General features: G+C 52.1%; 6 protein-coding genes across 16 annotated transcripts; 2 read left to right on the top strand and 4 right to left on the bottom strand.

Moving 5' to 3' along the window:
- Positions 1 to 919: 919 nt before the first annotated feature.
- On the bottom strand, positions 920 to 35,671 carry CATSPERG (cation channel sperm associated auxiliary subunit gamma). Of its 3 annotated transcripts, none has more exons than XM_030912616.1 (29): positions 35,600 to 35,671; positions 33,979 to 34,262; positions 33,837 to 33,890; positions 27,040 to 27,184; positions 26,643 to 26,769; positions 26,397 to 26,469; positions 24,077 to 24,232; positions 19,536 to 19,707; positions 17,025 to 17,162; positions 15,339 to 15,398; positions 15,020 to 15,139; positions 13,265 to 13,315; positions 13,031 to 13,160; positions 11,699 to 11,810; positions 10,636 to 10,794; positions 10,440 to 10,552; positions 9,439 to 9,652; positions 9,023 to 9,085; positions 8,722 to 8,920; positions 8,468 to 8,586; positions 7,245 to 7,325; positions 7,099 to 7,155; positions 4,587 to 4,743; positions 4,327 to 4,390; positions 4,123 to 4,218; positions 3,761 to 3,850; positions 1,793 to 1,885; positions 1,599 to 1,698; positions 920 to 1,332 (listed from the first exon to the last, which is right to left on the bottom strand). In XM_030912616.1, exons 2-29 carry the CDS (start codon positions 34,246 to 34,248, stop codon positions 1,066 to 1,068), a joined length of 3,480 nt encoding a protein of 1,159 aa, XP_030768476.1. In that variant the 5' UTR covers positions 34,249 to 34,262; positions 35,600 to 35,671; the 3' UTR covers positions 920 to 1,065. The 3 variants fall into 3 exon arrangements, with proteins under 3 accessions (XP_030768476.1, XP_030768475.1, XP_030768477.1); XM_030912615.1 differs by lacking the exon at positions 35,600 to 35,671 and adding an exon at positions 34,836 to 34,967; XM_030912617.1 differs by lacking the exon at positions 15,020 to 15,139 and having other exon boundaries at positions 35,600 to 35,656.
- Positions 35,672 to 42,864: 7,193 nt separating this feature from the next.
- Positions 42,865 to 54,038, bottom strand: KCNK6 (potassium two pore domain channel subfamily K member 6). Its single transcript, XM_010385711.2, has 3 exons — positions 53,344 to 54,038; positions 44,448 to 44,843; positions 42,865 to 44,256 (listed from the first exon to the last, which is right to left on the bottom strand). The coding sequence occupies exons 1-3, from the start codon at positions 53,663 to 53,665 to the stop codon at positions 44,033 to 44,035; spliced, it is 942 nt and encodes a 313-aa protein (XP_010384013.1). The 5' UTR covers positions 53,666 to 54,038; the 3' UTR covers positions 42,865 to 44,032.
- A 3,898-nt stretch (positions 54,039 to 57,936) lies between these two features.
- Positions 57,937 to 71,163, top strand: YIF1B (Yip1 interacting factor homolog B, membrane trafficking protein). 6 transcript variants are annotated; one of them, XM_010385705.2, is made up of 8 exons: positions 57,937 to 58,066; positions 66,369 to 66,607; positions 66,684 to 66,788; positions 66,954 to 67,032; positions 67,162 to 67,219; positions 68,263 to 68,418; positions 68,494 to 68,587; positions 70,772 to 71,163. In XM_010385705.2, exons 1-8 carry the CDS (start codon positions 58,015 to 58,017, stop codon positions 70,925 to 70,927), a joined length of 939 nt encoding a protein of 312 aa, XP_010384007.1. In that variant the 5' UTR covers positions 57,937 to 58,014; the 3' UTR covers positions 70,928 to 71,163. The 6 variants fall into 6 exon arrangements, with proteins under 6 accessions (XP_010384007.1, XP_030797816.1, XP_010384006.1 ...); XM_030941956.1 differs by having other exon boundaries at positions 57,945 to 58,075; positions 68,263 to 68,409; positions 70,772 to 71,162; XM_010385704.2 differs by having other exon boundaries at positions 57,946 to 58,075.
- Positions 71,164 to 71,269: 106 nt separating this feature from the next.
- C12H19orf33 (chromosome 12 C19orf33 homolog) lies at positions 71,270 to 74,254 on the bottom strand. 4 transcript variants are annotated; one of them, XM_010385703.2, is made up of 4 exons: positions 71,976 to 72,080; positions 71,769 to 71,884; positions 71,575 to 71,637; positions 71,270 to 71,416 (listed from the first exon to the last, which is right to left on the bottom strand). In XM_010385703.2, exons 1-4 carry the CDS (start codon positions 71,995 to 71,997, stop codon positions 71,312 to 71,314), a joined length of 306 nt encoding a protein of 101 aa, XP_010384005.2. In that variant the 5' UTR covers positions 71,998 to 72,080; the 3' UTR covers positions 71,270 to 71,311. The 4 variants fall into 4 exon arrangements, with proteins under 4 accessions (XP_010384005.2, XP_030797819.1, XP_030797822.1 ...); XM_030941959.1 differs by adding an exon at positions 74,196 to 74,254 and having other exon boundaries at positions 71,275 to 71,416; positions 71,575 to 71,884; positions 71,976 to 72,034; XM_030941962.1 differs by adding an exon at positions 72,319 to 72,758 and having other exon boundaries at positions 71,275 to 71,416; positions 71,575 to 71,884; positions 71,976 to 72,034.
- An 11,266-nt stretch (positions 74,255 to 85,520) lies between these two features.
- On the bottom strand, positions 85,521 to 120,571 carry SPINT2 (serine peptidase inhibitor, Kunitz type 2). The gene is made up of 7 exons (XM_010385700.2): positions 119,994 to 120,571; positions 95,217 to 95,387; positions 91,435 to 91,494; positions 90,174 to 90,227; positions 89,085 to 89,246; positions 88,790 to 88,828; positions 85,521 to 86,147 (listed from the first exon to the last, which is right to left on the bottom strand). The coding sequence occupies exons 1-7, from the start codon at positions 120,121 to 120,123 to the stop codon at positions 85,981 to 85,983; spliced, it is 783 nt and encodes a 260-aa protein (XP_010384002.1). The 5' UTR covers positions 120,124 to 120,571; the 3' UTR covers positions 85,521 to 85,980.
- Positions 120,572 to 127,930: 7,359 nt separating this feature from the next.
- PPP1R14A (protein phosphatase 1 regulatory inhibitor subunit 14A) lies at positions 127,931 to 133,044 on the top strand. The gene is made up of 4 exons (XM_010385699.2): positions 127,931 to 128,413; positions 131,281 to 131,361; positions 131,945 to 131,977; positions 132,839 to 133,044. The coding sequence occupies exons 1-4, from the start codon at positions 128,213 to 128,215 to the stop codon at positions 132,965 to 132,967; spliced, it is 444 nt and encodes a 147-aa protein (XP_010384001.1). The 5' UTR covers positions 127,931 to 128,212; the 3' UTR covers positions 132,968 to 133,044.
- The last annotated feature ends 5,538 nt before the right edge of the window (positions 133,045 to 138,582 follow it).

Below are 138,582 nucleotides of genomic sequence, written 5' to 3' on the forward strand. Positions count from 1 at the left end.
ACACCTGTGGGTGCTTCTCGTTAGGTGGAACGATCTTTTCCCCACACACTATGCATCCATCCAGATTATGGACTGTATAACTAGCCTCAGATGGTGAGAGGAGTTGTCCTGAGGTCAGAGACTGCACTCAGAGGAGGACAGAGAAGAAAAAACTACAGAGAAATGAAGGCTGAATCCTGTGGACCTTGGGGACTTCTGGATCAAACTGTACCTGAAGCCTGTAAATTACCATTTTCATGTAGACCATTTGAGGGAAATACTTGCTACTTGCAACTAAAATAAGAATCCTGACATCTCCAGGGTCCCCTCCTTAAGACATTAGATAGGTGTTGACATTCAAAATACTTAACACTAAATAATCAGAGCAGATAGTCGGCTATAGCAATGGGCCTGGATTGTGGAGGATCCTGCTGGACCACAGGGAGGTCTGGGGCACCCTGGGGAGGGGCTCAGCCAACAGGCACACAGAGAAGCCACTATTTAACAGGTGGCCTAGAAGGTTTTTGATTTTTTTTTTTATTGTTTTGTTTTGTTTTGTTTTGTTTTGTTGAGTCGGGAGTCTCAGTCTGTTGCCTAGGCTGGAATGCAGTGGCGCAGTCTTGGGTCACTACAACTTCTGCCTCCCAGGTTCAAGGGATTATCCCGTCTCAGCCTCCCAAGTAGCTGGAATTACAGTCATGCGCCACCACGCCCAGCTAATTTTTTGTATTTTTAGTAGAGACAGGGTTGCAGGTTTTCACCACGTTGGCCAGGCTGGTCTCAAACTCCTGACCTCAAGTGATCTGCCTGCTTCCGCCTCCCAAAGTGCTGGGATTACAGGCATAAGCCACAGTGCCCAGCCAGGTTTATGATATTTTAATGTGCAGCTATGCTGGTACAAACCTTCTGAACTCGAGCTCTGAAGAGGGCCCACAGCTGGTCCTGAAAAAAAGGCTTTATTTGAGTCTGAACGAGAAGTAAACATCAAGCAAAACAGAGGTCTGAGCTGGGTGACAGGCTGCATCTTCAAGATGGGCCTCGTAGGGGAGGTGTGACAGTGACTGGGGGCTGGGGCACACGGCAGACTCAGGTCATCAACTGTCTCTCCATGGCTTCCTTGGGTTCAGCCCTGTCCTCTGTCATCCTGGAGCTGAACACGGAGCCCATCCTGGAACGTCTCAGAGACTGCATGCTGGAGATTCCGGAAATGGAGGCATAGGTGTAGTAGGATTCTGAGGCAATGATATCATTTATCTTCCACCGGATCATCGTGCAGCCCTTCGCCACGAGGGGCCACAGGAGGCAGAAGGCAATGTAGAAGGTCACCAGGCCCACAAACACGCTGACTGACACCTGCAGGGAGCAAAGAATAAATAAGGAGTTGGCACATGATAAGGTACATAGTCCACAATCTGGATCCACAGTTACAGGGAGATTGACAGATGGAGGCGTGATGGCAGGAGGAGATGAATGGGTAGACAGCCTGCGGCATGGCAGGCGTTCAGTCGGCATGACCAGATGAGTGAATGAAGGAATGAATTAGCGAAGCACAACAAGCATAGGTGTGGAGGCGTGGGCCCTTGCCCACCCAGCAGGGCAGCTCCTGGACAGCCACTCACCATGAGGATGAAAAGGGCCCGCTTGGGACTGAGTGGCAGCCCGTGGATGTGCAGCAGGAAGGTGAGCTGGTAGTTGCAGTAGGTGCTCGTGTCCACTCCTCTGCGGGGGTTGGGAGGGGACCCAGGATTAGAGGAGAAGCCAGGCATTCCATGAGCAGCCCCTGACCCGCACCTGGGCCACTTGCCTGGCTCACCTATTGCTCACCAACACCTTGAAGAAGAATTCAGGGGCGAAGATGCCTTGGGGAACATTGTCATAGCATGGGGCGTTCTCCAGACAGAGCCACCTGCGAGCCAAAGATCAGGCAGTGGTGCTACCAACCATGCCTAGTCTGTGCCAACTCCCAATTTCTTCCTCCACCCCAACACTCTCGGTGAGGACCAAATGGGTGCAATCTCATGCCTTCCCTCATTCATTCCTTCATTCACTCATTCAATCATGCTGACTGAACACCTACTGTGCCACAGGCCGTCTACTCATTCATTTCCTCCCGCCTTCACGCCTCCACCTGTCAATTCCTCTGTCACTGCGCATCCATCCAGATTACAGGCTGTGTACCTATCATGTGCCAACTCCTTATTCATTATTTGCTCCCTTCATTCCTTTATCCCATAAATACAGCTTGAGCACTTACTAGGTACAAAGTCACATCTTTCATTTATTTCCTTCTTTATTCATTATCCAATAAATGCAGGTTAGGCCGGGCGCGGTGGTTCACACCTATGATCCCAGCACTTTGGGAGGCCGAGGCAGGTGGATCACTTGAGGTCAGGAGTTCAAGACCAGCCTGACCAACATGGTGAAATCCCATCTCTACTAAAAAATACAAAAACTAGCCAGGTGTGGTGGCGTGCGCCTGTAATCCCAGCTACACGGGAGGCTGAGGTGGGAGAATCACTTGAACCCAAGAGGCGGAGCTTGCAATGAGCTGAGATCCGGCCACTGTACTCCAGCCTGGGCGACAGAGCGAGACTCCGCCTCAAAAAAAAAAATAAATAAAATAAAATAAAAAAATAAAAAATAAAAAAATAGAGCAGGTTAAATTCTGACTAGGCGCAAGTTGTTCATTCATTCACTGCCTTCATTTGCTCATGGCTTCATTTTTTTCTTTTCATTGAATGAAACTTATTGAGCCCCTATATATGAATTTGTTTCTCCATTGTTTTATTCATTCATTAATACCCCCATTCAAATATCAATAAATGCCTGCCACGAATTGATTTATTCATTTGTTCATTATTTCATTATTTCATTCAATAAATGCTATGTTAACCAGCCTGGCCAATATGGTGAAACCCCATCTCTACTAGAAAAAAAAAATTCAAAAATTAACCGGGCATGGTGGCGTGCGCCTGTAATCCCAGTGCTTTGGGAGGGTGAAGCGTGAGGATCACCTGAGGTCAACAGTTCAAGACCAACCTAACCAACATGGTGAAACTCCATCCCTACTAAAAATACAAAAATTAGCCAGGCGTGGTGGCGGGTGCCTGTAATCCCAGCTACTTGGGAGGCTAAGGCAGGAGAACTGCTTGAACTTGGGAGGCAGAGGTTGCAGTGAGGTGAGATTGTGCCACTGCACTCCAGCCTGGTGGACTACAGAGGGAGCCTGTCTGAAAACATAAACAAACAGGAGGCTGAGACAGGAGAATCGCTTGAACCTGGAAGGTGGAGATTGCAGTGAACTGAGATCGTGCCACTGCATTCCAGACTGGGCAACAAAGAGCGAAACTCCATCTCAAAAATAAAAATAAAAACAAATTTATGAGTCTATTCAGGACCCAGTTCTGGAGGAGAGACAGACCCCACACCAGACAGTGACTGCCCAGGGCTGTCCACTCTAGGATGGGGACGCACAGGTAGGGGACTCAGGGGCGGGATGGGAGAGCCCCGGGAGGCCATGGGAGCCACGAAGGGACAATTGTCCCATCCTGAAACAGAAAAGTCCTCCTGGCTGAAGGGGCATCTGCCTAAGGCCTGAAGAGAGGAGGGAGCAGCATTGTAGGCAGAGACTTTGGCTTGTGCAAAGTTCAGCCCCATTAGAGTAACACAAAGGCAGTCAGTGTGACTTGGGGATCAAGAGGCCTCCTAGGGGCAGAAAGGATGGGTGGGCCTGATGGACTACCCACAGATGGGGGCCAAGAGGGCCAGGCTGCACACTCACTCGATGCCCGGGCTCTCATGGGACATGACGTGGAAGGCTGAGTCTTTGGTGGTCCTTTTGGTCCTCGTGGTCCAGATAAGGCTGTTGGTCCTGTGCAGGACGAGGTCATCTCAGCCAGGGGTTGGGGGGGTGTGGGGGCAGGTATGGCCTCAGTGGTCAGTGCGGAGGGAGGCCAGAGGTGGGTGCAGGGGGCGTGGTGTTAGGGGGCCCTGCAGGAGTTTGCCTGTGGGATCCTAAGAGCCCCACTGTGGGCGGGGCCTGAGATGCGGAGGCGGGGGCTTGGGAGGTGGGCTTGGCTTGGAAGTGAGAAAGGCCTCCAGGGGAAGCAAGGCCTATTACGTGTGGGGCCCCACGGGGATTACTTGTCCAGGGGGCTGTTGAAGCGGTAGATTTCGTCCTTGTTGTAGTCCTTGAGTGTGTCCAGTGTGGGCCCGCCACCCACCACCAGCAGCACGTAGCTACCAGGGACAGAAGTGCACACGGACTGGTCTCTGGGTCTCGAGTCCTAAACCCATCCCCTTCCATTCCCTCCAACTGCCCTAGCTACAAGTTGGCCACGCCTTTACCTGCCCTGGAAACTGCCGGAGTCTCCTGTCACCAAATCTTGAATCAAGAAGAAGGGGTAGAAAACTATGGGGTTGGAGGAGGTTGAGACAGGAAGAAGAAATTAGCTTGGCCTGAGAAGCTGAGGACCGAGAAGGGGGAAAGTGAGATGCCAGGGGAAAGAGGGTGGGTAGCCTGTGGGCAGAGGAGTGGGGAGGGAGAGCGCAAAGTGGTGGGGGCAAGAGGACAGTGAACGATGCAGGAGAAGGGACTGGACACACACTGTCCCGGAAGAGAAAGCAGGGCATCTCGGGGTCCACTTGAACGCAGTCAAAGTAGTGTTTGTTCTTCAGGCGGCTGTATTCCAGAGTGTAGGTGATGTCGAACGCCAGGCGCTTGCCTGGAGGGCAGCCAATGAACACTGGCACCATCAGGTTGCCCTCGGTGGGAGGAAAAAAGGCTCATGGGAGTGGCCAGGGTCTCCTCAGGCCCCTGGAGAGGTGAGGGGCAGGAAGGACAGTCCCCCTCCCACAGACACCACCACCAACTGCCTGGCTCTCCCTCACCGCCAAGGGCAATATGGTCATTAATATCATTAAAACGGCTTGGCGCAGTGGCTCATGCCTGTAATCCCAGCACCTTGGGAGGCCAAGGCAGGCCGATCACTTGAGTCCGGAGTTCGAGACTAGCCTGGCCAGCACAGCAAAACCCTTTCTCTACTAAAAATACAAAAAATTAGCTGGGTGTGGTGGTACATGCCTGTAATCCCAGCTACTCGGGAAGCAGAGGCAGGAGAACAGCTTGAACCAGGGAGACAGAGGCCAAGATTGCGCCACTGCACTCCAGCTGACAGAGCAGGGCTCTGTCTCAAAAAAAAAAAAAAAAGACGCACAGTCTGCTCATTCTCTCCCCTAAACCTCCAACTCCTTTGCCCCGACCCTGTTTTGTCCAACCTTGTCTCCTCCAGAGTCTCCCTGCTTCCAGTTCCCTCACTGATGTCCCCCTACCCCATGCAGCCAGATGGGCCCTGAGGACCCTCGAGTTCCTCCTCTGCTTGGAGCCCTCCCGAAGAGCTAGCTCACGTACCACGGCCCATGAGGCCCCACTTACTCTGCCCCCTCACTGCTCTGAGTTCATCCTGCCACATTCCCCCTTGCCCACCCTGTGATGCGGTCACACTTCCTCCTTGTTTATTCAGTCTAGCACATGAAATCTCATGTACTCTAAGGAGGTGGGGGCTGTTACAACCCCTTTTGACTGCCCAAGGTCATTCTAAGCCAGGAGAGAGGAACACCAGGATCTGTGTGCCCCGGAGTGGGTAGGGAAGTGGGTGAGAACAAGAACTCTGGGGCAGGGCCCTCCTCTACCACTTATTAGCTCCCTGGGTTACTCTGCACCTCTCTGAGCCTCAGTGTCTGCCCCGGACAAAGGCGATATCACATATATAAGCAAGTGAAGAACCAAGAACCCAAAGAACTGAATGAGGAATGTGTGAGTGGGCAGAAGAAGAGAGAGATGTGAAGGCAGGGCCAGGCCAGCCCTTGTGCCACCTTTGTGCCAATTGCAAAAAGTGGCCCTATGGCCGGGCGCGGTGGCTCAAGCCTGTAATCCCAGCACTTTGGGAGGCCGAGACGGGTGGATCACGAGGTCAGGAGATCCAGACCATCCTGGCTAATACTGTGAAACCCCGTCTCTACTAAAAATACAAAAACCAGCCGGGCGAGGTGGCGGGCGCCTGTAGTCCCAGCTACTCGGGAGGCTGAGGCAGGAGAATGGCATAAACCCGGGAGGCAGAGCTTGCAGTGAGGTGAGATCCGGCCACTGCACTCCAGTCCGGGGGACAGAGCGAGACTCCGCCTCAAAAAAAAAAAAAAAAAAAGTGCCCCTAGGCCAGGCGCGGTGGCTCACACTTGTAATCCCAACACTTTGGGAGGCTGAGGTGGGCAGATCACCTGAGGTCAGGAGTTTGAGACCAGCCTGGCCAACATGGTGAAACTCCATCTCTTCTTAAAATACAAAAAAATTAGCCAGGCATGGTGGTATGCACCTGTAATCCCAGCTACTTGGGAGGCTGAGGCAGAAGAATCGTTTGAACCCGGGAGGCAGAGGTTGCAGTGAGCCGAGATTGCGCCATTGTACTGCAGCCTGGGGGATAAGAGTGAGATTTCGTCTCAAAAAAAAAAAAAAAAAAAAAAAAAAAAAATGTCCCTGTTGCTCACTCTATTCTCCCTCTGCAGAAAAGTTATCAGAGGGAACACATCAGCTTGTGTGCAACCTGTACAACTGGGAAGATGGCCCTTTCTGAACACATGAATGAATGGAAGGAGTTAGGCTGGGTGCAGAGGCTCACGCCTGGAATCCCAGCACTTTGGGAGGCTGAAGCAGGTGGATCACTTGAGTTCAGGAGTTTGCGACCAGCCTGGCCAACATGGAGAAACCCTGTCCCCACTAAAAATACAAAAAATTAGCTGGGCATGGTGGTGGGCACCTGTAATCCCAGCTACTCAGGAGGCTGAAGCAGGAGAATCACTTGAGCCAAGGAGGTGGAGGTTGCAGTGAGCCAAGACTGCACCATCGCACTCCAGCCTGGGCAACAAGAGCGAAACTCCGTCTCAAAGAAAAAAAGAATGAAAGGAGTTAATGGGTAGTAGTGGGTGGGTGGGTGGATGAATGATGAGAAAGAATGAGAAGAAAGGAAAGTATGAATGCATTAGTGGGATTCTCAGGGGATTAGCCCTGTTGAGACCTGACCCCAACCTTCCCCTCCCAGGGCCCAGTATCCCAAGCTCCAATACTTGCATACGGGGCCCCAAGTGCGTTTCCTGGAAGCAGAGCCCGGATGAACCCACCACCTGCAGGTAGGAGCAGGTGAAGATGGTGATCCCTGTGGGCCCAGGCTTTCCCACCATCCTGCACCCTCCCCTCCAGGCTTGGACCTCACATTGACCATCATGGAAGTCTTCATAAGGTGATGTCCACTAATGCCTTGGTCATAGCAAACCTTTTTATCCTTGAGCGTAATCTGGGGTTGAAGGAGGGGAGAGGCAGAAATGAAGGGGCAAACAGGTCTCCCCAAAGACCAACAAACAGTTCAAATAATCCATAGCTGGGGCGAGGTAGGGGCTGGTAGGAGAACGGAAGTCTTCCATTTTCTACTCAGGAATAGGCTAACAGGGCCAAGCGCGGGGTGGCTCGTGGCTCATGCCTCACACCTCACACCTCACACCTCACGCTGAGGCGTGAGGATCTCTTGAGCCCAGGAATTCGAGACCAGCCTGGGCAACATAGGTAGACCCCCCTCTCTACAAAACATAAAAAGTTAAGGCTGGGCACCGGGCGCGGTGGCTCAAGCCTGTAATCCCAGCACTTTGGGAGGCCGAGACGGGCGGATCATGAGGTCAGGAGATCGAGACCATCCTGGCTAACATGGTGAAACCCCGTCTCTACTAAAAAATACAAAAAACTAGCCGGGCGAGGTGGCGGGCACTTGTAGTTCCAGCTACTTGGGAGGCTGAGGCAGGAGAATGGCGTGAACCCGGGAGGCGGAGCTTGCAGTGAGCTGAGATCCGGCCACTGCACTCCAGCCCAGGCGACAGAGCGAGACTCCGTCTCAAAAAAAAAAAAAAGAAAAAGTTAAGGCTGGGCACAGTGGCTCATACCTGTAATCCCAGCACTTTGGGAGGCTGAGGTGGGCGGATCATTTGAGGTCAGGAGTTCAAGACCAGCCAGGCCAACATGGTAAAAATCCATCTCTACTAAAAATACAAAAAATTAGCTGGGTGTGGTGGTGTGCACCTGCAATCTCAGCTACTAAGGAGGCTGAGGCAGAAGACTCAGTTGAACCTGGGAGGCAGAGGTTGCAGTGAGTCAAGATTGTGCCATTGCACTCCAGCCTGGGCGACAGAGTGAGACTCCGTCTCAAAAGAAAAAAAGAAAAAAAAGTTCGCTGGGCACTGTGGTGCATGCCTGCAGTCCCAGCTACTCAGGAGGTTGAGGGAGGAGGATCACTTGATCTCAGGAGGCCAAGAATGCAGTGATCGCGCCACTGCACTCCAGCCTGACAGAGCAAGACCCTGTCTCAAAAACAAACAAACAAAAAACAAAAACAAAAACAAAAACAAAAGAAAAAACCTCCCTTGATCCCAGCTGCCCGACGGGCCTCACCGAAAATAGCACCGAGTTGCGATTAACCAGGACCTCCTGCTTCACCGAGGCCTCGATGCAGCCGGGGTCGGCCAGCACCACGCCCACGTCTACCTGGCTATGCAGCTGGAAGACGGTGCCTGCTCCGGACAGTAAACGGGGTTAAGGCCTCCCTCACAGTCCCCGCCCTTCGGATGGTGTCCCCTCCCCCCAGGCTCCCAGATTCCAGCAGCCCTCGCCCTGCCCTTCGGGAGTGACTCCGGCCCCGCGCAGACCGAGGTCTGCCATCGTCCGGAAGGAGTGGCTCTGCGCCGACAGGAAGATGGCGAAGCTGTACTCAGTGCCCTTGTCCAGGAAAATGCGCTCCGGCAGCTCGTACGCGGACTTGAGGTTGTAGATCTTTTCGTAGCTATCCATTTCTATGAACACGCCGCCCGCGCTTCGCCAATTGCTCGCCAGGAAGAAGTAGTAATCCTGGAGTACCGCATGCGCGGCGCAGTCAGCGCGGGGTTGGGGGTACGGTGAGGGGTGTCCAGGCACCGCCCCTTTCCCCGGCTCCCAATCCGCTCCGCCTACCTGGTCTTGTTTTTTTTTCTCCCACCAGCGCCAGGTGGGGTCGTGCACCGGGTCCGCGTACGGCTGCAGGGATAGCCCAGCACCGTAAAGGGATTGGGCGGCGGGGCGAGGGCCCTCAGGCAAGCGGCATCCCCAGACCCCCTTCCAGCCTCAATGCCAGCCCCTAACCCAGAGCAGAAGATACACACCCCAGCGCATCCCCAGACCCTGCTTTCAACCCGGCCACACCTCCAACACCCTCCCCTGGAAGTCCTGCTTAAGCCAGGCCCCGCCCCCACGTCCCCCACCCACCCCACCCCCCAGTCCTCCAGTTCTACAATCCTGCTGCGCTCCGCTCCACAGGCCTCGCCCTCTAAGCCGGCTCCCCGCTCCCCGAGTCCGGTCTCAGGCCTGCCCGTCCGCCGCCGGACGCCCACCTTGTCGTACACGGAGTGCAGCCACAGCAGGTAGTAGATCAGGCCCTGGTAGATGGCTAGCGAGTTCTCGTTGTGGAAGCCCGAGCGCTCCAAGACGCGCGGTGGCCGTGCCCGGTAGCGCTCCTGGCGCGTGTATCTCTGTGGACCGGGCAGGCTCCTCAGGCGCATCACCGAGAAGGGGCAGAAGTTGGTGAAGGAGAGCATCAAGTAGCCCCTGGGCAGCGGCAGGGGAAAAGGCTGCTGGCTCTAAGGCACCCGGAGCACTGGAAGCTTCTGCAGGCCTCTTTCCCACCTCACCCACTTCCCATATCGAATCCAGCCCCCATCTTCCTCCTCAGCGTCAGCCCCTGCTGCCCAGAGGCCTCTTCACACATCCCCTTGGACGTCCCTCGATCCCTGAGACCAGAGTCCTCCCTGCTCAACGGGCAGTCCCCATCTGCCTGTCCACTTGACCTCTTTGTTCCACCTCCTGCTTCCTCCTTCCACCCCAGTGCCCCCTCCCTGCCCCGAATCCAGCTGCCTCCCTGATCCACCCTCTGCAGGACGGCGACCAGAGGCATCATTATGGCACGCGGTAAAATCCGATCCTGCAGTCCTTTCCTTTAGTCCCATCCATGGCTCCCCCAAGACCCTCAAGATGAAGTCCAAGTTTCTCCCCATGACCACCAGGCTCACTTCGTCCCCTTTCCCATCAGGGCTTCTGCACAGGTGGTTCTCCCGTTCTGGGACACCCTTCCCCACCTTATCACTTGGCTAATCCTTCCTCACCCTTCTTGTCACAGTGCATACACCTCCTCCTCCTTGAAGCCCTCCCTGATGCACCTTCCCCCCTGGCCAGGTTCGCCGCCTCCTCTGAGCTTCCATAAGTGCTGAACTCCTGCCATCGTAGCCCTGAGGCTGTCACTGGGGTTAGCTCGGTCTCTCCTCTCTCAAGAATGGTAGCTTCAGGAGAGCAGTGCCGGGAGCCCTCAGACCCCTGTCATGGTCCGGTGTCTTCTCACCCTTTCCGATCCAAGTCATAGTGACTGGTGTGCTGTTGATACATCAGAAGCTGTTCCACGGGCATAAGCCTCTTGACCAGCTGGCCCTTCTGGTTGTTCATAAGGTACACCAGCTACAGGGGGAAGGCAGAGTCAGGTGAGCTGGGGTCAGCCCTCCTGGGGTGCCCCAATGTCCCCACATAGCCCCGCCAGGCACCTGGTACAGTTTGCTGTCTTCGTAGAAGAGGGTCAGCATGGTCTCATTGGATGCGTAGAGAGAGGACTGTTGCATCAGCTGTAAGCTGATGTGCACCTTCCAGCCCTTGGATGGGAACAGCCGGTACACCCGGTAGCTACCCTCCAGGAGGTACCAGATCTGTGGGTACGATAGCTGGATGTGTGTGTGTCAGGACCATGGGGTCCTCTGATCCCACCTCACCCTCTGCCCACTGTGGTGGCCCCATTGTTTGAGGGATGAAGTTTGCAAACTCACCTCCACTGGGACCAAGGGCGCTCCCCTTCCTTTTCTCTGTGGTGCCATCTTTCTACTTCCCTGAGCCCAATCACCTCTGGTTCCAGCCCTCACACACTATGATGTTTTTCAATGTTTTTGGTCTGTTAGGGTTTCTGGCACTTGTAACCGAAACATCCCTAACATACACACTCCCTAACAGCCACGGTTCCTAGGGCCGAGACCTCTTTTTTCTTCTCACTCTTTGCAGCTTCCAGGATTTCACCATTTCCTTGGCCTCAGTTTCTCATCTCTGCACTAATGCCCACCCCCATACACATCTGAAGGGAACCTTCACTCCCCTTCCTGAACCACAACCTGGGTGATCCCCTCCAGCCTCCAAGATGTCCCCCTCCATGTGGTCTCCCCCATGAAGCCCTCCCTGACATGCACAATGCCCCAGAATGGGCCAGGTCCCCGTACTTCCATAGGTAATATTTTCCCCATTGCAGCCCTGACCGCTCTGTGTTCTCCAGCACAGGGGGCAGGTACACAGTAAATGCTCAATATTTATGAAGTGAACGAGTGCACTGTGGGATGAAAGAGGGCCGCCTCTGAACATTAGATTATAGCTCTGGTCTGCGTGACTTTGGAGCTGACACTCTGAGTTCCAGGGATTGCAGCTATAAATGGAGCTTCACTGCCCTTTCTCGGGGTCCCCAAGGGTGCCCCCTTCCCTTAGCTCCTTTACTCTGACAGGGGAAAAGAGAGGCCCCTGGGGTTTGGGGGTGGGCAGAGAGGGAATGGGGAGAGGGGCAGGGCAGCCCACCTCCTCCGTCTCCGTGACAATAGCCACAGCCCCACGGAACGATCTGGCCATGTATTTGATGGACAGTTCCTTGGGGAAGTCTGCCAGGTAGATGAAGTTTTCCTTGTTAGAGCTGCAGGGACAGAGATGGAGAGCTAGGCGCATCCTGGACAGCCGCTTCCCCCAATCCCAGGCCTAATAACACGGGAGCCACTTACTCAGTTTCTCCACTTGGAAGAATGTGCAAAGGAAGCTTGAAATCCTAGCTCCCGCCCCCCACCCCAAACCCTTTGAGAGTGTCCAGCTCCCCATCTGTAAAACAGAAGCAACGGGCCAACCTGGCAGTTTGCCAGCCACCCAAGAAAGTGGCTCAGGGGCCCCTAGGTTCCTGAGGGTCGAGAGGGTGGCTGGGGTGGGGAGGATCCTAAACTGTCCCTAGAAAATGCTCATCAATTAGCCGGACACGGTGGTTCACACCTGTAATCCCAGCACTTTCGGAGGCTGAGGCGGGAGGATCACCTGAGGTCAGGAGTTCGAGACCAGTCTGCCCAACATGGTGAAACCTCGTCTCTACTAAAAATACAAAAATTAGCCAGGCATGGTGACGTGCAACTGTAATCCCAGCTACTAGGGAGGCTGACGCAGGAGAATCGCTTGAATCAGGGAGGCGGGGGCTGCAGTGAGCTGAGATTGTGCCACTGCCCTGTAGCCTGGGTGACAGAGCGAGACTCCCAAAACAAAAACAAAAACAAACCCTAGAAACTGCTCATCTATTGCTCACACAGGCTGGGTCTTTACATAAGGTTTCATTTTAAGAAAAGGGCTTGGCCGGGCGCGGTGGCTCAAGCCTGTAATCCCAGCACTTTGGGAGGCCGAGACGGGCGGATCACGAGGTCAGGAGATCGAGACCATCCTGGCTAACATGGTGAAACCCCGTCTCTACTAAAAACTACAAAAAACTAGCCGGGCGAGGTGGCGGGCGCCTGTAGTCCCAGCTACTTGGGAGGCTGAGGCAGGAGAATGGCGTAAACCCAGGAGGCGGAGCTTGCAGTGAGCTGAGATCCGGCCACTGCACTCCAGCCTGGGCGACAGAGTGAGACTCCGTCTCAAAAAAAAAAAAAAAAAAAAAAGAAAAGAAAAGGGCTCCCACAGCTTTAAAACATTGGCTGCCCTCGTCCCAGCACTGACTACCCTAACGGTGTGTTCCCCATCACAGTCCTGGTAACTTCTGGATTTGGGCATCCTCTGAAGGCTTGGTGAGACTCGCCTAGTCTGGTCTTGAAAGCATCCACACCCTAAAGGTGCTAGGGAGACAGAGTATGCCTGGCCCACCCGGGAGTGGTGGAGGCCCACCTCTGCAGGAGAAAGTTGCCCCAGATGAAGATCAGGTGGTTGTACGGGTTACAGGAGATGCCCTTGGGGGCCATTACAGTGTCGGTGTAGGACTCCGTCCCTAGGATCATCAGGAACTCCAATCCTCGAGCTGACCGGGGCAGAGGAAAAGAGGACACGGCAGTGAGGTGGAGTCACCTGGGCCCCTCCTGGCCCACAGCCGCCCTTGAGGCCACCTCTGCCTTCCCCTCCTACCTTCAGGGATGAATTCCGGGATGCGGTAGAGGAGTTCCAGGTCATCACTAGCTACGGGGGGGAGAACACAGCAAAATCTCCTGAGGCTCTGTGCTTTCAAAACCAGGAGCTGGAGCAAGTTGTTTGCTTCTCAGCCTCCTGTAAAACCCTCCAAAGAGCTTCCCACTCGGGCTTGCTAGTCCTTAGAGTTTCTTCCGCCGCCCCCCGCCAAGACAGGATCTCTCTGTCGCCCAGGCTGGAGTGCAATGGTGTGATCTCGGCTCACTGCAACCTCTGCCTCCTGGGTTCAAGTGATCCTCCCACCTCAGCCTATAGAGTAGCTGGGATTATAGACACGCACCACCACCACGCCCAGCTAATCTTTTGTATTTTTTTTTTCTGAGATGGAGTCTCCCTCTGTTGCCCAGGCTACAGTGCAATGGCATGATCTCGGCTCACTGCAACCTCTGCTTCCCAGGTTCAAGCAATTCTTCTGCCTCAGCCTCCCGAGTAGCTAGGCACCCACCATCATGCCTAATTTTTGTATTTTTAGTAGAGACAGGGTTTCACCATGTTAGCCAGGCTGGTCTTGAACTCCTGATCTTAGGTGATCCCCCCCCCCCCCACCCCGTCTCGGCCTCCCAGAGTGCAAGCCACTGCGCCTGGCCAATTTTTTTATTTTTTATTTTTGAGATGGAGTCTCGCTCTGTCGCCCAGGCTGGAGTGCAGTGGTGCGATCTCGGCTCACTGCAAGCTCCGCCTCCCAGGTTCACATCATTCTCCTGCCTCAGCCTCCTGAGTAGGTGGGACTACAGGCACCCGCTACTGCACCCGGCTAAATTTTTTGTATTTTTAGTAGAGACCGGGTTTCACTGTGGTCTCGATCTCCTGACCTCGTGATCCACCCGCGTCAACCTCCCAAAGTGCTGGGACTACAGGCGTGAGTCACCGCACCCGGCCCAATTTTTGTATTTTTAGTAGAGAGGAGGTTTTGCTATGTTGCCTAGGCTGGTCTTGAACTCCTGAGCTCAAACATTCCACCCACCTTGGCGTCCCAAAGTGCTGGATTACAATCATGAGCCACCACCATGCCCAGTTTTTTTTTTTTTTTTTTTTTTTTTTTTTGAGACAGGGTCTTGCTCTGTCACCCAGGCAGTGGCATGATCATAGCTCACTGTTGCCTCAACCTCCTGGGCTTATGCCATCCTTCCGCCTCGGGTATATTCCAAGTAGCTGGGACTACAGGCACACCTCCATACTCAGCTACCTTTTTTTGTTTGTTTTTTTAATTTGTAGAGACAGGGTCTTGCCACGTTGCCCCAGGCTGGTCTTGAACTCCTGGCCTCAAGCGATCCTCTGGCCTCGGCCTCCCAAAGTGCTGGGATTACAGGTGTGAGCCCTGTGCCTAGCCCTTTAGAATTTCTTCATGTGAATTATAAAAAGGCACTGCCTCTGAGAGGAAACAGTCCTGTTAAGGCACAGGACCTGTCTCCTCTGACCCCTTGGTTGGGGGTTTTGTGCAGTGCACAGCCTGTACAACTCTACATGGTGGCCCTATTCTCACTGCAGGTAAAATAAAGTCTCTTTATTGTGAGTCACAGAGCCCTTTCAGATCTCCAAGTCTATACCCAGTTCTCCACTGCTACCCCTCATCCAGGAGTGACACAGGTAATGTCGCCCTCCGTCTGCCGGGCACAGATCCCTCAGGATGGGCATGTGGTCCACAGTCTGGGCTCCTGCCCCTTTGCGCCCAGCCCCTTGCATCGCCCTGATTACCTGTGTTGTAGCTGACCACCTGGAAACGTTTACTGGCATTTTCATATTCACTCTCCACCAGCAGCAGGAGGGTATACTCACCCGCGATGTAGTCAGACCAAATTATGGAGCAGGTGGTAACTGAGAGGGAAAGGGGCAGTCCAGAGCCGCCCCAGGGCTCAATGGCCTTGGTCCTGTGCCAGCTGTGCCCCTCCCCATAACTCTCACCCCTCCCTAAGACACTGCCCATTCTTTCTTATGATCCCTGCCACCCTCCCCTGGTCTTCTGCATCTTCAGTCCCCCCAGCCTCCCGCTGCAGACCCATCGGGGGATTAGTACCTCCTATCTGCTCGCACACAGACCACTGCCTGGGCAGCATCTCAAAGGACACCTGGCCATCTGCAGAGCAAGGTGGGGTTCATGTTCAGTCCCTCTCCCTCCTGTCTGGCAGCCCATCAAGCCAACTCTGATTGCCCTCCTCATGCCCACCAGCCCCTCAGTCCTTGGGATCTCATTCTCTGGCCTTCCGTCACTCACACCTGGCCTATCAGAGCATGTCTGTCTCTGGCCACAGTCATGACACTGTGGGTGTCATGGCTCAGGTCTGGCCATGAGAACCACAGTGGGCCAATCAGAATTTACTCTGGGACTTGTGTTAGAATTAATGGGAAAGATGCTGTCTTCATTCTCTTGGCATGACTCAGACTAGTAGGTAACTTGAGTCTTAAGCTTTAAGGGGCTACCTTTAACTTCTGTGGAGGAATAGCTACCTGAAAATGGACCCAAATTATAGGACCAATAATAATAAACCATTTGTAACACTCACCACATCGCTAGTACTAAGACCTTTACAAAAACCAACTTATTTAATCTTTATATCAACCCAGTGACCTAGATACTAGTACTACCATTAGTCACATTTTGTAGGTGAAGAAAACGAGACCAGAGAGGTCAAGTTACATATCGAAAGGCACACAGCAAAGGTGTGATGGAGCAGTCTCTCTCCATAATCTGTGCTATAATTAATTACTATGCTGCACTACCTTACCAAGAGATGGAGTCCTGATGACATACCCTGTGAGCCCCTGGATCCAGCCATACCTGAAGTTGAACCTGAGTCTTTTCATTTATGTAAGTCCACAAATTCTTTATGCTTATTATTATTACTATTATTATTATTAAGACAGTCTCATTCTGTTGCCCAGGCTGGAGTGCAGTGCCATGATCTCGGCTTACTGCAACCTTTGCTTCCCAGGTTCAAGCAATTCTCATGCCTCAGCCTCCCAAGTAGCTGGGACTACAGATGTGTGCCACCATGCTCAGCTGGTTTTTGTATTTTTAGTAGAGATGGGGTTTCTCCATGTTGGGCAGGCTGGTCTCAAACTCCTGACCTCAGGTGATCCACCCACCTCAGCCTCCCAAAGTGCTGGGATTACAGGCATGAGCCACTGTGCCCAGCTGTACTTAAATTATTTTTGAATTGGGCTTCTGCTATTTTTGGTTTTTTGGGGGGTGGATTTGTTTGTTTTGAGATGGAGTCTCACTGTTGCCCAGGCTGGAGTGCAGTGGCACAATCTCGCCTCACTGCAACCTTCATCTCCTGGGTTCAAGTGACTCTCCTGCCTCAGCCTCCTGAATAGCTGGGATTATAGGTGCCTGCTACCATGCCCAGCTAATTTTTGTATTTTTAGTAGATATGGGGTTTCACCATGTTGGCCAGGATGTTCTTGAACTCCTGACCTCAAATGATCTGCCTGCCTCAGCCTCCCAAAGTGCTGGGATTACAGGCATGAGCCACCATGCCTAGATCTTCTGTGCTTTAAAACCAAGTACATCATGAAAGATACATAACATACCCCCAAGCCCTACCCCTACAAACGCATCCCTCCACCACCACCATCACCACCCTCAGCCTGGGGGCCCTCCTCAGGGCACATGGTGATGAGTGAGGTCCCAAGGTTAGAATCCTTGGAGGTGAGAGGGTATGGAGGGGTCCCTGGGGCTGCCAGAGGCCCACACCCTTACCTCTGATGGTCCCGAAGTGTACAAAACCCTCATGCTTGCCGGTGGTGAGGGCCATTATGTACTCAGAGCCATTGCTATGGAAATACACAGGGCACAGCTTCTTGATGCACTCGCTGGCCAGGACACGAACCCAGTTGCCTAGGGAGGCCAGCATGGGGCCTCAGACCCAGGTGGTTGGATCTGGGGCCTCCGCCCCCGCTCAGCCCACATTTCCCTGGCGTTAGTGAGCCTGTTATCTGTCCTGTCTTGCTGCAGCACCTGTTCAGTGTGGGGTCAGGGAGCACCTGGCAGAGGGCACCCGCTGCCTTTGAGAAAATCCTCCTTTGCTCACACTCTGTCCATGAGGGTCAGATTGGGCTGACACCTCCCTTGGCCACAATGATTACCATGTGACCAAGCTGGCCAAATCAGAGGTAATATCAGCTTGCAATCAGCAACAAGATACTCTTTTCTGGGGCTACTGAGGGGCATACAAGTCTACAGTTGCTGGGCAGGGGCCGGAGTCACCGTGGCATGCACAAGGAGGTGACTGTCTAACCGTGACAGTGACCCCCGGTGCAGCCATTCCTGCAACCAACACGCTCCTGGGCTTTTCAGCCATGGAAGCCAATAAACCCCTCTTTTCTTTGGCTTAAGTCAATTTGAATTTGGTTCCTCCCACTGTCAAAGTGCCCTAAGAAAGAAAGCAAAGCTGCTGGGAACACGCATTTACTTATGAAATATAAGTTACAGTCCAATTTCTGGTGACTCTGGAAACTGACAGTTCTGAGACGGCGGAAAAAACTGGAAGAAACAGGAGAGCTTTGGCATCTTTTTTTTTTTTTTTTTTTTTTTGAGACAGAGTCTCACTCTGTTCCCCAGGCTGGAGTGCAGTGGTGCTATCTTGGCTCACGGCAGCCCCACCTCCTGAGTACAAGCGATTCTCCTGCCTCAGCCTCCCGAGTAGCTGGGAGTACAGGCGCCCGCCACCACACCCAGCTAATTTTTGTATTTTTTAGTAGAGACGGGGTTTCAACACATTGGCCAGGCTGGTCTCAAACTCCTGACCTCATGATCTGCCCACCTCAGCCTACCAAAGTGCTGGGATTACAGGTGTGAGCCACCGTGCCCAGTTTTTTTTTTTTTTTTTTTTTTTTTTGAGATGGCATCTCGCTCTGTCACCCAGGCTGGAGTGCAGGGGCGCGATCTTGGCTCACTGCAACCTCTGCCTCCAAGGTTCAAGCGATTCTCCTGCCTCAGCCTCCCAAGTAGCTGGGATTACAGGCACGTGCCACCATGCCCAGCTAATTTTGCTAATTTTTTGTATTTTTAGTAGAGACGGGGTTTCACCGTGTTAGCCATGCTGGTCTCAAACTCCTGACCTCGTGATCCACCTGCCTCGGCCTCCCAAAGTGCTGGGGTTACAGGTGTGAGCCACTGCACCCAGCCATGGTATCATTTAAAAGATTAAATTGAATCAATAGTCTCACTTTTTCATCTCTCGATTTTTTTTTTTTTTTTTTTTTGAGATGGAGTCTGGCTCTGTCACCCAGGCTGGAGTACAGTGGCGCGATCTCGGCTCACTGCAACCTCCGCCTCCCGGGTTCACGCCATTCTCCGGCCTCAGCCTCCCAAGTAGCTGGGACCACAGGCGCCCGCCACCACACCTGGCTAATTGTTGGTATTTTTAGCAGAGACGGGGTTTCACCATGTTAGCCAGGATGGTCTCCATCTCCTGACCTCGTGATCTGCCCGCCTTGGCCTCCCAAAGTGCTGGGATTACAAGCGTGAGCCACCGCACCCGGCTGACTACGCCCAGCTAATTTTTGTATTTTTAGTAGACATGGGGTTTCACCAGGTTGGCCAGGCTCGTCTTGAACTCCTGACTTCAAGTGATCCACCCGCCTCGGCCTCCCAGAGTGCTGGGATTAGAGGCATGAGCCACCGCGCCCAGCCTTTTTTTTTTTTTTTGAAACAGGGTCTTGCTCTGTCACCCAGGCTGGAGTGCAGTGGTGTGATCATAGCTCACTGTAGTCTCAAACCCCTGGGCTCATGCGATACCCGCTCCCATCAGCCTCCTGAGCCACTGTGCCTAGCCTCTCTTTTTTGTCTCCGATGAGTTTCCCTTGAGGCTTTGCCCGTCTGTTTCTCTCTCTCCTTCTGCTCTCTGACTTGCCATGCCCCTCTCCCTCTTTCTCCCCGTCTGGTCTCTCTCGGCATGTCCTTCTGCCACCCTGTGTGGGCACACGCATGTGTCTGCCTCTACCTCCCTTTACTCTCACACCCCCTCTTCTCACAGTTGCTCACAATTCCCAGGAGGGTCTGGGTGGAAGCCTCATCCCAGCAAAAAAAAAAAAAAAAAAAAAGAGGGGGGCAAGGGAAGGTCCATTCGGGGTGGGCAGGGGTGGTTGGGACCTTAGCAAGTTCCTTCTCTGCGGCCTCACCCACAGCAATGCCAGCCCCAGGTACCTTCTGTGGAGGGGTTCACCGGGGTGCCCTCCCCAGGCGTGGGTCCTGCCACAGCCCACTCACCACTGCCACGGTTTCTCTCATAGAGTGTGGTATAGGTGCCTGTAAAATAGTAGACCAGCTGGTTCTGCCGAATGAAGAGGGTGCTCTCGGTGGCAATAGTGTCATAGATGGTGGCCGTGAAGCCAGATTGGGGGCAGTAGAAGGAGCCCACCCAGCAACTGTCAATGCTCAGCTGCAGGGGAGCAGAGGCCAGTGGTGAGCAGGTGGCCTTGGCCTCAGCCCCCATGTCCTGACTTGGGGGGAAGCTCCTGCTCTGACAGCTGCCCCAGAGTGCTCTCCCTGCTCACCCCGCAGCAACACCTTGGTAGCCAAACCTCCCCCATATGGACCAAAGAAGCAGGTGACCCAGGCCTGAGCCAGTTCAGGCTTCGTGTGCCCCCTGGAGTTGGGCAGTGCACAGCATGCACTGGTCCTTGTGCCCCTGGCTACAGTCAGGGTTACACCTACATGGATACAACATCCTATGCTCTCCCCAAGGGCCTTTTTTTTTTTTAAAGACTGGATCTGGGCCGGGCGCGGTGGCTCAAGCCTGTAATCCCAGCACTTTGGGAGGCCGAGACGGGCGGATCACGAGGTCAGGAGATCGAGACCATCCTGGCTAACACGGTGAAACCCCGTCTCTACTAAAAATACAAAAAACTAGCCGGGCAAGGTGGCGGATGCCTGTAGTCCCAGCTACTTAGGAGGCTGAGGCAGGAGAATGGTGTAAACCCGGGAGGCGGGGAGGCAGAGCTTGCAGTGAGCTGAGATCCGGCCACTGCACTCCAGCCTGGGAGACAGAGCCAGACTCCGTCTCAAAAAAAAAAAAAAGACTGGATCTGGCTCTGTCACCCAGGCTGGAGTGCAGTGGTATGATCACAGCTCACTGCAACTTCAAACTCCTGGGCTCAAACGATCCTCCCACCTCAGTCTCCCGAGTAGTTGGGATGACAGGTGCTCACCACCATGCCTAGCTAATTTTTTAATTTTTATTTTTGTAGAGGTGAGGTCTTGCTATGTTACCCAGGCTGGTCTTGAACTCCTGGGCTCAAGCAATCCTCCCGCCTCAGCCTCCCAAGTAGCTGGGACTACAGGTGCTTGCCACTACCCCCAGCTAATTAAAATAAATAACTGTGTAGATGACAGTCTCGCTACGTTGCCCTGGTCTTGAACTCCTGGCTTCAAGCAGTCCTCCCGCCTCAGCCTCATTGGAAAGTTCCGACTCATTTAATTCACTAGGCATCATGTTGGGCACAGTGACTGTGTTGCTTTTGTTGGGGTGGTAGGGACCTGAGCTGTACCAAGTGGAAGGAATCTTGTGACTTTGGGGATGTGGGGATTCTTGGGAAAGATCTTTCCCACGGACTGTGGGCTGCAGAAGATGCAACCTCTGTAGTCTTCAGTTCCAGAAAACAGGACTGTTTTTTGTTTTTGAGACAGGGTCTCACTCTGTCACCCAGGTTGGAGTGCAGTGGTGCAATCTTGGTTCACTGCAACCTCTGCCTCTCGGGCTCAAGCGATTCTTCTGCCTCAGCCTCCCAAGTAGCTGGGATTACAGGCGCCCACCACCATGCCTGGCTAATTTTTTTTTTTTTTTTTTTTTTTTTGAGGCAGAGTCTCGCTCTGTCGCCCGGACTGGAGTGCAGTGGCGCGATCTCGGCTCACTGCAAGCTCCGCCTCCTGGGTTCACGCCATTCTCCTGCCTCAGCCTCCTGAGTAGCTGGGACTACAGGCACCCGCCACCTCGCCCGGCTAGTTTTTTGTATTTTTAGTAGAGACGGGGTTTCACCATGTTAGCCAGGATGGTCTCGATCTCCTGACCTCGTGATCCGCCCGTCTCGGCCTCCCAAAGTGCTGGGATTACAGGCTTGAGCCACCGCGCCCGGCCTGGCTAATTTTTATATTTTTGGTAGAGATGGGGTTTCACCATGTTGGCCAGTCTGGTCTCAAACTCCTAGGCTCAAGTGATCTGCTCACCTTGGCTTCCCAAAATGTTGGGATTACAGGCCTGAGCCACCGCACCCAGCCAATAGGACTGTTTTGAGCACCAAGTCAATACAGAGGAATGTGGCCGAGCACCAGTAATCCTAGCACTTTGGGAGGCTGAGACAGGTGGATTGCTTGAGGCCAGTTCAAAATCAGCCTGGCTAACATGGTGAAACCCCGTCTCTACTAAAAATACAAAAAATTAGCTGGACGTGGTGACACACACCTGTAACCCCAGCTACTTGGGAAGCTGAGGCAAGAGAATCGCTTGAACCCGGGAGGCAGAGGTTGCAGTGAGCCAAGATTGCACCACTGCACTCCAGCCTGCGTGACAAGAGTGAAACTCCATCTCAAAAAACAAACAAAAAACAGAGGAATGTGATCCAAGAGATGAGGCAAGAAACCCCGTCTCAGTGATCCTGTTTGAAATCCTGGGCCAAGCAGAGCCTAAAGTCTCGAATTTTTTGGTCTCGTGAACCAGTACATTTTCTTCTCCACTTTGAGGAGATGGCTAGCGAAGCTCTCAAACCCATTTCCCCATATTTTTTGGTGATTGAGTTTAGCTGGGCATGTACCACCCAGTGTCCCCTGCAGTTGGATGTAGCCAGGTGACCCCTTCTCACTAGTGGAATGTCAGTGGAAGTGAAGCTTGCTTAAAAGAAAATGGCTTGGGCCGGGCGCAGTGGCTCAAGCCTGTAATCCCAGCACTTTGGGAGGCCGAGGCGGGTGGATCATGAGGTCAGGAGATCGAGACCATCCTGGCTAACATGGTGAAACCCCGTCTCTACTAAAAAATACAAAAAAAACTAGCCGGGCGAGGTGGCGGGCGCCTGTAGTCCCAGCTACTCGGGAGGCTGAGGCAGGAGAATGGCGTAAAACCCGGGAGGCGGAGCTTGCAGTGAGCTGAGATCCGGCCACTGCACTCTAGCCTGGGCGACAGAGCGAGACTCCGTCTCAAAAAAAAAAAAAAAAAAAAGAAAATGGCTGCCCTCTACTTCTACTCCTCCCCTTTCCCAGTGGCTGCCGTCATACAGAGGTCAACACCTCGAGCCCAGGGGATGGTGAAGTGAGAAAATGGAAGGAACAAGGTTCTTCACCTCTGGACTGTTACGAGAATGAGCAACAGCCAGGTGCGGTGGCTCACATCTGTAATCTCAACACTTTGGGAGGCCAAGGCGGGTAGATCATTTGTCAGGAGTTTGAGACCAGCCTGGCCAACATGGCAAAACCCCATCTCTACTAAAAATACAAAAATTATCCAGGTGCGGTGGTGGGTGCCTCTAATCCCAGCTACTCGAGAGGCTGTGGCAGAATCACCTGAACCTGGGAGGCGGAGGTTGCAGTAAGCCGAGATTGCACCACCACACTCCAGCCTGGGCAACAGAGCAAGACTCTGTCTCAAAAACAAAAAAAAAAAAGAAAAAGATAAAATGAGCAACAGTCTCTATTTCAGTAATTCTCTTCCAGGGTCTCTTTGTTATAGCATCTATACCTGGACCCCAACCAACAAAGGTGAAGCGAGCTGTACAGGGGGAGGATCTGTTTCCTGGGGGCAGTGTGGAAGGGAGTGGTGGGGAGAGACAGGAGCGGGGAAGACAGGAGACAACAAGATGAGACCATCAGGGAGAAATCCCCATGGTTAGAGAACAAGAACAAGGCTGCGCACAGTTCTCTGTTCTCTGGGTAAACCGGTTCTCTGGGTAAACCAACCTGGCTTGGCATTCTGCCTGTAGCTGCACTAATTCCAACATATTTCTGCCGCTGAAGCCAAAAGATCCTTACTTCAGACACTCCCTCCCTATTCTGGGATAATATAGGCTCTCAATGCCTAATAGGAAACCCTTGGGCAGAGATGTATATTGCAATGCAGAATTTTCCAGAGTGGAGAAGGTAATGGCACACATATACCATTGGTTATGGAAGCTATTATATTGACTTTTTTTTTTTTTTTTTTTTTTTTTTTTTTTTGGAGACAGGGTCTCGATCTGTCTCCCAGGCTGGAGTGCAATGATATGATCATAGCTCACTGCAGCCTCAAAGTCCCAGGCTCAAGCAATCCTCCTGCCTCAGCCTTCTGAGCAGCTGAGACTACAGACTCATGCCACCACCCCAGCTAAGTTTTGTATTTTTGGTAGTGATGGGGTCTCACTATGTTGTCCAGGCTGGTCTCAAACTCCTGCTCTCAAGTGGTTCTCCTACCTCAGCCTCCCAAAGTGCTGGGATTATAGGCATGAGCCTCTGCACTCGGCTGGAAACTATTAACTTACATCATCCTCACAATAATCCTATGAAGTAAATATAAGTATTACTACCATGTTACAAATGGGAATCTGAGGACCGGGTCATTGAACTGCCAAGTCCAGGGTCAGGCAGCCAGGTGGCGGCAGAACCAGGATTTGAACCTAGGCCCTCTGGCTGTAGAATCGTGTGTCTTTTCTTCATGCTATCTGCCTCTCATGGCGACTGATGTGTCTTTGGGGACCTCTTCTAGAGCCCCAGGCCCCCACCCTATTCCAGGGGCTGAGGCCCAGCTCCCTCCAAGAGGCCCCGCCCACCATCTGCCCCACACCATTCACCTCCACTAGAGAGAAGTCCTTGAAGCTGGTGTCGGTCATCAGGACGTACTTCTCATTGGGAATGCCTCCCAGGATGAGCACAGGTGACTGGTCCACAGTGTGCCACAAGGGCCTCGATGAGATACCCACAAAGTACCAGGGCATCAGGTCGAAGAGCTGCCAGGGAGGGAGAGGAGGGATGCCAACACTCCCGCCGCTCTCCTGAGGCTCCATCTCATTTAGGTCCAAGGCCCGACCTGGACCCACAAGGCCCCACGCAATTTTTCCTTCTCACTTCTTTGACCTCATTCCTTACCATTCTCCCCTTCACCCCCTCTCTCCCAGCCACATGGCCTCTTCTCTGCTTCTCAGACCTCCCAGGCACACGCCCACCTCAGGGCCTCTGCTTCTCCTGATGAAATGCTCTTCCCCTAGTATCCATGCGATTCTCTCCTTGGAAGCTTAAACTTCTCAATAAGGCCTTTCTTGACCATCGTATTAAACATTGCACTCTCCTTCTGCACAGACCCAACTCCTGTTGTCCCATTCCGTTTCTCTCCAGAGCACTTACCGCCTTTTTTTTTTTTTTTTTTTTTTTTTTTTTTTTTGAGACGGAGTCTAGCTCTGTCGCCCAGGCTGGAGTGCGGTGGCCGGATCTCAGCTCACTGCAAGCTCCGCCTCCCGGGTTTACGCCATTCTCCTGCCTCAGCCTCCCGAGTAGCTGGGACTACAGGCGCCCGCCACCTCGCCCGGCTAGTTTTTTGTATTTTTTTTTTTTAGTAGAGACGGGGTTTCACCGTGTTAGCCAGGATGGTCTCGATTTCCTGACCTCGTGATCCGCCCGTCTCGGCCTCCCGAAATGCTGGGATTACAGGCTTGAGCCACCGCGCCCAGCCCAGCCCTCTACCCTACTATGGAATTCACTTGATTTTCACATTTACCAGTTTGCCGGGTTGCCATCTGTCTCCCCTACTACAGTGACAGCTCCAGGAGGGCAGAGATTTGGGTCTGTGGGTTCACTGCTGTGTCCCCATGATTCAACAACGTGTGCTCAGTAAGTGCCTGCTGAGTGACAGCATGAATGAATGGGTGAATGCATCAGGATTAAGAATATGGGTATGAGGCCAGGCGTGGTGGCTCATGCCTGTAATCCCAGCACTTTGGGAGGCTGAGGCGGGTGGATCACCTGAGGTCAGGAGTTCCAGACCAGCCTGCCAGTATGAAGAAACCCCATCTCTAATAAAAATAAAAATAAAAAAAATTAGCTGGGTATGGTGGCATGTGCCTATAATCCCAGTTACTCAGGAGGCTGAGGTAGGAGAATCGCTTGAACCCGGGAGGCAGAGGTTGCGGTGAGCCAGGATTACACCACTGCACTCCAGCCTGGGCAACAAAAGCGAAACTCTGTCTCAAAAAAAAAAAAAAAAAAAAAAAAAAATTGAATATGGGCATGGGCTGGGCGCAGTGGCTCACGCCTGTAGTCCTAGCACTTTGGGAGACCGAGGTGGGCGGATCACTTCAGCCAACCCTGGCAACATGGTAAAACCCTGCCTCTACTGAAAATACAAAAACTGAGGGGAGAGTATCACCTGAGCCTGACGAGGTCACTCCCCTGCACTCCAGCCTGGATGACAGAGTGAGGCCTCGTCTCTACAAAAAATAAAACAATTATTAGCCTGGCGTGGTGATGGGCACCTGTAATCCCAGCTACTTGGGAGGCTGAGGCAGGAGAATTGCTTGAACCCAGGAGGTGGAGGTTGCAATGAGGCGAGATCATACCACTGCGCTCTAGCCTGGGGGACAGAGCAAGACTCTGGCTCAAAAACAATAATTAACTAATAATTAAAAACTTAGCTGGATATGGTGGTACATGCCTGTGGTCCCAGCTACTCAGGAGGCTGAAGTGGGAGTATTGCTTGAGCCCAGGAGGTCAAGTCTACAGTGAGCCATGATTGCAGCACTGCACTCCAGCCTGGATGACAGAGCGAGGCCGTTTCAAAAAAAAAAAAAAAATGTGTGTGTGTGTGTATGTGTGTGTGTGTGTACAGGTATGTACAGGAGTCAGGCAGATAGGCAGATAACTTCAAGTCTCCTTCCATGCTGAGGGACTATGGGAAAATGGTTCCATCCCTTTGGGACCTCAGTTTTCTCCTCTTTATAATGGAATATGTGAGAGTATGTCCCCTCAAAGAGTCACTGGGGAGATTAATGGAATCTTCACGTGGGGCCTGGCATGAAGTTGGTGCTCCCTAAATGGGATCTGCTGCTTATCTGGGAAGTAACCAGGGCGTCAGCCTAAGGCCCAGACCATTGTCTTTTTCCCCTGCCCAGATTCCCTCACCTCATCTCCCACAGTGAATTGGATGTTATTGTCCTGCTTTCTCTTCAGGAAGCCATTGATATTCACCTGGAACCTAGCAGCAGGTGCAGGACAGGCGCAGGTGAGGTCCCAGTGTCAGGGGTTCCACAGCTCGCAGCTGCCTCTCTCCCCATTCTCTCCCTTGGATCTCCCACTGGCTCCTCTGGGGACCCGGGGGTGAGGAATTCCCCTGGAGTCCACCCTGGCCCCCAGCTTGGGAAAGGATACCTTTTATTTGGAATGAAGGTCCCCAGGCCATTGCTGCTGACGTCCACACGCATGACCACACTGCCATTCTTGATAGGCATGGGCGTGTACCAGCTCATGCCACATACTTCCTCTGCCATGCATGGCTCTGCAGGGAGGCCCTGGGCACTGAAACTGCTGGGGCCTCCCAATGGCCGGTTCCAGGCCCCAGACCACACTGGGATCTCCCCACAACTCCCCATACCCGCCTCCATGCCATGGGTCCCACTGGGGCCTCTGTGTGGCCCCATCTAGGCCATGGAATGTGCTGAGCTCCTGCCCCCCCACATACCCTCCTCAGATCATGGCCCCACAGGGGCCCCCAGCAAACCCCAAACCCCTGCCAGACTGTGACCCCTCCAGCCTCCCCCAGGCCCACCTTTGCTGCGGAAGGGGGCAGCCTCCATCTGGATCTGTAGCTGCTCTATCTTCCAGCGGTAGAAGTTGACTGGCGACTGGAAGGTGACCAGCACCATGGGCTTTAGCCCCGTCAGGTGGCCCATGCGCACCAGGTCCTCAGAGTGCTGAGGGTGAGATGGCCCCACAAGTGTGTCCTTATGGTAGCCTCTGGGTGCCCCCTGCCTTGAGCCCACCTCGAACAGCCTGTCTCCTGGGCTGGCCGGGGGCAGCACACTGTCCACCATGTGATGGTCAGAGGACACGGTCTAGGTTTGGGGCTTGGATGGGGGATGGGCCAGCCTAGGAGGGGGCAGAGGGGTAAGGGGCTGTGGAGGGAGTCGGAGGCCTTCCTGGAGGAGATGACTCCAGAGCCAGTGTCTGCAGACAGAATGTGCATGTAGGGAATACATAGGGAAGGACAGCATGGGATGAGCAAAACTGTGCAGGTGGGAGGGATGCTGGGAAGGTGGGAGGGATGTGGCACCTAGGGTGCTGCTTTCCACTCCAGGAATTCCCAGTTCCAGCTTAAAAAAAAAAAAAAAAAGAGAGATGAGATCTCACTACATTGCCTAGGCTGGTCTTGAACTCCTGGTCTCAAGTGAGCCTCCCACCTTGGCCTCCCAAAGTACTGGCATTAAAGGCGTGAGCCATCTCATCTGACCCCCAGTCTCACTCTTGAGGTGGGCTTCCACCCTCTCTGCAGCAGACTTTCTGCCACCTATGCAAGTCAGAGGACAGCCAGGTTCTGGGCCTGGAGCTTGGGGTGAGGGTGGGATGGGGTAGTTATACAGGAAGGAACTGAGGATGAGGGTGACAGGGCATGCCTGGACAGCCTCCCAGGGATGTGCGATCCTGGCTGGATAGAAAAGGGTGGGGAGCGCTTAGAGTGGAGATGAGAGAAGAGGAGAAGGATGTTTCAGGCACGCGGACCAGCACCAGTGAAGACTAAGAGGCGTCCCTGAGAGAAGGCGGCACTCAGGCCACCAAGGGGAGGCCTTGGTCGCTGTGGGACCAGGGCGAGGGATTTACCAGATCCAGTCGCCTGTGCACAGCCCTTCATCCAGAGGGCTGACTTTCTTTGCCAGGCTCCTTTTCCTTTTTTTTTTTTTAAGAAGGAGTCTCACTCTGCCGCCCAGGCTAGAGTGCAGTGGCATGATCTTGGCTCACTGCAGCCTCTGTCTCCTGGGTTCAAGTGATTCTCCTGCCTCCGCCTCCTGAGTAGCTGGGACTACACGTGTGCACCACCACGCCCGGCTACTTTTTGTATTTTTAGTAAAGACGAGGTTTTACCATGTTGGCCAGGCTGGTCTTAAACTCCTGATCTCAACTGATCTGCCTGCTTCGGCCTCCCAAAGTGCTAGAATTACAGGCATGAGCCACCATGCCTAGCCTCTTTTTCTTTCTTTGAAAATGGTTTAATTTTTGTAGGGACAGAGTCTACTATGTTGCCCAGGCTGGCTATTTCTGTAATTTATTTATTTCTTTAATTATTTTTTTTTTACATGGGACAGGGTCTTGCTATGTTGGCCAGGTTGGTCTTGAACTCTTGGCTTCAAGCAATACTCCAGCCTTAGCCTCCTAAAGTGCTAGGATTACAGGTGTAAGCCACTGCACCTGGCCTTTTTTTTTTTTTTTTTTAAGATAAGGTCTTGCAAAAAAACAAACAAACAAACAAACAAAAAAGAAAGAAAAAAAGATAAGGTCTTGCTCTGTTGCCCAGCCTGCAGTGCAGTGGTGCCATCACAGCTCACTGTGACCTCCCAGACTTCAGCAATCCTCTTGCCTCAGCCTCCCAAATAGCTGGGACTACAGGTACCACTACCACACCCGGTTAATTTTTAGATTTTTTTTTTTCTTCAAGATGGAGTTTCGCACTTGTTGCCCAGGCTGGAGTACAATGGCACCATCTCAGTTCACTGCACCCTCCACCTCCCAGGTTCGGGCGATTCTCCTGCCTCAGCCTCCCGAGTAGCTGGGATTACAGGCATGTGCCACCATGCCCAGCTAATTTTTGCATTTTTAGTAGAGATGGGGTTTCACCATGTTGGTCAGGCTGGTCTCGAACTCCTGACCTCAGGTGATCCACCCGCCCTGGCCTCCCAAAGTGCTGGGATTACAGGCATGAGCCACCATGCCCAGCCCAATTTTTTGATTTTTTTGCAGAGACAGGGTCTCCTATGCTGTCCAGGTTGGTCTTGAATTCTTGGGCTCAAGCAATCTTCTCTCCCCGGCCTCCCAAAGTGCTGGGATTACAGGTATGAGTCACCACACCCAGCACCAGGCTCATTTCAATCCTGTCAACTACACCGGTCCCTGGCCCTGCCTGAGTTCCTATTCCAGGAGGTGGTGCTAGTCGGGGCAGGGACCTCCTTCCTGTGAAGATGACAGTAGCCGCTAACACCCTGGTCCTGTCCCTGTCATCTCCTGCCTGGGCAATGCAGCAGCCTCTTCCTTGTCTCCCTGCTCCTGCCCTGCCTCCAAACAACAGGAGGGAGCCAGTGAAGCCTGGAATCAGATCCCATCCCTCCTCTACATTTACTCAGGCTCTGTCTCAGAGTAAAACCCAAGTCCTCACCATGGCCAATCAAGCCTAAAAACCTTCCCCCATCACCTCCCTGACCTCTCCTCCCACACTCCCTCTCACTCACTCTGCTCCAGCCACAAAGTCCTCTTCATAGTTTCTAACACATGCTGACCTCTTTCCTACCTCTGGGCAATCGTGCTGGCTCTTCCCTCAGACTAGAATGCTTTGCCTGGCTCTCGTAATAGTCCCCACTTTTCATTGTTTGATCATTCATCATTTGATCATTCATTCATCATTTGATCATCTCTGCTCAAGCCTTTCCAAAGTGACCTTCTCCAACCATGCCCACTAAAACAGTGCCCCCCCTTCTAACATATCACCTCATTTTATTCTTTGCATTTATTAATATTACTCTCAGAAATTTTCATGCCAGCCTTAGGCAACATAGTGAGACCCTGTCTAATTGAAAGTCCACTGGTGTGATGGCTCACGCCTGTAGACCCTGCTACTTGGGAGGCTGAGGCAGGAGGATAACTTGGGCCCAGGAGGCTGCAATGAGCTATGATCGACCCACTGCACTTCAGCCTGGATGACAGCGGAGGACCCTGTCTCTAAAAAAATAAAATTATTGGCCAGGCGTGGTGGCTCATGCCTGTAATCCCAGCACTTTGGGAGGCCAAGGTGGGCGGATCACTTGAGGTTGGGAGTTCAAGACCAGCCTGACCAACATGGAGAAACCCCGTCTCTACTAAAAATACAAAATTAGCCGGGGTGGTGGCGTATGCCTGTAATCTCAACTAGCTGGGAGGCTGAGGCAGGAGAATCGCTTGAACTCAGGAGGTGGAAGTTGTAGTGAGCCGCGATAGTGCCACTGCACTCCAGCCTGGGCAACAAGAGCGAAATTCCATCTCAAAAAATATATGTATATATATAATACATAAAATTTCTTTTATTTTCTTTTTTTTTTTTTTGATAGAGTCTTGCTCTGTCACCCAAGCTGGAGTGCAGTGGTGTGATCTTGACTCACTGCAAGCTCCGCCTCCCGGGTTCACACCATTCTCCTGCCTCAGCCTCCCGAGTAAGTGGGACTACAGGCGCCTGCCACCACGCCTGGCTAATTTTTTGTAATTTTAGTAGAGATGGGGTTTCACCGGGTTAGCCAGGCTGGTCTTGATCTCCCGACTTTGTGATCTGCCCGCCTCAGCCTCCCAAAGTGCTGGGATTACAGGCGTGAGCCACCGTGCCTGACCTATTATTTCATTTTTAATGCATTTACTTGCTGATTATCTGCCTCCCCAGACAACTGAATCCACAAGAAAAACCTGACCATTTTATTCACCATTGTATCATCTGAAATAAAAGGGGGGCCTAATTCATAGTGGGTGTTGAGTGAATAGAAAAAGGTATTATTTCCACACAGAGCCTTTTCTATGAGCCAGGTACTATGCATGCTCTACACATATTTAATCACTATATCATTATTACCATACCCTTGTTCATTATTACCATACCCTTGTTAATGATGAGAAAACTTTGGCACAGACAGGTTAAGTAACTAGCCTGAGAACACACAGTTATTATGTGCCTGGCTTCAGAACCCAAACAATTAACTATAGCCAAGACAATCTAGAAAAAGAGGAACAAAGTTGGAGGACTCAAACTTCCCCATTTGAAAACTTACTACAAAGCTACAGTAATTAAAACTGTGTAGGCCGGGCATGGTGGCTCATGCCTGTAATCCCAGTACTTTGGGAGGCTGAGGCCAGTGGATCACTTAAGGTCAAGAGTTCGAGACCAGCCTGGCCAACATGGTGAAACCCTGTCTCTACTAAAAATACAAAAATTAGCCGGGCGTGGTGGCACACATCTGTAGTCCCAGCTACTTGGGCAGCTGAGGCAGGAGAATCACTTGAACCCAGAATGCATAGGCTGCAGTGAGCCGAGATCATGCCACTGCACTCCAGCCTGGGTGGCAGAACAAGACTCAGTCTCAAAAAAAAAAAAAAAAAAAAAAAATCATCTCACCAAATGGTACTGGGACAACTGGATATGCACATGTAAAAGCTTGGACCTCACACCATATACAAAAATTAACTCAAAATGGATGAAAGACCTAAATATAAGAGCTAAAACTAAAAATCTCTTAGAAGAAATTATGAGTAAGTCTTCATTGCCTTAGTTAGGCAAGGCCTTTGTAAATGACACAAAAAACACAAGCAAAAAAAAAAAAAAGGAAAAAAATTGATAAACTGGGCTTCACCAAAATTAAAAACTTTAATTCCTGCTACTCAGGAGGCTGAGGCAGGAGAATCTCTTGAACCCAGGAGGCAGAGACTGCAGTGTGCCGAGATCGCGCCACTGCACTCCAGCCTGGGCGACAGAGTGTTAGGAGAAGCTGAGGCAGGGCTTGCATGTCTGACATAATGTAAAAGAGTCTTGGAACATGTCCAGGATCCAGGGTCTAAAACCGCTTGTGGCCTTTGGAATGCCAAGCCACGTGCTAAAGGGTGGAAGGCTACCCCGATGCACCATAATCTAAGCCCAGGGCATAAAATCCCTCGTGGCTTGGATAGAATCCAGGGCTCGTGGCTCTGGAATGTGTCTACACTTGCTGGCTTCTTGCTCCTTGTGCTCCCAGGATTGATTGTATCTTGAGTTAAAATAACCTGCTCTCCATTATCTCCAGTAGCAGAGCAAATGCTAAGCCATCACAGCTGTCAATCATGTGCTTAATGCAATGTGCCCTTTTGACCCCCACATTCTCACCACCTGTTTCTTTGTTGGATTACCAATAAATAGCGTGGGCTCCCAGAGCTTGGGCCTTCGCAGCCTCCATACACTAGCAATGGCTCTTTGGTCCCACTTCTCTCTCTCAAACTGTCCTTTTCTCAATCCTTTGACTCCGCCGGACTTTGTTGCCCCCATGACCTGGTGTTGGGTCTCATCACCCCAACAGCAGAGTGAGACTCCATCTCAAAAATAAATAAATTAATTAATAAAAATAAAGACAGAGGCTAGCTCTGTCACCCAGGCTGGAATGTAGTGGCATGATCACAGCCCCCTGCAGCCTCAACCTCCTAGGCTCATTATGATGCTCCTGCCTTAGCATTTCTACACGTGTTAGCCACCATGCCCAGCCAAATTGACCTAGGCTAGTCTTGAACTTCTGGATACAAGCGATCCTCCCATGGTGGTGTGGTGGCACACAATTAGTCCCAGCTATTCAAGAGGCTGATGAAGAAGGTTCACTTGAGCCCAGGAGGTCAAGGCTGCAGTGAGCTGTGATTTCGCCATTGCACTCCAGATGGGATAACAGAGTGAGACCCTGACTCAAAAGAATAATAATAATAATAATAATAATAATAATAATGAATTTTATGGTGTGTGAATTATATATATGGTAAACTCCTACTCAAAGCTTTAAAAACATGAAACAAGGCCGGGCAAGGTGGCTCACGCCTGTCATCCCAGCACTTTGGGAGGCCGAGACGGGCGGATCACGAGGTAAGGAGATTGAGACCATCCTGGCTAACACGGTGAAACCCCGTCTCTACTAAAAATACAAAAAAGTAGCCGGGCATGGTGGCAGGTGCCTGTAGTCCCAGCTACTCGGGAGGCTGAGGCAGGAGAATGGTGTGAACCTGGGAGGTGGAGCTTGCAGTGAGCCGAGATGGCGCCACTGAAGTCCAGCCTGGGCTACACAGCTAGACTCCACCTCAAAAAACAAAACAAAACAAAACAAAAAATGGAACAAAAAAGCAGCTTACTTGAGCACCTACTAGGTGCTTGGTGGGTTACTGGGAACTGCACACAGCCTTCTTGAATCCTTAAAGCCACCAGGGTTGGATGGGGCTACCACTATTAAAATATTGAGATGTGGGCCAGGCACAGTGGCTCATGCCTGTAATCCCAGCACTTTAGGAGGCTGAGGCAGGTGGGTCACATGAGGTCAGGAGTTTGAGACCAGCCTGGGCAACGCGGTGAAACCCTGTCTCTACTAAATACAAAAATTAGCCGCGCGTGGTGGCACATGCCTGTAGTCCCAACTACTTGGGAGGCCGAGGCAGGAGAATCGCTTGAACCCGGGAGGCGGAGGTTGCAGTGAGCCGAGATCACGCCACTGCACTCCAGCCTGGGCAACAGAGCAAGGCTCCATCTCAAAAAAAATAAAATAATTAATAAATTAATAAAAATGTTAGAGATGGGAAAACCAAGGCTGATAGAATAAGCCTATCCGTGCTGCACCCACTCACCTTTTCCTCGCAGGAGTAGTTGATCTTCAGGTAGTAAGGGAAGCCCAGGTATTTCTGCAAAGAGAGGTTCGGCCGCATGTTCAGAAATGAGTGGAGTGCGGGTTCAAAATCCCTCTGGTTCGCTTGACCCTGGTCCCCTTACCTCCCTCGGGTCGATGGGTGAGTCCACCAGCATGTGAAACAAGTTGCCTACTGTGTCCACGAGCTCTTGCTCAAAGAAGCGGTCGCTCGCACCATTCTCGCCTACCCTCTTAAACTCGTTCAGGACAACCTGCCAGGTGCATTCGCCGAAATCTTTGATCGCCCACAGCCTCTGCGACGCCAGGAGCACTGCCAGCAGGGCCCACAGCATCTGCAAGACTCGGACTCCGGGCCACCGAGGACCGGCAGGGAACATGGCTGGGCCGCACATAATGTGGCTAGAACCTGGAGAACGCAGGCGTCAACACCCACGCAGGACAGCTCTCTGGAGCCCACTTCTAAGACTTCACCTGGCTTCTGCGCCTCGCACAGCCCTTGCTCCTGGTCACGCCCCGGCTCTTGCTCCTGGCCCCGCCCCTGCTCTTGCTCCTGGCCCTGTTCCCGCACGGACTTTTAGCCCCGCCCCTGCTCTTGCTCCTGGCTCCGCCTCTGCACTTGCTCCTGGCTCCGCCTCTGCACTTGCTCCTGGTCCCGCCCCTGCTCTTGCGCCTGGGAACCCTCGTGGGGATCGCACCTCTGCTATTGCTCCGGACCCCAGCCCTACTAATGTTTCTGGCCACACTCCTGCTCCTGCGCCTCGTTCCGCCCCGCCTCCACGTCTCTTCCTTTAACTTTATCTCCACCTTGCTCCTTGTTCCGCCCCTTCTCTGTATTCCACTCTTGCTCTTCACCTGATCTTGGTTTCTATTTCTCGCTTTGACAGCCCCCCTCTTGTGTTCCCCCGTCCTGCTCCTGCCTGCGATCGCACCCGTGTACTTCCACCCGGCTCTGCCCCAACTTCTTGCCCTACCCTCGCACTTCTCTTGGTATCGCCCCTTTCTCCTTGCTCGGGGTCTGCCCAGGGGCTGGGTACTGTGCCTGGTCTTGCCCCTCTCCGGGCCCCGCCCCTGCTCTTGCTCTCGGCCCCACCCCTGCTCTTGCTCCTGGCCCCGCCCCTGCTCCCGGCCCCGCCCCTGCTCTTGCTTTCGGCCAGGCTCCTGTTTCTTGCCCAGGGCTTTCTCCTCGCTCTGCTTCCGCTCCCGGCCCCGCCCCTGTTTCTTCACCGGGTCTGTATGGACCCGTCCCTTCCCCGGGTTCTCGACGATTGGTTCTTCTCGCACCGGCCCCTCGCCCCGTCCCGCCCTCTGGTCACGCCCCTCCTCCTCGCCCTGCCCCGTCTCGATGAAGACTGTCTCTTCGCCTCGGGATCTTTCCTTGCCCTTCGTTGTTTCCTCGCCCCACACCTTCTCCTTCCACGCCGGCCCTAGCTTCTTAGCCGGCACCTTCTTGAGTCTCACCTTCCCCTCGTACCGCGACACCTTCTTGACCCACTTCTTACTCTTCCTTCCCATGCCATTAACACCTGCCTGCTTTGTACCCCGACTCTCCTACCCCGCCCCGCCCTTCGCCCTTCACGTTCGGCTCCCCCTTTCCCTCCTCTGCCAGCTCCTACGACTCTCCCCTCTTTCCCCTGCCTCTCCCCTTCTCGCCTCCCCCCACCCCTCCCCTTCCTAATTCCTCCGCGTCCCCGGCATCCCCCCGCCCCAGGATGGCACCGCTCTTTCTCCCCGGCCCCGTGGTACCAGTCACTTGGTTAAAACCGGTCAACTGTCACTCGGCCGCACCAGTCCCGCCCCTCTTGCCCGGTCTCAAAATGGCCGCCCACACTTCCACAGCCGACTTCCGCCTTTGCAGAGGCACGCCCTCCACTCACGCTGTCTCCAAGGTAATGCGCAAGCACTAAGACACCGAGGTCCGGCGGTAGTCTCAGCACTCAGAGCGCGGGGCCTGGTCGGCAGAGGGTGCTGGAGACAATGTTTGTGCCAGGAAGGCCTTGAAGGAGTTTCTATTGGTTATTCTGGCAGCAAGCACCGTCCCTACTTGTCCTTCTACCCAAATATTCTTTTTTTTTTTTTGAGACGGAGTTTCGCTCTTTCACCCAGTCTGGAGTGAAGTGTGAGTGTGAAGTGGCGCGATCTCGGCTCACTGCAACCTCCGCGCCCCCGCTCCGGATTCAAGCGATTCTCCTGCCTCAGCCTCCCGAGTAGCTGGGATTATAGGCTCCCGCCACCACGCCTGGCTAATTTATTTTTTGTATTTTTAGTAGAGACGGGGTTTCGCCATGTTGCCCAGGCTGGTCCCAACTCCTGACCTCAGGTGATCCACCCACCTCGGCCTGCCAAAGTGCTGGGATTATAGCTTTAAAAAGTGTGAGATTACTCCTTTAAAAAGTGTGGTTTCCGGCCGGGCGCGGTGGCTCAAGCCTGTAATCCCAGCACTTTGGGAGGCCGAGACGGGCGGATCACGAGGTCAGGAGATCGAGACCATCCTGGCTAACACGGTGAAACCCCGTCTCTACTAAAAATACAAAAGACTAGCCGGGCGAGGTGGCGGGCGCCTGTAGTCCCAGCTACTCGGGAGGCTGAGGCAGGAGAATGGCGTAAACCCGGGAGGCGGAGCTTGCAGTGAGCTGAGAACCGGCCACCGCACTCCAGCCTGGGCGACAGAGCGAGACTCCGTCTCAACAAAAAAAAAAAAAAAAAAAGTGTGGTTTCCTAGAGACCTTGTGAGAATGAATCGGCTGCTTAGCTACCATCCTCTAAAAAACAGGACAAGGACAGCCATCTCACACGGTTGTGGGAAGTGTGCCTGGCTCAAGTAAAATATTCATTAATTTTCATTTGCATTCTGATGCCTTATAGGTAAGGATTCAGGCCATGACTTTTTGATGAGTTCAGACTAGACATTTAACCCAGTGTTTTTCAAATTTGAGCATGCATTAGACTCACCTAAAGGGCTGGGTAAGCCAGGTTGGTGGGCATCACACCCTGAATTTTTGTTTTTGTTTTATAGATGGGGTCTCTGGCTGGGCATAGTGGCTGATGCCTATAATCCCAGCACTTTGGAAAGCTGAGGCAGGCGGATCACTTGAGGTCTGAAGTTCGATGCCAGCCTGGCCAACATAAAACCTTGTCTGTACCAAAAAATACAAAAATTAGCCGGGCATGGTGGCGGGCACCTGTAATCCCAGCTACTCGGGAGGCTGAGGCAGGAGTTGCTTAAACCCAGGAGGCAGAGGTTGCAGTGAGCCGAGATCCCTCCACTGCACTCCAGCCTGGGCAACAGAATGAGACCCTGTCTCAAAAAAAAAAAAAGAAAAAAAAAAATTAAACCAGCTGTGGTGGTGCACACCTGTAATCCCAGTACTTTGGGAGGCTGAGGTAGGAGGATCACTTGAGACCAGCCTGGGCAATATGGTGAGACCCTGTTGCTAACTTTTTTTTTTTTTAATTAGCCCAGTGTGGTGGCCCATCCCTGCGATCCTAGCTACCTGGGAGGTTGAGGCAGGAAGATCACTTGAGCCCAGGAGTTTGAGGCTGCAGTGAGCTCTGAAATACACGGAAATTCAGTGAGTTGTGATCACACCACTGCATTTCAGCCTGGGCAAAAGAGCAATACCCTATCTCAAGTTAGCCTTGAATTTCTGGCCTCATGTGATCCTGCCACCTCAGCCTCCTGAGTGAGTACCTGGCTACTTCCAGAATTTTTGATTCAGTAGATCTGGAGTGGGGCCTGATAATTTGTATTTCTGGCAAGTTCCTAGGTGATGCTGATACTAGTGGTCTGGAGACCACACCTTGAGAACCAGTGCTCTAGAACCTTCCATGACCCTCTAGGCCCTCAGGAAAACTTCCAAACCCCTCGGTTTCCAGAGCCCCTCGTACTCTCCTCCCTGTCATTCTATCTGGCTCATCTGCCCTCTCCCCCTTAGACCTCTGTGGTCCAGTCTGGTCACATGGAGCGACTTGAATATCCTTGATCAGGCGTGACCCATGCATGCTCCAGACCTCTGCAGGCTCAGTAATGCCCTCTGGAATACCATTCCATGCTTTTTAACAGGGCCCACCACTTTCCTTCCCTTAGATCTTCTCTGTGATACATGACCAGCCCTCATCCCACCTCTCGGCCCCTCTAGGCCACTCATGGCTGGAAATGGGTATTTCTTTTCCACTGGATCACAAGCTCCATGAGGGCAGGGTGTATGGCTTTCTCTGCCTCTGCTGTCCCCCAGCCCTGCCAGGCACCGCACATAATAGTTGTTTTATGTAAATGAACCGATGATGGCGGTCTATCCTTCCCACACCGGCCCACCCCCACAGGCCAGGGAACGGTGACATCTTCTAAGGGAGGAACCTTGGTAGCCATGTACAGGAGCCCTTTAATTTTTTATTTTATTTTATTTTTTTAGAAACAGGGTCTTACTCTCTCACCCAGGCTGGAGTGGAGTGGTGCAGTCATTGCTTACTGCAGCCTCGAACTCCCCAGCTCAAGTGATCCTCCCATCTCAGCCTCCCAAGTAACTGGAACTACAGATGCGAATCACCACGTCCAGTTAATTAGTTTAATTTTTAATTTTTTTTTTTTTTTTAGGAGATGGGGGTTTCTTTTTCATCATCATCATCTTTTTTTTTTTGAGACAGAGTCTCACTCTGTCACCCAGGCTGGAGTGCAGTGGTGCCATCACGGCTCACTGCAACCTCTACCTCCCCATTTCAAGCAATTCTCCTGCCTCAGCCTCCTGAGTAGCTGGGATTACAGGCATCTGCCACCACACCCGACTAATTTTTGTATTTTTAGTAGAGGTGAGGTTTCACCATGTTGGCCAGGCTGGTCTCGAACTCCTGACCTCAAGCGATCCACCCGCTTCAGCCTCCCAAAGTGCTGGGATTACAGATGTGCGTCATTGCACCCGACCTTTTATCATCTTTAAAAAAAAAAAAAAAAAATAGAGATGGGGTCTCACCATTTTGACCAGTCTGGTCTAAAACTCCTGGCCTCAAATAATCCTCCCATCTCGGCCTCCCAAAGTGCTGGAATTACAGACATGAGCCACCATGCCCAGCAGAGATGGGGTCTCACATACTGTCCAAGCTAGTCCCAAACATCTGGGTTGGAGTGATCCTCCTGCCGCAGCCTCCTGAATAGCTGGTGTTCCACCACACCCGGCTAATTTTTAAATTTTTTGTACAGGGAGGGTCTTGCTATGTTGCCCAGTGCAGTCTTGAACTCCTGCCTCACTCGATCCCTTCATTAGATCTTAAACCGCAAGATGTTTGCTGCAGCATTGTTGTACCAGCAAAATACTGGAAAACACCCACATATCATCAACAGGGGATGTTGAAATTATTTATGGGACATGTGTCCCAGAGGAGGCACCATAAGATATAAGACCTATTGTGGCTAGGTGTGGTGGCTCACGCCTGTAATCCCAGCACTTTGGGAGGCCGAGGCGGGTGGATCATTTGAGGTCTGAAGTTCGGGACCAGCCTGGCCAACACGGGGAAACCCCGTCTCTACTAAAAATACAAAAATGAGCCGGGCACAGTGGCAGGTGCCTGTAATCCCAGGTACTCGGGAGGCTGAGGCAGGAGAATCGCTTGAACCTAGGAGGTGGAGGTTGCAGTGAGCTGAGATCCTGCCACTGCACTCCAGCCTGGGTGACAGAGCGAGGCTTGGTCTCAAAAACGAAAAAAGAAAAGAAAAGAAAAAAGACCTACTGTGTGTCTCTGTAATTATCTCTGAATTACACTGTGTTGGTGACAAAAGCAAGGTACAGGAGAATAATAGAAAAGTGACATTAAAATATTAATATTTATAATTGGTACAAAAAAAGCATATTACAGAAGTAAGAATCATCATTAGTCAACATTTTATTGAGTGCCACATACTGCTAGCTCTAAGGGCTTTACAGATACGAAGTTGCTGACTTCTCAAGTCCATGAGGTAGGTGCTATTACCATCCCATTGTACAGACTAGCAAACTGAGGCACAGGGAGGTGAAATCACTTGCCCAAAGCCACTTAGCTTGGGAGTGACGGAGTTCAGATTTATACCCAGGAACTTTGCCTCTGAAGTCTGTAATCGTAACAACCTCACCGTATTAGGTACTACTTGTGTAGAGTGAAAAATAAATGGCACACACATGCATATGGCTGGTGCATACATCAAATGTGCCTGAGAAGACCTGAGACATCCATTCATGGTCTGAGTGTAGGAGAAAGACTTACTTTCCACCATACACTCTTAAGTACCTGTTGAATTTTTTTAGCACACACTTTTTTTCTTTTCTTTCCTTTTCTTTTTTTTTTTTTTTGAGACGGAGTCTCGCTCTATCTCCCAGACTGGAGTGCAATGGCATGATCTCGGCTCACTGCAACCTCCGCCTCCCGGGTTCAAGTGATTCTCCTACCTCAGCCTCCCGAGTAGCTGGGATCACAGGCGCGTGCCACTACACCCAGCTAATTTTCTGTATTTTTAGTAGAGACGGGGTTTCACCATGTTAGCCAGGATGGTCTTGATCTCCTGACCTCGTGATCTGCCTGCTTTGGCCTCCCAAAGTACTGGAATTACAGGCATGAGCCACTGTGCCTGGCCCTTTTTTTTCTCCTGGGACAGGGTCTTGATCTGTAGCCCAGGCTGGAGTCCAGTGGTGTGATCATGACTCACTGCAGCCTCAACCTCCTAGGCTCAAGCGATCCTCCTGCCTCAGCCTCCCGAGTAACTGGGACTACAAGTATGCGCCACCACACCCAGCTCATTTTTAACATTTTCTGTAGAGGGGTCTTGCTATGTTAACATGTCCAGGCTGGTCTCCAACTCCCAGGCTCAAGCAATCCTCCTGCCTCAGCCTCCCAAAGTGTTGGGATTACAGGCATGAGCCACTGTGCCTGGCTTTTTTAATGTCTTGGACCGAAAAGGACTTGCTTTTTTTTCCTGGAGGTATTTGGAAGGAGAAACAGTGAGAAATGATGCCAGCTCACATAGGCACCTAGCTGCCCTGAGATGACTTTAGCTCAAAGTCAACTGTGACATAGGTAAGGAACCGAGAAGGATGGGAGGCTGAGAAAGGGCTAGACAACAGATATTTCTGAGCTCCCGCAGGAAAAGATGCCCAACCAAAACCTTGTTCAAATCCCAGTGTTGCACTTTCTGTGTGACCTTGGGCAAGTATTTAACATCTCTGGATCTCCTTTCCTCATCTGTAAAATCTAGAGAATGTATCAGGGGCTTGTAATCATGTCTGGCACATAGTATATCCAATATAAGTATTTTCTTCTTTTTTTTTTTTTTCTTTTATGAGATAGGGTCTTGCTCTGTCACCCAAGCTGGAATGCAGTGGTGCAATCTCAGCTCACTGCAGCCTTGACCTCCCAGGCTCAAGTGATCCTCCCACCTCAGCCTCCTGAGTAGCTGGGACCACAGGTGCACACCACCACACCCAGCTAATTTTTGTATTTTTTTGTATTTTATGTTGCTCAGGCTGGTCTTGAACCCCTTGGCTCAGGCAATCTTCCTGCCTTGGCCTCCCAAAGTGCTAGGATTTGCTAGGATTATAGGTGACAGCCACTATGCCCAGCCCCTATGACCTCTTTTTTTTTTTTTGAGACAGAGTCTCTGTCTCGCCCAGGCTGGAGTGCAGTGGTGCAATCTCGGCCCACTGCAGCCTCCATCTCCCGGGTTCAAGCAATTCTGTCTCAGCCTCCCAAGTAGCTGGGACTATAGGCATGTGCACCACCACGCCCAGCTAATTTTTGTAGTTTTAGTAGAGATGGGATTTCACCATGTTGGCCAGGCTGGTCTCGAACTCCTGACCTCAGGTGATCCACCCGCCTCGGCCTCAAAAAGTGCTGGGATTACAGGTGTGAGCCGCCTGGCCTGCCCCCCATGACCTCTTGATACACCCCTGGGTGTCCTTTTTGCCCCTCGCACCCACCATATACTAAAGCAGCCTCAGCATCTCTGCTAAAACCTGCTCTTTCTCCCAGGTCCCCATCTCAGGGATAATTGGCCACTCTGTGGGCCCTTCCCTAGCCGCATTCCTCCAGTCTGTGAGGCCTATGGCCTGTCCACCTGGCTTCTGAGTGTCCCCACACCCACCCCTCCTCCCTTACACGGCTCAGCCCAGACCCATCGTCTCCCTCTTCCTTCCTGCCCCAGCCTCCCACAGGCACCCAGCCTCACTCCCCCGTCTGCTCCACCTCTCCAGAGCAACTCGGGGAATCATCCTAAAACCCAAACCTAACCATGACCCTCTCCTACTCTAAACCCTTCCATGGCTCTCTAGGGCCCTCAGGAAAGAGACCAGGTTCCCTCGCTTGTCATTTAAGGACACTAAGGGGTGCTTGTGCCCACCCCTCTGTCCTCCTTCCCTCTTTCCCTCCATACCGTTCACAGTAAACTGCTTGTCAGAAGCTGGTGGCCAGCATGCTTTTCCATCTCCAGGCCTTTGCACACAGCTGCTCCCACCTGGCATGCCCTCTCCATGCCTTTTCTACTTGTCTACTGTTGGGACCCAGCTCAAATGCCCCAGCCCTTTTTAAAATGTTTATTTTTGTAGAGATGGGGTCTTGCTATGGATGGCCAGGCTGGTCTCAAACTCCTGGCCTCCAGCGATCTTCCCACCTTGGCCCTACCAATTGCTGCGATTATAGGACTGAGTCACTGCACCCGGCCTCTTTCTCTTTTCTTTTCTTTCTTTTCTTTTTCTTAGAGACAGGGTCTTACTCTGTCCCCCAGGCTGCAGTGCAGCAGTGGCGTCATAACTCACTGCCACCTCAAACTCCTGGCCTCAAGTGGTCCTTCCACCTCAGCCTCTGGAGTAGCCGGGATCACAGGCGTGCACCACCACACCCAGCTAAGTTTTAGATTTTGTGGTTGTTCTTGAGATAAGGTCTCACAGTGTTGCCCAGGCTAGTCTCAAACTCCTGGTCTCAAGCGATCCTCCTTCCTCAGCCTTCCAAAGTGCTGGGCGTATAGGTGTGAGCCACCACACTCAGCCTGAAATCATCTTTTGAAGTTGTATTATGATGATCACCATTTTACAGATAAGGAAACAAAATCAGAGAGGTAGGGTGACTGCCCAAGGACACAGGCCAGATAAGGCTAAGTTGGGATTTGAGCTCAACAAGGATGATTCAGGACCCAGGGCACAACATACAATTAGCACAACATACAAATGGGGACAGCTCTTACAATGGTGTCAGGGTTACGGGCAGCACCTCTGTGCCATTCAGATCTGGGCTCGGGTCCTATGTCCGTTTCCTGCCTGCCAGGCTGCTGAGGAAGAGTCTACTGCCTAGGCCTACACCAGGGCTCCCTCCATGGGTCCTGCTCCCTGGAGACACCTGAGAAAAATGAGTCAGGTACAACTTCTTCCCACCTATTTCTCATAGTTCAGGTCTTAGTTCGATGTCCCTTCCTCCAGGAAGTCCTCTCTGACCTTCTAGGCTGGATTGGGCCTAGTCCCTGTGCTTCTCCGACTTCAGTCCTGACCACTCTGCCTGTGCTTTTATCACCTCACCTCCTCCATTAAAGTCCTGCCCATTTTGGGCCATCACTGTCTGGGGACAGGTCTGTCCACCTCACTGGACTGCAAGCTCCATAAGGGCAGTTCTCCACCCCCAACTATATCTCCAGCACTGTCTAGCACAGGGCCAGCACACAAGAGGGGTTTAGGGGTGAATTCGTCTATTCTCCCCATTTGGCAGCTGAGGAAATCAAGGCTCAGAGAGGGTCAGTCACTTGTCCAAGGTGTAGTGACCAATCTGGTGCCTGAAATGAGGTCCGAGGCCAGAGCCCAGTAGAATCAGCAATTGGCGAGTGGTTAATTGAGAGACACAGACAGAACATGAAAGAGAATGAGAAACAGAGACAGCAAGAGGAAAAGACAGAGACAGCGAGAACGCCAGAGAGCCAGAGAGGCACAGTGTAAAGAGGATGAGAGAAAGGACGGAGAACAAGGTCATGTTGGTGCCCAGTGGAGCCCGGGACATGGGGACAGGGAGTGCCGCCCCTCACATCCCAGCCAGATGCTGGGAAACAAAGGAGAGACGGTGGGCGGCAAGGCCTCAGGATCGCCTGCTGTGCTCGCAGACATTCCTGTACAGCCAGCTCTGGTCGCCTGGGCCCCTCAGTCCCAGGCCAGGCACACCCAAGGCTGGCAGAGCCTGCCCCAGCTACCTGGGGATGGAAGCATAGTCGGTGTGGGAGCTGGCAGAGAGTTGCTGGTGCGACCCCGGCTGGGGGCCCAGGATGTCCACCCGATCGTCCTCATCCTCGTTGAAGCTGGCAGGGCACGGTGGGGGCAGCAGGATGAGCTCTGTGAGGCCGTGGAGGTCGGACACGTGGCGGAAGGTCTGTAGCACCAGCACCATGGCCACCAGGCCCACGAAGAGGTAGACTGTGGAGGCGGAGGAAGGGCATAGGTCATCCTGGGGCTCAGATCTTCCTGGCGGGGCCGTGGTTCTACTGGACCCTGCGGGGTGGGATTAGATCCCTTTTGGAAGTCCCAGAGTGGGACTGTGTGCCTTTAACTCCCCCAGGGACAGGGCTAGGTCCTCCTCAAAGCCCTGCCCTAGCTGCCCAGCTCACCTGTGACCAGCACCTTGTAGAGGGCCCGGTAGGGCTGGCCAGGGGCCTCCCCGGGCACGTAGTCACCCAGGCCAATGGTGGACAGAGAGATAAAGCAGAAGTAGAAGGCATCCAGGAAGCTCCAGGCCTCCTCGAGGTGGGCGAAGATCGCAGCTGGCACCAGAAAGCAGATGGTCACTATGACCCCCAGCAGGGCCACCAAGTGCCAGCAGGCCGCCCGCCGGGGGTCCCAGCCCCAACGCGTGCTCAGCCAAGACAGGGGCGCGTGAGTCAGCAGCAGCGACAGGCGCTGGGCCGATGTGGTCAGCAGCAGCATAGTGGTCGGCACACCCAGGAGTGCGAAGGCAATGGAGAAGGCCTTGCCCGCGTCAGTCAGTGGTGTTGTATACCCATAGCCTAGGGGAGTAAAAAGAGTAAAGGGGAAATCTTTTTCTTTTTAGAGATGGGGGGATCACTCTGTCACCTAGGCTGGAGTGCAGTGGTGCCATCATAGCTCACTGCAGTCTTGAACTCCTGGACCCAAGTGATCCTCCCACCTCAGCCTCCCAAGTAGCTGGGACTACAGGCACTGTCCAGCACACCCAGTTGATTTTAAATTTTTTTGTAGAGATGGGGTCCTACTCTGTTGCCCAGGCTAGTCTTGAGCTCCTGGGCTTTAGTGATCCTCCTGCCTTTGCCTTCCAAGGTGTTGGAATTACAGATCTAACCCCCAGGACCCAGTCAGGGAAAATCCTTCTGCCCACTCAACACCTCCACCCAGATATCTGTGGACACACACATCTAGACCTGATTTCATCCCAAACCTGCCTCTCCCCACATTCCCTCCTGTCCCAGGTGATGGCACCTCTGTCCTTCGATGTTCAGGCCAAGAGCCTTGCCTTCATCCCTGACGCCCTCGTCACTCGTGCCACACTCCATCTGTCAGTGAAGCCTATTACTTCATCTGTCACTCCATCTGTCAGTGAAGCCCAGAACCCACTTACTTCTCCCCCACCCAGTCCCATGGCCCCCACCCTGGTCCTGTCCACCACAGCAGCCTCCTCCTGGGTCTCCCTTCCCCAACCCCAGCCCCTGCAATCTGCTCAGCCAGCAGAGCCTGCCAACACCTGAGTTCAGTCATGCCCCTGCCCTGCCCAGAGCCCCTCTCTGGCCCCATCTCACTCAAGTAAAAGGATAGAGTCCTCATCATGACCCGTGAAGCCCCACAGGGTCCACCAGGGCAGCACGCTCCCACCCCACGGCCATTGCACCGGCTGTTCCTTCCCCAAAGAATGCTCCCCACTGTCCTCTCCAGGTCTTCTTCATCCAAATGTCACCTTCTCAGTGAGGCCTTCCCTTGACCACCGTAAATGGTAACATCCTCTTACCCAACGCTTTTTTTCCCCATAGCACTTAATACCTTCTTTTTTTTTTTTTTTTTTTTTTTTTGAGACGGAGTCTCGCTCTGCCACCCAGGCTGGAGTGCAGTGGCCGGATCTCAGCTCACTGCAAGCTCCGCCTCCCGGGTTTACGCCATTCTCCTGCCTCAGCCTCCCGAGTAGCTGGGACTACAGGCGCCCGCCACCTCGCCCGGCTAGTTTTTTGTATTTTTAAGTAGAGACAGGGTTTCACCGTATTAGCCAGGATGGTCTCGATCTCCTGACCTCGTGATCCGCCCGTCTCGGCCTCCCAAAGTGCTGGGATTACAGGCGTGAGCCACTGCGCCCGGCCCCAGCACTTAATACCTTCTAGCGTGCTCTATGGTTTACTGTCTTCTCATAGGCTGCCAGTTCAGCAAAGCAGGAGGTTCTGTGTGTTTCACCACTGCTGTGGGCACTCGATTAGTACTTGTCAAAACAAAGAATGAAGGGTGCAGGCTCTTGCCTGGCTCTGAGCTTCGGTTTGCCCTATTCTAAAATGGGTGAGACAATGGGCCAGGCGCGGTGGCTCACACCTGTAATCCCAGCACTGTGGGAAGCCAAGAGAGCAGGTCACCTGAGGTCAGGAGTTCAAGACCAGCCTGGCCAACATGGTGAAACTCTGTCTCTACCAAAAAGTACAAAAATTAGCCGGGTATCGTGGCATATGCCTGTAATCCCAGTTACTTGGGGGCTGAGGTGGGGGAATCGCTTAATGCCAGGACTCAGAGGTTGCAGTGAGCCAAGATTGCACCATTGTGCTCCAGAGTGAGACCCTGTCTCAAAAAAATAAAAATAAAAAAGGAAAATAGGTGTGACAAGTCCCCCTGGGCTCCCAGAGGACTGTGGGAATACAGTAAGCTCGGTGTGGGTATGAATTCTGTAAGCAGAAATATCATCAAGGGGAATTCAGGTGTCGGTGGGACTGACTCACTTTGGCAAAGTGTAATTTGTTTATTTTTGAGACGGAGTTTTGCTCTTGTTGCCCAGGCTGGAGTGCAATGGGGCGATCTTGGCTCACTGCAACCTCCGCCTCCCAGGTTCAAGCGATTCTTCTGCCTCAGCGTCCCGAGTAGCTGGGACTACAGGCATGCGCCACCACGCCCGGCTAATTTTGTATTTTTAGTATTTTGGCCAGGCTGGTCTCAAACTCCTGACCTCAGGTGATCTGCTTGCCTCGGCCTCCCAAAGTGCTAGGATTACAGGTGTGAGCCACCACGCCCAGCCCCGTTTTTTTATACTCAAAAGAACCTAAAGCAGGGTCTCAAAGGGATATCTATATCTGTATACCCATGTTCATAACAGCATTATTCACAATAACGAAACCTCGGAAGCAACACATTTCCATCTACGGATTCATGAATAAGTAAAATGTGGTTTATACATACAGTGGGATGTTATGTAGCCTTAAAAAGGAAGGAAATTCTGACACACGGTACAACATAGATGAACCTTAACGACATTATGCTCAGTGAAACAAACCAGTCATGAAAGGACAGACACTGTATTATTCTATACAAAGTAGTCAACTTCAGAGACAGAGAGTAGAATGGTGGTTGCCAGGGGCTAGGGAAAGGGGCGAATGGGCAATTAGGGTTTAATGGGTTTTTTCAGTTCTGCAAGATGAAAAGAGTTCCAGAGGCTGGGCGCCAGGGCTCATGCCTGTAATCCCAGCACTTTGGGAGGCCTAGGCGGGCAGATTATGAGGTCAGGAGTTCAAGACCAGCCTGACCAATATGGTGAAACCCCATCTCTACTAAAACTGCAAAAATTAGCTGGGCATGGTGGCTTGCGCCTGTAGTCCCAGCTACTAGGGAGGCTGAGTCAGAAGAATCACTTTAACCCGGGAGGCGGCGGAGGTTACAGTGAGCCGAGATTGTGCCACTGCATTCCAGTCTGTGACAGAGCAAGACTCCATCTCAAAAAAAAAAAAAAAAAGTTTTAGAGATGGATGGTGGTGGAGAGTGATTTGAGTTGAGCAATAACTCCATCTCCCATCTCCCATCTCCCGTGTGGCATGGCCAGCCTCGTATCTATTAAAAAAAAAAAAAAAAAGAAAGATGAAGGTGATGATGGTAACAATATGAATGTACTTAATGTCACCGAACTGTACCCTTAAAAATGACTAAGATGGTACATTTTATGTTATGTATATTTTACTACAATAAAAAAATTGGGAAAAGAAATGATTCCAGCTGGGCAATAGTAGTTCACACCTGTAATCCCAGCCCTCTGGGAGGCTGAGGTGGGAGGATCACTTGAGCCCAGGAATTTGAGACCAGCCGGGGCAACGTAGGAAGACCCTATCTCTACTTTAAAAAAAAAAAATAATAATAATAATAATAACAATAGGCCGGGCGCGGTGGCTCACACCTGTAATCCCAGCACTTTGGGAGGCCGAGACGGGCGGATCACGAGGTCAGGGGATCGAGACCATCCTGGCTAACACGGTGAAACCCCGTCTCTACTAAAAATACAAAAAACTAGCCGGGCGAGGTGGCGGGCGCCTGTAGTCCCAGCTACTCAGGCTGAGGCAGGAGAATGGCATGAACCCGGGAGGTGGAGCTTGCAGTGAGCTGAGATCCGGCCACTGCACTCCAGCCCGGGCGACAGAGCGAGACTCCGTCTCAAAAAAAATAAATAAATAAAATAATAGTAATAATAATAATAAAAAGGCTCCCTCTGGGTTTTAGCTGGATACATGGCCTTTTGGAATAAGGACATTCCCTCCCCCTTGTAGAGCCAGGTGTGGTTCTGCAACTAATTTCTGGTCACGGAGGTATTCATGAAAGAGTCAGGCAACTTCCAGGAAGGGTCCTTAAGGAGCGAGGGATGCCAGTCTCCCTTCTTTCCTCCCTCCTCTTGCTGGCTGGAGCACAGACATGGAGGCTGGAGCTACACAGCCATCTTGGACCAACCTTGGGAATGGAAGTTGCGCAGAGGAGTTAGGCAGGAACACCAGGGTTTTGCTGAGAAGGAGCCCTAGGTCTCTGACCATGCAGTACCACTTGGACTGACTACCTGGAATGTGAACAAGAAATACACTTCTTATTTAAGCAACTGTAATTTGAGGTGTATCACGTATGACTCCAACCCTTATTAATACAAGGGTTTTTGATGGGGGAAACTCCAGCAGCCTGGCAGGTTTGCAAATGACATGAAATCCTTATAAATAGGCTGGGTGAGGTGGCTCATTCCTATAATCCCAGCACTTTGGGAGGCCGAGGTGGGAGGATTACCTGAGCCCAGGAGTTCAACACCAGCCTGGGTAACATAGGAAGACACTATCTCTATAAAAAATAATAATAATTTTAAAAAGGGAAATCTTTATAAATAGACAAATCAAAGAGTTTGAAAAGCATGGGGCCTGTGAGCCTCAAGTAACTATTTAAAAGAGCTGAGTCCAAAACAGTGTTTTGCCATTTACTCCCTGCATGACTTTGGCCAAATGACTCCTCCCCTCTGAGCCTCAGTTCCCTATTCTGCAAAAATGGGCTCGTTAAGCAGTACCTTCCTGACTGGGCAAGGTGGCTCACACCTGTAATTCCAGCACTTTGGGAGGCCAAGGCAGGAGAACCGCTTGAGCCTAGGAGGATTTCGAGACCAGCCTGGGCAACCTAGGGAGACAACCTTCTACAAAAAAAAAAAAAAATTAGCTGGGCGCAGTGACATGCACCTGTGGTTCCAACTACTCAGGAGGCTGAGGTGGGAGGCTCACTTAAGCCCAGGAGGTCAAGGCTACAGTGAGCTATGACTGCGCCACTGCACTCTAGCCTGGGTGACAGAGCGAGACCCTGTCTCAAAAACAACAAACAATCCCTTCCTCAAATGTGGTAGTAATCCTACCAGGTTGGGATAGGGCATAGCACCTAGCAAGAGCGTGGAAAGAGTTACAAGGATTGTAATGCTCACTTCCTCTCTCCGATTCCCAGTTCCGGGTAGGACTACCCGCTTCCTCCTGCCTCAAGTGCAGCAAGGCTGCCCAGATCAATTCCAGGGCCAAGACTTGGGTCTATGACCAAACGAAGGGCATTGTGGGAAGAGGTCTCTCTGAATCACGTTTAATTGGTTTTCCATTTCTCCAGATGTATTCAAGGCTTCGCCCACAATGAAAACAGTCAACATTAACTCAGTAAACATCAGTTATTACCAGCGCTTCACATGGACAAAGACTCCCTCCTTGACCACACTTCAGTCTGACTCCTAAGTCCTTAAGTAGGCCCAGTTTTAGCAAGAATCCTACAAGCCACCCGCCCCGATAGCTGATCAAATTCCTCATCCACCACTCTTTTTTTGTGTGTGTTGTTTTTTGTTTTTTGTTTGTTTTTGTTTTTGTTTGTTTGTTTTTTGAGACGAAGTCTCGCTCTGTCGCACAGGCTGGAGTGCAGTGGCCGGATCTCGGCTCACTGCAAGCTCCGCCTCCTGGGTTCACGCCATTCTCCTGCCTCAGCCTCCCAAGTAACTGGGCCTACAGGCGCCCGCCACCTCACCCAGCTAGCTTTTTTGTATTTTTTTTTTTTAGTAGAGACGGGGTTTCACTGTGTTAGTCAGGATGGTCTCGATCTCCTGACCTCGTGATCCACCTGTCTCACCCTCCCAAAGTGCTAGGATTACAGGCTTGAGCCACCGTGCCCGGCCTGTTTGTTTCTTTTGAGACAGAGTCTTGCTCTAAGGCCCAGGCTGGAGTGCAGGGGCGAGATCTCGGCTCACTGCAACCTCTGCCTCCCAGGTTCAAGTGATCCTCCTGCCTCAGCCTCCCAAGTAGCTGGGATTACAGCCACACACTACCATGCCTGGATAATTTTTGTATTTTTAGTAGAGATGGGGTTTCGCCATGTTGGCCAGGCTGGTCTTGAACTTCTAACCTCAGGTGATCCGCCAGCCTCGGCCTCCCAAAGTGCTGGGATTACAGACATGAGCCACCTCACCCGACCTGTTTTTTGTTTTTTTGAGACAGAGTCTCGCTCTGTTGCCCTGGTTGGAGTGCAGTGGCATGAGCTCAGCTTATTGCAACCTCTGCCTCCCAGGTTCAAGTGATTCTCCTGCCTCAGCCTCCCGAGTAGCAGGAATTACAGGCACCTGCCACAACGCTCGGTTGATTTTTGTATTTTTAGTAGACGGGGTTTCACCATGTTGGTCAGGCTGGTCTCAAACTCCTAACCTCAGGTGATCTGCCCACCTCGGCCTTCCAAAGTGCTGGGATTACAGGCATGAGCCACTACACCTGGCCCTCATCTAGCCCCTCTTGATATCTAAGTCCTTGGCCTGTCTTTAGCAAGAATCTTGTTAAGCTGAGTTTAGCAAGAATCCCCCTACCCCAGTGTCTCTCCTCTTAGTATTCTTCTAGCCACTGACTCCCTTATTCTACTTGTTAGCCATAAATCTCCAGCTGTGTTTGCTGTATTCTGTCTCTCTGCCTTTGCAATGGTCTCTCCTCTACCACAATAACTTTCCTTTTTTAACAAGTGTTAGCATATTTTTTTTTCTTTTACAACACACACAGCACCCTTCTTCTAAGTAGTGTGGTCTGTTGGCTAGCAGCATGGGAGTCTACAGCCTGATGGCCTTGACTAAATCTCCACTCTATGCCATCTTTGCTGTGTGATCTTGGGAAAGTTACCCAACTTCTCTAGGCCTCGGTTTCCATGGCTAAAAATATAGAGCCTATAAAGGTGCCTGCCTCACAAGGCTGTTGTGATGATTAAGTGAGTTAAAGCATGCACTGGCAAGTCCTCTGTCAGGCTATTGCTATTACAGGGAAATGGGGAGTGTTATTATCTCCATTTAGCAATGGGGGCAGACACTGAAGCCTGGCAATGAGCCGTGGCTGAGGAGGGATGTGGCCAGGCTGTGCCTGACTGTGTCTGGTTTCCCTCACCTGCCCTGCCAGGGATGACTTCTCAGAAGCCAGGATCGGGGAAGAGGCAGGAAGTGCGCACATGACCCAGGGAAGCTCAGAAGCAGGTCGGGCCGCCCTGGCAGTGTGGTCAGGCCCCAGGGGAGGTCAGCTAATGAGAAGTCCCCCAGCTCTGCTGCCAGGGGACCAAAAGCAAAAGCTGCCCCCTATTGCTGGTCGGGAGGGGGAGTTAGGAGTCTGGGCTAGCCCTGCGCCAGCCTCCTCTCCTCAACAAATCCCCAACAAAGAAATAAAGAGGAAGTCTGGGGGCTGAGAAGGGGCTGGGGGAGCAGCAGAGCCTGGCAACAAAGAGATTTCCCAAGTCTGGCTTCTCAGGGTTTCCCAAAACTCGGGCTTCCTCCACTGTGGGTCCTTTTGACACATCCCTAGCTGGGGCTGCTGAATTGGGAGTCCCAGGTCCAGAGGGAATAGGTGGTATCCCTATTGGGAGGAAAACCCTGCACTGAGGGTGACCCCATACGGGGGAGATGTCAAGATGGGGTGGGGTACGTAGGGATGGGTTTTGTGTCTGGGGTCAGAGTTGCCTGCTGGAGAGTGTGGGGCCAGGAGAGGGACAAGGGTCTGGAGCAGAGGCCTAGGTCCAGAGGGGCAGGAGTCCCAGATGGGGGTGCCAGGTCCTTGCTGAGGAATCTCTGCTGGGAGGGAGGTCTTTAGTGAGGACACCCTGAGATGTCTGGAGATTTAGGGTCCTCGCTGGGGTGCCAGGGTCAGGAGAAGGTTGAGATGGGGTTTCTCCAGGGGGGTTTCCTAGAAAGACATATCTGGAGGGTCAGGAGACATGGCAAGGGTGGCAGACCCAGACTAGAGATAAAGTCAGGGGTCCTGGCATGGTTGAGGTCTGGGTCCAGAGGGGGCAAAGATCTCCCTTGGAGGGCAGAGGATCCTAGGACCTTGCTGGAGATCTCTGAGGACAGTCCTAGGCTTAGAGGGGACTGGACAGACCCAGGTCACCAGGAGGATTAAGACCGGGGAATGGAGTCCCAGTGCAGTGGCTCACGCCTGTAATGCCAGCGCTTTGGGAGGGCGAGGCGGGCTGATCACCTGAGGTCAGGAGTTCGAGACTAGCCTGGCCAACATGATGAAGCTCTGTCTCCACTAAAAATACAAAAATTAGCCAGGCATGGTGGTATGTGCCTGTAATCCCGGCTACTCAGAAGGCTGAAGCAGGAGAATAACTTGAAACCGGTAAGCAGAGGCTGCAGTGATCCGAGATCGTGCCACTGCACTCTAGCCTGGGCGACAGAGCGAGACTCTGTCTCAAAAAAAAAAAAAAAAGAAAAAGAAAAAGAAAGAAAGAAAGAAAAAGAAAAAGAAAAAAGACCGAGGAACGGGGTCCCAGCTGCTCTCTGCAAAGGGGAGCTGGGTGTTTCCTACTTGGAAGGAAGGGCTCGGACTTGGGCTCCCGGAGCAGAGCGGATATCATGAGCGTGGGTCCCGGGTCCTCACGGGGGTCTTTTCGGGGGATCCGAAGCCCAGAGGGGATTGGAATAAGGGTATTCGTGAGGGCTCTGGGGTCCTCAGGGGGTAAGGATGCAGTGGGGATCCCGGGTCCTCGCCGCCTTGCGGGGCGGCGCTTACGTACCCACGGTGGTGACCAGCGTGCTGGCGAAGAAGAGAGCAGAGGCGAAGTCCCAGGCAGGGTCCGAGGCGTTGGCGGACCCCGAAGCGTTGGCAAGCACGACACGCCCCAGCCGTCCGGCCGCCAACACTCGTTCCACGAAGGCGTCCAGGGCAGGGGCCGCCACACACGGGCTGCGCTGCAGCAGCTGCGCCCGTAGTGTCTCCAGCTCGGCTCGGAGCTGAGCTTCGTGCGGCCCCTCCAGCCGCGCTACCAGCAGCGCGCCCAGCACCAGGTACGCGACGTACACGGCCAGCGCGCCCGCTAGGAGCGCGCCCCTCCGCATGGCGCTCGCTGGGACCCCGCGAGCCCGGGGTGGCCCCGCTGACGTGGCCCCCGCCTCCGGACAGTCTGGCACCTAGTTTCAGTTCCGGGAGTGCTAGAGGCGCGGCTGCAGAAGCCCCAAGAGGAAGAGGAAAAAGGGGAGGTGGGGGGCGGCGACGGAGGAATGCCCCGCCTCCGGGAAACTGAGGCACGCCCAACTGCCAGGTGTTAGTTCAGAGAGGGTGGAGCCCAGCGCTCCCAGACCCAGGAGACTAACGGGATAGAAAAGGTGGAGGTAGTCCTCTCTTCCCCTCATTCCTTCCTTCTCGTCCTCCTGCAAGGCTGGTTCACTATGTTAGAGGAATCTGAACTTTCCTTTCTGCTCTCAGGCCGAGGAGTCGCCCCCTACCGCGCACAGCGGCTAAGGTTGTGGACTGCATCAGGGCGCGTGGCTGACGGAGCAAGGGGCAAACTGAAATCCAATTCTCGCTCCATTCGTCAAGTCGTGTGCCTTGGAGTGGGAACAGCGGACACCACAGGGTCAGGTGTCCCCTGTGCCCGCGTGGACAGAGTGGGGATCCTTAGCTACTCACCAAATCTTTGTTCAATGCCCATTTTGTGCCGACCCCTCGCTGGATGATCCTGGAGACTCGGTAATGATGAGACGGTCCTGTGCCATGCATTCATGGGGCTCCCAGTCTAACTGGGAGACAGACACGAGAGTGACCCACACCTGATGTCCCAGCTACTCGGGAGGCTGAGGTCGGAGGATTGCTTGAGCCCAGGAGTTCGAGGCTGCAGTGAGCTATGCCTGGGAGAGAGAGTGAGACCCCATCTCTAAAAAAAGAAAGAAAGAAAAAAGACAGCCCAGAGTGGTCAGGGCTGCGATGAGGGAAGCAAGGGTACAGATCAAGGCTGGAATCCGGGAATCCTAGAGGGCCCTGGGAGTCCAGAGGAAGCAACCAACCCTGCCTAGGGAGGTCAAGAGAGCTTCCTAAGGAAGGGGCTAGCTGAGCTGAAGCATGAAGGATGAATGGAAACGAGCCAGGCAGAATCACAAATACACACCTCTATTTAAGAGGAAAGCTTTCCTTCTGTGCCCCTCCTGTAAGTCTCTCCACTTCTGACTCCAGCCAGAACTCAGCGTCTTCCTGAGAGCCTTTTGGAGGGCATCCCAGAGTCCTGACCCCATCTGACTGGCAGAGGAGTGGGGCTTGGGGCTCAGCTCAGACATGCCCCAGGTGGTTCTATTAAAGAGGTGGCAGATCACGGGGCAGAGCCCAACTTGGGGTTGACAATACAGAAGTAGAGGCACCTGATAATAGAAACAGTAACATAGTAGGTGCCAGTGATCGAAGGCTTACATTCTGCCAGGCCCTGTGGACACCTGAACTTGCACTGAATTCTCAACTGCCCCTCCCCCGCTAACCCCCCCACCCCCGTATGATTCCCACCAAACAGATGAGAAAGTTTAGGCTTAAAAATGAAGTAGTCATTTGAGACCAGCTTGGGCAACATGGCAAAACCCCATCTCGACAAAAAATACAAAAATTAGCCAAGCAGGGTGGCATGCACCTGTAGTCCCAGCTACTTGGGAGGCTGAGGCAGGAGGATCGATTGAGCCCAGGAATTAGAGGCTGCAATGAGTTACGATCACACCACTGCACTCCAGTATGGGTGATGGAGTGAGACCCTGCCTCAAAAAAATAAAAAGTAGTAGTCACATAATTGGCAAGGGGTGAACATGAGGCCAGCGGGAAGCCAACGAACCTGCATTTTTTTTTTTTTTTTTTTTTTTTTTTCTGAGACAAGAGTCTTGCTCTGTCTCCCAGGCTAGAGTGCAATGGCATAATCCATAATCTCGGCTTGCTGCAACCTCTGCCTCCTGGGTTCAAGCGATTCTCCTGCCTCAGCCTCCCAAGTAGCTGGAATTATAGGCACCTGCCACAACACCTAGCTAATTTTTGCATTTTGAGTAGAGACAGGGTTTCGCCGTGTTGGCCAGGATGGTCTCGAACTGACCTCAGGCGATCTGCCCGCCTCGGCCTCCCAAAGTGCTCGGATTACAGGCGTGATCTGCTGTACCTGGCAGCTTGCTTTATTAATTAAAAACATATATATAAGGCTGGGCACGGTGGCTCATGCCTGTAATCTCAGCGCTTTGGGAGGCCGAGGCAGGTGGATCACCTGAGGTCAGGAGTTCGAGACCAGCCTGGCCAACACGGTGAAACCCCATCTCTACTAAAAATACAAAACATTAGCCAGGTGTGGTGGCACATAACTGTAATCCCAGCTACTTGGGAGGCTGAAGCAGGAGAATCGCTTGAACCCAGGAGGCAAAGGTTGCAGTGAGCCGAGATCGCACCACTGCACTCCAGCCTGGGCAACAGAGCAAGACTCCATCTCAAAAAAAAATTTTCTTTTTTACAGAAGAGATGTATCTGGAGCAACCAGAGCAAGAGAGAGGGCTGAGGATGAGGAGAAAATGGTGTTGGAGCCCAGGGGACAGAGGCTAAATCAGAGGTGAAGAAGAAGGTGGGAATTTCACTCACAAAAAGGAACCACAGTGGAGCCAGGACTCATCACTGAGAAACCAGGAGCAGCCCTTAAGGTCCCCAAAAAGACAATGTCTCAGAGGAGGAAGGGGAAGCCACAGCGATAGGGTCACTTGCTGACATCCTTCCGGATGCGCTATCACTGCCCAGAAGTAACTTCCACCACTATGTTTTCCTGAGATAAGTCGGGGAGTCTGACAGGGAGAGAAAGGGGGAGCCTGAGGGGCAGAGAGAGGAGAGACTAAGGACGCTTGGTCGGCAGGGCTCTTCACTTGCAGGTGCACCTGTGTGCTGTGAGTTGCTGGGGGTTGTAGAATGCTTTTGGTGGACAGAGGGAACCAGGTTGCAATGTGAGAACATTTTTATGAATTTCTGGGAAACTGCCTTAAGATCTCTTCCAAGAGAGACACCTGGTTCTTCTCACCTAACTTGTTGGGTTTCCTTTTCTCACTCTAAATATTCACTTTAAGGCTGGGCACTGTGGCTCATGTCTGTCATCCTAATGCTTTAGGAGGCTGAAGCAGGAGGATGGCTTGAGCCCAGGAATTCGAGACCAGCCTGGGCAACATAGCAAGATCCTGTTTTGACTAAAAATTAGCTGGGCATGGTGGTGCATGCCTGTGGTCCCAGTTACTGGGGAGCCTGAGGCAGGAGGATCACTTGAGTCCAGGAGGTCCGAGGCAGCCTGGGAAACAGAGCAAGACCCTGTCTCAAAATAAATAAATAATTACTTTAATACCTAAGGGCTGTCAAAAATTGTATAAGCCCCTACAACTCCAATTAGCCCCTCAGGAACAAAAATGTTTCTCTTTTCCCTGCTCCACAGCCTTCTCTGGCTCTCCAGTGCTCTCAACGACCCAAATTGAACGCCTGTCTGTAGAGAACTGCATTTCCCATCGACCCTTTCGCTCAATATTTACTTTTTTTTTTTGAGACGGAGTCTTGCTCTGTCGCCCAAGCTGGAGTGCGGTGGCCAGATCTCAGCTCACTGCAAGCTCCGCCTCCCGGGTTCACGCCATTCTCCTGCCTCAGCCTCCCGAGTAGCTGGGACTACAGGCGCCCGCCACCTCGCCCAGCTAGTTTTTTTTTGTATTTTTTAGTAGAGACGGGGTTTCACCGTTTTAGCCAGGATGGTCTCGATCTCCTGACCTCGTGATCCGCCCGTCTCGGCCTCCCAAAGTGCTGGGATTACAGGCTTGAGCCACCGCGCCCGGCCAATATTTACATTTTTAAAAATGTTTTGTAGCGATGGAGATCTTGCTGTTGCCCAGGCTGGTCTCGAACTCCTGGGCTCAAGCGATCCTCGGCCTTCCAGAGTGCTGAGATTACAGGCATAAGTCACTGCGCTTGGCTAAATTAAAACAAAAAACAAAAAAACAAACAAACAAACAAAAAAAAACTTTGTAGGGATGGGGTGGGGCGAGGTCACTATGTTGCTCAGGCTAGTCTCGAACCCCTGGGCTCAAGCAATCCTCCCGCCTCGGCCTACCAAAGTGCTGGAGTTACCGGCGTGAGGCCCCGCAAAGGGCAGACACACTCACTTTCTATCATGGCAGACACCGCCTCCTCCTGGGGTTGTTCCCGGCCCCGCCCTCCTGCCCCTCAGGCCCTGACTCGCTTTACAGCAGGAGCCGAGTAACCCAGTCTCCGCCTCTTACGTAAGGCACCGCCCACTCGCCAAGGCCTCCGTGGGAGGGCGTGGCCTTCCCTCAATCCTGACGTCCATTGGCTGTCTCTTCGCCGGCGGGGCGTGGGTACGGGAGCCGGGCGGGCACGTTCCGAACTGCGGCTGAGGCGGCGACGGCGGCGGCGAAGGATGCACCCGGCAGGCTTGGCGGCGGCAGCGGCGGCGGGGACGCCCCGGCTGCGTAAGTGGCGTACGTGGCCGGCGGAGGAGATCGGGCGGGCAGGGGCGTGGCGGGGCGGCCGCGGCGGTTGGCGAGGTCACTGCAGGTCAGAGGTCACGAGATCAAGGATCTGGAACCCCGAGGTGTGCACAGCGCTGGGATGCCAGGTCTGGGTAGGGGGCGCCTTGGGGGGCGATTCTTTAGGAAATTCCTTTAGAAGAAAACAACTTGGGACAGGATAGCGTGCGATATGCAGAGAAATGCAACTTTCATTCATTTGCAGTTAGCGATTCGCCCTCCCCTGCTCTCCACCCTTCCGTGGCTCCCCAGTGCCCGCCTGCTGTCGCCCACACCCTTAGGACAGTTTCGTGCCCCTCCGTGAGCGCAGAGGGCCATACCTACCGCTCATTTAAGAAGCGAGCCTGTATTGTGCTGTTGGCCCCCTTTTCCTGTCTCTTCATCTCCGTGAGTGTGCTGTGTGTTTAATTTATTCATTCAGTCTAACTTGCCTCAACTCCCAGGTGTCAGGCCCTGTGCTGGGATGGAGATGTGGGAGCCCAGAGGAGGCACGTGACCCAGCCAAGGGGTGTCAGTGAAGCTTCCTGGAAGAGCATACTTCTTTTTCCTTTTTTTGAGACCTAATTTTGTTATTTTTGCCCAGACTGGAGTGCAACGGCACAATCTCAGGTCACCACAACCTCCGCCTCCTAGGTTCAAGTGATTCTCCTGCCTCAGCCTCCCAAGTAGCTGGGATTACAGGCGCAGGCCATCACACCCGGCTAATTTTGTATTTTTAATAGAGATGGGGTTTCTCCATGTTGGTCAAACTGGTCTTGAACTCCCGACCTCAGGTGATCTGCCCGCCTAGGCCTCCCAAAGTGCTGAGATTACAGGCGTGAGCCACACGCCCGGCATGGAAGAAGATACTTCTGATGATGAAAAGTTACCCAGGAGGAGATTTGTGGTGAGAGGGCAGGCTGGGTGTGGTGGCTTACACCTATAATCCCAGCACTTTGGGAGGTCGAGGTGGGCTAATCACTTGGGACTAGGAGTTGGAGACCAGCTTGGGTAACATAGCAAAATCCTATCTCTAATAAAAGTGCAAAAAAGTAGCCGGGCGTGGTGGCGAGATTGCACCAGCCTGGGCCACAGAGCAAGACTTCACCTCAAAAAAAAAAAAAAGAGGGTGATCCACCTGCCTCAGCCTCCTGAAGTGCTGGGATTACAGGCATGAGTCACGGTGCCCAGTCAACCAGTCTGGCCAACATGGTGAAACCCTGTCTCTACTAAAAATACAAAAAAATAGCTTGGGCGCGATGCCTTACACCTATAATCCCAGGACTTTGGGAGACCGAGGCGAGAGGATCATGAGGTCAGGAGTTCGAGACCAGCCTGGCCAGTATGGTGAGACCCAGTCTCTACTAAAAATACAAAATTTAGCCAGGCGTGGTGGCGTGCACCTGTAGTCCCAGCTATTTGGGAGGCTGAGGTAGAAGAATTGGTTGAACCTGGGAGGCGTAGGTTGCAGTGAACCGAGATTGCGCCACTGCACTCCAGCCTGGGCAACAGAGTGAGACTTCATCTCAAAAAAAAAAAAAAAAAATCTGGGTGTTGTGGTGCGCACCTGTAATCCCAGCTACTCAGGCAGCTGAGGCAGGAGAATCTCTTGAACCTGGGAGGCGGAGGTTGCAGTGAGCCAAGATTGTGCCATTGCACTCCAGCCTAGGCAACAAGAGTGAAACAATGCCTCAAGAAAAAAAAAAAAAAAAGAGGGAAAGGCATTGGAGGCCTGTGCCAAGTAAACAAGTAGACAAATGAATATATATTACAGAAATTATTATGAGTGCTCAGAAGAGAAAAAGAAAGCACCGCATGTTATGAGAAGGAGCCAGGCGGGGATAGTGTGTTCCAGTGAGGAGTGAGGAAGGTCTCTGCAAAAGCAGGGGCCTCTGTGCGATATTGGGAGGCGCTGATGGAGGGAGGTTGTTCCAGGATGAAAGCTCTGCATATTCAAAAGCCAGTGAGGGCAAGGGGCCTGAAAGGCCATGTGGCGGGCTGGTGCATGGGATCTGCAGGAGAGGTTCCAAACCATGGTGGTTGGCAGGACTGGGTCATGCAGGGCCTACTAGGCTTTGGATTTTTTTCTGAGCGCAGTAGATAGTGACTTTAGGCAGAGGATGACATGGTCTCATTTGCATTTTAAAAGATCACTCTGGATCAGGCACTGGTGGCTCATGCCTGTAATCCCAGCACTTTGGGAGGCCGAGGCAGGCAGATCACTTGAGCTCAGGAGTTCGAGACCAGCCTGCCCAAAGTGGTGAAACCCCTGTCTCTACTAAAAATACAAAAATTACCTGGGCGTGGTGGTGTGCGCCTATAATCCCAGCTATGCAGGAGGCTGAGGCAGGAGAATTGCTTGAACCTGGGAGGTGGAGGTTGCAGTGAGCCGAGATCGCGCCATTGCACTCCAGCCTGGGCGACAAGAGCGAGACTCTGTCTAAAAAAAAAAGAAGAAGTAGGGGAGAGAAAAGGGAAGTGGGGCTTGCAGAGAGGCTGGGGCCGGTGCTGCTTGCCTTGGAATTGAGGAGACCTGGGTCTGTCTTCAGGCTATGAATAATTGAGAGGAAGAGTTCGCGGCTAGTAGCTGATCAGGAGTGACATGGATGGACTGCTTTCTTTTTTTTTTTTTTTTTTTGAGACGGAGTCTCGCTCTGTGGCCCAGGCTGGAGCGCAGTGGCCAGATCTCAGCTCACGGCAAGCTCCGCCTCCCGGGTTCACGCCATTCTCCTGCCTCAGCCTCCCGAGTAGCTGGGACTAGAGGCGCCCGCCACCTCGCCCAGCTAGTTTTTTTGTATTTTTAGTAGAGACGGGGTTTCACCGTGTTAGCCAGGATGGTCTCGATCTCCTGACCTCGTGATCCGCCCGTCTCGGCCTCCCAAAGTGCTGGGATTACAGGCTTGAGCCACCGCGCCCGGCCTGATGGACTGCTTTCAATGAGGCCAAGGAGTTTATGAGTGTCACAACAGCTTTGCAAGGTGGGACAGTTAACTCCGTTGTGTAGAGGAGAACATCCAGATGCAGAGAAAATCATGACGTGGTAATTCTCTTCCTCTCCCCATTCCCACTGTCATCTGATCACCCATTCCCTGTGCCTGCAATAGTGCCAGGCACATAGTAGGATCTCAGCAGATATTTGCAGGGTAGCATTGGTTATTGATTAGGAGCAGAGGCCCTGGAGGCAGAGTACTGGGTTCAAATCCTGCCCTCCCCATTTTCTCCATCTCAGTACAGAGCACTCCCACTTGCCCCATTACTCAAACCAGGATCTATAGAGACAGTATTGGCTCTTCCCACTTCTTTTTTTGAGACAGACTCTCACTCTGTTGCCCATGCTGGAGTGCAGTGGCGCCATCTTGGCTCACTGCAAGCTCCGCCTCCCAGGTTCATGCCGTTCTCCTGCCTCAGCCTCCCAAGTAGCTGGGACTGCAGGCGCCCACCACCACGCCCGGCTAATTGTTTTTTTTTTTTTTTTTGTATTTTTGGTAGAGATGGGGTTTCACTGTGTTAGCCAGGATGGTCTCCATCTCCTGATCTCGTGATCCGCCCGCCTCAGCCTCCCAAAGTGCTGGGATTACGGGGATGAGCCACTGCACCCGGCCCTTTTTTTTTTTTAAGAGGGCTTTGCTGCGTCGCCCAGGCTGGAGTGCAGTGGTGTGATCTTGGCTCACTGCAGCCTTGACAACCCAGGTCCTCTCACCTCAGCCTCCCAAATAGCTGGGACTACAGGTGCGTGCCACCATGCCCTGCTATATTGTATTTTGTAGAGATAGGGTTTCACTATGTTGGCCAGGCTGGTCTCGAACTGAGTTCAAGTGATCTGCCTGTCTCAGCCTCCCAAAGTGCTGGGATTATAGGCGTGAGCCACCATGCCCAGCCTCTTCCCACTTTTTTTTTTTTTGAGATGGAGTCTCACTCTGTAGCCCAGGCCAGAGTGCAGTGGCGTGATCTTGGCTAACTGCAACCTCTGCGCCCACCACCCACTCCCGGTCCCAGTTCAAGCAGTTCTCCTGCCTCAGCCTCCAGAGTAGCTGGGATTACAGGAATGCACCACCATGCCCAGCTCATTTTTATATTTTTAGTAGGGACGGGGTTTCGCCATGTTGGCCAGGCTGGTCTCGAACTCCTGACCTCTTGATCCGCCTGCCTCGGCCTCCCAAAGTGCTGGGATTACAGGCATGAGCCACTGCGCCCGGCCTCTTCCCACTTCTTTTTTTTTTTTTTTTTGAGACGGAGTCTCGCTGTGTCGCCCAGGCTGGAGTGCAGTGGCTGGATCTCAGCTCACTGCAAGCTCCACCTCCCGGGTTTATGCCATTCTCCTGCCTCAGCCTCCCTAGTAGCCGGGACTACAGGCACCCGCCACCTTGCCCAGGTAGTTTTTTGTATTTTTTAGTAGAGACAGGGTTTCACCATGTTAGCCAGGATGGTCTCGATCTCCTGACCTCGTGATCCGCCCGTCTCGGCCTCCCAAAGTGCTGGGATTACAGGCTTGAGCCACCGCGCCCGGCCCCACTTCTTAACACACCTCCTCTGAGCACACCTCAGCAAGTCCTGTCCCTTCTAGCTCTGAAACTGATCCAGAAATAACCCATTCCCCTTTTACACCCCCAGTCCTGTCTGCCATGGTCTCCCACCTGGACTGCCCCAGCAGCCTCCTCTCTCCCTTCCCTGCCCACCCCTCATCTGTTCCCCATATGAGGTCACAAGGACCTTTTAAAATCTTTTGAAACCTGCCCCTCATACTATGACTTTGGGCAAGGGCCTGAGCCTCTTTAGGGCTTGCTTTTCTCATGTAAAATGGAGGTGATGATAGCATTGGCAATTGGCAGAAACGGTGGTTGTGAAGATGAAATGAGTTCATCCACAGGATTATTGTAATATTTATCAGGCACAGCAGGGCTGGACTCCTGCTCTGCCACTCACTCAGTTTGGCCCTTTGCACAAGTCATTTTAGCTGTCTGGGCCTTGGTTTCCACACCTGTAAATTGGGGGTGGTGATTTATTCTCTTTTTTTTTTTTTTTTGTGGGGGGACAGGGTCTCACTGTGTTGCCCAGGCTGGAGTATAGTGGTGCATTCTTAGCTCACTGCAACCTTTGCCTCCCAGGCTTAAGCGATCCTCCCATCTTGGCCTCTCGAGTAGCTGGGACCACAGGTGTGAACCACCGTGCCTAGTTAATCTTTCTATATATATATATATATATATATATTTTTTTTTTTTTTTTTTTTTTTTTTTTTGAGGCAGAGTCTCGCTCTGTCGCCCGGACTGGAGTGCAGTGGCCGGATCTCAGCTCACTGCAAGCTCCGCCTCCCGGGTTTACGCCATTCTCCTGCCTCAGCCTCCTGAGTAGCTGGGACTACAGGCGCCCACCACCTTGCCCGGCTAGTTTTTGTATTTTTAGTAGAGACGGGGTTTCACCGTGTTAGCCAGGATGGTCTCGATCTCCTGACCTCGTGATCCACCCGTCTCGGCCTCCCAAAGTGCTGGGATTACAGGCTTGAGCCACCGCGCCCGGCCAATCTTTCTATATTTTGCAGGGATGGGGTTTCACCATGTTGCCCAGGCTACCTTTATTCATTGATCAGGTTTTTATCTAGCGCCTACTCTAACCCTGTGCAAGGGGCTGGGGACTCAGCTGTGAACGAGATCAAGATCCCTACCTTGGGGGACTCACAGTCGAGTGGGGGAGACAGTGAACAAAAGACAGCCAGCATGTCAGCTGGTGCTGAGTTCCAAGGCTATCAGTGAAGCAGTGCAGGGGGTGGGGATTGCCACCAAGGGAGGTACGGTTGTAGACAGAATGGCTGGGGAAGGCCTCACTGAGCAAAGCCCTCGAAGAGGAGAGGAGGGATCCCTGAGGACGTTGGAGGAAGAGCGTTCCAAGCAGAGGCACAGCTGGTGAGGCAGGCACCTTCCTGGTGTGTTCAGTGAGCATTGGGAGGCGCAGGTGGCTGGAGTCAAGTGATTGAGGGGGAGCATGGGAGATATGGACAGAGGCCTTGTGTAAAAGGCTTGATACAGGATTTTGTGCCCAGTAGCCCCTCCTCCCCCCCGTACATAGTAGCTTTTGAGATAATCATCATCATTGATATTTGGATGGACAGATGATAAGCGGATGGGTGGGTGGGTGAATGGATGGTTAGATGGATGGATGATGGATGGGTGGATAGATGAATGTGTTGGTGGATGGATAAATAGCTTGGTGAGTGCATGGATGGATGGATGGATGGATGGAAAGATGAAAGCATCAGTGGATGGATAGTTGGCTAGATGGGTGGGTGGATGGGTGGGTGGGTGGGTGGATGGATTGAAGGGGTGGCCTGCCCCTCCACACCTGTGGGTGCTTCTCGTTAGGTAGAATGAGAGACTTGAGAAAAGAAATAAGACACAGAGACAAAGTATAGAGAAAGAAAAGCGGGGCCCAGGGGACCGGTGCTGTGCTTACAGAGGACCCACACCGGCACCGGTCTCTGAGTTCCCTCAGTATTTATTGCTCAAAAGATAAGGGAGTAAATCAGCAGTAAGACATACAGATACATGGAGATGTTCCATTTCCCAGGGACGGGCAGGAGACAGATGTTTTTCTTTTACTGAGATTTAAGAGAATGGTGATGGCCTTTAACCACCAGCAGCCTTTAGGCATTTGTTTAACAAAGCACATTCCTTACAGCCCAAAATCCTTTAAACTTTAAATCACCACAGCGATGTCTCTTGCAAGGACAAGGTTGGGGGTAGGGTCACAGATTAACAGCATCTCAAATACAGAGCCAAACGGAGTCTCTTAAATTTACTTCTTTCTATATAAACACAGTAACAGGCTGACCTCTCTTTTCCCCACAATGGATGGATGGATGGATGGATGGATGGATGGATGGATGGATGGATGGATGGATGGATGGATGGATGGATTGATGAATGGGTTGGTGGATGGATAGATAGCTTGGTGAGTGGATGGATGGATGGGTGGATGAATGGACAGATAGATGAATGCATCAATGGATGGATAGTTGGCTGGCTGGCTGGCTGGATAGATGGATGGCTGGCTGGGTGGATGGATGGATGATGGACGGATGGGTGGATAGATGAGTGGGTTGGTGAATGGATAGATAGCTTGATGAGTGGATGGATGGATGCATGCATGGATGGATGGATGGATGGATGGATGGATGGATGGATAGATAGATGAATGGATGGAAAGATGAATGCATCAGTGGATGGATAGTTGACTAGATGGATGGGCAGATGAATAGGTGGATGGATGGGTGGGTGGATGGATGGATGGATAGATGGATGGATGGATAGATGGGTGGATGGATGGGTGAGTGGATGGATGGATGGGGGTGGGGGGTGGATAGGTGGATGGATAGACAGATGGATGGGTAGGTGGGTGGATGGATGGATACATCAGCAGATGGATAGTTGACTAGATGGGTGGTGGATGGATGGATAGTTGGATAGGTGGATGGATGGATGGATGAGTGGATGGACAGATGGGTGGATAGATGGATGGATGGGTAAGTGGATGGATGAATGGATGGATGGATGGGTAGGTAGATGGATGAATGGATGGACTGATGGGTAGGTGGGTGGGTGGATGGATGGATGGGTGGATGGATAGATGGCTGGATGAATGGATGGATTGGTGAGTGGGCAGATGGATGGATGGATGGATTGATGGGTGGGAGGGTGGATGGATTGATGGGTGTGAGGGTGGATGGATGGATGGATGGGTGGGCGGATGGATGAATGGATGGATTAATGGGTGGGAGGGTGGATGGATAGATGGGTGGATGGATTGATGGGTGGGAGGGTGGATGAGTGGATGGATAGATGGATGGGTGGATGAATGGATGGACAGATGAATGCATCAGTGGATGGATAGTTGGCTAGATGGGTGGGTGGATGGATGGATGGATAGGTGGATAGATGGATGGATGAATGGATGGGTGGATGGATGAATGGGTGGTTGGAAGGATGGATGGATGGGTGGGCGAGTGGGTGGGTGGGTGGATGGATGGGTGGGTAGATGAATGGATGCATAGATTAGTGTATCAGTGGATGGATAGTTGGCTAGATGGGTGGGTCGATGGATGAATGGCAGAGGCTGCACCTGCCAATCCATCTGATGTCAAAGCTAGTGTCTCTAATGGTGACACCACCCTCCTCTCAGTAGGAGCAGGAGGCAGAACTGCAGGATGAATGAGGCTCACCAGGCCTCCCTTACCTATCCTGGATCCCCAGCGTCTCCCCACCCTTTTCCCTTGCAGCCTCAAAGCGGAGGATCCCTGTGTCCCAGCCGGGCATGGCCGACCCCCACCAGCTTTTCGATGACACAAGTTCAGCCCAAAGCCGGGGCTATGGGGCCCAGCGGGCACCTGGCGGCCTAGGCTATCCTGCAGCCTCTGCCACACCCCAGGCAGCCTTCCTGGCTGACCCGGTGTCCAACATGGCCATGGCTTATGGGAGCAGCCTGGCTGCGCAGGGCAAGGAGCTGGTGGATAAGAACGTAAGTGGCCGGGGTTGGCGGGAGTTGGGGGATGCACGGGGCCACGGGCACTCAGGCTTGAGCTCTGCCTCCCCAGATTGACCGCTTCATCCCCGTCACCAAGCTCAAGTATTACTTTGCTGTGGACACCATGTATGTGGGCAGAAAGCTGGGCCTGTTGTTCTTCCCCTACCTGCACCAGGTCAGCACCCCCAGGGGAATGTGGGTCTGCAGTGGGCCTATGGGGGCTCAGGGGTGGGGGCAGGTGTGTGGTGGGGCCAGGAGATTCGCCTCGAGGGAGGAGGGCCTGTAGCAGGGTAGGAGGGACCTGGTTCTGAGGGTCCTGCCCGTCTCCCCATCCCCGCAGGACTGGGAGGTGCAGTACCAACAGGACACCCCGGTGGCCCCTCGCTTTGACGTCAATGCCCCGGACCTCTACATTCCAGGTTTCACCCTCCCTCTACCCTCCACCCTCCTCTCTCTTCCGGGCCTGTCTAGGGCGGGTGTGTGGGTGTCTGGAGGCCCAGGGCAGTTCTTCTTCCAGTGACCAGTGTCTGTGTGTCTGCCTCCCACAGCGATGGCTTTCATCACCTACGTTTTGGTGGCTGGTCTTGCGCTGGGGACCCAGGATAGGTAAGGGCGGCCTGGGGCAGGCCGAGTAGGGTGGGGTTTGGGAGGCCCATGGTTGGTCAGGAAGGTCTCAGTTCCAACATCTCAGTTCCCCTCTCAGGACAGCCCCACCTTGCTCCCAGTTGGCCCAAGATACAGCCCTCAGGGTCACCATCAGCATCACTCTCACCTCTTCCCTCTCCTTCCTACCCATGTGCATTGCGTCACCACGCCCTGTGCTGGGTGACCCTCTCCATCCACCCTTCCTCTTGGCCTCTGCTACCAGACCCATCCTCATCCTCGCTCTGTCGTCACCAGCTCCCCATTGCACCCCTACTCCAGCAGCAGCCAGGACGGTCCTGTCTGAGGTGTGAGCCTGGCCAGAGCCCACCCTGCTCCACGCTACTATCCATGGCTCCCAATCAAGCCCCAGCTCCTCAGCCCGCACTGCCCCTCCCGCTGCACGCTCCTGTCCGTTCCTTTCCTCAGGAGGGCTGGCGCTGTCTCCTGGGGCCTTGTCACATCGACTTCCCTCTGCCCGGGAGCGTGTTCCCTCCACCACTGCCGAGTACCTGTGCATTCCCGCTGGCTCCATTCCAGTGTCACCTCCTCCAGGAAGCCTTCCTGCCCCCCAGGCTAGGTCAGGCCCCTCCTCTTGCTCACACTGCCCTGTTCTTTTCCTTTGTGACACTGAACACGTCTGTCATTAACTAACTGGTGAGGCCCTGGGGATGTGGCAGAGGCCGAAGGCTTTGTCCCTGACCAGCTTCTTCCTGCAGGCCTCAGCTTGGTGTCCCCTCTCCTGGGAAGCCCTCTCTGACACCTGCCTCCTGACTGTCAGGCACAGCCCCCTGTGACTCCAGCCCTGCCCGCTCTGGGTGTCACTGTCTAGGGATGGGTCTGCCGTCCTCCCTGGATGGGATTTCCATGGGAATAGGATAGCGTGCAGGTCCATCTTGGTCACTGCCGGGTGTCCAGCCCTACCCAACACAGGGCTGTCCCCAGGTGGGTGCTGGGGGTGGGAGGTCTGAACCAGCCAACCAAGTGGCGGGACTTGGTGCCTGCAGGTTCTCCCCAGACCTCCTAGGGCTGCAGGCGAGCTCAGCCCTGGCCTGGCTGACCCTGGAGGTGGTGGCCATCCTGCTCAGCCTCTATCTGGTCACTGTCAACACCGACCTCACCACCATCGACCTGGTGGCCTTCTTGGGCTACAAGTATGTCGGGTGAGTACCCCCGCCCTTCAGGCCAGCCGCAGCCCTTGGGCCTTGTCCTCACACAGCCTCCTCTCCCTCCCCCAGGATGATTGGCGGGGTCCTCATGGGCCTGCTCTTCGGGAAGATCGGCTACTACTTGGTGCTGGGCTGGTGCTGTGTGGCCATCTTTGTGTTCATGGTGAGCAGGGGCTCGGGGCTGGTGAGGCGGTGAGGCTGAGGGCACAGGTGCCCCGGAGGCATCCAAGAAGAGGATGTCAGGTGTGGGGTTCAGACCAGAGACACATTGCTGAACTGAAGAGCCCTGGAGTGGCTGCCCAGCCTGGGGGGTCAGGAGGGCTTCCTGGAAGAGGGGGTATCCTGAGCCCTGGAAGAGGAGATCCCACCCAGGCTGCTAGAGGCTGGGGATCCCCAGCACACAGGCTCCAGGCTGGGCTCTCACGCTCATTCCACTCTCCTTGCATGGGGGCTTTCCTGCCGGAATTTCCCTGGAAGGAGATTCTCTAGAGCCCTTCCTGCTGGAGTCAGGGGTGCTGGTGAAGAGCACTGGGGTCTGCAGGCTGGGTGGACCCCAAGTTTAGTTGGATCCTGGGCAAATCACTTCCTTTCTTTAAACTCAGTTTCCCCTTTTGCCGGGCGCGGTGGCTCACGCCCATAATCCCAGCACTTTGGGAGGCCGAAGCAGGAGGATCACAAGGTCAGGAGATCGAGACCATCCTGGCTAACACGGTGAAACCCCGTCTCTACTAAAAATACAAAAAATTAGCTGGGCTTGGTGGTGTGTGCCTGTAGCCCCAGCTACTCGGGAAGCTGAGGCAGGAGAATCGCTTGAACCCGGGAGGTGGAGGTTGCGGTGAGCTGAGATCGCACCCCTGCACTCCAGCCTGGGTGACAGAGTGAGACTCTGTCTCAAAAAAAAAAAAAAAAGAACAACTCAGTTTCCCCATTTTAAAATAGGAGGATGATACTTGCACTTTAAGGTGCTGGGAGGATTCACTGTGAGCATGTGAGAGGCAGAGGGCAGACCGTGGTGGCTGGTGGGCCAGGGCAGAGCCTCAGGCAAACTTTGACTTAGGTCTCATCATTTAAAAGTTTAGGCCAAGCGCATGACTCTTTGGGACTTTGGGAAGCACTTTGGGAAGCTGAGGCAGGAAGATCACTGGAGGCCAGGAGCTTGATACCAGCCTGGATAACATAGCAAGACCCCATCTCTTTTTTTTTTTTTTTTTGAGACGGGGTCTGGCTGTGTCGCCCAGGCTGGAGTGCAGTGGCGCAATCTTGGCTCACTGCAAGCTCCGCCTCCCGGGCTCATGCCATTCTCCCGCCTCAGCCTCCAAGTAGCTGGGACTACAGGCGCCCGCCACCACGCCCAGCTAATTTTTTGTATTTTTAGTAGAGACGGGGTTTCACCGTGTTAGCCAAGATGGTCTCGATCTCCTGACTTCGTGATCCGCCCGCCTCGGCCTCCCAAAGTGCTGGGATTACAGGCTTGAGCCACCGCGCCCGGCCTGCAAGACCCCATCTCTAAAAAAATTAAATAATTAGCCAGGCATGGCAGTGTGTACCTATAGTCCCAGCTACTCGGGAGGCTGAGGTGGGAGGATCACTTGAGTCTGGGTGAGGCTGCAGTGAGCTGAGATCATGCCACTGCAGTCAAGCCGGGTGGACAGGCTTTTTTTTTTTTTTTGAGACGGAGTCTCGCTCTGTCACCAGGCCTGAGTGCAGTGGTGCAATCTTGGCTCACTGCAACCTCTGCCTCCTGGGTTCAGGAACGATTCTCCTGCCTCAGCCTCCTGAGGAGCAGGGAGCACCACCATACCCAGCTAATTTTTGTATTTTTAGTAGAGATGGGGTTTCACCATGTTGGCCAGGATGGTCTCGATCTCCTGACCTCGTGATCCGCCCGCCTCGGCCTCCCAAAGTGCTGGGATTACAGGCGTGAGCCAATGCACCAGGCCAGAGACCCTGTCCTTTAATAAAAATAAAGATAGCATTTCTGGCATGTCTTCAGAAACTGCCATGTGACCAGCATAAGGCAGCAGCCAGGGCCACGTCTCCCACCCCCTCAGGCCGGGTGTCCACTGCAGAGTCCCCCTTCACCCGCTCCCGGACCTTGCCTGGCATATGAGTGTTTAATCTTCTCATATTTTGCCCACAGGGCCTGGGGAGGAGCAAATCTTCACCATGTTAGGAGGTTTGGGGAAACTGAGGCCCCAGGAGCAGAAACCTGAGGCTGCACAGGGCCAGGGACTTGTCCCTGGCTGCCTGGGGCTTCTAGACAGAGGCTGGAAGTATGTTGGGGCTCTCACTCTGGCCCGGAGAGCTCACGGGTAAACCCCTTGGTTCCTCTCCCTTTCCCACCCAGATCCGGACCCTGCGGCTGAAGATCTTGGCAGAGGCAGCGGCTGAGGGGGTCCCGGTGCGTGGGGCCCGGAACCAGCTGCGCATGTACCTGACCATGGCAGTGGCAGCGGCACAACCTCTGCTCATGTACTGGCTCACCTTCCACCTGGTGCGGTGAGCGGAGCTTCCCGCTGCTGCTGCTGCTGCTGCTGCTGCTGCTGGGGGCCACTGGACTCATCTCCTGCCTGGAGGCCCCAGGGGTCCACCCTGTCTGGCCACAGGCAACGCCTCCATCCCATGTTCCGCCCAGCCCCGCCCCCAACCCAAGGTGCTGAGAGATCTCCAGCTGCACAGGCCATCGCCCCAGGGCGTGGCTGCTGTTACAGAAACAATAAACCCTGATGGGCATGGCGTGGGCAGCCTCTCCTTGGCCGCGTGCAGGGATGGGCGGGCCCAGCCTTGGGCAGGGGGTAGGGAACTGGGGACGGGCCCGGAGCAGGCACCGCGCTGATCAGTCGCAGAAGGCAGAGATGAAGGTTTAATGAGCCCTGTCCAGGGCCCTTCAGTGAGGAGCCTCCTTCTTGCCCTTTTCCTTTTTCTTCTTCACTTTGGGCTTCTTGGCCTTGCCAGGGGTGCTCTCGTGCTGCTTGGAGCCAGTGGTGTGGGGCTGTGGGACCGAGGGCAGGGATGGGAGAGAAGAGATGGTTCTGGGCTGTAAACGAGACAGGGGAACCGCCCCCCGTACCCTCCCCACCAGCCCCAGCGCTGGGACGCTTCTCTGGGGTGCAGGGCATGGGCTTGGGGATGCTGGCGAGAACCCCTTACCTTCACATCCGTGTCCGAGTCGCTGGAGCTGCTGCTGGAGTCGGAAGAGCTGTGGTGTCCCTGCTGGATGGAGGTGCGGCAGTGAGGCAGTGCCCCCTTACCCAGCCCCCAAAGTTGGAAGCCCAAGGCAGGACCCTGGGGTCAGGGATCAGGGGCAACCCCACCCGTCCGCAGCCGGTGATGAGGCGACTGACCTTTGGACCCGGACCTGCCCCTGCCTCCGACTGGCCCTGAACTTTGTGGGGATTGAGCTTGGGGTCTCCCCCATGGCCCGCCCCAACACCTGGCTTCCGGGAGGTTGGCTCCAGAGCTGTGGAGAGAAGTTGGGTGGTTGGTGCAGGCAGTTTCTGGGCTTGATTCCCTCCCGCTCCACCTCCAATCCACACTCCCCAGGAGCTCACCTGCTCCGAGGTCGAACTCCATGGCGAGAGATGTGTCCCAAGGCCAAGGGCGCCTGCGCCTGCAGAGGAGTGGAGCAGTGGGAGGAGCGCTGAGGCCTACCCCTTGGAGGAATGCTGAAACGCCCCACCCAACCTCTGTCCTGGTCCCCAGCCCTGACTGCCTGGCACCGCCCAGCATTTCCTCTGTGAGGAGTGAGGGAGCTGGACAGGCGATGGCCTCCGCCAGCCTTGGGGCCTGAGGGGAGGCCGACTGAGGGGGGCTCTGTGGATGGCATTCAGGGAGCTACATGTTTCCCCCAAAAGCTCAGATGCTGGTTCTTGAGGAGGGAGGCGCGGTCCCCACCTTCCTGCATACCGCCACAATATGGCCTCCTCCGCCGCAGTTTCTCACAGGGTGCTGCTGCTAGGGGCGTCCTGTGTTCTAACTCGCTCCCACAGCCACTCCGGCTTAGTGAGCAGCATCTGAGGGGTGAGGAGCGTAGACTTGGAGCCAGCCTGCTGCACTAGATGCCAGCTGTGTCACTTAGCAGGGTGACCTCAGGAAAATTGCTTCACCTCTGTGCCTCAGTTTCCTCATCTGTAAATGACAGCTACCCATGGGATTGATGTGAGAGTCAGATGAGTTACTTTCCTAGAATGGTGTCTGGCATGACACCTACTGATAATGTGTTGGGTTTTTTAGAAATAAAAGGTAGGTGTTTTAGGCCGGTCATGGTGGCTCATGCCTATAATCCCAGCACTTTGGGAGGCAGAGGCATGTAGATCACCTGAGGTCAGGAGTTCGAGACCAGTCTGACCAACATAGTGAAACGCTGTCTGTACTAAAAATAAAATTAGCTGGGCACGGTGGTGCACGCCTGTAATCCCAGCTGCTCCGGAGGCTGAGGCACGAGAATCACTTGAACCCGGGAGGCAGAGATTTCAGTGAGCCAAGATCGCACCACCGCACTCCAGCCTGGGTGACACAGTGAGACTCCGTCTCAAAAAAGAAAAAAGTATATAGATATAAAAGATAGGCCGGGCACGATGGCTCAAGCCTGTAATCCCAGCACTTTGGGAGGCCGAGACGGGCGGATCACGAGGTCAGGAGATCGAGACCATCCTGGCTAATACGGTGAAACCCCGTCTCTACTAAAAAATACAAAAAACTAGCCGGGCGACGAGGCGGGCGCCTGTAGTCCCAGCTACTCGGGAGGCTGAGACAGGAGAATGGCGTGAACCTGGGAGGCGGAGCTTGCAGTGAGCTGAGAGCCGGCCACTGCACTCCAGCCTGGGCGGCAGAGCAAGACTCTGTCTCAAAAAAAAAAAAAAAAAAAAAAAAAAAAGATATAAAAGATAAGTGTCAAGCCAGGCACAGTGGCTCATGCCCAGCACTTTGGGAGGCCGAGGCAGGTGAATCACCTGAGGGGAGTTTGAGACCAGCCTGGCTGACATGGTGAAACCCCGTCTCTACTAAAAATACAAAATTTAGCCAGGCATAGTTGCGGGTGCCTGTAATCCCAGCTACTTGGAGGCTGAGGCAGGAGAATCACTTCAGCCCGGAGGCGGAGGTTACAGTGAGCCGCGATTGTGCCATTGCACTCCAGCCTGGGTGGTAGAGCCAGGCTGCATCTCAAAAAAAAAAAAAAAAAAGATAAATGTCTTTATGAGTGTGGGCTGCTTTAACAAATATAGAGAGGGTGGCTTTAACAGGAAACACAGTTCTCGCAGTCCTGGAGGCTGGAAGTCTGAGATGGGGGTGTTGGTAGATCCGGTGTCAGGAGCGCTGCTTCCTGGCTCGTTGACAGCCACCTTCTCCCTGCCTCCCCGCCATGGCCGAGAGCAAGATCATCTCACGTTGTGTCCCTTTCTATAAGGGCACAAATCTTGCTCATGAAGGCTCCTCCCGCATCACCTAGTGACCTCCCAGAGGTCCTACCTCCAAATATCATTACTCGGCTTCAGCACAGGAGTTTGGGGAAGACACATTCAGTCTATGACAGTAGGTATTGTTCCAACCCCTACTTCACAGATGAGAAAACTGAGGGAGTAGGTAAGAAGACGAAGGGCAAACATATAGCATGGGCTGGGTGCAGTGGTTCATGCCTGTAATCCCAGCCCTTTGGGAGGGAAGCAAGGCAAGAGGATCACTTGAGCCCAAGAGTTTGAGATCAGCCTGGGTAACATACTGAGACCATCTCTACATGAAATTAAAACTTAGACAGGCATGGTGGCACTCACCTGTAGTCCCAGCTACTTGAGAGGCTGAGGCAGGAGGATCACTTGAGCCCAGGAAGTCCACGCTGCAGTAAGCTGTGATCGAGCCACTGCACTCCAGCCTGGTTGACGGAGCAAGACCCTGTCTCAAAACACACACACAGGCCAGGCACAGTGGCTCACACCTGTAATCCCAGCACTTTGGGAGGCCGAGGCGGGAGGGTCACTTGTGGTCAGGAGTTCAAGACCAGCCTGGCCAACGTGGTGAAAAATATAAAAATTCACTGAGTATCGTGGCGCATGCCTGTAATCCCAGCTACTCAGGATGCTGAGGCTTGAGAATTGCTTGAACCCAGGAGGCGGTGGTTGCAGTGAGCTGAGATTGCATCACTGCACTCCAGCCTGGGCGACAGAGCAAGACTCCAACACACACACACACACACACACGTAGTCTAGTTCTAGTCTGTTCAGGCTATATATATAGTTCAAACCCAGGCAGTGTAGCTTGATTCCAATGCTTGGCCTGGCCCCTCTGTCTCACCCTCTTGGGAGCTCTTAGAGGAATGAGCAGCCAGCTGGGCCCAGTTTTCCCTCCCCTGGGCTGGGCTCAGGTCAGGTTAGGGTAGAAACTGAAGCCTGAGCCATCTGCTCCTACCTCTGTGAGGTGAGATGTCCTTGGTGTCCCTCTCCAGCCCAGCCCTGCCCCCAGCAACTGGGCTGCCTGCATCTACAGGGAGTGGGCATCTAGGAGCAGGTGGCTGAGGCCTGGGCATGGTAATGAGCATGCAGCTCATGCCCTTGTACACTCAGGTGTCTGCTTACATGTCCATTCCTCAGAGGAGCCTGGCTCGGCTGCCAGCAACTCAGAGTGGCAATGCTCCATCCCCTTTCCCCGGCTTGAAGTCCAGCATAGCCCATGCCTGCCACCATCTGCAGTTACCTTTCTTCACATTCACTTCTTCAGCATGTATTTACTGAGCACCTACTATGTCTCCAGCACACTTCAAGACCTGGGGGTGGCCAGGCACAGTGGCGCATGCCTGTAATCCCAGCACTTTGGGAGGCTGAGGAGGTTGGATGGCTTGAGCTCAGGAGTTTGAGACCAGCCTGGGCAACATAGCGAAACCACGTCTCTATTTAAAAAGAAAAAGAAAAAGAAAAATTGTTAAAGGAGGACCTGAAAATAAATAAATACAAATTAATTAATTTGTTTTAAAAAGCAGTCAGGTGCAGTGGCTCACGCCTGTAATCCCAGCACTTTGGGAGGCTGAGGCAGGCGGATCACCTGAGGTTAGGAGTTCGAGACCAGCCCGGCCAACATGGTCAAACCCCATCTCTACTAAAAAAATACAAAAATTAGCTGGGCATGGTGGTGGGCGCCTGTAATCCCAGATACTTGGAAGGCTGAGGCGGGAGAATCGTTTGAATCCAGGAAGCGGAGGTTGCAGTGAGCCAAGATCGTGCCATTGCACTCCAGCCTGGGGGACAGGGCAAAACTCAAAAAAAAAAAAAAAAAGGCTGGGCGCTGTGGCTCACGCCTGTAATCCCAGCACTTTGGGAGGCCGAGACGGGTGGATCACGAGGTCAGGAGATCAAGACCATCCTGGCTAACACGGTGAAACCCCGTCTCTATTAAAAATACAAAAAACTAGCTGGGCGAGGTGGTGGGCGCCTGTAGTCCCAGCTACTCGGGAGGCTGAGGCAGGAGAATGGCTTGAACGTGGGAGGCTGAGCTTGCAGTGAGCTGAGATCGCACCACTGTACTCCAGCCTGGGGGACAAGAAAGAGACTCCATCTCAAAAAAAAAAAAAAGAAAGAAAAAAGGCTGGGCGCGGTGGCTCATGCCTGTAATCCCAGCACTTTGGGAGGCCGAGACAGGCAGATCATGAGGTCAGGAGATCGAGACCATCCCGGCTAACATGGTGAAACCCCGTCTCTACTAAAAAATAGAAAAAACTAGCCGGGCAAGGTGGCGGGCGCCTGTAGTCCCAGCTACTCGGGAGGCTGAGGCAGGAGAATGGCGTGAACCTGGGAGGCGGAGCTTGCAGTGAGCTGAGATCCGGCCACTGCACTCCAGCCTGGGCAACAAAGCGAGACTCCGTCTCAAAAAAAAAAAAAAAAAAAAAAGACCCGAAGACAAGCAGACAAGCCATGCAAGCATACAGAGGAAGAGGGAAGAGCAAATGCAAAGGCCCCTGAGGCAAGAATGTGCCTATGTCTGAGGAGCTGTGCTGAGGTCAGAGTGGCAGAGAGTGGAAGGAGAGAGGCAGATGAAGGAGAGGGGAGGAGAGGCGGGTGGCGGGCGTGGACTTGTAAATCAAAGACCCTTGCTCTTTACCCTGAGTGTGACTGGGAGGTGAGCAATGATTGTGGCTTTGCCTGCAACTGGACAGAGAATATGAGAGAAAGCGTCTGTCTCTCGAGGCAGAGTGCGCATTCCATGAGGGTGAGAACTCCTGCTTTGTGCACCACCCAGAACGGTGTGACTCAGAGAGGCTGCTTGCCATGCCTTAGTGAATGGTGGCATCGCCTGCTGCCAGGTACTGTGCTAAGGGCGAGTCACCACCGGCACAGAAGGGCTGCAGGTTTGGGTCCTGGAGGTCAGTCACTCTATACTTACTGTTCTGTGGACAGTTAGCCACTGTCGATTTCTGTTTCCGCCTCTGTAAAAAAGAAAACTTATCTAGGAAATGGTTTTGCACAGAGCCTGCCTGGCACAAGTTCAAGTGATGCTCAATCAATGTTCTTTTTTGTTTTCTTCTTTTTTTTGAGACAGAGTCTTGCTCTGTCACCAGGCTGGAGTGCAGTGGCGCGATCTCGGCTCACTGCAATGCAACCTCCAACTCCCTGGTTCAAGTGATTCTCCTACCTCAGCCTCCTGAGTAGCTGTGATTACGGGCACATGCCACCACGCCCAGCTAATTTTTTGTATTTTTAGTAGAGACGGGGTTTCCCCATGTTAGCCAGGATGGTCTCGATCTCCTGACCTCGTGATTTGCCCACCTTGGCCTCCCAAAATGCTGGGATTACAGGCGTGAGCCACTGCGCCCAGATTTTTTTTTTTTTTTTTTTTTTTTTTTTTTTTTTTTTTTTTTTTGAGGCAGGGTCTTGCTCTGTCACCCAGGCTGGAGTGCAGTGGTATGATCATAGTTCACTGCAGCCTTGACCTCCTGGGGTCAAGGGATCCTCCCACCTCAGCCTCCTGAATAGCTGGGACGACAGCCATGCACCACTATGCTTGGCTCATACAAAAAATTATTTTTGGGCTGGGCGTGGTGGTTCACACCTGTTATCCCAGCACTTTGGGAGGCTGAGGCAGGTGGATCACCTGAGGTCAGGCGTTCAAAACCAGCCTGACCAACATGGTGAAACCCCGTCTCTACTAAAAATACAAAAATTAGCCAGGCTGTAGTGGCGGGTGTCTGTTATCCCAGCTACTAGGGAGGCTGAGGCAGGAGAATTGCTTGAGCCTGGGAGGTGAAGGTTGTGATGTGCCAAGATTGTGCCGCTGCACTCCAGTCTGGATGACAGGGTGAGACCCCATCTCAAAAAGAAAAAAATAAATAAATACGTATATATATTTTACAGATGGGGTCTCACTATGTTGCTCAGGCTGGTCTCAAATTCTTGGGCTCGACTGATCCTCCTTGGCCTCCCACAATGCTGGGATTACAGGCATGAGCCACTGCACCCAGCCTTGCCATTCAGTTCTCATCCACCGTGACGAACAGGGGCAGGGACCGTAGCTAATGTTTGTCCTTCCCAGGCCCTGGTCACACCTCACGTAGCAACAGGCACAGGTGGCATGTGGGACTTCCCTGTTGTTCTTGCCTTGGCATTTATGGCTCTGACCTTCCCCGTTTTTTAATTTTCTTTGACAGTCTCGCTCTGTCGCCCAGGCTGGAATGCAGTGGCATGATCTTGGCTCACTGCAACCTCCGCCTCCCAGGTTTAAGCGATTCTCCCGCATCAGCCTACCGAGTAGCTGGGATTACAGGCACGCTCCACCCCGCCTGGCTAATTTTTGTATTTTAAGTAGAGACAAGGTTTCCTCATGTTGCTCATGCTGGTGTTGAACTCCAAGTGCTGGGATTACAGGCATGAGCCACCGCACCCAGCCTGCCCTTCCCTGTTTATTCCCTGATGATCTCTGCCTAAAATGCCTTGAGGGTGCAAACAGTGCCTTCTCCCCCGTAGGAAAAAGGGACCTGTGTTTCCGACTGGCAGCGATATTGACATCATCCACTGCTAGGTCAGCTTACCCCTTCTCTAACATTTCACCAACAGCCATCCTTCTGGGGGTCACTCTAACCCTGAAAGCTTTTACTTAATCTCTGCCATTTAGGAAGATTTCTGAATGTCAATTTAACTATGTTGAGAAGCCAAGACGGTGTGGGACCAAGGAGTGCACTGTCTCGTCCTCCCAGCGGGTCTCACACTCCTGCATGCCCGAGGGCTGATGGGTGGACTGGAAAAGCAGCTGCAGCAAGGTTGGTTGGGTTTCTTTCTTGAAGTTTACAGGAAGAGAGTGCCTTGGTTCTGTAAACACCATAATCCCTGTTCCTGAATGTTTTCTTTGAAATCAACCACATCTCAGCAGACAGATGACCTTAAGCACACAGTATACAGGGACCCAGTTTCCTTTCCCAGAAGACGAAAGCTCTGGACTGGCCCTCTGACCACAGCCAGTCTTGCTCTGACCCTTGATGTTCTGGGATCCTGATTGTCAGGAAATCTCCACGGACCGTCCCTGGGAAGTGCCAAGGGGCTAACAACCCAACTGGAAAGGCCCAAGCTTGGCCTCCACTCAGCGGACTGCTGGGTCTCGGATCTGATTTGATTCCACTTAACAGGCTACTATGTGAGCCTCTTACTATTTCGAAAATGCTGGGAGAAGCCTTGAAACTCCAGGGTTGGCCGGGCGCGGTGGCTCAAGCCTGTAATCCCAGCACTTTGGGAGGCCGAGACGGGCGGATCACGAGGTCAGGAGATCGAGACCATCCTGGCTAACACAGTGAAACCCCATCTCTACCAAAAATACAAAAACTAGCCGGGCGAGGTGGCGGGCGCCTGTAGTCCCAGCTACTCGGGAGGCTGAGGCAGGAGAATGGCGTAAACCCAGGAAGCGGAGCTTGCAGTGAGCTGAGATCTGGCCACTGCACTCCAGTCCAGGTGACAGAGCAAGACTCCGCCTCAAAAAAAAAAAAAAAAAAAAAAAAAGAAACTCCAGGGTCAGAGACAAAGGCTTTCCTGCTCACACGAAGCAGCATAGGCGCCAGCATGTGTGGGTTTCCCCCAGGCTGTGGAGGCAGAGCTGGGGACCCAGATGGACAGCTGCACAGGGAGTGGGTTGTTATGAAAGAGGCATGCTAAGCTTGGGGACCTACCTGGCTATCCCCAGCCTGCCCTCACCCCCTCAAGGTGCTTGCTGCAAACACAACCCCAAGAAATGACCAAGGGAGGCCAGGCGTGGTGGCTCACCCCTGTAATCCCAGCACCTTGGGAGGCTGAAGCAGGTAGATCACTTGAGGTCAGGAGTTCAAGACCAGCCTGGCCGACATGGTGAAACCCCATCTCTACTAAAAATGCAAAAATTAGCCGGTCCTGGTGGTGTGTCCCTTATAATCCCAGCTACTCAGGAGGCTGAGGCAAGAGAATCACTTGAACCCGGGAGGCATAGGTTGCAGTGAGCTTAGATTGCACCACTGTAGTCCAGCCTAGGCGACACAGTGAAACTGTCTCAAAAAAAAAAAAAAAAACAACAGGGGAGAGAGTTATCAGGGTCATGCATTCCTGGCACACTCAGCAAGACCTGTAGGAGCCGAGAGACCCCCCTCTACCGCCTTAGCTGCTGATAAAGTGAATGAATGTGTCATTCTGCTTCCACTCTGAAGAATCTGACCAACAGAGGCTGTGGCCAAGTGTGTTGTTTCATACAGCATCTCATTAAGCATCTATGATCAACCGGACTCCAATCTGCAGCATTAACCTCAACCATGCCACCGGGTTCCAGGGGCGAGGGGACCAGCAAGTCTTATTTCAGACATCCCGGACATAGTCTCCTATTCACTAGGACAGGGGTCCCCAACCCCAGGCCACAGACCAGTACTGCTCCACAGCTCATAGGAACCTGGATGCACAGCAGGTGAGCAGCAGGCGAGTGAGCATCACCGCCTGAGCTCCACCTCCTGTCAAATCAGCAGCGGCATCAGATTCTCATAGGAGCACAAGCCCTATAGTGAACTGTGCATGCAAGGAATCTAGGCTGTATGCTCCTTAATTATTTTTTTATTTTTTATTACACAGTCTCACTCTGTTGCCCAGGCTGGAGTGCAGTGGTGCGATCTCGGCTCACTGCAACCTCTGCCTCCCGGGTTCAAGTGATTCTCATGCCTCAGCCTCCCGAGGTGCTGGGATTACAGGAGTGTGTCACCACACCCAGTTCATTTTTGTATTTTTGGTAGAGATGGGGTTTTGTCATGTTGGCCAGGCTGGTCTCAAACTCCTGACCTCAAGTGATCCACCCACCTCGGCCTCCCAGTGTGCTGGGATTACAGGTGTGAGCCACCGCGCCCGGCCTCCTTCTGAGAATCTAATGCCTGATGATCTGAGGCGGAAGTTTCATCAAGAAACCACCCTCTACTCTGCACTGCCCTGGTCTGTTGAAAAACTGTCTTCCACAAAACCAGTTCCTGGTGCCAGAAAGGTTGGGGAGCACTTCATTAGGACTCACACAAGGGAGTCAAGTCTGACCTGCTGATCTTTGCTGTCATTGCCTGTCATTACAAACCCAAAAAGCTACTTCCTTCCCAGAGGAGAGACATTCTGTGGGCCTTCCCACATGCAAACACACAGCCTGAGGGGTCCAGGGTGCCCAGCTCAGGAATTGTTGTTTTTAGAGATGGGGTCTGGTCTTGCTCTGTTGCCCCAGGCTGGAGTGCAGTGGTAGCACTGTGAGCATGGTTCGCTGCAGCCTTGACCGCCCAGGCTCAAACAATTTTTCCATCTCAGCCTCCCAAAGTGCTGGGATTACAGGTGTGAGCACTGTGCCCAGGCAGGAACTGGGAAACATCACTTGGAACACCACAGCATTGGTTCGGTTAAGCCCCACGGGCAGTGCTACTGAGCTGCAGGCTCCATTACTACATGGTGTAGAGCTCAGGGCTCCTTGGGCATCAGAAGCCTATGATTTTGTACCAGCCAGACTGGAACAAGGCTGGGCCTGTCCCTAGGTTTAGAAACATCTTGTGTGTCGGGAGAGAGGGCCCCACATTCAGGAGCTGCCATTGATGGCTTCAGGTGCAGAATGGCGCTAGACTGGCCATGTCTACTAGTGTGGGTTTTTTGTTGTTGTTGTTTGCTTTTTTGAGACAGAGTCTCACTCTGTCGCCCAGGCTGGAGTGCCAGTGGTACAGTCTCAGTTCGCTGCAACCTCCGTCTCCCAGGTTCAAGCGATGGTCGTGCCTCTGCCTTCCGAGTAGCTGGGATAACAGACATGCGCCACCATGCCCGGCTAATTTTTGTATTTTTAGTAGAGATGGGGTTTCACCATGTTGGCCAGGCTGGTCTCGAACTCCTGACTTCAAGTGATCTGCCCGCCTTGGCTTCCCAAAGTGTCGGGATTACAAGCCTGAGCTGCTGCGCCGGCTATTCTTACAGTGGGTCAGAATAGCAGCTGCAGATGCTGCTGGACTCAGGAGGACCAGGTGACAGTCTGGCCAAGCAGCAGTGCTGGGTCTGGAGGCCAGAGGGAGGATTGCACCCTCCCCACCCCTCAACCTCCTGGGGTCTAAGGTGTTTCCTCCCCAGGTGCCGGGTTGTTGCTCTCCCTCCAAGGACATGAAATCAGTCTGAATCCCACCCCAGGAAGTACCACTTCACTTCTTCTTTCACCATCTACTCACACCCAGACTTGGTTTTGGAAGAGTCAGATGTGAATGGAACATGGGCATTTTTACAAATTGAGAGACTTAGGCTTTCCCTCACGTTGTCTGATATGAGACACTGTAGGGAGACTTGGCAAACAGGACACTCGACCAAGTGGCCGCTGTCTTCGGGACCTAGGAAGAGTGAGTCCAGGAGAGTCCCAAGGGCAGAACATGAACTAACGCCAAGCCCCATAGGTCCCGTTCTGGTGGGCCTGCCCTCTGGAGGCTGCACCCATCAGGCAGGCCTGGGCTTAACGCTGGGGGAAGAAAGAGGCACACATACCCAGGAATGATTATTTATTTATTTATTTATGAATGATGGAGTCTTGCTTTATCGCCCAGGCTGGAGTGCAGTGGCGCGATCTCGGCTCACTGCGAGCTCCGCCTCCCAGGTTCACGCCATTCTCCCACCAGGGTTCACTGTGTTAACCAGGATGGTCTTGATCTCCCGACCTCATGATCCGCCCGCCTCGGCCTCCCGAAGTGCTGGGACTACAGGCACGAGCTACTGCGCCTGGCCTGTTTATTTTTTTGAGAAAGAGTCTCACTCTGTCACCCAGGCTGGAGTGTAACGGTGCAATCTCAGCCCACTACAAACTCCACCTTCCGGGTTACAGCAATTCTGCCTCAGCCTCCCAAGTAGCTGGGACTATAGGCGTGTGCCACCACGCCTCGCTAAGTTTTGTATTTTTAGTAGAGATGGGGTTTCACCATGTTGGCCAAGCTGGTCTCGAACTCCTGACCTGAAGCGATCCGCCTGCCTTGGCCTCCCAAAGTGCTGGGATTACAGGTGTGAGCCACTGTACCCAGCCAATTTATATATATATTTTTGAGACAGGGTCTTGCTCTGTTGCCCTGGTTGGAGTGCAGTGGTGCAATCATGTCTCACTGCAGCCTCGATCTCCTGGGCTCAAGCGATCCTCCCACCTCAGCCTCCTTAGTAACTGGAGTACAGCCATGCATCACTATGCCTGGCTAATTTTTTTTCGTAGAGATGGGTTTTGCCACGTTGCCCAGGCTGGCCTCGAACTTCTGGATTCAAGTGATATACCTGCCTCAGCCTCCCAAAGCGCTGGGATTACAGGCATGAGCCACTGCACTGGGCCCCTAATGTTTATGAGTTTGTATAACCCCCAAGCCCTTTGTCCTGATCTTTACCCAGGAGATGGCCTAGGGGAACCCTTTCTGGGGACAGCCACACTGTCTGCCTTTCTCAAGTGTGTGGACCAGCAAAAAGGCGAGTGAGAAGCTCTGAGTTGATTTATATTTTTGGTGAGCTGATTTTTTTCCGGCTGGTCAAGTGAAGCAGCAGAAGGAACAAAGAACTCTGTAACTGGTTGTGATCAATTACTTGTCACACCACTGCACTCAGACAACCAATGAGTTGATTTTTTATAAAGCCCATTTCACCTCTCAACGGTGCCAGCAGCCCAAAGGGGACAGGGATGTGAAGTGGCCACTGAATGCCTTGGCCACTGACCCACTGTTGGGCAGCCTTTGCAACAAAAAGAGGGCCTTTGTCAGGCCATAAGAGGCCCCGAGAGTTGAACACATGACACAGCTGAGCTTCAAGGGCCACAGCAGCAACAGCCTGAAGAGTGTCTGCTGCGGTGAGGCCCACCAGTCGCCCTGGAAAGAGTCCAGAGGCCCGGATGGAGTCGAGCTGCCAGGAGCAGTGGGGCCGGGGCCTCCCTTGCCGCGAGAATAAAGGGGCAGGTTTAGGCAGGAGAAGCAGGTCACAGAGCAGCAGCTTCTGCACTAGAAACATATAAAGGCTCATTGTACTAGAAACCTACAGAAGCTCAACTGGGCTTCAGAGAATTCCCTTCATCTAACTTCCTATTATGGTGGAATTAAGTGATTCTCAAGTTTTTTTTGTTTTGAAACGAAGTCTTCCCTGTCACCCAGGCTGCCGTGCAATGGCGCAATCTCGGCTCACTGCAACCTCCGCCTCCCAGGTTCAAGCAATTCTCCTGCCTCAGCCTCCCCAGTAGCTGGAATTACAGGCGCCTGCCACCACACCTGGCTCATTTTTTGTACTTTTAGTAGAGAGGGGGTTTCACCATGTTGGCCAGGCTGGTCTGGAACTCCTGACCTCAGTCTCCCAAAGTGCTGGGATTACAGGTGTGAGCCACTGCACCCAGCCAATTCTCAAGTTTTTGAAAAGTTCCAAAGGCACAACTTTTTTTTTTTTTTTTTTTTTTTAACATGACCAAGATAGGAGACAGCCTATATTGGAGTCGGTGAAGAAATGCTCCTGCCAGGCAGAGGCGCAAGTGCGGACTCTGCAGGCTTGCAGGGGTTAGGGGCCGCACCCACAGTGCTGCATGGTGGAGAGGCTCCTAACTCCCAGGACCTCTTTCCCTGGGCCACAGGCTCACCAGGACCCCTGGTGTCTGATTTGTCTGGGACGTGTTAAGTAGATTCCACTTGCTCACCAACCCTGAGCCAGCTGCAATGACCACTGGAGAGCGGGCTGAGGCCTGTGGGGCTTAGCTGGGAGGACACACCAGGATCCCTTTGCAGCATCTGCTGTGGGTGGGGGAAGTGGGGCAGGAGCAGATCAGCTATTTGCTCAATTTGCTTCTGAAAGAGATTTTTAAGCCCTAAGGGATTTCTAGGAAGGGCCAAGGGATGAGTTCTTTGGTTCCAAGCAGTCAAAAGCACTGTCTGGCCTGTGGCACTGCACCTGGCTGCTCCTCCTGTGTCTCCGAGGCCAGTAGAGTCCAGCCTGACCTCATGGGGTGCCCAGATGCCTGTACCCCAGGACCTCCTTGTTGGAATGGAGAAGGGAGAAAAGGGGCTTCTAGAGTCTAGTGTTGGGAAAGGAACACCCACAGGTGGCAGCAGGATTGGGCCTGGAGGCCAAATTCAGCCGGGCAGTGCGCTCTGTCCCCGTTCCCACACAGGGGCATATGGGAGACTTGACAGAAAAGCCCAGTGCAGGCAGTGCAAGGCCTGACCTAGAGGGCCCTCCCACCACCCCTCCAAGATGCAGAGAGCACAGAACCATGAGAGGAGAAGCGTCATGGACGCCACAAGGACTCGGTTAAGCCCCTCCAACCCCGGAAGGTCTTGGTCCTCGAGGCCTGGAGAGCACGCACCCCTCCTGCGCCCTCGAGGGCAGTGCTTCAAGGTGTGGGCTACAGTCCATAGTGGGGCATCAAGATCAGTGCAGAGGGTTGTAGCCAGAAGTTTTACAAAGTGAAATAGAGTAAGAAAATATCAGCGTTCACAGGTGGTGAGGCTAAGTGTGGTCTGGTGAAAGTTCACGGGCACTCAATAATAGGACATTTATTTCATCTTGTGGATTCATTCAAAAAGATCCGAAAGACGCTATTTTGAGGGGTCTGTTTCTAGAATGGGACACCTCAAATAATGTGATCGTTTTGGTAGGGCTGAAACTGGGACTCCCATAAATAAAGTACATGCTGAAATTTATTTTAAAGGGGATGATCCCTTTTTATTAAACTTGTACATTTTACTTTCCTTCTTTCAGAATGCTAATAAAAAACATTTGTTTATACTTAAAAAAACCATAAATCAGACAAACAAAAGAAATGGTTCTAACATCACTTTTGTGATGAGAAAAGAGGCAATGGAATTCAACATAAGCAAAGAAAACTCTACCTGGAGGAAAGAAATCTATCAGCGAGGAAACAACTCGGGGCTGCTGCCAGACCACCAGCCATGCGAGGAGGAGCCTCCTAGAGGATTTCCAAAGCAAACCCACCCCTGCCAGACCAGGAAGCAGCCGTCCTACCTCCCAGAGAAACAGACCTCAGCCCTAATGATCGCACAAATCCAAGTCAATCGCTCTATTTAAAAAAGCACGCACATAGTCTCCCCTTCCTTCCCCAGTCATCTTGGCGACAGGGCAGTCACAGGACATATGTGTTCTTCACCAGCTGCTCCTTGTCGTCTCCGGAGCTCCAGACAGTGCGTAGGGCACGCTCCTGGTTCCTCCGTGCCACCCGGATCAGGTAGACCATGGAGGCTCCCAGGAAGAGGATCAACACCATCACGAACAGCCCTGCCAGAACCACCACTGAGGACAAGAGAGGGGCCTCAGGATGGGCCAGGCAAGGGGAGCTGCAGCCAGAGTGGGGCTCACCAAGGGCCTGGGGAATCCAGGTGGGCTCAGGCTGAGGACCAAATGCCCCTCCCAAACCCAGAGAGGGTACAGAACTGCAGCTAGAGAGGACACAGCCTGCCTGAGATGCCACCAAGGAGATTCCCCCAAAAAAGGAGGTGCCATGCTATGTGCGTGCCAGCAGAGTGGCCATCTGTGTTCCTTCTTTTTGAACTAAAAGCCCAACTCTCGAGTGTTACGGAAAGTCAGGGACCCCAAACGGAGGGACCTGGCTGAAGCCATGGCAAAAGAACATAATTGTGAAGATTTTATGGACATTTATTAGTTCCCCAAATTAATACTTTTATAATTTCTTATGGCTGTCTTTACTGCAATCTCTGAACATAAATTGTGAAGATTTCATGGACACTTATCACTTCTGCAATCAATACCCTTGTGATTTCCTATGCCTGTCTTTTTTTTTTTTTTTTTTTTTGAGACGGAGTCTCGCTCTAGCCCGGGCTGGAGTGCAGTGGCCGGATCTCGGCTCACTGCAAGCTCCGCCTCCCGGGTTTACGCCATTCTCCTGCCTCAGCCTCCCAAGTAGCTGGGACTACAGGCGCCCGCCACCTCGCCCGGCTAGTTTTTTTGTATTTTTTAGTAGAGACGGGGTTTCACCATGTTAGCCAGGATGGTCTCGATCTCCTGACCTCGTGATCCGCCCGTCTCGGCCTCCCAAAGTGCTGGGATTACAGGCTTGAGCCACCGCGCCCGGCCTCCTATGCCTGTCTTTAATCTCTTAATCCCGTCATCTTCGTAAGCTGAGGAAGATGAATGTCGCCTCAGGACCCTGTGATGATTGCGTTAACTGCACAAATTGTTTGTAGAGCATGTATGTTTGAACAATACGAAATCTGGGCACCTTGAAAAAAGAACAGGATGACAGCAATGTTCCGGGAACAAGAGAGATAACCTTAAAGTCTGACTGCCAGTGAGCCGGGCAGAATAGAGCCACATTTCTCTTCTTTCAAAAGCAAATAGGAGAAATATTGCTGAATTCTTTTTCTCAGCAAGAAACATCCCTGAGAAAGAGAATATGCCCCTGAGGGTAGGCCTCTGAACGGCCCCCCTGGGGGCAGCTGTCTTTCACAGTCAAAGCCGAAGGGATGAAATAAACCCTGGTCTCCTGTAATGCTCCCAGGCTTATTAGGACGAGGAAATTCCTGCCTAATAAATTTTGGTCAGACAGGTTGTCTGCTCTCAAACCCTGTCTCCTGATGTTACCAATGACAATGTGTGTGGAAACTTCTTGAGCAATTTTAATTTCGCCCCATCCTGTGGTCCTGTGATCTTGCCCTGCCTCCATTTGCTTTGTGATAGTTCACTACCTTGTGAAGCATGTGATCTCTGTGACCCACACCCTATTAGTACACTCCGTCCCCTTTTGAAAATCGCTAATAAAAACTTGCTGGTTTTATAGCTCAGGGGCATCACGGAACCTGCCAACATGTGATGTCTCCCCCAGACACCCAGCTTTAAAATCTCTCTTTTGTACTCTTTCCCTTTATTTCTCAGACCAGCTGACACTTAGGGAAATAGAAAAGAACCCACGTTGAATATCGGGGGTGCAGTTTCCCCCGATACGTGGGGCAACCTGAACAGGAGCCCCAGGCCAAGAGATGCACAAGGGTGTAAAAAACATTTAGCACAGGTGTGTACACATGAAACCTTAGGGGCTTTGTGCACACACACGCTGACTGGCAATAGAGAAAGACAGAGCCCTGCAGGGGCTGGGAGGGTTGAGAGCTGCTGCGGGATGAAGTCAGGGTGGAAGTGAGGGTGTATTCAGAGCTGTGCCAGCAAATTTAATAGTGTCTGCCCCACTGCAGTCCCACTGGTCAGCTCAGATGCTTTTCTTCAGGAGGGGCTCCAGGTAAGGAGTGTGACCTCTTGTGGCAGCCTCCCCCATGTGGCTATGGAGCTGCAGAGTTGGCCTTTTTGGGGCCACCCTCCAGACCCAGACCGCTTGCTTCCCAGTCCCATGCCTGGCAAACCAGGCTTCACTGCTAGAACAGGATAGACTCCCAGGCCAGGTCCTGGCTCCTTCACAGGGAAACAGGTGGAGAAAGAGGCCAGACTGGCATGGCAGGTCTTTTGTGCCAACATTATCATCTGCAACTCAGGCTCAGAAACACAGGCCAGAGGTCTGGCCTCCTGCTCAGGCCAGACTGTGTTGGGAAATACCCTGGCCCGTGGCCCTCCATCCTGTCACCCGTGACCAACTCTTATGCCCCACACAACAGTGCTCCCTCCACACCCCAGGCCAGTCTCAGGCCCGTGTGCAGCAGTCCTCAAATGCCCAACAGGAAGACCTCATCCCCAGTCACCCACGTCACCTGGGCAGGGCCTGCCTCATGACTGACTCACTCCAGCCCCAACTGTGTACACTGAATGGTGGGACAAACCACCACCTCGCCATTCTCACGCAGAAATATGACTTTCTGCCAAAATGATGTTCACAATGAAGGATAATGTAAACCACAGCTGGGCGGGGCTGAGCTCAGTCAAGGAAGGGAGGAGGCAGGCTGATGGCAGGAGGAGGGTAAGGGGCCACTTACCCTTTGAGCCAAGGGGCAGGGAAGGATTCTCCTGCTGGCCTGAAAGAGAACACACGGCCTGAGGTCAGCTCACAGCTCCCATTCCACAGAGCTGCCACAGGGGATCCCCTAAGCCAGGGCCTCCATGGGGAGCTCTTTCTGAGGGACTTTATTCCAGCTCTTCTGGGGCTTAGAGGCCTTGCCGCCCTGGTGGGCCCAAGAACAGCATTTCCAAGGCCTTTATATTTTAGGGATGGGGAGATGGCCCAGGGTCCTCAAAGGCAGGGCTTCCTGGGCTGAGGGGCCGCAGACTCACGGAAGCAGCGGAGCATGCAGGCCTCCTCAGAGCGGTAGCTGTTCTTATTGCCCCGGCAGCCTCCATAGATGAAGTTATTGCAGGAGTTCCTCTCCACGTCGAAGTACCAGCGTGGGAAGGACGCACGGCAAGGTCCAGTGACCGCCTTGGCGGCACAGTATTCTGGGAGCAAGACAGCCCAAGGAATACAAATTAGTAGGGACCGCAAGGAGGGGAAGCAAGCCAGAAAGTGCCTGAGGAGGCTCGCAGCTCCAGCTGACGGAGAAACATCTCTCTGGTAGAGAAGCCTGTAAATCACACCCAAGGCCAGTGCAGCGGCTCTGATGCGCTGCCCCACGGGTCCGGATGACGGCTTCAGAGCTTTGAAGACTGCTCTCTGCCAGGTCCTGTCCTAGGCCTTTTACATGCAGTGGCTGCGTCTCTATGAGACCTGTCTGGGGCCCTTCATTTTATACGTGGGAACACTGAGGCAGGGCGGCAGCCACGGAGGCGGGGCGGCAGCCACTTGCCCACAGCCAAGCCGCTGGTGAGAGGAGCAGGGACAATGGACATCCCAGAGCCACGCACCAGGCTGTGCCTCTAAAGCACATCTCTGCAGGCTCAGCCTCCTTCCCACTGGTGGGGGCATCCACGTGGGGCCTGTTACCTTGACTCCAACCCCAGGGGGCTGCCACCACCTGCGAGGGGAGCCCTGCTCTACAACTTCCTCAGTGGAAATCCACAAATGTCTCTCAATACCCAACTAAGAATACATGTTTTGCCCCACATGTAAGTTTCTTCAGAGTTTTTTTGTTTTTTGAGACGGAGTCTCACTCTGCTGCCCAGGCTGGAGTGCAGTGGCGCAATCTTGGTTCCTTGCAACCTCCACCTCCCAGGTTCAGCAATTCTCCTGCCTCAGCCTCCCAAGTAGCTAGGACTACAGGTGTGTGCCACTACACCCAGCTACTTTTTTGTATTTTTAGTAGAGACAGGATTTCACCATGTTAGGATGGTCTCGATATCCTGACCTCGTGATCTGCCCACCTCAGCCTCCCAAAGTGCTGGGATTACAAGCATGAGCCACCGCGCCCGGCCTCTTTGGAGTTTTACCTTCATAGTTGAACATATCGCTGGAGTGGTCATCAGAATCCTGCCTTCTGGGAGCTGAAACACAAACATCTGTGTTAGGGAGGCTGGGCCGGACACCGGCCATGGGCCTAGCTGGGGCTGGGTCTGGAAGGGCCCACTGAGGAGTGTGGACACCACACCTTTAAAGAGGGACGTGGAGCCCCTTCCATGGCCGGCTCTGCCACGTCACCCCAGCCCTAATTGGCTCTACACACACACTGAGAGTGCTGGATAAGGCGGCCCTGCCGCCACCTCAGGGTTCCTATAGAAACCAAGCCTGCCATAGCTCCTAATGTGATAAGGAACAGTCTTGTTCACACTTTCTAATACAGTGAGGGGCACATGTTCTGCTCCAACAGGATGGAAACCAGAGCAGGCATGTGGCGGGGCTAGCAGAGGATAAACAGGGAGCCAGGCAGAGCAACGCCAGGACAGGCATGGGACTCCTGGCCTAGCAAAGCTGGAAAGTGACCACCCTAACGCCCTAGCATTCTGTAAGCCAGCCGGCCCAACAGCTGCTGAGCTACAGCACACTCGGTGGATTGCAGCTGCCGGGGGAGCCCCATCCTCCAGCAGGGGTGCGGTGCAGTGCCCCCTCCATGGCCGCCTCCCAGAGCCCACGGCCTGAGGCCTGACCCAAGGGTGCATTTGCTACCTGGTAGTGCATCGGGACCACTCACCCCAAGCGCCCAATGCAGAGTCCTTAAACCATAAAGGAGGAATGGGGCAGCGGCCACCAGCACTACAAAGCAAGCTAACACACATCTTGAGATCACGCACTGCAGTGGCGGGGAGGCAGGGGTGGCAGAGGACAGAGGATGTCCACAAGGAAGGGGACAGTGATGGCAACAGGGAACAAAGGAAGCAGAGGAGGCAGAACAGGCAGACAGAAGGGTGGGTGGGGAGTGGGGCCAGCAGAGCAACTGGAGGCCCGCACAGCAAGGAGGGGCCTGAGCCTCATGGGCAGCAGCCACCTCCATCCCCTGTCCTCCAGGAGGAGGCGGGGGCCAGCCAGGAAGTGCTGCAGGATCCCTGGCCCCTGTGTCAGCTGGACAGTGTAAACTCCCCCATGTAAGGACGCCGGAGCCAGAAGCCGGCAGCCCAGGCAGAGCCCCTGGTTTGCCAATTTTGAGTAAACAGAACCATGAGAGGGAAGCCTGTGACAGTTCCCAAATGACAAGTGTCCTTTCACAATGACCCATCCGGTGGCCTCACTCCATCGCGGGTCTCTTTAAGAACCTACCACTTGGGACAGAGGAATCTGCTGCATTCCTGCTGGTGGCCAGGTCACCTGTGGCATTCTCTGCAAGGGGACAAAGAAACAGCACAGTGAGACAGTGCTTCCGAGACTCCGAGACTGCCAGGGACAAAGAATGAGCTAGCCCTGTGTGCCTCTCACCACAGCATCCATTTCTCCTTTACATAGGACCTTCAATGTGCATGCCAGACCACACTCAGAAATGAGGAAGCAAGACTCCCTCCTGAAGAGGAAACTTAAGATCAACTTGCAGGGAATCAGAGCAAAGATGTACACAGTGACCTCAAAAAGACAGTGACTTGGCCGGGTGTGGGGGCTCATGCCTGCAATTCCATTACTTTGGGAGGCCAAGGCGGGTGGATCACCTGAGGTCAGAAGTTTGAGATCAGCCTGGCCAACATGGTGAAACCTACTAAAAATACAAAAGTTAGGGCCGGGTGCGGTGGCTCACGCCTGTTAATTCCAGGCGGGTGGATCACGAGGTCAGGGATTGAGACCATGCTGGCCAACACTGCGAAACCCCGTCTCTACTGAAAATACAAAAAATTAGCCAGGTGTGGTGGTGCACGCCTGTAGTCCCAGCTACTTGGGAGGTTGAGGCAGGATAATTGCTTGAACCCGGGAAGTGGAGGTTGCAGTGAGCAGAGATTGCACCACTGCACTCCAGCCTGGATGACAGAGTGAGACTCCGTCTCAAAAAACAAACGAAAAAACAACCCAAAAAGTTAGCCAAGCGTGATAGCAGATGCCTGTAATCCCAGCTACTTGGGCGGCTGAGGCAGGAGAATTGCTTGAACCCGGGAGGCAGAGGTTGTGGTAAGCCGAGATCGCACCATTAACCACTGCACTCCAGCCTGGGCAACAAGAGCAAAACTCCATCTCAAACAAAGAAACAAATAAAACACAGTGACTTTCAGGGCCAAATAATCTGCTTAACTGTATCAAATCATCTAACTAATTCAACTGTAATCTCGGTGTTTTGGAAGGCTGAAGGGTGGGGGGCATCACTTGAGGCCAGGAGTTTGAGACCAGCTTGGGCAACATAAAAAGACCTCATCTATTTGTGAGGGGGAGCGGGAACAAAACACTTTTTTTTAAGGGTTAACGTGATGAAATTTACAGTGTTTATTTTATCTCCTACACCTTGTCCAAGACGGAGGGAACCCTGGTTCCCCCGCATCCTCGGGCCTGGCCTAGCCTGATGCTATTAAACGGTCACCTTGCAAACCAGCTCCCCTCATTCTGCCTCTCTCTTCATTAAGCAGTCTTCTGACAACTGGACTAGAGACTTGCCTATGAGGACTACAGGTGTGGGCCCGGGGACATGAGTGCCTGCTCCCTGGGGCGGTCCCGGTTCTCATGATGAATTAATACACTGGCATTCTCATTCTCACTTGCCTTCCCACAGAGCCTGCCTGGGAGAGAATATGCTGGCAAAGGACTCCAGGCACTAGCAACCCTGGCAGTGTTTAGCTCTTTACAGACTCACATGGGAGGGCCTCAAGAGACAGTCAGATGCCAACATGCGCTTTCTGGACCTGCCAGACAGGGCCAGACTCTAGGGAGACAGCTAACCTGCCTGCTCCCTGGAACACATAGCCACCCATGTCCCCTGGCTATGCTCACTGTCCACTGCCTGAGTTCTCAACACTTCAACTTCCTTCCTGAGGAGATAAGGAACAGCTAGGATGGACAGATACATTTGCTAAAGGCAACTCTTGACTGGGATAGCTCAGAAAAGGTAGCAAAAAATATTTCTCCCAAGTCCTCCTTCATAATGAATCACAGTTGATGATAGAAATACAGTAACTGGGTCAATGGTGGCTCACAGAGACAACGCTAAGTCATCAAAAAAACATGTTAGGGAGAGTGCCACTGAAAATATTTTTATTTATTTTTTACTTAAAGGCCAGTGTAATTGTTTGTTTGTTTTTTCAATTAAAGTGAAATGTTAGCTGGGCTCAGTGGCTCACACCTGTAATCCTAGCACTTTGGGAGGCAGGCAGATTGCGTGAGCTCAGGAGTTTGAGACCAGCCTGGGTAACATGGTGAAACCCCATCTTTACAAAATACACAAAAATTAGCCAGGTGAGGGGTTGTGCGCCTGTAGTCCCAGCTACTTGAGAGGCTGAGGCGCGAGAATCACTTGAACCCAGGAGGCGGAGGTTGCAGTGAGCCAAGATCACACCACTGCACTCCAGCCTGGTGGGCGACTGAGCAAGAAAAAAAGAAAAAGGTGAAAATCTTTAACATAGGATTTGGATGGCCAAACCCTTGGGTCTCTAGAACACTTGGGATGGAGCAGCCCCAAAGGGCCAACATCTCATCACCATCGGCTCTCAGGAAGTCCTTGTCACTCAGCTGAGAGCCAAGGCACGCTGCTGGGGGGTTTAGGTTTTAATTTAAACTGTGAGGTTGTCAGGGTCAAAATTACCTTGATTGCACAGAACCCCTGGCAGGTGAGGGCCACAAAGAGGATAGATTCCAGGACGTATGTTTAACTTGATCTGTAACTTGGCTGGGTGAGCTATTCAAGTCATTCACCCCACAATTAAAATAACCCAAATAGCGGCCAGGTGCAGTGGCTTACACCTGTAATCCCAGAACTTTGGGAGGCTAAGGCAGGCAGATCACCTGAGGCCAGGAGTTCGAGACCAGCTTGGCCAACATGGCGAAATCCCATCTCTACTAAAACTACAAAAATTAGCCAGGCATGGTGGTGGGCACCTGGAATCCCAGCTGCTCAGGAGGCTGAGGCTGCAGTGAGCTGAGATCGCTCCACTGTACTCCAGCTTGGGCAACAGAGCAAGACTCTGTCTCAAAATAAAAGAAAATAACCCAAATACCCAGGGAACAAGAGGGGCAGCCCTGTTGGAGTGGATCAAAAAGCCTCTGCTTAAGAAGGCAAGGCTACTTCCTCATCGGTCTGCTCTGAAACTTGCACTTAGTAAAGTGGGAGAAAGGAAGCTGGGTCATGATGGCCCCAGCTCTGCCCTGTTGTTGTTTTGCTGCCTTTCTGGGAAGAGGAGGAGTAAGGGTCTGCTGTGAAACCACTGTACGGCCACAGGGCATTCATACGGTGCCTGTTTCTTCTGCTTTTTAAAATATCGCCCAGATTCCACTGTCAAGAACTAATAAAGAGAGGAAAGTATCCACATTCTAGTTAATAAATTGTCTCTAAATAGCAAAATCTGGCTGGGCACAGTGGCTCACACCTGTAATCCCAGCACTTTGGAAGGCCCAGGTGGGAGAATTGCTTGAGGCCAAGAGTTTGAGACCAGCCTAGGTAACATAGGGAGACCCATCTCTATAAAAAATTTCAAAATGAGCAAGGTGTGGTGGCGTGTGCCTGTAGTCCCAACTACTCAGGAGGTTGAGGTGTGAGTATCTGCTTGAGCCCAGGAAGTGGAGGCTGCAGTGAGACCCTGTTTAAAAAAAAAGCAGGGGCCAGGCGTGGTGGCTCACGCCTGTAATCCTAGCACTTTGTGGGGCCAAGGTGGGTGGATCACGAGGTCAGGAGATCGAGACCATCCTGGCTAACACGGTGAAACCATGTCTCTATTAAAAACACAAAAAATTAGTTGGACGTGGTGGTGGGTGCCTGTAGTCCCAACTACTTGGGAGGCTGAGGCAGGAGAATGGCGTGAACCCGGGAGGTGGAGCTTGCAGTGAGCCGAGATTGCACCACTGCACTCCAGCCTGGGCGACAGAGCAAGACTCCATCTCAAAACAGAAAAAAAAAAAAGCTCTAACTACTACTGTCTTACCTGTAACAGCGGCACATTTCTTGAGGCACTCCTCCTTGCTCATGTAATTATTGCTGTTTCCGTCACAGCCCCCATACACAAACAGCTGGCAGGATCCATCAGTGACATTGTACCACCACCTAGGCATGGAGGCCCGGCATCTGCCCACCACCTTCGACGCTAGACAAAAGTCTGAAATGCAAAGCACAAGCCCGTTAGCTTGGCAGGGCAATCCCGGCAATGAAGGACACACACAGACCTGTACACGGATCCCCCAGGAGAACCAGAGCCTTAAGTTCCAGCAGTTCCTTTGTGAGCTGTTTCCCAAGCCCAGATCGCCAACAGGCCCACTCAGTGCTTCCTTCCTTGTATAAACACGTCGCCCAACAATAAAGACACCAACCCGGCCGGGCGCGGTGGCTCAAGCCTATAATCCCAGCACTTTGGGAGGCCGAGACGGGCGGATCACGAGGTCAGGAGATCGAGACCATCCTGGCGAACACGGTGAAACCCCGTCTCTACTAAAAATACAAAAAAACTAGCCGGGTGAGGTGGCGGGCGCCTGTAGTCCCAGCTACTCGGGAGGCTGAGGCAGGAGAATGGCGTAAACCCGGGAGGCGGAGCTTGCAGTGAGCTGAGATCCGGCCACTGCACTCCAGTCCGGGCGACAGAGCGAGACTCTGCCTCAAAAAAAAAAAAAAAAAAAAAAAAAAAAGACACCAACCCACCCACTGAACTGTATTTCAGTTGCATGTTTTGTCTCGTCCCCATTATTGAAGACATGCACATCCAGTGTAGAAACATGACTTTTTAAATTTATTTATTTTGGAGACAGAGTCTCACTCCATCGCCCAGGCCGGAGAGCAGTGACTTGATCTCAGCTCGCTGCAACCTCTGCCTCCCAGGTTCAAATGATTCTTTTGCCTCACCCTCCCGAGTAACTGGAACTACAGGCATGCGCCACCGGGCTGGGCTTTTTTTTTTTTTTTTTTTTTTGTACTTTTAGTACAGATGGGGTTTCACCATGTTGCCCAGGCTGGTCTTCAACTCCTGAGCTCAGGTAATGAGCTGCCTCGCCTCCCAAAGTGCTGGGATCACAGGCATAAGCCACCGCGCCCAGCGGAAACATGACTTAAAAAAAAAACATGACTTAAAAAAAAAATGACTTAAAAAAAAAAAAACAAAAAAAAAACCTGACTCCAAGACCTTTCTGGATACTGCCCCCTCCCACAGGGCCAAGGGGAGCTTAGCGCTGAAAGGTCAGAGCCGGAGAAGTGAGGTTGGGAACGAGAGGCGCTATCAGCGCCCTCGGTAGTCCTCACACGCACTTTTCCTGACCTTTCCTGTTCACTCTCTGCCCAGGCAGGCCACAGAACACTCAAATTACTGCAAGAGCCTCAGAAGGAAGCTTCTCAACTCTAGTGTCTACAGCCCAGCCCACGGCTCCAAAGATAACACAGGTCCTACCCCTGCGCCAGGGCTTGTTATAGCTCCTATCTGGGCACACCAAGATGGGCCTGGGTTTCAAGGCGCCCTCAAATCTGGCCCTACTTTAGTAAAAGGGAAACAAAGCCAGTATTATAAAATTCCAGCCAGAAACATTTCTTGCAAAAGGTTGGTACGGTCTCTTGAAAGGGAGACAGAAAATTGCCAGAAGCATCACCTGCACCAAAATAAGCCTTTCCCCCAGAAGGACTAAAAGCAACCTGAGAAGAGACAGCCTGGCTGTGTGGCTCCGTGTCTGCTCCTATACCACATTATCACCCCTTCCTAATCCTGGCCTTTACCCAGCTCTGCCTGTTCAGCACAAGGGCATTCCAGCTTGCGCGGGGCCTGGCACAGGGTGCTTGATAAACATGTCTCCAATAAAAGCATCCCACAGCCAAACGCTTGCTTAGATGTTGTCATTGACTCCTCGCTACTTGTTTTCATGTTTGTTAGGTTTATTTCACCCACTGGGGATATATCTTCTGTTGTGTCTCCCCAAATATGTCACAGTGATGGGCATGAAACCAGATGTTCCACAGAACACTAATCAACGGATAAAAAAGGTTGCTACCGGGCCGGGCGCGGTGGCTCAAGCCTGTAATCCCAGCACTTTGGGAGGCCGAGACGGGCGGATCATGAGGTCAGGAGATCGAGACCATCCTGGTGAACACGGTGAAACCCCGTCTCTACTAAAAATACAAAAAACTAGCCGGGCAAGGTGGCGGGCGCCTGTAGTCCCAGCTACTCGGGAGGCTGAGGCAGGAAAATGGCGTAAACCCGGGAGGCGGAGTGTGCAGTGAGCTGAGATCCGGCCACTGCACCCCAGCCTGGGCGACAGAGTAAGACTCTGTCTCAAAAAAAAAAAAAAAAAAGGTTGCTACCGTGCAAAATACACACACACATACATTCCTCCAAGGAAATCCCACCCACACAATAAATCACAGGTAAGTAGCACAGCAGAAAAAGCATCTTCTGAAGCAGGAAATTCCCTATCATTTGAAAAAAGCTAACCCTGAAAAGTCACCGTTAGAATGTACCTTATCTAGACACTTCATATGAATGGAAGTGTACAGTATGTCCATAAAAGGCAAATCGATAGACACGGGAAGTAGATGAGTGGTTGCTTGGTACGGGGGGTGGGACTGGGGAGTGATGGGTAAAGGGATCTTTAGGGGATGATGAAAATGTTCTAAAATTGGATTGTGGCAATAGCTGCACAGCTCTGTAGAAGGTGCTAAAAATCCTTGGATGATAATACTTAAAACGAGTGATTTTAGGATACATAATTTTTTTTTTTTGAGACTGAGTTTCACTCTTGTTGCCCAGGCTGGAGTGCAATGGCACGATCTCGGTTCACTGCAACCTCCGCCTCCCGGGTTCAAGCTATTCTCCTGCCTCAGCCTCCCGAGTAGCTGGAATTACAGGCATGCACCACCACGCCTGGCTAATTTTGTATTTGTAGCAGAGACGGGGTTTCACCATGTTGGCCAGGCTGGTCTCGAACTCCTGACCTCAGGTGATCCGCCCATCTTGGCCTCCCAAAGTGCTGGGATTACAGGTGTGAGCCACCGCACCCAGCCTATATAAGTGTTTTTGAGATAGGGTCTTCCTCTGTTACCCAAGCTGGAGTGCAGCTGCAGGACCATGGCTCACTGAAGCCTTGCCTCCTAGGCTCAAGTGATCCTCCCACCTCAGCCTCCTGAGTAGTTGGGACTACAAGCAGAAAAAAAAATTTTTTTTTTTTAAATAGGGGCACCTTTTGTCCATTACACATCAACCAGAACCAGCTGGCTGTACACCTGGAATAGGTACAATATGCCAAAGGTCACAAAACACATAATCAACAAGGTCCAGAGAAAACAGCAGGAGGAGGTCCTCTGGTGTGTGACTCTGCCCAGCCCAACGCTGGGAGCAACACTGCCACCAACAAGATGAGATGAAGGGGACCCACGTGGGACCCAGTTACAATCCAAAGCTGAAAACAGCATCAACGCAGGAGCGCCCAATGGCTACAGAGGCACCAGCAGCCTCTCCGCTGCCCTGCCACGCTGAGCCCTGGCGGCCAGCCACTCTGGCTGCTTTGTGTCCTAGCTTCCTGAGCAGTGTCAGACACAGCCTTTTTCCACAATAAACCTAAGGGGAATATTGTACACCTTAAATGGGTGAATCACATGACATGTGAATTTCATCTTAAAACAAAAACAATAACCTAAGGGAGGGCCCACAACACTGGGCGCCCAGGCAGGAACCAGGAACCACCCAACACCACACCTGAGAATGAAGCAGGGTGACCCACAGTATCATGGCAGGAATTCGTTAACTTCGTAAGCAAGAGTACCAGGTACACGTGGCATGTGCAGACGCCTGAGGGTGTGCAGAAGGAGAAAAAATGCCTATCGAGGGACGGATGGAAGCTACCTTGGTGAATTCAACCCTGCCCGCAACCTGGCCATCATCTTTATAGGCGCAGACATGAACTCTTGCCAGTGCCCTGGTGCTTAGGAGACACAGGAGTGCTGGCCTCAGGTAATAGCACACGGGATGATACATGAGACCTTAGCAGGAGGTGATGAATTTACAGTGAGAACATCACTGTATTCCATCAAGCAGGTTGCGTGCTGATGTGAATCAGCAAAACACCTTGGAAAGCAAGCGTCAATGGAACACGATGCTTGGAGTCAGAATAACGTTAGTTTACTGTATGATTCCTACAACATTCTTGCCATCGGAATCTGTCAGGCAGACCAAATGCTCACATTAGCGGCTCAGGACAGTTCTTCCAGAGCACGGTGACGAGCTGTCCCTGAGATGCTTCCTTTCCGGGCTGCTGCTGTGAGCCAGCGCCTTTTCTAGCTTGGATGCTTTCTGTCCACGTGCCAGGGCCTTCATGACAAGTCTTGTGAGCCTGGGAAGCCCTTCTGTGTCTAGAGAGTTGCTCACATCTGCTCTAAATATCACACATTGACTTAGTAGTTTAAAGTTTCAGAAAGCAGCCTTATTTTCAGGTTCCTTGGGTAAAGTAGGAAGGAAAGACAGAACTTCACTGTTGTCCCAGGAAAATTTAGAAACATCTCTTTATGGCCAGGCATGGTGGCTCACGCCTGTAATCTCAGCACTTTGGAAGGCTGAGGTGGGTGGATCACCTGAGGTCAGGAGTTCAAGACCAGCCTGGCCAACATGGTAAAACCCTGTCTCTACTAAAAATACAAAAATTAGCTGGGCATGGTGGTGGGCACCTGTTGTCCCAGCTACTCGGGAAACTGAAGCAGGTGAATCACTTGCGCCCACAAGGTGGAGGTTGCAGTGAGCCAAGATCTTGCCATTGCACTCCAGCCTAGGCGACAGAGCAAGGCTCTGTCTCAAAAAAAAAAAAAAAAAAAAATCTTTATTAAGAGAAAACTGGGACTAAAAACGTGTCTGAAAGACAGATGTTGGTAGTTGTTGAAGCTGGGTGATGGTTATGGTGCATGGGGGTTTATGAAACGTGTCACTGCTTTGTATATTGAAAATTCTTACAATAAATTTTTTTTCCCTTTAAGATGGAGTTTCACTCTTGTTGCCCAGGCTGGAGTGCAATGGTGCAATCTCGGCTCACTGCAACCTCTGCCTCCCAGGCTCAAGCGATTCTCCTGCCTCAGCCTCCTGAGTAGCTGGGATTATAGGCATGCGCCACCACGCCCACTAATTTTGTATTTTTAGGAGCGACGTGGTTTTTCCATGTTGGTCAGGCTGGTTTTGAACTCCTGACCTCAGGTGATCCACCCGCCTCAGCCTCCCAAAGTGCTGGGATTACAGGCATGAGCCACCGCACCTGGCCAAAAAAAAATTTTTTTTTTTTTACTCAAATTTCATTTGAGTAAGAGTTCTAAGTAGCAGATTAATTGGCTGAAGTTAGGTTCAATTAAGACTAAATTTAACCACATCCTTACTATGTTAAGACGTCTTTTTGTGCGTATGGAAGGAAGCTCCTCGTTGAAGGCAAATCATCTCATCTTGTCACATGCTTTTACTAACTGAATTGTTTTTAAGCATCTATGATGTAAACTTTACTCTCAGGCCTGAGAGTACTGAAGTCATGAAAAGGGATTTTGTTTGCTCATTTGTTTTAATGGAGGCAGTGTTCCTTCAGGAAACACAGGCCATATAGTATTCACTTCCACCACAAATAACAACAATGCATTTTCTCATTCATTGTTCTGCAAAATCCTTGTATTTATTTATTTATTTTGAGACTGAGTCTCACTCTGTCACCCAGGCTGGAGTACAATGGCATGATCACAGCTCACTGCAGCCTCAACCTCCTGAGCTCAAGCAATCCTCCCACCTCAGCCTCCTGAGTAGCTGGGACTACAGGCACGCACCACCACGCCCGGCTAACTTTTAGTTTTTGTAAAGATGAGGTTCTCACGATGTTGCCCAGGCTGGTCTCAAGTGATCCTCCAGCCTCCGCCTCTGAAAGTTCTGGGATCATAGACGTGAGCCACGGCACCTGGCTGCATTACTTATTGCCTTTGCCAAGCATGATGCCTGGCATATCATGTGCCCTACCTCTAATGGTCACAATAAAACTGTGAATCACGTAACAATATCCCCACTTTACAAACAAGAATGCTGAGACTCGAGGTGGTTAAAGTGAGGCAGGCAGCAGTGCCAGGATGAGTTTCCCATGGTCTGATAGGAGCCCAGGCACTAACATGACCCTTCAGACTGATGGGAAGAAAAAGCCATTGCATCAACAGGCAGTAGGAAAACAGAACTGAGGTTGCCTAAAAGCCAAAACATTCCTCAGGGTCTTTATCACAATCTGAGGGCTCACCAAGGGCAGGCCCTCTGCCAGGCCTCTGTTTTCAGTCACACTCAATGACAGGGTCATGGACACCAACATACCAAAGGAAACGGCCAAGACTGGGGGGAAATGGGTTGGACACATTTTTAGAAAGTTATTCCTTAATGAGGAATTCTATTATTATGAAATGACAAAATGCTATATTGGTCTTAGAATAGTATTGGGAAGCAATTATGAAAAACATGACTCAAGTGCTATTTTGTATGCTCACAAATGCTAGGGCAAAATTAAGTACATTTTGTATGTTTTCAAAACCAAGACAGACCAAGAGGAAAATGCTGAAAGGAACCAAATTTGGATGAACTCATAAGCTTCAGAATATCTAAGGAAAAGTAGAATTCCTGCCTTTAGGGAAGAATAACTTTCTTTTGGAAAAGCATCAGAAATGGCTAAAGTCACACATTATCCGAAATATGAACCTCACTTAGAAAATCCTGGCAGGCATTCTGAATGTCAGCTATAGTAAAACTGCAAAACAAACTGGTCTTTGTGAGTGTCTTGGAAAACTGGTTTCTCTGGTTCTGAAGTCACTAGAGCTTTAACCAAGACGATCAGCCGGTGACTAAGACGATCTACAGTCTGCTGGATAGATCTGCTGTCACCTTCTAAGAAGGACATTATAGAGTTCTGAGGGGTCCCAAGTACTGCCAATCTCATCTAATTTTATAGGCTTAAGAAGATAGTACTGGGCCAGTGGCTCACATCTGTAACTCCAGCACTTTAGGAGGCTGAGACGAGCCAATTACTTGAGCTCAAAAATATTTAAAAAATGAGCCGGGTGTGGTGGTGTGCACCTGTGGTCCCAGCTACTTGAGAGGTAGGAGGATCACCTGTGCCGGGAGGCAGAGGATGCAGTGAGCTGAGATTGCGCCACTGCACTCAGGCCTGGGAGACAGAGACCTCGTCTCAAAAACAAAAACAAGGCCGGGCGCGGTGGCTCAAGCCTGTAATCCCAGCACTTTGGGAGGCCGAGACGGGCGGATCACGAGGTCAGGAGATCGAGACCATCCTGGCTAACACGGTGAAACCCCGTCTCTACTAAAAAATACAAAAAAACTAGCCGGGCGAGGTGGCGGGCGCCGGTAGTCCCAGCTACTCCGGAGGCTGAGGCAGGAGAATAGCGTGAACCCGGGAGGCGGAGCTTGCAGTGAGCTGAGATCCGGCCACTGCACTCCAGCCTGGGCGACAGAGCAAGACTCCGTCTCAAAAAAAAAAAAAAAAAAACACAGTTGAGATAGTACCTAATCATTTTCCAAAAATGCATAATTGCAGCTGTGTCTACTTTGCAAAGTAAGTACTTTAATGAAATACTTCAAATATGCTGACGAATACAGAAAATACCCCAGGTCTGGTATATCCACATCTCAGTGTCATCCAATTCTAACATTCTCAAGGACTAAAACATAGAGTAGGCCGGCTGGGCAGATCACCTGGGGTCAGGAGTTCGAGACCAGCCTGGCCAATATGGTGAAACTCCGTCTCTACTGAAAAATACAAAGATTAGCAGGGCATGGAAGAGCACGCCTATAGTCCCAGCTACTCAGGAGGCTGAGGCAGGAGAATCACTTGAACCCAAGAGGTGGAGGTTGCAGTGTGCTGGAGTGCAGTGAGCCGAGATCACGCCACTGCACTCCAGCCTGGACAACAAAGCGAGACTTCGTTCTCCAAAAATAAATAAATAAAACATGGATAGAGCGGAAACCCTTTGCATACCCCTCATTCAATCACATTTGCTGCCTCTTCCAAATTAACTCCTTACTACCTACCTTGAACTTGGCGTTTTCTTTTATTCATGTTTTTATATCCATTAAAACAAGCTTTCTGGTTTGTTTTTTTTTGAGACGGAGTCTCGCTCTGTCGCCCGGGCTGGAGTGCAGTGGTGCAATCTCGGCTCATGTAAGCTCTGCCTCCCAGGTTCACGCCATTCTCCTGCCTCAGCCTCCCGAGTAGCTGGGACTACAGGCGCCCGCCACCATGCCTGGCTAATTTTTGTATTTTTAGTAGGGACAGGGTTTCACTGTGTTAGCCAGGATGGTCTCGATCTCCTGACTGCATAGTCCACCCACCTTGGCCTCCCAAAGTGCTGGGATTACAGGCGTGAGCCACCATGCCTGGCCCCAAAACAAGCTTATTTTTAAAACAAGCAAAAATAACTTTCCTAGAGTTCTAGTTATTGACACACTCCCATGAGTGCTATGAGCTGAGGCACAAGAGCTTCTTGCCTCACCACGTGCAGGACAGGAAAGCCCAAAGCCACTCCTGAAATGCTTCTCCTACTCCTCCTCCCACCTATCTGTTTTTTCTAGAACAAGGGTCTGCAAATGTTTTCTATAAGGGGCCAAATAGTAAACATAGGCAGCAATTGGCCTGCCCGTGAGTGTGTGATCACACAAAGCAATCTCATAATCAGTGGGAAAAATGATACTGCTCAATGACATTTAAAAATGTTTGTCAGCTGGGCATGGTAGCTCATGCCTGTAATCCCAGCACTTTGGAAGGTCGAGGTGGGTGGATTACCTGAGGTCAGGAGTTCGAGACCAGCCTGACCAAAATGGAGAAACCCCATCTGCACTAAAAACACAAAATTAGCTGTGCATGGTGGTGCGTGCCTGTAATCCCAGCTACTCGGGAGGCTGAGGCAGGAGAATTGCTTGAACCCAGGAGGTGCAGGTTGCAGTGAGCCAATCCATTGTACTCCAGCTGGGCAACAAGAGTGAAACTTCATCTCTCAAAAAAAAAAAAAAAATTGTCAAGCTGGGCATGGTGGCTCATACCTATAATTCCAGCACTTTGGGAGGCCAAGGCAGGAGGATCATTTGAGGTCACGAGTTCAAGACCAGCCTGGGCAACACAGTGAGACCCTGTCTACAAAAAATAAAAAAATTTTTTTTGGCCAGGTGCAGTGGCTCACACCTCTGGTCAGGATTTCCAGACCAGCCTGGCCAACATGGCAAAACCCCATCTCTACTAAAAATACAAAAATTAGCCAGGCGTGGTGGCACGTGCCTGTAGCCACAGCTACTCAGGAGCCTGAGGCAGGAGAATCACTTGAACCTGGGAGGCAGAGGATGCAGTGAGCTGACATCGCGCCACTGCACTCTAGCCTGGGTGACAGAGCAAGACCCTGTCTCAAAAAGAATAAGGAAAAAAAACAAAACAAACTCGATTGGCTATAAATGCAGAATAACAAAACAAAACAAACAAAATAATATTTATTTAGCATACTGTAAGTTAAAACATTAGAAACATTTAGGATTAAAGTGTTAATTTCTTTGCAAAAGAATTTTTTTTTTTTTTTGAGACGGAGTCTCACTCTGTCGCCCGGGCTAGAGTGCAGTGGCCAGATCTCAGCTCACTGCAAGCTCCGCCTCCCGGGTTCATGCCATTCTCCTGCCTCAGCCTGAGTAGCTGGGACTACAGGCGCCCGCCACCTCGCCCGGCTAGTTTTTTGTATTTTTTAGTAGAGACAGGGTTTCACCGTATTAGCCAGGATGGTCTTGATCTCCCGACCTCGTGATCCGCCCGTCTAGGCCTCCCAAAGTGCTGGGATTACAGGCTTGAGCCACCGCGCCCGGCGCAAAAGAATTTCTAAGGGGAGTTTGAACCGTGCTTGTGGTCTTCTCACCATATAACTTACAACACAGGGCAAGCATCATTTCTACACCTTTTCTAGCAACTGCCAAACACTTTTCTAGATCTGGATCAGCTTTCAACGTTTTATCCTTTGCTCTTTCAACGTCACAAAATTGCTCTGAGAGCTGCTTCACAGAAGAGGCTTTGCCAGCGTTGCTTCCTCTGGGCCACCATCCAGAAAGTTCCAACTGTCACCCTCATTTCTGTGGACAAGAAGCCTTCACAAGCTCCCCTGGCTGCAGATCCAGAGTCTCTCCAATGGCAGAGGGAAGTGCAACACCTCCCGTAAGCTGGTCTACCACTTCATTTTATGTTCTTTTTTTTTTTTACGACAGTCTCACTCTGTTGTCCAGGCTGGAGCGCAATAGCACAACCTCGGCTCACTGCAACCTCTGCCTCCCGGGTTCAAGTGATCTCCTGCCTCAGCCTCCCAAGTAGCTAGGACTCCAGGAGTGCACCACCACACCTGGCTACTTTGTGTATTTTCAGTAGATAGGGTTTTGCTGTGTTGGCCAGGCTGGCCTCAAACTCCTGACTTCAAGTGATCTGCCTACCTCAGCCTCCCAAAGTGCTGGGATTACAGGCATGAGCCACCTTAGTGAAAAACACTGCAGGACGCCTTTCCTAAAAACAACTAACATCACCAAAAACAACTCTCTTTTCATTAAAGATACTTGGAATTCTAAGGATAGTAACCAAGGAGAAATTAGTTGCTATAAAAATCCCCAGACATTAGAAAAGCGTATTTTACATCGAAAAGTAGGATAGGCTACAGGCCACTCCTTAGTATCAAAAGCAAAGAAATCTCTGAAGAGTCATTTAATCCAAGAGTTTAAAGAACAGGGGCAACTATTACCACATCCATAAAGGTTCTGGTGTTCATAGACCTTCAACAGCTAAAAATGCATCATTGAAACATTTTGTTTGTGCTAGTTAAATGGCTTCTGAGACGTCCACACAAGGGAATACTCAGAATGGTTTAAATACATGGTTGGCTGATCAGCAATGGAAAACAGGATAAAATGAAATACACAAATGTGTATGTGCCAGGACAGAAAAACGAGTAAGAGGGAAGAAAAAGCAAAAGAATGGCTTATATATTAAAAAGCTTCAGGATGCATGTATTAATCTACCTTTAGAGAAAGGTAGTAGAGGAAGGAAAGAGGCTGTTATGTGGTTTTTCGTTTTTTCTTTTCTTTTTTTGAGACAAATTTTTGCTCTTGTTGCCCAGGCTGGAGTGCAATGGCACGATCTCAGCGCACTGCAACCTCCGCCTCTGGAGTTCGAGAGATTCTCCTGCCTCAGCCTCCCAAAAACTTAGCCCAGCTAATTTTTTTTTTTTTTTTTTTTTTTTTTGTATTTAGTAGAGAAGGGTTTCACCATGTTGGTCAAGTTGGTCTCCATCTCAAAAACAAAAAACAAAAAAATGCCCGGGCGTGGTGCCATGTGTCTGTGGTCCCAGCTACTCAGGAGGCTGTGGCAGGAGAATTGGTTGAACTTGGGAAGCAGGGGTTGCAGTGAACTGAGATCATGCCACTGCACTCTGGCCTGGACGACAGAGCGAGACTGTCTAAAAAAAAAAAAAAGAAAGAAAAAAGAAAAAAAATTAGGCAGGGCATGGTGGCTCACACCTGTAATCCCAGCACTTTGAGAGGCTGAAGGGGGAAGATGGCTTAAGGCCAGGAGTTTGAGACCAGCCTGGGCAACACAGTGAAACATCATCTCTACAATTATTTATTTATTTATTTATTTTTTTTAATTAGCTGGGTGTGGTGGTGTGCATCTGCAGGACCAGCTACTCAGGGGGGCTGAGATGGAAGGATCACTTGAGCCTGGGTGGTGGAGGTTGCAGTAAGCAATGATTGTGCTACCGCACTCCAGCCTAGGTGGCAAAGTGAGACCCTATCTCAAACAACGAGAAAAAAGGGCCAGGCGTGGTGATGCACCCCTGTAATCCCAGCACTTGGGGAGGTCAAGACAGGTGGATTGCTTGCGTCCCAGACACTTTTTACAATGGAAGGAGGTGCTCTCAACGGCTACCCTGAGACATATGGTAGCGTGAATTGTAATTATCCAGACTGGGGATATAGTTCTTGTCCTCCTAGGGTTTGCAATTAAGCTGAAGCAACAAAACTCACTTGGATAGAGAAAAATCACAGGAGGGCTAGGCGCGGTGGCTCACACCTGTAATCCCAGGACTTTGGGAGGCCGAGGCAGGCAGATCACGAGATCAGGAAATCGAGACCATCCTGGCAAACATGGTGAAACCCCATCTCTACTAACAATACAAAAAATCAGCCAGGGGTGGTGGCAGGCGTCTGTAGTCCCAGCTACTCAGGAGGCTGAGGCAGGAAAATGGCATGAACCCGGGAGGCAGAGCTTGCAGTGAGCTGAGATCACAGTACTGCACTCCAGCCTGGGCCACAGGGCGAGACTCCGTCTCAAAAAAAAAAAAAAAAAAAGGGGGGGCCAGGCTTGGTGGCTCACACTTGTTAATCCCAGCACTTTGGGAGGCTGAGGCGGGCAGATCACAAGGTCAGGAGATCGAGACCATCCTGGTTAACACGGTGAAAACCCGTCTTTACTAAAAATACAAAAAAAAAAAAAAAAAAAAAAATAGCTGGGCGTGGTGGTGGGTGCCTGTAGTCCCACCTACTCAGGAGGCTGAGGAGGGAGAATGGCGTGAACCCGGGAGGCGGAGCTTGCAGTGAGCCCAGATCACACCCCTGCACTCCAGCCTGGGTGACAGAGCGAGACTCCATCTCAAAAAAAAAAAAAAAAAAAAAAAAAGAAAAAGGTAAAAGATTACAATCACACCCTCAATACAAAGAACTTGTAAGCTATGCTTTGGTATAGGGGAGTGACACAATAAGGAAGAGTCATCTGGCAAAAGTGTATAGGGCAGATTAGAGGAAAAAGCCTACACCCTGAGCTGCTCCAGCAAAGGACCGATGAGCACATAAATCCCTTGCTGCTTCGCACAAGCCAGCTGTGCTACATGGGGCAGTCTTCCTCTGTGCTATTTTCCTCTTTCATAACAGGCAACAATAACACATGCAATAAACAATGAATAAACCCTATGTTCTTTTATTAAGTCCCATAGTCTCTGATTTAGGTATGGCTAATTTCTAAAATCATGTAGATTTTTCACTAGGCACAGTGGCTCACACCTGTAATCCCAGCCACTCAGGAGGCTGATGAGGGAGGACTGCTTGAGCCTTGGAGTTCAAGGCTGCAGTGAGCTATGGTTGTGCCACTGCAGTTCAGCTTGGGCAACAGAGTGAGATGTCCATCTCTAAAAAAAATTAGTAAGTTAAAAAAAATTTAATCATGCAGATTGTAGAGGTTTAGAATGATAAAGCAAAGCTCTGATTATGAAGCCATCATGTCCCTTTGGGTTAAGGTGAAAGACTGGGAATGTTAGCAAGACAACTATCTTGAGGATGTTATAAACAGACCTCAGCCCAAGCAGGAGGGAAGGTGTGTCTGCATGTGATTTATACCTGTTCTGGATCTGGTCAGAATAAAATGTTTCTGGCAAGTCTGTGAGCAGAGTTCCCTTTTGTAACCTCTCTCCAGACCCAGTTTCCTGCTGTGGAATGTACCATCAGTCTTGAGACTATCTTGCCAATCGCTTGTCTGGGAAATGGCATTTCTTCGCTGCAACTTCAACTGGCTTGTGAATAATAAAGCACAGAGACTCAGTCGGCTTTCTCTCCATGGGCCCCATGGAGATAAAGTTCATGGGCTTGCAGATTCATTTCCTAAAAGCAATGCAAATGGGAGGTTTTTCTTTGACACACCGTACCAATGTAAGACTGCTGTGTAGACAGGCCAGGCACAGTGGCTCATGCACGTAATCTCAGCACTTTGGGAGGCCAAGGTGGGCAGATCACTTAAGGTCAGGAGTTCGAGACCAGCGTGGCCAACATGGTGAAACCCCGTTCCTACTAAAAATACCAAAAAAAAAAAAAAAAATTGCTGAGTGTGGTGGCTCATGCCTCTAATTCCAGCTACTTGGGAGGCTGAGGCAGGAGAATTGCTTGAACCTGGGAGGCAGAGGTTGCAGTGAGCTGAGATCATGCCACTGCACTCCAGCCTGAGCAACAGAGCGACACTCCATTTCAAAAAAAGAGAAAGAAAAGAAAAAGTGTTGCGAAGATTAAAGGAGTTTTTAATCCATTTTAAATGCTTAAAATAGTATCTGGCACACAGCTGTTTGTTTTAGAGACAGGGACTTGCCCTGTCACCCAGGCTGGAGTACAGTGGTACAATCTCGGCTCACAGCAGCCTCAACCTGTGCTCGGTGACCCACCCACCTCAGCCTCCAAGTAGCTGGGACTACAGGCGTGTGCCACCATACCTGGTTAATTTTTGTATTTTTTGTAGAGACGAGGTTTTACCATGTTGCCCAGGCTAATATTGAACTCCTGGGCTCAAACGATCCACCTGCCTCAGCCTCCTGAAGTGCTGGGATTATGGGCATGAGCCACCACACCTGGCCTGGCACAAAACTTTTAACAAATAGTAGATACTGTGACTTTATGATTGTTTTTATGAAAATAGGACTAATATAGGGACAGTCAGAATAAAGAGAATGACACATTTCACTACAAAATCCAACCAAGCATGCTGACGGAGAGGATAAGGAGGAAGAGGATATACAGGGAAGGCCAGAAGTACAACCTCAAACCAAACCAATTATGTCTTATCTTCATCTGGAGGAAGACAATGGCAAACCACCACATGGGTCAAAGTCCTGCATGGCTACAAGATCAGGATATGCTGGGCTGGGAGGCAGAAAGCAGGAGGGAGGGACTGGTGGAAAAAACAAACACCAGCACAAACCCTCCATGCTTTCCACACCCACCTGCACTTGCACTTCAAGTATCTTTTCGCCAGGGAATGAATGAGAGCACCTTAAAAAGAGGTACTGAGGCCGGGCACAGTGGCTCACGCCTGTAAGCCCAGCACTTTGGGAGGCCGAGGCGGATCACTTGAAGTCAGGAGTTCAAGAAAACAGGTACTGAATGACAGGAGGTACGGAAGCCTACTTCAATTCTACCAAGTCACATTCCAAAGGTGACATTTACTGTGCAGTCAGCCTTATTTTAAGGTGATCTATAAAACTACCTACTTTGGTTAGCTGGCTAGGTTCTACATATTTGAGTGTTTTTGTTTCCAGTACAGAAAGCTACCAACTACCCATCTCCTCTAGGTTTGAGTGTCTGGAAGTTTTCATTACTGAGACAATTCAGAACCTTTCAAAAAAAAAAAAAAAAAAAACTCAGGTATTTATGAGGAAAGAACATTTACAATTACAAATCCAACTTACGTTATGAGGCTCATAAAATCTTGGTGTTTCAGATATAAAAGCTTGGCATTTTCTATATAAAATATTTAGATATAAAAGTTTACATTTCAGGCCGGGCACGGTGGCTCGTGCCTGTAACCCCAGCACTTTGGGAGGCCGAGGCAGGAGGATCACCAGAAGTCAGGAGTTCAAGACCAGCCTGGCCAACATGGTGAAACCCCGTCTCTACTAAAAATACAACAAAATGAGCCAGCGTGGTGGCGCATGTCTGTAATCCCAGCTACTCAAGAGGCTGAGGCAGAAGAATCGCTTGAACTCAGGAGGTGGAGGTTGCAGTGAGCCGAGATCGCACCACTGCACTCCAGAGTCTGGGCAACAGAGCGAGACTCCGTATCAAAAAATAAAAAATTAAAATTAACCTATCAACACAATGCAAGCTATCACTACTCATGCCCACTGTCACTCCATATTCCACTCTGAAACAGGATTATTAAGTCTACCCTCGCCTCAATCCATAACAAGAACCTGAGCAGCCCATCTGAATAGCTGGGAAGGAAACAAATAGTTTCAAATATTCCAAGGAACTGTCTGCTGTTAATTCACATTCAGGCACTCTTTACCTTCTGCAAATCACGGACCATTTTCAGAACCGAGGAAAGCTCTTGGACCCTCTCTCTGGAATGGTGTTTCTGAACCTTTTTTCATTACTACCTTCCCCCTAAGGAGACTTTTTGGACATGTTTTTCCTAATCACCCCACGAAATTTTTTTTTTTTTTTTTTTTTTTTTTTTTTTTTTGAGACGGAGTCTTGCTCTGCCACCCAGGCTGGAGTGCAGTGGCCGGATCTCAGCTCACTGCAAGCTCCGCCTCCCGGGTTTACGCCATTCTCCTGCCTCAGCCTCCCCAGTAGCTGGGACTACAGGCGCCCGCCTCATCGCCCGGCTAGTTTTTTGTATTTTTTAGTAGAGACAGGGTTTCACCGTATTAGCCAGGATGGTCTTGATCTACTGACCTCGTGATCCGCCCGTCTCGGCCTCCCAAAGTGCTGGGATTACAGGCTTGAGCCACCGCGCCCAGCCTCCCACGAAATTTTAATACCACAGACATACTGTATATCTATTCATGTAGAGTGGCCCTTCAAAAGGTCACAAACTATTGTAGCATCTTTTTTTTCCTTCCACCCCTTTAAGAACATGCCATAGACTCTAAATGACAGACCCTGGGATACACATGGACAAACCATCACATATAAAATTGTTCTGAGATGGGTCTCGCTCTGTTGCTCAGGCTGGAGTGCAATGGTGCGATCTCAGCTCACTGCAACCTCCACCTCCTGGGCTCAAGCAATTCTTCCACCTCAGCCTCCCACATAGCTGGGACTACAGGCTGACTAATTTTTTGTATTTTTTGTTTCACCATGTTGAAACTCCTGAGTCAAGCAATCCACCCGCCTTGGCCTCCCAAAGTGCTGAGATTACAGGCGTGAGCCATTGTGCCCAGCAGTGTTACATAAAAGTGAAGGACTTTGATTAAGGAACTTCTGAGGCCATGGACCCTGGGCCCAGTCAGGAATCACCCTGAGCTCCGTCTCCAACACGTGTGTGTAAAACAACATGTGAATTCTTGCCCTCATTTCTAAAATGGCTTCTAATCATAAAAAGCATATTTCAAGTAAACTTCAGAATAACTAAACCCTAGCTCCTACTTCACCTGCCAAGGAAAATAAAACAAACAAACAAAAAGTAAATAAACTCCAAAGTTCCTGGGCCTCAGCATCAACATCGGCACGTCTTTACAGGGAGTTTTCAAAAAGATGTTGCTAGAAACAACTGTGAAATGACACTTGTGAGGAGGATCTTGCAGGACATCGGAATCTACATTCTAATGTCCACATTAGTCACGGCCAGTGGGCCGAGGCCTCCTGGGGCTAATGGAGTCATTTCAGCGTGACTCCTGCTGGGCTCTCTCCCACCTCACATGAGCCACAGGCTTATCACCCCTCATTCAGCCTCCCCTGTAGTCTCCAGACATGGCAAACAGAAGCTCTGCATACATGCTGCAAATGGCTGGTGATGGGTAAAATGAGAAACAGGTTGGGGAGTAGGGTGAAAGAGGAGAAGTTGGCTGGAGCGGTGACTCAAGCCTGTAATCCCAGCACTTTGGGAGGCCGACACAGGCGGATCACGAGGTCAGGAGATCAAGACCATCCTGGCTAACATGGTGAAACCTCGTCTCTACTAAAAAAAATACAAAAAACGGCCAGGCGCGGTGGCTCAAGCCTGTAATCCCAGCACTTTGGGAGGCCGAGACGGGCGGATCACGAGGTCAGGAGATCGAGACCATCCTGGCTAACACAGTGAAACCCCGTCTCTACTAAAAAAGGCAAAAAAACTAGCTGGGTGAGGTGGCGGGCGCCTGTAGTCCCAGCTACTGGGGAGGCTGAGGCAGGAGAATGGCGTGAACCCGGGAGGTGGAGCTTGCAGTGAGCTGAGATCCGGCCACTGCACTCCAGCCTGGGTGACACAGCGAGACTCCGTCTCAAAAAAAAAAAAAAAAAAAAAAAAAAAAAAAAAAAAAAAACTAGCCGGGCGAGGTGGCGGGCACCTGTAGTCCCAGCTAATGTAGTCCCAGCTACTCGGGAGGCTGAGGCAGGAGAATGGCGTAAACCCGGGAGGCGGAGCTTGCAGTGAGCTGAGATCCGGCCACTGCACTCTAGCCTGGGCGACAGAGCGAGACTCCGTCTCAAAACAAACAAACAAACAAACAAAAGAAAGAGGAGAAGTATGCTTTCTCCATCACAGACTGAGCTCTCAAATACTGACCGCGCAAAGTAATGTTTCCAGTGGAAAGGGGCCAGTCTACCGCGGAGACCTGAAGGCAAGGCCCTCAACCTTCTTTAGGAACTGCAACCATTTGAACCTCAGAAGACCCCATTTTCAGTCCTAAGCACACCAACCCTGACACTCATCACCAGACATACACTCATCTGTTCATTTATTGTACTGTCTGCCTCTCATTATGACACATCTGCCATGGATGGGGGAGGGGGTCTGTTTTGTTCAGTGCTCTATTTTGAGTGAGTCAGTCCTGGCAACTGGTGGGGGCTCAATAAACATTTACTGACTATATCAGTGAATAAGATTTCGAGCTACCCTGGAACCAAACTGCCTTGCCTGCAAGTAGGACAAGCACCCCTTCTATGGAGGATAAGAATAATGTGAGAAGCTGCTTTAGAGAATTCCCAGCTGATCGCCAACACCAGCTTTACTTTAGCTCTTCTGTCATCTTATCTCTGACCACAACATGCGTCACAACTACCCATGGGGGTGAGGAGGAAAGTAAAGAAAGGGTGGCAACTAATAACATGTCTACGGAATCTGCTGGAAAGCTTACCTTTTAGTTAAGGTTCTGGAGACACTGTAATTAACCCAAGAGGCCCATGGATTTCGAAAATCCCTTGGAAGTGCAGGAGAAGGCCAGGCCTAGTGGCTCGAGCCTGTAATTCCAGCACTTTGGAAGGCTGAGGTGGGGAGATCACCTGAGGTCATGAGTTTGAGACCAGCTTGGCCAACATGTTGAAACCCCATCTCAACCAAAAATACAAAAATTAGCTGGGTTTGGTGGTGCACACCTATAATCCCAGCTACTCAGGAGGATGAGGCAGGAGAATCACTTGAACCCAGGAGGCAGAGGTTGCAGTGAGCCAAGATGACACCACTACACTCCTGTCTGGGTAACAGAGCAAGACTCTGTCTCAAAAAAAAAAAAAAAAAAAAAAAAAAAAAGGCCGGGCTTGGTGGCTCAAGCCTGTAATCCCAGCACTTTGGGAGGCCGAGACGGGTGGATCACGAGGTCAGGAGATCGAGACCATCCTGGCTAACACGGTGAAACCCCGTCTCTACTAAAAAATACAAAAAACTAGCCGGGCGAGGTGGCGGGTGCCTGTAGTCCCAGCTACCTGGGAGGCTGAGGCAGGAGAATGGTGTAAACCCGGGGGGCGGAGCTTGCAGTGAGCTGAGATCCGGCCACTGCACTCCAGCCTGGGCGACAGAGCAAGACTCCGTCTCAAAAAAAAAAAAAAAAGTGCAGGAGAGGTTCTCAAATGAGTGTTGCTCTGCTTGCCTCCAGTGGAAATTCCCAAGAAGAATCAACAAAGGACCCTGAACCAACCTAACACGGTGAAACCCTGTCTCTACTAAAAATACAAAAAATTAGTCGGGCGTGGTGGCGGGCACCTGTAGTCTCAGCTACTTGGGAGGCTGAGGCAGGAGAATAGCGTGAACCCAGGAGGTGGAGGTTGCAGTGATCGCAGTACTGCACTCCAGCTTGGGCGATGACAGAGACTCCGTCTCCAAAACAAAACAAAAAAACACAAAGGACCGTCAGCCAAGTAACCATTAACACAAGTTCTGATGCCTAGGGCCAGGCACAAAGTTATTGGCAGCAAGAACTACACCTAACTGGCCACTCCTAAAGGACCTTTCAAGTTTCTATTCTGCGGAGGAAATACATGATCTGGTCCAGTGTTGATCAACATTACACGTTTCAGGACCCTCCAAATTCCAGAATTTACCACCTGGGTGGGGAAAAGGAAAAAGAAAAAAAATCATGTGGCCGGGCGCGGTGGCTCAAGCCTGTAATCCCAGCACTTTGGGAGGCCGAGACGGGCGGATCACGAGATCAGGAGATCGAGACCATCCTGGCTAACACGGTGAAACCCCGTCTCTACTAAAAAATACAAAAAACTAGCCGGGCGACGTGGCGGCGCCTGTAGTCCCAGCTACCCGGGAGGCTGAGACAGGAGAATGGCGTGAACCCGGGAGGCGGAGCTTGCAGTGAGCTGAGATCCGGCCATAGCACTCCAGCCTGGGTGACAGAGCGAGACTCCGTCGCAAAAAAAAAAAAAAAAAAAAAAAAAAAATCATGTATATTTGCAGCTACCTGATAAAAGGATTTCCCCGAACAGCCATAATACACATACATACCCACACACACACACACACACTCTGTCTCACACTGTAATGTACAATTTATAGAGAACTGTTACATGTTACCTTTTACTAAATGGAGCATATGTTTAAGGTAGGGGTCACAAGCCAAAGGCCTACAGAGATAGAGGGCAGGCAGTAGTTGAGATGAGGCAGGCTGAGCAAGTATCTACAGGCTGGGAGTGGTATATCTCCTTACTGAAAGAGGTACTGGGCTCCAGCCCGGGAATGCTGGGCAGGAAAACAGGCCTGTGTTCTGGTCTGGTTCCATTACATCTTCATGTTTTTCAGGCAAAGCCAAAAACTACATTTTTACGTTTAAAAAGTTGCAATTCTGTTAAATGTACCAGTCACATAAAGGCTGTGTGAAGCTTCCTGGGAGTGGCCCAGTTCATAATCTGCGTGCTTTCCACTCCAGACTGTAACTGTACCTAACAGTAGATCTGGGAGCTTTCTCACCTGGCACAAGCTCAGCTTTCCCCCCACCTCTGTCTGCAGAGGCTGGAGTCAGGACGCTCTTTGCTGGGCCGTGTCCGGCCCGTCCACCTGTCCCTTCCGACCTGCCCTCACTACTGAGAGCCTCACTGACACATCAATCGTAGACCACATGATGCTTACCACAGGAAGCCTCAACCCCTGAATTAACCCTCGCTCTCACACGGCGGGGTATGCTTTGTCCCCATCTCCCCTCCTCCAACTCCTGGGGCCCCTGGTACTCAGGACTGGTCTTCGGCAAATCTTCCATGTCCTCAATCTCTCCTCTGAACATTGTTGCCACCCTCTCACCTAATTGCAATCTCCTTTGAGGACACACTTCCTGGGGCCCTTCCAAGTAGGGAGGTCTCCTTGCTCCCGGGAGCTGCTTCTGGACTGTTCTCCCTCCACCCTTCCCAAAACCCCCAGCTGGCAGACTCCCATTATCAGAGTAAATCATTCACTACCCTGCCTGGCACGTTGTCTGCCAACTCAGACAACTACTCCTTTCTTCCCAACTTTAGCTCCGGGCCTGCCACCTCTCCCGCTGCTCTTATTATCATTCTTAGAGATTTCTATATCCAGGTAGACGGTTCTCTGGAGGTTCCAAGACCTCCAGCTGATCTCGTCCCACCCTCGCCTCCCTCCCTCTCAGGGTCACACCTAGACCTGTCTCAATAACTGCCACCTCTTCAGAACCTCCCTCTCATGCATCTCACTCACTACCCACTGCATCCTATCTGTCTGATTCATTCCCTTCAGAATCTCAACTCCAACAATCTGCTGGCCCTACCAACTCGGCCCTCCGCCCCCTCATATCTTCACACAGAATAAATTTCTTGACCAACCCCATCCTCACTCCCTCACACATTCTCTGCTCACTCCTCCCTCACCACGACATTCATCCGGCAGCACCTGAGCCACTGCATGGAGCTTCAGCAACACCACACTCCCAGTGGATGACTCGCTTCTGGAGAAAACAGAGGCAATCAGGAAAGAGGGAGGAAAAAAAAAAATCAAAACTGCCACCTGCTTCCGATTAAGCTGTTCAAGCTTTCAAACAAACAGAACTTGTGATAAGTGAGGGCATTAGTTCACCCAGTCAGACACCAGTACTTCTGAAAGGTCAGTAGGTCCAGCCGGCAGCAGCAGTCAGGGAGGCCACTCTGAACAGAGAAGGCCTCTGCAGTGAGACCTGCTTTGTCCATTACCACTGCAGAGTGACCTCGGACAAGGCACGTAACTTCACCACCGCACCCAGCTGTCTCAAAGGTTAAACGGCACATCCGAGCTCAGAGTAAGCACCAGAGGTAGCAAGAGGCCAGGTAACTGGGAGGTACATCCTAACGTAATTACTTCACCTGAGGAAGTCCAGCAGAGCTGCCAAATTCTGGTTCTGATTGCAAGAACGGTCAGCGTCTGCATGCCTGACTCCCAGTCACCTACAGCTGAGCCTCTCCCCACCAATTCACTTTTTTCTCCTGCCTGGGGCATAGGGAAATTAACCAGTCCCCAAAAGTTACCACAGGTGATGATCTGGTACACACCTATCCTGCTCTTTTTTCTTTTTCTTTTTTCTTTTGAGACGGAGTCTTGCTCTGTCGCCCAGGCTGCTGTGTAGTGGCTTGATCTCAGCTCACTACAGCCTCCGCCTCTGAGCTTCAAGCGATTTTCTTGCCTCAGCCTCCCAAGTAGCAGGGACTACAGGTACGCACCACCATGCCCAGCTAATTTTTGTATTTTTGGTAGAGACGGCGTTTCATCATGTTGCCTAGGGTGGTGCTGAACTCCTGGCCTCAAGTGATCTGCCTGCCTCGGCCTCCCAAAGTGCTGGGATTACAGGCATGAGCCACATTGCCCGGCCATATATATATATATATATATATTTTTTTTTTTTTTTTTTGAGATGGAGTTTCATTCTTGTTGCCCAGGCTGGAATGCAGTGGCGCGATTTCGGCTCACTGCAACATCCGGCTCCCGGGTTCAAGCAATTCTCCTGCCTCAGCCTCCTGAGTACCTAGGATTACTGGTGCACGCTACCGCTCCCGGCTAATTTTTTGTATTTTGTAGTAAGAGACGGGTTTCACCATGTTGGCCAGGCTGGTCTCGAACTCCTGACCTCAAGTAATCTGCCCACCTTGGCCTTCCAAAGTGCAGGAATTACAGGTGTGAGCCACCGCGCCCAGCCTTGGCCTTTTCTTTTTTTAAAAGATCTAGTCCTGAATCCAGACTGCTCTCTCTTTGCACCCAGTATCTGTCTATAAAGCCCTAGGCCATCTGGCTGCAGCCTACCTCTCCCACCTCCCATTCTCCTCCAGTCCCCCCCTCCTTCATGCCTGCTCCAGCCAGGCTGGTTCTGTCTTTTCCCTGAACCCAACCAAGCTCGTTCCAGCTTCAAGGCTTTTGTACTCTATTGCCTGCAACTGGACACTGGTCCCCCAGGTCTCTGTATGGCTACTGCCTCCTCATTCTTCATGTTAGAGCTCATATGTCACCCTCCTCACAGAGACTTCCACCGACCACCTGAGCTAAAGCCACCCCCAACATCTTACGTCACCCTGTTGGTGTACTTCACCTGGTTCATTTAATTCTCAGTAACTTGGGGGAGGGGGGAGGAGGGAGGGATTGCATTGGGGAGTTATACATGATATAAAAGATGAATTGATGGGTGCTGACGAGTTGATGGGTGCAGCACACCAACATGGCATAAGTATACATATGTAACAAACCTGCACGTTATACACATGTACCCTAGAACTTAAAGTATAATAATAATAAAAAAAATAATAAAATAAAATAAAATAAAAAAAATTCTCAGTAACTTAATCTCATGGCAAGTGCTTTTTAAACCTTCACTAGCGGGGCGCGGTGGCTCACGCCTGTAATCCCAGCACTTTGGGAGGCCCAGGCGGGCCGATCAGGAGGTCAGGAGATGGAGACCATCCTGGCTAACACGGTGAAACCCCGTCTCTACTAAAAATACAAAAAATTAGCCGGGAGTGGTGGTGCGCACCTGTAGTCCCAGCTACTCGGAGGCTGAGGCAGGAGAATGGCGTAAACCAGGGAGGCACAGCTTGCAGTGAGCCGAGATCGGGCCACTGCACTCCGGCCTGGGCGACAAAGCGAGACTCCTCTCAAAAAAAAATAAAATAAACCTTCACTAGCTCTGCCTCTCCCACTAGAATATTAGCTCTGTGAATGCAGGAACCCAGCTCGTCTGAGTTAACTGTTACCACCAGCGCCAGTGCCTGACTCGTAGCAGGGCCTGTGTTAAGTTTTGCTGAATCAATGAATTCTTTCAAGAGAGCTCTTTTCAAAACCCGCTGGTGCTTGTCTGAAGCAGTTAAGGTTATAACAACACTTGTTCAAAGAGACCTTTCAGACCACACTTCCTTAAGAGTGTAGAGGTTTAAATCACCTTATTCGCCACTGACTTCTAAGGACCAATTCAAAGAACCCAACCCCAGCTGCCAGTACTCTCTCGCGCCTCAGCAGAGCTTCCTGTTCCCCAACGCTTGTTTCCTTTCTTGCTCCCTCCTTCTCGGGCACCTACTGCAACTCAACTACAAAAACTTCGGGGGAGGCTCTCGTCCAATCTCCAAAGAGGCAGGGGTGAGGTGGGCTTCTTCCCTGAGTCTAAAACGGCCACCAGGTCACCCAATCCAACCCCCACCCTCTCACAGGCCTGGCCTCTCCCTGGGCTTTGGCCATGGAACTTTCCACCGCCAGGAGGAGGCAGGTCTTCAGTGCGGCTGCTCACCCCGTTCCTGCACAGGAAGGGACAGTGCCACGCCTTCTTGGTCAATACCCCTAGACTCTTCCTTCACCCGAAGGAAACTCTCCTAACCCTCGCTCCTCCGCCCGTCTTCGCTCTCGAGGGCTCCCAAACCTCATCTCAAGGCTCAATCCTCCAGGGCTGGTTCCACCACACCCGCTGAACGCCATCAAGTCGCCCTCAGTTTCCTCCCCCGCCAGTTCTCCCTGCTCAGACCCCCGTTGACCCCCGAGCCCCTGCCCCCTGCGCCCCGCCTCCAGCCTCCCCGCCCGGCCCTCACCGTGGATGCTCCGTTCTCGGTCGGCCGCCAGGACCCCAGAGAGGAGCAGAGATCCCAGCAGGGCGAGAAGCGCCCGGCCCCGCCTCAACCCGCACAGCTGCGCCATTGCCCGCTCCGCCGAGACGCGCATGTGACGCCACAAGCAGCCAACCGTTGGGGTCTCGCGATCAGGTGCGGGAAGCCCCTCGCCGCGCACGCGCACTGGAGCGCCTAGCGTTCAGGTGCCGGCGCTCCCTGAGGGTCAGCCAGGTGCCGAAGCCCCCGGAAGTCGCCTTTCCGGACCTTCGGTGCGGGGACACCCGGCCTTCTCGGCGCGCGATGCCTGGGTCTGCTCCTCACTCGCACCTTCGCCGCCTGCGACACTCAACGGTCCTTCGCGCGTTCAGAGCCCCGCTACACCTTCCAACGCGCAGGGGTCGCCAGAGCCAATGGCGAACGCCTTTGGAAGCGGCTCCCGAAGGTGGCAGGGCAGGGAGGGGGCGGGGCACACCTGGCTAGGCAGGGCTAGCAGGGCGCAGGCGCAAAGGGCCGGCACCTGCGCAGCCACTCCCCCGCCCTGGGCGCACCTGGGTCCGCCCCTGGTGCCGGGGTAAGAGGCGGGACTTGCGCGAGCCTCGCCCCCAACAAACCTGGCGGGGTGGGGCGCCAGCTCGCTGAGCACCTTTCACACTTACCGTGGGCTTGGTGACAAGTCCGGGGAGGGCCTCCGCCATTGGACTGGCCTCAGGGTGGGAGGAGGGGGCGGCAGACACGCGTTTCTTGGAAGCCTGTGGTTTTCTGCCCGCCTCGCCACAGCTTTCCTGTGAATTCCTTCCTGAATTCAAAGTTCACTGGGCTCATGCTCCGGGGCTTAATGCTGGGGACCCAGCAGTGGCCATGCCAGACTGGTCCCTGAGTCACCGAGCAGGAATGGCCCAGAGTAGCGATAGCGGACGCTTAGCGCAAAGTGATGAAAGCTGTAATGGGGAAGGCCAAGCTGAGGGATCAGAAGCTGGGACGCTAGAAAACCAGGGCATGATGGGAGCCCAGACAGCTTTCCCATCCAGCCTGAGAGAGGGCCAAGGAGGGCTTCCTGGAGGAGGTGATAGGCCCATGCAAAAACAACAGTCCCGGGCCCTGGCTCCAAGGGTCTCAGGACAGATACGGAGACAAATACTTAGCACAGGCAGCATCAGAATTGAGAGAAAGGAAGCCCCTGGGGAATCCCAGAGGAGACACCTGACCAAGCCTGGGAGTCAAAGAAGGCTTCCTGGAAGAGGAGTTATGTGAGCTGACTCTAGAAAGGGGAATGGAGTGGGGAAGGCACATGAGTAGAGGACAGCCAACAAGGTAATCAAAATAAATGCATTATTATTGAAAACACTTTTTGTAAATTCTTTCTTTCTTTTTTTTTTTGAGATGGAGTTTTGTTCTTGTTGCCCAGGCTGGAGTGCAATGGCATGATCTTGGCTCACTGCATTCTTGACCTCCCGGGCTCAAGGGATCCTCCCACCTCAGCCTTCCAAGTAGCTGGGACTACAGATGTGAGCCACCACACCCAGCTGATTTTTACATTTTTTGTGGAGACACGGGTCTTGCTGTGTTGCGCAAGGTGGTCTCAAACTCCTGGCTTCAAGGGATCCTCCTGTCTCATCCTTCCAACAGTGTTGTATTACAGGCATGAATCACCACACCAGGCCTGAAAACACTTTTAACAGTGCCAGGCAGAAAATGAATCAGGAGCTGGGATAGAAAATAACAAGAGATCATTTGAATTGGGTGGTGGAGGAAGGGCTCTGTGAGGGGTGGCTTTGATAATGAACTCTGAAGGATAATAAAGGCCAAGGGACAAACATTCCACGCATCAGGAACAGCAAATGCAGAGGTCTTCAGGCAGGAAAGAGAATAGTGTGTTCAGGAGCCAGGGCCACGCCCACTCGTCAGCGTCCCTCGTAGCACAATAATACATTTTGATAACTGAGTTATCAAAATGGTGTTTACCTTAAACAGTGGAAGTCTAACCTTGCAGTGACGTCATGGGACTCAAGGTGGAGTCTGAATGTGAGGCCAAAGGTCTCTCCCAGCACTTGAATCTCCCACTGCCACTCAGACCCACTAAACCCAGGCTTGAGCATGAAAACAGAGAAGTATGTGCTGAGCCGTTGAGGCTTGGAAGAAGGCATAGGCCTATTCTTTCTTTCTTTTCTTTTATTTTGAGACAGAGTTTCGCTTGTTGCCCAGGCTGGAATGCAGTGGTGGGATCTCAGCTCTCACTGCAGCCTCCACCTTCCGGGTTCAAGCGATTCTCCTATCTCAGCCTCCTGAGTAGCTGGGATTACAGGCACCCGCCACCACACCCAGCTAATTTTTGTATTTTTTGTAGAGATGGGGTTTCCGTCCAGTTTTGAGCTTTAAACACAAAAGCTCAAAAGGAGGGCCAGGTGCGGTGGCTCATGCCTGTAATCCCGGCACTTTGGGGGGAGACCAAGGCGGGCGGATCACGAGGTCAGTAGATGGAGACCATCCTGGCTAACACGGTGAAACCCCGTCTCTACTGAAAAAAATACAAAAGATTAGCTGGGCGTGGTGGCAGGCGCATGTAGTCCCAACTACTCAGGAGGCTGAGGCAGGAGAATCGCTTGAACCTGGGAAGTGGAGTTTGCAGTGAGCCAATATTGTGCCACTGCACTCCAGCCTGAGCAACAGCACGAGACTCGTTCTAAAAAAAAAAAAAAAGAGTCCGGGGGTGGCTCACACCTGTAATTTCAGCACTTTGGGAGGCTGAGGTGGGCAGATCATGAGGTCGGGAGTTCAAGACCAACCTGGCCAACATAGTGAAACCCTGTCTCTACTAAAAATACGAAAATTAGCTGGGCATGATGGCGTGTGCCTGTAGCCCCAGCCACTTGGGAGGCTGAGGCAGGAGAATCGCTTGAACCCAGGAGGCGGAGTTTTCAGTGAGCTGATATTGTGCCACTGCACTCCAGCCTGGACAACAGAGCGAGACTCCGTCTAAAACAACAACAACAACAAAACAAAACAAGAAAAAGAAACTTGACAGTAGGCTGGGCGTGGTGGCTCACGCCTGTAATCCCAGCACTTTGGGAGGCTGAGGTGGGCAGATCACCTGAGGTTGGGAGTTCAAGACCAGCCTGACCAACATGGGAAACCCTGTCTCTACTAAAAATACAAAATTAGTTGGGTGTGGTGGCAGATGCCTGTAATCCACGCTACTCAGGAGGCTGAGGCAGGAGAATTGCTTGAACCTGGGAGGTGGAGGTTGCAGTGAGCTGAGATCGCGCCATTGTACTCCAGCCTGGGCAACAAGAGCGAAACTCCATCACAAAAAATGAAACAAAAGCTGGGCGCAGTGGCTCAGGCCTGTAATCCCAGCACTTTGGGAGGCCGAGACGGGCGGATCACGAGGTCAGGAGATCGAGACCATCCTGGCTAACACGGTGAAACCCCGTCTCTACTAAAAATACAAAAAATTAGCCGGGCGTGGTGGTGGGCGCCTGTAGTCCCAGCTACTCGGGAGGCTGAGGCAGGAGCATGGCGTGAACCCGGGAGACGGAGCTTGCAGTGAGCCGAGATCGCACCACTGCACTCTAGCCTGGGCAACTGAGTGAGACTCCATTTCAAAAAAAAAAAAGAAATAAAAACAAACGTGACAGTAATTGCATCAATTGTTTTTCTTTTCCCCCTGTTTTGTATTGCATCAATTGTTTAGAAAGCAGGCCACCAAAAGGTTTTTGTTTCTGTTTCTTCCCTGGGGAGGACTATTTTATCATTGACACTGTTTAGAAATGTCAGTGCAAAGGAAAATAAAAACCAGACCAACTTTTGGTCAGTTTTGTTTTTTTTTGAAACGGAGTCTCACTCTGTGGCCCAGGCTGGAGTGCAATGGCACGATCTCGGCTCACCGCAACCTCCACCTCCTGGGCTCAAGCGATTCTCCTGCCTCAGTCTCCCAAGTAGCTGGGATTACAGGCGTGTGCCACCACACCTGGCTAATTTTTATATTTTTATGGAGACAGGGTTTCACCATGTTGGCCAGGCTGGTCTTGAACTCCTGACCGCAGGTGATCTCCCTACCTTGGCCTCTCAAAGTGCTGTGATTACAGGTGTGAGCCACCATGCCCAGCCTTGGTCAGTTTTTTTATTTTTAAATTCTCTACAGACAGTGTACCCTCTTTTTACCTGTACCCAAAGTGGACCACTCCTGTCCCCCTTCCTTTGGTATGCTACTAGTTGGAAAACAGACAATAATCTTTTTTTCTGTCACTGCACAGAACAGAAAATATGACATTTTTCTTTTTGAGACAGGGTCTCACTCTATCACCCAGGCTGGAGTGCAGTGGTGCGATCACAGTTCACTGCGTCCTTCATTTCCCGGGCTCAAGTGATTCTCCCAACTCAGCCTCCAGAGTAACTGGGACTACAAGCATGCACCACTGCACCTGGCTTTTTTTTTTTTTTTTTTTTTTTTTTTTTGTAGAGACAAGGTCTCACTATGTTGTCCAATCTGGTCTTCATCTCCTGGATGTAATTGCTTCTCCTGCCTCAGCCTCCTATAGTGTTGAGATTACAGGCGTGAGCCACCACACCCGGCATAGACAATACATTAAATGAGTACATTATATATATTGTTAGAGGCCGGTCGTGGTGGCACATGCCTATAATTCCAGCACTTTGGGAGGCCAAGATGGGCAGATCATCTGAAGTCAGGAGTTCGAGATCAGCCTGACCAACATGGTGAAACCCCATCTCTACTGAAAATATAAAAAGTAAGCAGACGCAGTGGTACACAACTGTAGTCCCAGCTACTCAGGAGGCTGAAGCAGGAGCATCTCTTGAACCCGGGAGACGGAGGTTGCAGTGAGCCAAGATCACAATACTGCACTCCAGCCTGGGGTGACAGAGTGAGACTCCATCTCAAAAAAAGAAAAAAGAGAAAAAATATATATATCTCAAATGTTAGAAAGTGGTAAGTGTTATGTATCAAACAGAGCTCGGTGAGGGGCATGAGAGTTGCAGTGTGAAATAGCATGGCCAAGGAAGACCTCACTGAACAGTGACATTGGAGGGAGGTGAAGGAGTGAGCCCTGCTGATATTCTAGGGAAGAACTTTCCTGGCAGAGGGAACTGGGAGTGAAAGGTACTGAAATGGGACTGTCCCTGGCAGAGCTGGGACTGCTAAACCAAGGAGTTTGTCCTTTAGACTGCGGGCCATGGGGAGCTATGGATAGTTGTTTTTTATTTTTATTTTTTTAGAGATGGGGTCTTGCTCTGTCGCCCAGGCTGGAGTGTGATGGTGCGAGCTCAGCTCACTGCGGCCTCCGCCTCCCAGGTTCAAGCAATTCTCCCACCTCAGCCTCCCGAGTAGCTGGGATTACAGGGGTACACCACCATGCTTGGCTAATTTTTTTGCATTTTTAGTAGAGACAGGTTCACCATGTTGGCCAGGCTGGTCTCAAATTCCTGACCTCAGATGATCCACTCACTTCAGCCTCCCAAAGTGCTGGGATTACAGACGTGAGCCATGGCGCCTGGCCTGTTTTTAATTTAGAAATAAAACAGCTTTATTGAGGCCTGGCACGGTGGCTCACGCCTGAAATCCCAGCACTTTGGAAGGCCGAGGTGGGTGGATTACGTGAGGTCAGGAGTTCAAGACCAGCCTGGCCAATATGGTGAAACCCTATCTCTACTAAAAATACAAAAATTAGCCGGGCATGGTGGCACACCCTTGTAATCCCAGCTACTCGGGAGGCTGAGGCAGGAGAATTGCTTGAACCCGGGAGGCAGAGGTTGCAGTGAGCTGAGATTGTGCCATCGTACTCCAGCCTCGCCGACAGAGTGAGACTCTATCTCAAAAAACAAACAAACAAAAACCCAGCTTTATTGAGATATAACTCACATACCATACAACTCACCCTTATTTATTTATTTGTTTACAGATGGACTTTCACTCTTGTTGCCCAGGCTGGAGTGCGATGGCATGATCTCGGCTCACTGCAACATCCCCCTCCTGGGTTCAAGCAATTCTCCTGCCTCAGCCTCCCAAGTAGCTGGGGTTACAGGCATGTGCCACCATGCCCAGCTAATTTTTGTATTTTTAGTAGAGACAGGGTTTCACCATGTTAGCCAGGTTGGTCTCTAACTCTTGACCTCACGTGATCCACCCGCCTTGGCCTCCCAAAGTGCTGGGATTACAGGCGTGAGTCACTGTGCCCAGCCCAACTCACCTTTTTAAAGTGTACAGTTCAGCCCGGTGTGGTGGCTCATCCCAGCACCTTATGAGTTACATGATTGCTATTTTTTTCTACCATTCTATGGGTTATCTCTTCACTTTCTTGATGATGTTCTTTGAAACTCAAAAGTTTTACATTATGGCTGATTGGTGGGGTGAGGTGGCTCATGCCTATAATCCTAGCACCTTGGGAGGCCAAGTTGGGAGGATTGCTTGAGTTCAGGAATTGGAGAACAGCCTAGGCAACATAGGGAAACCCTGTCTCTACAATTTTTTTTTTTTTTTTTTTTTGAGATGGAGTCTTGCTCTGTCACCCAGGCCGGAGTGCAGGGGCACCATCTCGGCTCACTGCAACCTCCGCCTCCTGGGTTCAAGCAATTCTTCTGCCTCAGCCTCCCCAGTAGCTGCAATTACAGGTGCACACCACCACGCCTGGCTATTTTTTTTTTTTTTTTTTTTTTTGTATTTTTAGTAGAGATGGGGTTTTACCATGTTGGCCAGGCTGGTCTCTAATTCCGGACCTGGTGATCTGCCCACCTTGGCCTCTCAGAGTGCTGGGATTACAGGCATGAACCACCAATAATAAATAAACGATTATTTATTTAATGTAATTTAATTAATTTATTTATTTTGAGATAGAGTCTTGCTCTTGTTGCCCAGGCTGGAGTGCAATGGTGCTATCTTGGCTCACTGAAACCTCCGCCTCCCGGGTTGAAGCAATTCTCCTGCCTCAGCCTCCCAAGTAGCTGGAATTACAGGCATGTGCCACTACGCCCAGATAACTTTTGTATTTTTAGAGAGATGAGGTTTCAGCATGTTGGCCAGTTTGGTCTTGAACTCCTGACTTCGTGATCCACTCACCTTGGCCTTCCAAAGTTCTGGGATTACAGGCGTGAGCCACTGCACCCAGCCACATTTAAATTTTAAAGTATAATTCTTGCTGCTTATAATTAGAAGTGGTACGACTGTTTTGAAGTAAGGGACTTCCTGGCCACCCTCGCTAAAATTGCAACCCTACCCTCACTCCATTTGTCCTTTTCTGCTTTATATTTCTCCAAAGCACTTATATGATAATAAACTGTATAATACCATGCTTACTGTGTTTCTCTTGTGTCCTGGCTACAGCTGTCAACTGCGTGGGACTGGGCTTGTCTGTTTTGTTCCCTGCTGTATCCCTGGAGCGTAGAGCAGTGTCTGGTACAGAGTGGATACTTAATAGATACTCCTTGAATGGGCCCAGGGGCGGTGGCTCACGCCTGTAATACCCACACTTTGGGAGGCGGAGGCAGGCAGATCACTTGAGGTCAGGAGTTCGAGACCAGCCTGGGCAACATGGCGAAACCCCGTCTCTACTAAAAATACAAAAATTAGCCGGGTGTGGTGGTGCATCCTTGTAATCCTAGCTACTTGGGAGGCTGAGGCAGGAGAATCGCTTGAACCTGGGAGGCTGACGTTGCGGTGAGCCGAGATCGCGCCACTGCACTCCAGCCTGGGTGACAAAGAGAGACACCGACTCAAAAAATAAATTCGTTAAACGGAATGAGTGAACAAATGGATGGATGAGTGAATGAATGAATGAACGAACGAAAGAACGAGTGATTGCTCGACCTTCTACAGCGATGGCGGCGCAGGCGCTCCCGCACCACCCCTGCCACCGCCAGAGGGCGCAGACAGGCCGGGTCCCGAGTGTCTGTCCCGGGCCCCCGCCCCACGGGATCCAGGCCCCGGAGCCCCCGACACAGGGACCCGCCCGTAGTTCTGGGTCCCCACCCATACCTGAACGCCGCACGACTGCGTGCCTGAAGCCGACGCAGAGGCCTACTCTCGCATTGCAGACGGGGAAACTGAGGCCCGAGGCAGCCGGGGCGGGGCCGACCTCCAGGCGAGACCGAGCCCCCGCCCCCGGCCAGCCCCGCCCCGGCCCGTAAGAAGCACCCGGGGCGCGAGGCGAAGGCGCACAGCGCGGGACCGGGCTGAGGCCAGCAGCGCGATGGCAGCTCAGCGGCTGGGCAAGCGCGTGTTGAGCAAGCTGCAGTCTCCATCGCGGGCCCGCGGGCCGGGGGGCAGTCCCGGGGGGCTGCAGAAGCGGCACGCGCGCGTCACCGTCAAGTATGACCGGCGGGAGCTGCAGCGACGGCTGGACGTGGAGAAGTGGATCGACGGGCGCCTGGAGGAGCTGTACCGCGGCATGGTGAGCCCGGGGAGGGCTCGGGAGTGGTCGGGGACAGATGGAGCCCAGGCGCGGAGATCCCACGCCCTTGGGGTCTCGGTGCTCACTCGCTGGTGCACGGTCAGCCTGGACTGCACAAGAGGACGAGTGCCCCAGGGCCGGGCACTCACTGGCCTGGCCGTCCGTGGCCTATGGCATTGTGCTTGTGGACACACCGAGAGCAACATACAAACACCTGGGTCTCCAGAGATGTGTCCAAACGCCTGGGGAGGGCCAGGAGTTTAGCATATGAGGAGGGAGGAGGCTAAGTTGAGCTGAAACTACCACGTCTGGAGAAAGAGTGGGGGAAGGCGGGTGTCATAAAGCCAAACATAGACATAGTGACAGGGGAGATACAGCCACACAGAGACCCACGGCAAAGGAAGCAAAAGCAGACACAGATGTGCACAGTGAAGGAAGCTCTAGCCGCTCATGGACACAACACAGAAGTAACAGCCATGCACAAACCCACAAGGACACAAGCGGGGGCGGGGGGTGTGGGGGTTGGTGGAGGGTCACCTACAGTTCAACATGTGCTACAGCCACAGCCACCCGGAGACACAGCGGTGTGGGCCATAGCCGTAGTCAGACACAGCACAACCCCACTGGAACACAAAATGACTCAAGTTATGGCCCTTCCTATCTCCTAAAAACTATGACCACCTGCAAGCATAAGCGCTGATCCACAGCCACTCAAAGACATAAAACAACAGAAATTGGCCTAGCACAGTGGCTCACGCCTGTAATCCCAGCACTTTGTGAGGCCGGGGCGGGAGGATTGCTTGACGTCAGGAGTTCAAGACCAGCCTGGGCAACATGGGAAAAACCTGTCTCTACCAAAAATATTAAAACGTAGCCGGGCATGGTGGCACATACACACCTGTAATCTCAGCTCCTCGGGAGGCTGAGGTGGGAGGATTGCTTGAGCCTGGGAGGCCAAGGTTGCAGTGAACCAAGATTGCGCCACTGCACTCCAGCCTGGGCAACAGAGTGAGACCGTGTCTCAAAAACAAACAAAACCCAACAGAGTTTATAACTACACCCAGACATAAAACTGTAAGCTATAGGAACAGGCAGACATACAACTGCAGAACACACTGCTGTTCACAGGCACACAAGAGCCTAAGCCATAGCTCCATGTATTGACAGACACAGGTACTTCATCACTCGAGCTTCTGCTTGAAGTCACACTTTCAGTGACTTCTTTTTTCTTTTCCTTAGAGGTGGGGCCTTACCGGCCGAGCACGGTGGCTCACGCCTGTAATCCCAGAACTTCGGGAGGCCGAGGTGGGCAGATCACTTGAGGTCAGGAGTTCGAGACTAGCCTGGCCAACATGGTGAAACTCCATCTCTACTAAAAATGCAAAAATTAGCCGGGCATGGTGGCGGGCACCTGTAATCCAGCTACTTGGGAGGCTGAGGCAGGAGAATCACTTGAACTTGGGAGGCTGAGGTTGCAGTGAGCCGAGATCGTGCCACTGCACTCCACCCTGGGTGACAGAAGGAGACTCTGTCTCAAAAAAAAAAAAGAAGAAAAAGAGATCGGGCCTCGCTATGTTGCCCAGGCTGGTCTTGAACTACTGGGCTCAAGCAATTCTCTCTTGTTAGGCTCCCAAAATGTCAGGATTACAGGCGTGAGCCATTGCTCTGGGCCTTCTGTGACTTCTGTATGCTACAGTGGACACAGGACCCACGATTCCTCCTCTTCATGGTGCGACAATGGTGGAAGGCATGGCCCTTCCCCCACAGTGACATGCAGTCCCTCTGTTCTCAGACTCACACCTGGGCCCATACCAGTGAACCAATCTGGTTGCTAGTGGCAGGTGTCATCTATGAGGCCATGCTTGGGTGGTGGGCCCCACAGCTGACTGTGGACACATGCTGATGTGTCACGCACCCAAGCCAGAGCCACACACCTCACACCTGCAGGACCATAGGCCACTATACGAAGCCACTGCACGATGCCGGGTCCCTCTGCCTGCTCAACCAGCCCCGGGCCCTTGACATCAGGCAGTGGCCCTGGCAGACGCACACACCTGTGTCCTTGCTGAAGCCTTTTCACCACACATGAACCAGGACCATCCAGCCCTGAAGCCCCAGGCCTGAAGCCGACAGCCGGACTTTGGGTTGGGGAGGAAAGGATTCATAACTCCAAGGCTCTCTTGCTCCCTCAACAGCTGGGGACAGCTGGGTCCTGTTCCCAGCAGGGGTACTGAGCCAGCCTGCGCTTGGGCCACTGCCTGTAGAGGCCACACTAAGCGCCCCGCTCTTAGCAGCTGAGTTGAGCTCATGACTCATCCCACCCACCCACCTTGAGGGGCCTCAGTGGTCCTCCTTCCGGTCTCATCAGGCTGCATTTTGGCCCCCCAGGGCCTGGCCCAAGCTGTCCCCTCCCTTCCTGTCCCCTGGGGGAAGGGGCCGCCCCAGCTGGCTGCTGGCTGCCAGCCTCTCCTCCCCCACACCTAGTGCTAAGACTTTTCCTTGAAAGGGCAGAAGCCAGCCCCTCTCCTGAATCCCAGAATCTGACATTCCAGGACTCCACTAGGCCTGTTTTCCTCTGTGGGAACTGGAGCCAAGGCGAGAGACCCGTGCCAGCCCCGAGGCTCCCGGGGCCCATGGGCCCAGGCATCGGGCTGGTACAGGGCCCTGGGGCTCCATCAGCCCATCTGTCACCCCTCCCCCCCAACACCCAGATGTCCTGCCTTGGCAGTGCTGTCCCTGACTGCCACATTAATGCTCCAGAACCCGCCAGCTGGGCCCTGGGGCCGGTGGGGCTCCTGCAGAGCCCTGGACAAAGGCGAGGGAGGGAGGGAAGGCGATCCTAGGCACCCCTCTCTCCCTGGCCCTAGGAGGCAGACATGCCCGATGAGATCAACATTGATGAATTGTTGGAGTTAGAGAGTGAAGAGGAGAGAAGCCGGAAAATCCAGGTAGGTGGGGGGGAAGTGTCCTCCAGGTCCCCACTTTGCACCTCCCTAAAAATAATAGCAGTAGTTCACATGTTTACTGAGTGCTCACTAGATGCTGGGCACTGATGGCTTTACATGTATTCACTCATTTAACCCTCACAAAACCCTCTGAAGCAGTCGCTAGTGTGAACTCCATTTTCCCCATGAGGAAAATGAGGCTCAGAGAGGTTGAATCCCTTGCCTAGTGTCACACAGCTCAGAAGGAGCAGAGCTGGGCATCGAACCCAGGCAGTTTGGCAGCCATGTCCTTGCTTATGGCGTATGCCTTTTTAGAGGAGAGAAGTGCTGTGCGACCCTCTCGCCCTCTCTGGATCTAGTGACTCACCCCTGCCCTGAGTCACTCCACATGCCCCTTGGGCTCTGTTCCTCTCTTGAAGCTTGGTAGGCAGTCCACCCTGGAGTCTGACTTCCATTTGTCTTGCTGCTGGGGCTTTTTGGGAAAGGGAAGGGGCTGGAGGGGAGTAGCTGTTCATCATTTACTGTTTTGTTTTGTTTTGTTTTTTGTTTTTTGTTTGTTTGTTTTTTTTTTGGTTGGGGGTTTTAGGGACTCCTGAAGTCGTGTGGGAAACCTGTCCAGGTGAGTTTTCTCTCCTTCATTACGGGCCCTGTTCTGGCCCCAAGTTCTCTGATGGGGGAGTAGGAAGAAGCTGACCATGCCTGGGACAGGCAGAAGGGTCTCTGGGGAACCCCCTCCCCCGCCCTCTGCAGCTCTTTCTGGTCTGCAGGGGTGTCTTTTGTCCTCCTCCTTGTCTCTCTCCCCTTCTCCCCCACCTGCCAAGGGGGCTCCATTCTGTCCTCCCCCATCTGTCTTGTTTCTGTCTCTCCTGTGCCTGTCCTTTGGCCGCCAACCTTCAGGCTCAGTCTCCCTCTGTCCTTCTCCCCTGTCACTGCCTCTGCCACCCCGGGCTCCCTTCCCTACCTCTGGGGGCCCTCCATCTTCCCAGGCCCTGAAGCTGAGCGGCCCAACCCCTCCCACTTCCTTCCCTGCTTTAAAAGGGAAAACTATTCATGTTTCTTCAGCTAGCTCTGAGGGACAAACGTCACTGCGTTTCTGTCCGCCCTGGATCTATCTCTGGGGACCTGTCTCCACGTGTCTGTGTTTCTTTCTCTGTCCCTATGTCTCTGTCTGTCTCTATCTCTACACGTCTCTCTCTTTCTGTCTGTGTCTGTTTCTCCCCCTCCCCCACTCCCTATCTGTCTCCTTGGATCTCTCTCTCTCTTCCTAGCTCTTTCTCTCCATTCCTCCCATTGCTCTTTCCCCATCTCTGTCTTTCTTCTAGCTCACTTTTCTCTCTATGTCTATAGCCTCCGCCCCTAACTCCCCCAACCCCACAATCAGAGAACAGGAGGAGGCACCCAGGTCAGGGACTGGGCTGGACAGGGGCAAGGGGTGCCCCCACGATGTTCCCACGTTCTCAGCTCCCCCGTCCTGTCTCAGGACTTCATCCAGGAGCTGCTGGCAAAGCTTCAAGGCCTCCACAGGCAGCCCGGCCTCCGCCAGCCCAGCCCCTCCCACGATGGCAGCCTCAGCCTCCTCCAGGACCGAGCCCGGACTGCTCACCCCTGACCCTCTCGCACTCTCCCTGCCCTGCTGACACCGCCCGGCTTGTGTATAAGTTGTATTTAATGGTTCTGTAACAATAACACTGTGTGGCTGTTTTTCCTCCCCCTGCCCGGTTACCATGGGTTTCCTCGAGCTCCCCCCACAACCTCCCTCTCTCCTCCTGTGGCCTCTGCTCCTGTCCCTGTCCCAGCACCACAGTTGGGCCTGCCAGATGGAGAATCACTCCTCCTGGGCCAGAGAGCATGAGAACGGGCCCTGCTGAGCCCGCGCCCTTGGGACTCTTATCCTAAACCTCGCCTTCCCTTGAACTCCCCACCCCACCCCCATCCCCAGCCCCAGCCAGCAGGGCCCCTATATGCGTGCTCCTGTAGGAATCTGGGTCAAGGGGCATGCTCATGACCAAAGATGACTGATATTGACTCAGTACAGTGATCACACAACAAACAAATCATTCAGCCACTCCATGAAATCTGTGCTGTGCTTATAATGGCCCTTGGTACTGAGGCTGCAAAGATGAGAGGAAGATGGTCTCTGGCATCAAGGTGCTCACACAGGATGGGAGGAGAAGGGCCTGAGTGTGAGGATCAGAGCAAGGTGTGCTGAATGGCTCAAGATACCTGGGAGCCTGGCAGGGGGGAGGGACCTATTCACTCTGGGGGTGGTGAAGAAATCTGGGAGGGCCTCCTGAAGGAAGTGACATTAAGGTAGGCTTTGAAGGATGCAGAGGGGTTCTGTGAAATGGATACCCCTCTCCGAGGATTCTGAACTTATGGGTGGAGGGATTGATATTGGGGCAGAGCCAGGGAAAATACCAAATATTGCCAGGGCCATCCACCAGTCAGGAAGGACAATGGCCCCCAGAGCTGGGTCAGGGAAACCCCCTATTGAACCGGGGTTAATCCTTTCATGCTGGGGCATGGAGAGGCCTGGAGGGTCCCAAGGGAGCAGCTGGGCCATTAGTGGGTAGTGGCTTTCTTTCTTTTTTTTTTTTTTTAGACAGAGTCTCTCTCTGTTGCCAAGCTGAAGTGCAGTGGCGCAGTCTTGGCTCACTGCAACCTCCGCCTCCTGGCTTCAAGTGATTCTCCTGCTCAGCCTTTCAAGTAGCTGGGATTACAGGCACGTGCCACCACACCCAGCTAATTTTTTTTTTTTTTTTTTTTTTTGTATATTTTTAGTAGAGACAGGGTTTCACCATGTTGGCCAGGATGGTCTCGATCTCCTGACCTCGTGATTCGCCCGCCTCGGCCTCCCAAAGTGCTGGGATTACAGGCATGAGCCACCATGCCCGGTGCAGAAGTGAGTAGTGGCTTTCTAAAAAATTTTTATTTTATGTTTTTTAATTTTATTATTTAAAAAAATATATATTTTGTTTTTTGAGATAGGGTCTTATTCAGGCTGGAGTCCAGTGGTACAATCTTGGCTCACTGCAGCCTTGACCTCCCCAGGCTCAGGTGATCCTCTCATCTCAGCCTCCCAAGTAGCTGGGACTACAGGCATGCACCACCATGCCCAGCATTTTTTTTTTTTCTGAAACGGGATCTTGCTATGTTGCCCAGGCTGGTCTTGAACTCTTGGGCTCAAATTATCAGCCTGTCTCGGCCTCCCAAAGTGCTACGATTACAGAGGTGAGCCACTGTGCCTGACCTAATTTTATTTTAGAGACAGAGCCTCACTGTCACCCAGGCTGGAGTGCAGTGACACAATCATAGCTCACTGCAGCCTTGACCTCCTGGGCTCAATAAATCCTCCCAACTTGGCATCCCAAAGTGCTGGGATTACAGGTGTGAGCCATCACGCCTGGCTATTTTTTTACTTTTTTGTAGAGACGACGTCTCCTTATGTTATCCAGACTGATCTTGGACTTCTGGGCTCAAGCAATTCACCCACCATGCCCAGTCCTCTATTTCAACATTATCTTTTTTTTTTTTGAGATGAAGTTTTACTCTCGTTGCCCAGGCTGGAGTGCAATGGTATGATCTCGGCTCACTATAACCTCTGCCTCCTGGGTTCAAGTGATTCTTCTGCCTCAGCCTCCTGAGTAGCTGGGATTACAGACATGTGCCACCATACCTGGCTAATTTTTTGTATTTTTAGTAGAGACAGGGCTTTACCATGTTGGTCAGGCTGGTCTTGAACTCCTGACCTCAAAGACCACCTCAGCCTCCCAAAATGCTGGGATTATAGGCGTGAGCCACCGCACCCAGCCATCTTTTTTTTTTTTTTTTTTTTTTTTGAGACAGAGTCTCGCTCTGTCATCCAGGCTGGAGTGCAGTGGTACGATCTCAGCTCACTGCAGCCTCTACCTCTCAAGTTCAAGTGATTCTCCTGCCTCAACCTCTCAAGTAGCTGGGATAACAGGCGCATTACTATGCCTGGCTACTTTTTGTATTTTTAGTAGAGATGGGGTTTCACTATATTGGCCAGGCTGGTCTTGAACTCCTGACCTCAAGTGATCTGCCCACCTCGGCCTCCCAAAGTGCTGAGTTTACAGGTGTGAGCCACTAGGCCTGGCCTACATTTCAACATTTTGTTTTATTTTATTTATTTATGTTTTTGAGATGGAGTCTTGCTCTGTCACCCAGGCTGGAATGCAGTGGTGCGATCTCGGTTCACTGAAACCTGGTTCACAGAAACCTCAGTTCACTGAAACCTGCATTCAAGTGATTCTTCTACCTCAGCCTCCCGAGTAGCTGGGATTACAGGTGTGCACCACCACACCGGCTAATTTTTGTATTTTTAGTAGAGACAGGGTTTCACCACCTTGGCCAGGCTGGTCTTGAACTCCTGACCTTGTGATCCACCCACCTCAGCCTCCCAAAGTGCTGGGATTACAGGAATGAGCCACCATGCCCGGCCTATTTCAACATTTTAATGGTTCTGGTTGGCCCAGTGGTCCCAGGTGTGTATAATCAGGAGCTGGGGCCGTGCTTAGGACCAGGGCAGGGTCAGAGCTGGGCTGTCTCACCAAGGACAAAGCACATCTCCCACCTCGCCTCCACTGACTGAAGTTGGGGCCCCAGGGCCCTGTCTCCACCTGTGCCATCAAGTGGCTCCGCCAGGATTGGGCATTTATCCTGGGGCTCTGAACTCCAGTCTGGGAGGAAGAGAAGAGCCCCCTGAGGAGGAGCATCCAGGAGCACCCTGGCCTGTCCAGCCGTTCAGGTGACCTTGCTGTCTCTGTGCAGATGGACCCAAGGCTTCCAGTAACCCCTTTCGTCCACACTGTATAGAGAATGAGCAAGTCCCTCCTGCTGACATCCCAGCTCCTGGGACCCTGTCCCAGAACACCCCACGTGGGCCTGCAGAACCCCTTCTACTTCCCTCTCACAGAACCTGGTTTGGGTTCCTCGTCCTGGTGGAGGCGGTATGTGCTCAAAACCCAGGTTCTAAAGTCGTGTGTGCTGTGTGTTAGGCCTCAGTATCCTCATCTGGAAAATGAGTACTTTGTAGATGAGGAAACAGAGGCCCAGATTAGGGATGTCACTTGTTCAAAGTCACATGGCTGGGAAAGGGTGGCGCTGGGCTTCAGTCCCAGGCGTTATGATTCCAGAGCCCAGCTATTTAACTCCTGCTCTACAGAGTCCCTTTAAACCACAGCAACAATTGCTGTTGTTCTGTGATGGGAAAATATTGGCTAATTCATACTAAGGTGTTAATGATTGCTCACAATCCTTGGAGATAACCAACCTAAAGGGTAATGCAGTTAACAGAACAATGTTACAGTGAAGGACTGGGAGGCTCGGCAGGGTGACTCAAGTCTGCAATCCCTGCCAAGGTCAGAGGATTGAACCCAGAAGGTGGATCACACCACTGCATTCAGCCTGGGTAACAGAGCAGTGTCTCAAAAAATAAATAAATAAATAAAATAAAAAGAGCCGGGCGCGGTGGCTCATGCTTGTAATCCCAGTACTTTGGGAGGCTGAGGCGGGCGGATCATCTGCAGTCGGGAGTTCGAGACCAGCCTGACCAACACGGAGAAACCCCGTCTCTACTAAAAATACAAAATTAGCCGGGCGTGGTGGTGCATGCCCTATCATCCCAGCTACTCAGGAGGCTGAGGCAGGAGAATCGCTTGAACCTGGGAGGCGGAGGTTGTGGTGAACCGAGATTGCGCCGTTGCACTCCATCCTGGGCGAAAGAGCAAAACTCTTGTCTCAAAAAAAAAAAAAGGAAAAGGAAAAGAATTGGGAAACGGCACACCACAGTGGTTAGTGGTTAAGAGCAACTGCCACTTCCTAGCTGTGTGATCTTGAGAAAGTCACTTAACCTCTCTGTGTCTGTGTCCACATCTGTAAAATGAAGGTGATTTTAATAGTACCTACCTCCAGGGATTATTACGAGGTTCTGTTTTATTTTGTTGTTTGAGACAGGGTTTCACTCTGCTGCCCGCACTGGGGTGCAGTGGTGTGATCTCGGCTCACTGCTACCTCTGCCTCAGGGGCTCAAATGATCCTTCCACCTCAGCTTCCCAAGCAGCTGGGATTACAGGCACGCACCACCAAGCCCAGCTAATTTTGGTATGTTTTGTGGAAACGGGATTTCACCATGTTGCCTAGGCTGGTCTCGAACTCCTGGGCTCAAGCGATCCACTCGCCTCAGCCTCCCAAAGTGCTGGGATTACAGGTGGGAGACACCGTGCCCGGCCTGTTGTGAGGTTTAAATGCAGAGCATAGGCTAGGACCAGGCACATGGTAAGCATTGTCGACTGATCATTAGCTCCTATAGCCACCATTTCTGGCCAGCAGGAAGTCCCTTGGGAACACTGAACCACAGGCCTTCAGATACAGAAAAGCCCCAAAGGGGCCAGGAGCAGTGGCTCACACCTGTGATCCCTGCACTTTGGGAGGCTGAGGTGGGTGGATCACCTGAGGTCACGAGTTTGAAACCAGCCTGGCCAATATGGCGAAATCCCGTCTCTTAAAAATACAAAACAAGGCCGGGCGCGGTGGCTCAAGCCTGTAATCCCAGCACTTTGGGAGGCCGAGGCGGGCGGATCACGAGGTCAGGAGATCGAGACTATCCTGGCTAACACGGTGAAACCCCGTCTCTACTAAAAAAATACAAAAAACTAGCCGGGCGAGGTGGCGGGCGCCTGTAGTCCCAGCTACTCGGGAGGCTGAGGCAGGAGAATGGCGTAAACCCGGGAGGCGGAGTTTGCAGTGAGCTGAGATCTGGCCACTGCACTCCAGCCTGGGTGACAGAGTGAGACTCCTTCTCAAAAAAAAAAAAAAAAAAAAAAAAAACAAAACAAACAAACAAAAAACAGCTGGGCGTGGTGGCACATGCCTGTAATTCCAGCTACTCGGGAGACTAAGGCAGGAGAATAGCTTGAACCCGGGAGGCAGAGGTTGCAGTGAGCCAAGATCACACCACTGCACTCCAGCCTGGGCAATCCAGCCTGGGCAACAAGAATGGAATTCCACCTCAAAAAAAAACAAAGCCCCAAAAGACACAATGTACTTGACCCACCATGCCCCACCCTGTTGTAGCCACACTCACCTCCCCACCCAGCTGGCTCCTTGCCTCCCCCGTCTGTGGTCCGTTTCCCACTCAGCAGCCAGACAATGCCTTTTCTCACTCTCACCCTAAGTTCCATCCACCCTGTTCCCTCTTCCTCT

The sequence above is a fragment of the Rhinopithecus roxellana genome, chromosome 12 (genome assembly GCF_007565055.1).
Source record: "Rhinopithecus roxellana isolate Shanxi Qingling chromosome 12, ASM756505v1, whole genome shotgun sequence".
Lineage (NCBI taxonomy): Eukaryota > Metazoa > Chordata > Mammalia > Primates > Cercopithecidae > Rhinopithecus > Rhinopithecus roxellana.

Coding starts and splice junctions, on each gene's coding strand:
- CATSPERG (XM_030912616.1), bottom strand. CDS start 34,248: ATGTGCGGCCCAGCCATGTTCCCTGCCGGTCCTCGGTGGCCCGGAGTC. Junction 17,163..19,535: donor TGAGAGAAACCGTGGCAGTG/GTGAGTGGGCTG, acceptor TGGCCTCCCTAG/GCAACTGGGTTCGTGTCCTG. Junction 4,219..4,326: donor TCCGGCAGTTTCCAGGGCAG/GTAAAGGCGTGG, acceptor TGTCCCTGGTAG/CTACGTGCTGCTGGTGGTGG.
- KCNK6 (XM_010385711.2), bottom strand. CDS start 53,665: ATGCGGAGGGGCGCGCTCCTAGCGGGCGCGCTGGCCGTGTACGTCGCG. Junction 44,844..53,343: donor CACGCTGGTCACCACCGTGG/GTACGTAAGCGC, acceptor TTACTCCCCTAG/GCTATGGGTATACAACACCA. Junction 44,257..44,447: donor CTACAAGGTGCTGGTCACAG/GTGAGCTGGGCA, acceptor CCGCCTCCACAG/TCTACCTCTTCGTGGGCCTG.
- YIF1B (XM_010385704.2), top strand. CDS start 58,015: ATGCACCCGGCAGGCTTGGCGGCGGCAGCGGCGGCGGGGACGCCCCGG. Junction 67,220..68,262: donor GCGCTGGGGACCCAGGATAG/GTAAGGGCGGCC, acceptor TGGTGCCTGCAG/GTTCTCCCCAGACCTCCTAG. Junction 68,588..70,771: donor TGGCCATCTTTGTGTTCATG/GTGAGCAGGGGC, acceptor TTTCCCACCCAG/ATCCGGACCCTGCGGCTGAA.
- C12H19orf33 (XM_030941958.1), bottom strand. CDS start 72,153: ATGCTGGGCGGTGCCAGGCAGTCAGGGCTGGGGACCAGGACAGAGGTT. Junction 71,885..71,975: donor GGAGTTCGACCTCGGAGCAG/GTGAGCTCCTGG, acceptor TTCTCTCCACAG/CTCTGGAGCCAACCTCCCGG.
- SPINT2 (XM_010385700.2), bottom strand. CDS start 120,123: ATGCGCGTCTCGGCGGAGCGGGCAATGGCGCAGCTGTGCGGGTTGAGG. Junction 89,247..90,173: donor CGATATGTTCAACTATGAAG/GTAAAACTCCAA, acceptor TCTTGCTCCCAG/AATACTGTGCCGCCAAGGCG. Junction 86,148..88,789: donor CCTGCCCCTTGGCTCAAAGG/GTAAGTGGCCCC, acceptor TCTTGTCCTCAG/TGGTGGTTCTGGCAGGGCTG.
- PPP1R14A (XM_010385699.2), top strand. CDS start 128,213: ATGGCAGCTCAGCGGCTGGGCAAGCGCGTGTTGAGCAAGCTGCAGTCT. Junction 131,362..131,944: donor AGAGAAGCCGGAAAATCCAG/GTAGGTGGGGGG, acceptor TGGGGGTTTTAG/GGACTCCTGAAGTCGTGTGG. Junction 131,978..132,838: donor CGTGTGGGAAACCTGTCCAG/GTGAGTTTTCTC, acceptor GTCCTGTCTCAG/GACTTCATCCAGGAGCTGCT.